The 122,350-nt window shown below is 56.7% G+C and overlaps 4 protein-coding genes and 1 long non-coding RNA gene across 12 annotated transcripts; 1 reads left to right on the forward strand and 4 right to left on the reverse strand.

Moving 5' to 3' along the window:
• Positions 1-2,613: 2,613 nt before the first annotated feature.
• Positions 2,614-66,543, reverse strand: CACNA1G (calcium voltage-gated channel subunit alpha1 G). Its single transcript, XM_089901094.1, has 37 exons — positions 65,872-66,543; positions 58,623-58,734; positions 58,327-58,460; positions 57,834-57,931; positions 55,637-55,796; positions 54,852-55,152; positions 54,606-54,698; positions 51,635-52,418; positions 49,359-49,735; positions 36,822-36,973; positions 35,831-36,016; positions 35,619-35,733; positions 35,383-35,538; positions 31,181-31,265; positions 30,904-31,097; positions 29,671-30,102; positions 28,679-28,779; positions 28,333-28,456; positions 26,415-26,483; positions 26,095-26,279; positions 25,150-25,276; positions 23,571-23,696; positions 22,908-22,997; positions 21,893-22,106; positions 20,057-20,110; positions 14,843-14,994; positions 13,974-14,083; positions 13,150-13,283; positions 12,819-12,889; positions 12,607-12,685; positions 12,391-12,512; positions 11,701-12,054; positions 10,829-10,972; positions 8,763-8,897; positions 6,854-7,031; positions 6,361-6,530; positions 2,614-5,153 (listed from the first exon to the last, which is right to left on the reverse strand). Exons 1-37 carry the CDS (start codon positions 66,111-66,113, stop codon positions 4,413-4,415), a joined length of 7,101 nt encoding a protein of 2,366 aa, XP_089757220.1. The 5' UTR covers positions 66,114-66,543; the 3' UTR covers positions 2,614-4,412.
• Positions 66,544-68,411: 1,868 nt separating this feature from the next.
• Positions 68,412-80,140, reverse strand: SPATA20 (spermatogenesis associated 20). 3 transcript variants are annotated; one of them, XM_089901096.1, is made up of 17 exons: positions 79,607-80,140; positions 78,806-78,924; positions 78,497-78,567; positions 78,318-78,382; positions 77,980-78,134; positions 77,758-77,901; positions 77,469-77,670; positions 76,976-77,106; positions 76,770-76,874; positions 76,472-76,546; positions 76,161-76,370; positions 75,887-76,079; positions 75,388-75,556; positions 74,894-75,105; positions 72,889-73,088; positions 72,022-72,102; positions 68,412-71,851 (listed from the first exon to the last, which is right to left on the reverse strand). In XM_089901096.1, exons 1-17 carry the CDS (start codon positions 79,995-79,997, stop codon positions 71,681-71,683), a joined length of 2,694 nt encoding a protein of 897 aa, XP_089757222.1. In that variant the 5' UTR covers positions 79,998-80,140; the 3' UTR covers positions 68,412-71,680. The 3 variants fall into 3 exon arrangements, with proteins under 3 accessions (XP_089757222.1, XP_022413798.1, XP_022413800.1); XM_022558090.2 differs by having other exon boundaries at positions 78,497-78,676; positions 79,607-79,695; XM_022558092.2 differs by lacking the exon at positions 78,806-78,924 and having other exon boundaries at positions 78,497-78,676; positions 79,607-79,745.
• A 2,264-nt stretch (positions 80,141-82,404) lies between these two features.
• On the reverse strand, positions 82,405-92,940 carry EPN3 (epsin 3). Of its 2 annotated transcripts, XM_089901098.1 has the most exons (10): positions 91,442-92,940; positions 89,038-89,723; positions 87,952-88,070; positions 87,186-87,266; positions 86,873-86,998; positions 85,848-85,977; positions 85,106-85,375; positions 84,822-84,938; positions 84,463-84,693; positions 82,405-84,255 (listed from the first exon to the last, which is right to left on the reverse strand). In XM_089901098.1, exons 2-10 carry the CDS (start codon positions 89,573-89,575, stop codon positions 83,927-83,929), a joined length of 1,941 nt encoding a protein of 646 aa, XP_089757224.1. In that variant the 5' UTR covers positions 89,576-89,723; positions 91,442-92,940; the 3' UTR covers positions 82,405-83,926. The 2 variants fall into 2 exon arrangements, with proteins under 2 accessions (XP_089757224.1, XP_089757223.1); XM_089901097.1 differs by lacking the exon at positions 87,186-87,266 and having other exon boundaries at positions 91,442-92,910.
• Positions 92,941-94,793: 1,853 nt separating this feature from the next.
• On the reverse strand, positions 94,794-113,465 carry MYCBPAP (MYCBP associated protein). Of its 5 annotated transcripts, none has more exons than XM_022557915.3 (19): positions 113,276-113,465; positions 107,993-108,120; positions 107,239-107,398; positions 106,994-107,097; positions 106,036-106,222; positions 105,660-105,775; positions 104,977-105,127; positions 103,761-103,876; positions 103,560-103,675; positions 102,977-103,088; positions 102,241-102,430; positions 101,598-101,785; positions 100,643-100,789; positions 99,401-99,817; positions 98,866-98,987; positions 97,817-97,932; positions 97,195-97,343; positions 96,844-97,014; positions 94,794-94,973 (listed from the first exon to the last, which is right to left on the reverse strand). In XM_022557915.3, the coding sequence occupies exons 1-19, from the start codon at positions 113,463-113,465 to the stop codon at positions 94,872-94,874; spliced, it is 2,982 nt and encodes a 993-aa protein (XP_022413623.2). In that variant the 3' UTR covers positions 94,794-94,871. The 5 variants fall into 5 exon arrangements, with proteins under 5 accessions (XP_022413623.2, XP_022413622.2, XP_022413625.2 ...); XM_022557914.3 differs by having other exon boundaries at positions 96,844-97,017; XM_022557917.3 differs by lacking the exon at positions 94,794-94,973 and adding an exon at positions 94,980-96,737 and having other exon boundaries at positions 96,844-97,017.
• LOC149746750 (uncharacterized) lies at positions 110,592-114,425 on the forward strand. The gene is made up of 3 exons (XR_016388983.1): positions 110,592-111,587; positions 113,343-113,654; positions 114,109-114,425. It is a non-coding gene; the product is annotated as an uncharacterized LOC149746750 (long non-coding RNA).
• The last annotated feature ends 7,925 nt before the right edge of the window (positions 114,426-122,350 follow it).

A 122,350-nucleotide genomic window follows, 5' to 3' on the forward strand; every position in this document is an offset into this window, starting at 1 on the left:
AAGTGGGGGTTAGGGAGACCCAGGGACAGGAAATGCTGCAAATGGGGAGAGTCAGGTGGGAACTGACAGGACGGGGGAAGGGTGTGGGACAGTGAAGGCTGCTAGCTCTCCCCTCCACTCACCTCCTGGCTCCTTTTACCCCATGGCTCCTTGAAGGTCTGGAGCAGCCCCAAAGCAGCCTCCAGCTCTCAAACGCCAGCTCTCTCCTCTTATGCCGTGGGGTGGGGCCTCTTCCCCCACCTGTGGCCTCTGCAAGGCTGCCCCCTGCCCCCAATCTGCGCTTTGATCTGATTTGGCAGGTGTGTGAGCACTGGCTGCTGTGCCTGCTTCAGGAGTTTTCAAAGCAAGAAGAATTAATTAGCTCCGTGGGCCACGGTCAGCATCTCCCACACCTGGACCAGTGCTAAGACACACAGAATTCTGAAGTTCTTAGCAGAATTCCCTCATCCATGCTTGCTGGAGCAATCACCTCCTTGGCCTGTCTTGCTGTGTCCTCAGAGCAGGGTGCCAGCCCACAACTAAATTCGCTTTTGAGAGTTAATTCCTCTCCTGGCAACAACTGTCCTGGATTAGTCCTGGGTCCACTGGCTGTGGGCTGGGATCACTGGGCACCATGGGCTCAGCGTTCCAATGGCTGGGATTCCCCACACACAGATGAGTCCTTCACTGGGTTCTGCAAGCCTGTTTCCTTCTATGGGGGCTGCACACAGCACCTGTCTGCAGGTGTCCATCAGTGTTGGTGTCCTTTCCCTGGCTAGGTCCCTCTACAGAAGGGGCACCAGGGTGGCACCAGGTGAAGGTGCCTTGTTGCTGCCACCTGGTGTTTGATGCCCTCACTGCACTGCTGTTGCCAGCTCTCCACCTACCTCCACCCCACCCCCCCACCCCCACCCCCACAGGAAAGGTGAGAGGAGGCCATGGGGCACTGGGCTGTGGTGGGTGGGGATTAGGGGTGACGATGGAGGTGAAAATGTTTGAAAAGTGAGAGAGGTCTGGGTGGGGCAGGGGAGAGGACAGAAAGAAACGGGGGGGGGGTGGGAGGAGGAGAAGGAGAGCAGGTGCTTTGAAGTTCAAGGGCAGCATTTTGCCAGGGAAAGATGGTGCCTGGGAAACTTGGTAATTGCAGAGTCAGACTTGGCCATCTCTTGGTCAAGCACCTGGAGCTGAGGGACACCTTCTCTTGTGGTCAAGCCTGTCTCCACACAATATGGGCTCCTCTAAGCCTCTGAGGACACCAAACCGGGAGCTCAGCAGCACATTTCCATGAACACAAATGTGACTGCTTTGGAAAAGTCCTCCTTGGCAAGTCGTTTTGTGATCAGGACTCCTAACACCATGTCCCATTCCTTCCACAATGGAAAAGAGGCTGGGGTAGTGTGAAGCCAGTTGTCTGGCGGTTGGCCAGGTCAAGATTCAAAGCTCAGCTCCGCCATTTCCTGGCTGTGTGATCTTGGGCAAAGTCACTTAACCTTTCTGAACCCATTGCATCATGGGAAAATGATAGCCACGGTACTTCCCTTGCTAGGGTATTGTGAGAAATAAGTGAGATACTGCAGATGAGCCTCAGATTTGTTTTTAGCACCCGCTCTGCTCGCTCCGCTTCCTAGTCCCCCCGCCCCCAGATAGACCTTTTCCTGGAGTCTTGAGGTGGAGGAAGCAGAAACAGGCAAGCCCGAGGTGGGGGCCTGCAGCTGTTAACACAGTTCCCTCTGAACCCACAAGGAGGAGGCTGAGAGCAGAAGTGCAAGCATAGATGTTCTTACCTCCAAAAGCCCCCACATCCCTGAAGCTCCCGGCCAGTTCCAACCCTGTCCTGGAGGCCCTAATCCAAGACCTGCTGCCTCCACCCCAGCCTCCTTCAGATTCCTTCACTCCCCACCTCTGATGTATCCTAGAGCAGAATCAAATAACCATCCAGACAAGCATCATGAGGTTAGCATCCTTGTTATTATTACTACTGTTAATAAGACTATTATTTCCACTTCAAAACCCTTTTAATGAGACACAACAGCTTCCATCATTGATGAAGGTTTTACATTTTTGGTGGAGAGGCCGCAATTCTCTCCCCTCAGATATCCACGTATCCACTCCTCTGAGGAGTCCTCAGGGCAGAGGGTGGTTGGGAAGTCTGGGGTTGAGGGGAGGGGGTAGCAGCCCAGTTCTCTGGCTTCACCTTGACCCAGAATCCTCTAACCATTAGACGAAAAAAAAGACCCCGGAGCATCCTCTCCAAATTTCCTACCCTCATTAAGGAATAGACAGCTACAGAATGCTACCAAAATATCAAAGCTTAACCTGCAGACCCAGGTGACAAAGCTCGAGGAATTTTGTGTAGATTTGCTTTTCTTTTGTTTTTTTTTTTAAGGAAGGCAGTTCCTACATGCACCCTCCCCTCCCCACCCAAGGAGGCCAGAGGAAAAGCTTTCACGCTATTTCACACCCTAAGAGGATAAATCCAGGTGTTTGCTTCAAGGAGCAGTGTCATTTCCGTCCAAAAGAGCAATTAGAAAAACTTTCACCAGCTTAGAAAATACTGGGTGAGACAAAATTTCTGGGTCCAACCATCCAGTAGCCTCCCCCAACTTCCCCAGGATCCCAGGTTCGGATGGCGGCTGTGGGTGAGGGCTTCCAAACCCAAGCTGCCTTTGAGGTTTCAAGAGTCCTGGGGTTTGAAGGTGCTGGGGGTAAGGGGGTAAGGGTGTTCAAGGGGGTGGGGTTGAGGTGGATGTTTGGGGGTAGCTGGCAGGGACAGACTGGATGAGTCTGTGGTTGGTGCCCTTGGCACCAGGGTTTCAGACAAAAGAATATTGCCCATGGTAGCCCCAGGAAGGAGGTTCTGGGCTGTGCCGCCGGCCCCTCCTCCTCTCCCCTTCCTCCCCTCTGCCTGCCGGGCTGCCTTCGCCCCCTCCCTCCTCTGGGAGCTCCCACTGGGCAGGCAGCTGCAGACCGTGTAAACTCCTTGATGGTGCTCATTCATCACCCCCCCAGGGGGCCAGCTCCCCACTCCAGTAGCCTGGCTGCCCCACCCTATCAATTCCACTGGGAGGTCCTGGCCCTGGCCCCCTCCATCTCAGCAGGGAGCAGCTCGCTGTTTATACAGCTGAATCCCTTTGCCAGCCTTGATGGGGCAGTGCCCGCAGTGCCAGTACCGGTCAGTGCCCCCCGCCCTCCGCAGGTCACCCGGCCTGAAGCCTGAGGAAGGGAAACCCAGAAGCATTTGCCTCCTTCCCTGCACCTCACAAAACCCCATTGCCGCAGCTGACGCACCTCCCCCAGCCTCAGTCGGCCCCATTAACCAAAACAGCTTCATTATGCCCATTTCCAGCTTTCACCGTGGGGCTGATAGCTGTCAGCAGAAATAAGAGTTAACCTGGAATCACTCACATTCGCAGAGCTGCCTGGCTAAGGGGAAGAGAGAAACCTTTGATAGAAGCAGGAGTACACTCTGCTCATCCAGCCTGTCACCAGCAGAGGGGCTTCTCTCCTCCCTTACCCCTGGGATGCCAGGCTGCAAGATTGCAGCCCTCTGGGGAGAGGCATGTAGCATCTCTCTCTCTCTCTGGCACACACACACACACACACACACACACACACACACACGCACACAGAGGCAGCTCTGACCCTTCCCTCCCCACCACCCACTCCCCATCTCCAGGAATCTCTCTCCAGTGCCATCTGGAAATGCCTAATTCTGTCCCTTTTGCTTTTACTTTGGACCGTGATTAACTTTTTATTTTGGAAAATTACTTTATTATAGATATAGATATAGATATGTATGTATGTATATATAAAAAGGTTCCATTTCATTTGTAAAATCTTATTTTTTTCTTTTTTTCTCCTAGAGAAAATGATGACGAGGTTAAAGGAAAAAAATAAGTTACATTACAGTTTCCAAAATGGTTCTCGCTCTCCACTGAAGATGGGCCCCCATCAGGGCTGTAATGCACTCTCGGTCCCAGCTTGTGCTTTGCAAGAAGAGGGAATATAACTAGATTAGTTATTTTAGGTTAAAATAGCCAAGAGACAGACGCCTTCGCCTCAAAAATATTCTGAGACACATAAAAGCAGGAGGAAACAAGTCTCTTCAGTCACAAAATGTTGTACATCCCGCAAATACTAGATTCAATTAATTTAATAAAATAGAATATACATAGAGATTCTGCACAAACGTATTGCTTTCTCCCAACAGCTCCTGGTGTCGGGAACCTCAGCTCCACTGGGCCTGTCTCTCTCAGCCTGGAGCAGGGTGGCCACGGCTGCTGCTTTTAACTCTGGAAATTCCGCTTGCCGGTGCCCAGTGCCACTGAGGCGAGGAGGGTGTCCATATGGAACTTTTCAGGAATATAGCCCAGGAGGAGGAGCTAGGATTTGGCACCCAGTGGAGAAAGGTGAGTGGGAGAGTAGGGCAGGACTCAGGGGTCCAGGTCTGCTGGGTCAGAGGATAAACCAGAGAGACTCAGCACGTCTTTCTTTGGGGGGGGCGAGGCAGCCATGCTGTCGGGAGGGCCGGAGGCCGAGGGATCCTTGGAGTCGCTGGATGGAGCCCTCCGGCGGAGGCAGACACCAGGGCTGGGTGGGGGCCGAGGGCCCTGGCTCTGGCTCTCTGGGGGTTCTATGGAGATACTGGGTGGGCTGAGTTTCTTCTTGGGCCGGCTCCCAGGTCCCCCAAGAGGCTGACCCCTGAGGCTAGAGGGGCCAGGGCCCAGGCGGGGTTGGGAGCCACTGTCCAGGCAGCTGACGGCGATAGAGTGCCTCCTCTGTTCATCCAGCCAGGACGCAGGCCGGCGCGGGCAGCTGCGGGCCTCCACGCTGTAGCACTTCTTCAGGTCCCGTGGGGACAGGGCTTCCTCCTGGCTGCCCACAGGCAGGAGGTCTCCTGAAATCCAGCTCAGCTCCGTGTCCAGCTCTAAGCTGCTTCTGATCTCTGATGGGCCCTTGCTCCACGTGGGTTCTGGGCCCGGGCAGGGGGCTGACGGGGGCATGTGCTTCGAGATCTTGCTCTGGCCGTGGGAATGCTGCTGCACCTGGGCGCTGGAGCGGCCCCAGAAGGAGGAGGCCCCGGCCAGCGGCGGGGAGGGCCCGCTCACCTCTGACAGCAGGTCTTCCCCGCTGTCCAGGCCCTGAACGTCCAGGGAATCCGTCCTTATTGCTGCCTGTATGGGGTGGGGCGAGGGCTCAGCCCAGGGGCTTCCTCTCCCCTGTGAACTGTCCCACTTGGCAGGTCAGAGAGCCCCTCCTCCCCCCCTCCATGGAGTTTCAGGCAGGACCACCCCAGGCAGGGGTACCAGTACCTGCTCTTGTTGGGAGATGCGGGTCATACGCAGTCTGACCTCTGTTGTCCACTGTGCCCCCACCCCCCACCCCCCAGCCTGCAGGAATCGCTCTGTACAGCTCCCAATCCATGCGATCCAAGAAAGCACTGGGCCAGCTCTGCTCCCCAGCTGTTGCTCACAACACCTCCTAGCCTCTGTACAGGCTATTTCTTGGGCCTTAAATACCCTTCCCAAATGGCAAGCATCCCTTGACTTCATGGGCTCAGGTACCCTGTGATGTAATACCCGACTATCTTCACCCCAAAGTAAAACTGACCCCTTCCTCCTCTGCTCCCTGCTGCACCACACACGTGAGCACCCTGTGACCTGTTGCTGCAATGATCTGGTGGGGTATATGTCTCTGCTGTTATACCATGAGCTCCAGAGGGCAGGGGCTGTCTCATTTGTCCACGTCCCCGGTGCCCGGCCATGGAGGCTGCTCAGCGAATATTTGCAGAAGGGATGAGGACGGTGCCTGCTCCCCAAATGTGCTGGATTGAGCAGATCCTCATGTAGCTATCCTCACACATGAGGCACACATGGCGTGGGTAGTGGCCTTGTCACAGTGGGGGCAGACAAGCCTCACCTGGCTACATGAGCTTCTGCTCTGTGCCCCTGGAGTGTGGGCTCTGGAAGGTAGGCGCCGGGCTTGGCCAAAAGTGGAGACATCTAAAACGTGCCTTGTGCCCCTTAGCTAGGTCTAGAAGTACAGAGAATAGGGAGGCAGCTCTGCGCCACGGAAAGGGAGTCCAGAGACCAGGTTCTACCTCCAACCTGACGTGTGTCCCTGGACAACCATGGCCCCCTCTGGTCTCCGGGCCTCCTCGGCGAAACAAAGGAGGGGGTGCAAACTCCAAGAGGACACAGACCACTTCTGCTTTGCCTAGAATTGTGTCCCTGGTATCTAGAACTCAGTCTGGCACATCATTGGCACACAATAAATGTTTGCTGGGAGAATGAAAGTGGCAACCCTGGTCACCACCAACAGCCTAGGATTCCCAGCAGAGAGACCAGCCCCGGTCCGTGTCCACCCTCTACACCTGCTCACCTGGCGCCTGAGTGGCCTCTGAGCCAAAGGGGAGCGGCCTGGTGGGGGCAATTTGGGGATGGTGCCCCACGCGGGAGCATCGTGGGGCTGGAGCAGATGGGGTGCATCTTTGGGAAGCTGCAGGGTGTAGCTGGTGTCTGCTGGCTGGGAGTGAACGGACAAGACAGAGCCTGTGAGGGGAGGGGGGAGGGGGAGAGAGAAGAACTGGAGAGTCAATGTGCTGGCTCCCACCTGAGTCCCTCCCGTCCACTCTCCCCACCGGGGCCTCTACCCTCACCACCCAACCCCCACCCTGGATTGAAAGCCACTCCCCTCAGGCTGGGGGCTCCCTCAGGCAGGGGCTGGCTGACCCCTTCAGGCTGGGGGCTCCTCAGAGGTAGGAGAGACCTCTTTGTCTGCCTCAGCACCCCTACTTCCCGAGGACAGGACTGGGGCTTAGGCAAGGACGGATCTCCTGGTGTGAGCCGAGCTGGCCTGCCCCCAGCCTTGGTACCTGACTGAGCTTTGGGGAGCCCCCAGCCCCTGTGTCCCAGGGACCCCTCGGCAGTGCTCCCATCCCGGCACATGTAGCTGTCATTGGGCAGAGAGTGCGTTCGGCTGACCCCAGACTTCCTCACAGTCAGCAGATCTGGTCTCAGCATGACGGGCACCTCCTCAGTGTGGGACTCCATCTGCAAAAGGAACAGGGGAGGGAGATGGGAGGAAGAGGGGGCATCCAGATTGGGTAACTGAGGCAGAGCTTGGCAACAGAAACCAGAAGCCCACCCCCACCCCACCCGCCCGGCCAAGGCCTTGGCCCCCATCCCCTCCCTGGACAAGGTGGTGATGGGATGAGTGTGGTCGGGGAGAAGGGACAGACACAGGGATGAGCCCTCCATACACAGGGAGGAAGGGGGTAGGAGGATGCCCTGACCCCAGAAAACTATTCATACTGCATCATCTTGGAGCTTTCCACAGGGGATGGCAGAGGGGTGAGGTGTCCAAAGGAGGGAGAGCAGCCCCCAGCCCCCAGCCCCCATCCCCCAGCCCAAGAGCTCATTCTCAAGGCCCCATTGAGAGTCTCTGAAGCTGCACAGTGGAGAGTTAAAAGCTAACAACAGCCCCCCATCCCAATCGCTGTGCTGGGGCTTGGGGAGTAGGGGAGGGCCTTCCTAATCAGCAGGAGACAAGGCAGCCCCGGGACTGCCTGCAGAGCAGAGGCTGTTTCACCATCCAAGTCCTAAGGCAGCCCCGACACCCAGCACTGGACAAGGGCCGGGCTAACGTGAGCTGAGTGACGGCTGAACACTAAGAGTGTGTCACAGCTGGTTCAGCCCCCTCACCACCTCCCTTTAATTACACAGTGACTCTGGCAGGTGGTGTGTGAGGAGCAAGGCCTGGGTACCATGGGCTCAGGTCCTCCCTTCGTGGACAGACTGCGGGTGGGAGTGGATTTTTTTAAATCTATTTCAAAGAAAGGCAATAATCAGCCTTTGACCCCAGCTGGAGGGAGACAAGGCTTGTTCCCAAGAGATTTCTGCATCACCCTGTCGGTTCCTGGCTCTCAGAGAGGCTGTAGGTTCGTGTCCCAATGTGGACCCAGCCAGTTAAGTAGCCCCAGAAGGCCTGAGAATGGCTGTGTCAGAAAACAGTCTGGATCCTTTACTTCCTCTCTCAGACCCAGGCTCCACTTCTGCCAACCACTCCAAGACCCCCAGGAACCCCTAAGGTCAAGGCCCTGCCCCAACAGAGCCCTGCTGTGAGGAGGGGCCCCCTGTCCCTCCTTAAGTCCCAAGAGGAGGGGGAAGACAGGAAGGAGGGGGCTGCCCACAGTCAGATGGGGACGGGGGAGCCGGGCAAGGGTGGAGAAGCTGTCAGAACACAAAGAATCGCCCCAGGACGTGGGGACATACAGGGACAGTGACGGGGGAGATAGGAACGGCCCCCCAGGTGGAGAAGGGCATGGTGGTGGCAGCAGAGATGTGGCTCTCACCCACTACGTGGTGGTGAATGGCTCATGTTGGGGCAAGGGGGGAAGCGGAGGTGGGAAGGAGGGGTGAAGGGAGGGGGAGGGCTGGCTTGCATGGGGCTCCACATACAGAGACCAACTCTGTGTCCAGACAGGCCCTTTGGTCAGCTGCCTGATAACACCTCTGATCTGAGCTCTGTCACTCCTGGGTGTCTGGATTAACCCTTTCACAACTGCTGCCCCTGGGCCCTTCTGGGCAAGGCCCCAATTTAATTTTATCTAATTACTTTGTCCACCGTGGGGAACCTGAAAGACCTAGCAAAGCCTGGAGCACTAAGTACTGCCTCTGGGTGGGGCCTGGTGGCAGAGTGAGAGGAGGGGAGGGATCTGGAGCCCTGCAGCCAGCCCGGCCCCTGGGGAGGCGGGGGAGCAGTGGGGGGCTGTGTGTATGTACATTGCTCTCCAGGGCACTAAGTAAGAGTGTGTGAGTGTCATCAGGCAAAGAGTCATCCGTCAGAGCTACAGAGCAGGACAGTTCAGACACAATCTCTGACGTCAGAGACAGAGCCTCCATCTCAGCTAGAGGGATCTAGACAGGGAGAGAGATGATCAGGCATAAGAAACAGAGACAGTGCACATTCTCGTGTGTGCACGCACACACACGCATACGCACACACACGCGCGCGTGCGCACACAGAGCCCCTCTTCCCCGGTCACAAAGCGTAAGGAGAAAAGGCCTCCTTTCTCTCTCCCCACCCCTTTCCCAAGTAAACTGAGAGCGCCTCCCCTCCCCACCCCACCCCAAACCCCTGCTCTGATCAGAGAGGCTGCGCAGGCAGCAAAGAGCCAGGGCAAACACTGACAAAGCAGGAGACACAGAAACGCGTTCTAAAGATGCCCCAGGAATCTTGACAGCCCCTCCCACACTACCACCACCCAGGGAGGGAGCAGGGAGAGGGAAGATCCCAGGAAAAAAATGAAGAAAGGTCCGCAAAGCGCCTCTCTGCTCCCAGCACAGACAGAGCAGCATGGGGGTGGCGGGCGGTGCTGGGGACAAATCTGCCAGTCTGATGACTGCTTCCTGACTATTCTCTCTGCTTCCAAAAGCCTGGCAGAACTCGGCCTCCCCCCAGGTTCTGGCGTCTCCCCTCCCGGGCCCTCCTCCGCCTGCTCTCTCCAGCTTAGGTTCTGGGAGATGCTCTCCTCCCGCTGGTCTGAACTGGGCACACTGGGTTGGGCCACCACAGCGTCTGTCTGGCTCACCTGGGATCTGCAGCCGGGCTTCAGTGCCTACAGGGCCCTGGGGGAGAGCGGGGCCATGCCTCCCAGATGAGCTGACTGCCTGGTCACCTTCTCCACACCCTCCTCTCCCCCAGCACCCTTCCCCATGAGCTTCCTTCAGGATGGGAGGCCTTGGGAAGGGACTTGCTTTCCCACTGATCGTTCTAGGTCGTTGCCAGGTTCAGGTCCCTGTAGTCTATCTGAGGCTGAATCCCAACAAGAGGTCAGGAACCCTAGAGGTAAAGTCCCTTCCTAGTTGAGGATCACCGTCCATTTCTTTGATCAGGCTACAGGTGTCCCAGGCGCTGGGAACCTGCTTGCCCGCGCCATCATCCATCATGGCCCGCGGAACACTAGGCTTTCTACCTCCAGCTGATACCTGTCTCCTTGCTTCCACTCTGGGTCTACTGGGGGCTTTCCTGCAGTCCTTGACCTAGTAGGAGGGTTGGTGGGGTGCACCTCCAAGTGGAGGGGGTCAGAGGCGGCCAGACAGGTCCCAAGAGGAGAAGGAAGAGGACCCCAGAAAGCAGATCACAGTGAAATGGGATTGGGGGAGAAAAGTATGTGGTGCTGTGGGAAGGGGCAGGGCTTGGGGAGGAAGCCAAGTCCTATTTCACACGAGGTCCCCAGAACCCACTCCCAGCTGGAGCCTTCCACCCACTCTCAGGACCAGGTCAGAAGCCACTGGCTACGGATAGCACCCATCATGCCCAGCTGTTTCCTTAGCTTAAAAAGCCACTAAACAGAGGACTGGGGAGGGGGAGGGCACTGGATACGGAGAAGAAGGAGACTGTGTTCTAAGACATGTCCCTCAATGGGTCCCCTGGCCACCTACACTCTCCCCCGAAGCACCTCTCCCCTGGATCTGGTACCTCACTCCCCCTACCCGCTAAGGTCCCACTGCCAACTTGTCTTCTGCTCCATCCATCTCTTTTCTTCCAGGTTCTTTCTTACAACTGCCCTCTCCAGACCCCCTCCTCCAAGTATCCTTCTCCCTCAGAAGTGCGATCTCAGCATTCCTACCTTCCAACCATGTGTTCCAGAGGTTGATCTCAGCCTGAAGAACCCCTGGCTGCCTCCTGCCAGGCCCAAAGCTCAACTGAGGCCCTGAGGCTGTTCTTTCCCCAGACACCCAATGGGCAGGAAACACCCTCCCCGACCCCGTCCCCAGAAGCATGGCACAGCATGGCACAGCCCAGCACAGTCAGGAGAAGGGGCACAGCACAGGGACACAGTAACCTGTGGGTTGGAGCCGCCCAGGCTGCGGGTGGGAGGGAAGGCAGAGGGCGGGCCTCCTGGGCCTGCCAGCTCGTCCATCAGCTTCAGCTCCCCCTCCAGGGAGCCCTGGATCAGCAGGGATACGGTGTCAAACAGCTGTCTGTCCTGGGGAGGACCAGCCCATAGGGGGAGCCAGAGAGTCAGGGGCGTGGGGGTCAGAGGAGCAGTAACGGGAAATGTCATGGCAGGGGATTGAGAAGAGTCAGAGAGAGAGAAAGAGGTCACACGCGTGCGCACACACGTACACACACGCACGCACACGCACACACACAACAATAACAACAAAGAGACAGAGAAGGAGGAGGGGGTGTGGAAGGTGGGGAAGAGAGAGGTGTGGGAGAAGGAAGAAGAGATGGGAGATGGAACATGAGAAGAGCCCACAGGGGGAGAAGGAGAAGGAAAGAGAAGAGACCAGGGGAAAAGATTGAGAGATGGAATCAGGCAGGTTGAAGGGCGGGGAAGGAAAGAGGTTTGGCAAAATCAGGGCGAGAGGGTAAGAAAGAAACAGGAAGGAAACAGAAAACAGCCTTGAACCTAAGAGCCAGGAAGGGGAGTCCGGGCCGAACGGGAGGCACCGGGACGGATGAGCCAGCACGTGTGCCAGCGACTTGCCGGGGTGGCCCCACGCTGTGAGCGCAGGCAGCCACCTCTGGGGCTGGGCAGGGGCCTGCTCACCCCTCCACATGCAGGCAGGGGGTCAGACGACTCAGGACGAGCCCCAGGGTCTGCTTGCCGCCCGCTCCCTGTACACCACCCAACCACCGAGCCGCTGAGCACCCATGCCACTGGTCTCCATCCCACACCCCCTTGAGGCGAAGGGGGTGTTTGCTCACCATGGGGTGCTCCAGGGAGAAGTGGGAGACTGCTTCAGCATGGGCTGCAGCATGTGGGGCCCCAGGCTTGGGGCTGCCAGGGCTGTCGGGGCCCTCGGCCCCAGGCCAGAGGAAGGGGCTGCCCGGTGGCGAGGGGGCCTGTGGGCTGAGCGGCTTCATCTCCAGCTCCAGCTCAGCCTCCAGTTCGGCCTCCTCCTTGGCCTCCTTGTTGCTCTCCTCCAGGTGCTTCATGAGCACAGCAATCACCACGTTGACCAGCACAAACTGGGCTGTCAGCACGAAGGACACGAAGTAGATGGGAGAGATGACCGTGTTGTAGCAGGTAGACTCCTGGTCACAGTCCCGGAGGGTGTCCTGGGGAGGCGGGTGAGAGAGGTGAGGTGGTGAGGACAGCGGACAGAGCCATCCTGGGAAATCAGGTCTCTGGTGTCACGGAGCTTTGCAGGGGGAGAAGGAAGGGCAGGAGGAGGGAGTGACGGTGTCCTGTGGGCAGAAGAGTACTAGGCACTGTCCTGGGAAGTGTGAGTCAGAGCATGTCCTGGGGAGAGGGAGTTCCAGAGTGTTCCGGCCTGGGGGACAGAAGGTTACATGCTTTTATTCACATCCAGTTCATCTTGAGCCAAGAGGTGGGGCTGTCTCCTTGGGTCCCGAGCCAGCCCTGGGAGGGACCTCGCTGCGGTGGGCTCTCACCTTCATAATGCCATTCCAGTTGTCACCTGTGGAGACTCGGAAGAGGGTCAGGAAGGCCATGCCAAAGTTCCGAAAGGTGGCATGGCGGCCCAGGCCCTCGCAGGGGTGTGTCTCGTCACACTCTGGAGGAGAAGGGAAGGGGACAGGGGCCCGAGTTAGTCCGGGAGCCCCTGGGTCTCCAGCCCTGGCTCCTCTGCCCTCCCTACCCCAACTCACCCAAGTCTCCAAAGAGCTCCACGCCCAGAGCTGCAAAGATGAAAAACAACAACATGAAGAGAAGTCCCAGGTTCCCCACCTGGAAAAGAGGAAAAGAAACGGAAAAGGTGCCACCGGATCTCCCAGCCAGCGTCCCTGAGCCCCCGCCCCTTTGGAGAGCACCGTCCCCTTCCCGAGAGGACACTTCCCACCCACCCCCACCTCCCGGCTACCTGGGGCAGGGCCTGCATCACCGTGTCCAGCAGCGCCCGCATGCCCACAGCCATCTTCAGTAGCTTTAGCACTGCGGGACGGGACAACGTCGTGAGCTGGCCCCTCTGGGTCCCAGGTCACACAGGTGGTGGAGCCAGGGCCAGGCTGCCATGGCTTCACCCCCACCCTCGGCCCGGCCCCCAGCTTCCCCTTTTGGCAGAGGCTGGAAGAAAGGCTCACGGAACCCACACCCACCCCGTCCCTAGCCAGTCAGAGCTGAGCCCTGCCACCTCCCCCTGGGCAGGTCACCCTGGCAGGGTGGCCATGGTGGGCAGGCAGCCGGGCACGGACCTCGGGCGATACGCAGCACCCTCATGATGCGAATGATGGTGGGGTTGATGGGCAGTGAGGCGTTGACCTCGATCTCCTCCAGCGTGATGCCCATGATAGACAGCAGCACAATGGCCAGGTCCAGCTGGTTCCACCTGAAAGCCCAGGACACAGCTCCCTGAGGGGGGCACTGCAGAGGAGGGGGCGGTCGTGGCAACACGAGTGGCACGTTCTCAGCCACAGAAAGGAGAGTGGAGGTCAGCCTGTCCAGCCTTTCCATCCTGCAGAGAAGCGGTGGTTTATCTACAGTCACACAGCCAGTCGGTGGCACAGGTAGGGCTAGGACTTTAGCTCGAGGGCCTCTGCTTTTCGTTTTTTATCTAGCATTAATATGGTATTTGCTCTGTGCCAAGCACTATTTGAAAGACTTTACAAATAGGAACTCACAATCTTCACAACTGTGATGTAGATACAGCTATTATATCGCATTCTATGGATGAGGAAACGGAGAGCGATTAAGTAACTTACCCAAACTTACCCACTTCTAAGTAATGGAGCCAGGATTCAGATCTGTCCAGGCAGTCTGGCTCCAGTCTAAGCCACACTGGTTTTCAGCTGTCAGTGTCTGCAGGCTCTGCCTTGCCAAGCTTCCTCCCTTCCCTCCCATCCCTCAGGCCCTGGATCTACCCCCACCCCCAGCCCACCATCAGCCCTAGGTAGGCCCTGGAGTGCAGTCTGAACCTCCGGAGTCAAGAAAGGTCTTCAGGCACTAGACCCTCCGGGGCATCTTCCCAGGAGAACACACCCTTTTGCCCACTCCCCTACGCCCCTCCCCTCTCTTTTACCTGTCCTGGAAGAACCGTCGAAAGCCAAAGGCCACCAGTTTGAAAACTGACTCCAAGACGAAGATGACAGTGAAGATGTAGTTGCAGATCTTCAGAGCCTCGTCCAGGATCTGGCAGGGATGGAGGCAAGATGCAGGGTCTCTTAAGGCCCAGGGACGATGCCTGCCCTGACCCCTCTATCATTCTTCCCAGATCTGGGAGACAAGGTGAGTCTAAGGGGGTCTTTCATCTCTTCCCACCATGATGGCTGACCATTGGTCACCACTCTAGGATAGAGTAGGGTTCTCATTCACGTGCATGATCCAAACTTCGTGTTGAAGGATCTCTCTCCTTGAGGGTCAGTGAGGAGATCACATGAGAATGTGCTGGAAGGCACAGAATGCTAGAACTGGAAGGGGCCTTTTGCATTATCAATTCAATGTCCCTATTTTACAGATGGGAAAACTGAGACGTGGAAGGCAGCTGACGGAGGCTTATTTGAGAGGTGGCAAGATCACAGGTGAGGTTTGGAGCTGGATGTTCACGAGAATTTCAACTCCAGAAGGGCAGGCACTGGTCCACCTTCTTTACCCTCAAAGGTCCAGTGCGTTTAAGATACTCAATAAATATCAGCTGGGTGAAGAAACCAGGTCCTCTACTTCCTAGCTGTGTGACCTTGATCAAGTCAACTAACCTCTCTGAGCCTCAGTGTCCTCATCTGTAAAACCGAGATGAGACCGATCTTCAGAGGGTCACTGCAAGGGGTACAAGAGGACCCCCTCTAGGGCACCCAGCACTCGCCGGAGGCGCTCTGGCTCAGGCTGGGTTAGATTCACCTGGCAGGCCCATGGCTGGAGGTGGGGTCCAGATGGCCAGTCACTTGCTCCTACCTGGGGCTGCTGGTAGTGCTCCATGGCCATAGTGACCACGTTCAGCCCAATGACACCCGTGATGAAGAGATCCAGGTAGTGGCTGGTACACAGGTGGTGGACGAGGAGCCGGAAGCGGGAGTAGTCCGAGTAGTAGGGTTTGCACTGGGCCTCTGGTGGGGCAGCGGGGCAGGGAGGGGGGAACAGAGCAGCCATCGGGCCCTGCCCCCTGCGTCCCCTCCACCCACAGTCCCTCACAGCCACCAGCCTCCAATGCCAGAAACATTCCAGCGTCACCAGCACCCTCATCCCCCACGCACTGCCCTTTTGGGGCAGGGGCAGCTCTCTCAGGGTCACCCCTCCAAGCGTTTGTTCTACTGGCTGCAGTTGGGCAAAGAAGGGGTCAGGACATGCAGAGCTCCCCACCCACATTAGACACCAGGTGAGCCCCCTTCCCGAGGCAGCCTCCAAAATCCAGCAGCCCCTTGTAACACCCTCGACTCGATGTTCTGCAGCAAGGCCAGATCAGTAGGTGAAAAACGACCGGTCTTATTGCACTCAGAGGAAGCTCCATCAATGCAGAGGTGAAGGCTCTTGCTCCCCCACCAAGCTCAGCCTTTCGAGGGGAGCAGAGGAGGTTACACAGAGCTGGGATTTGGAGATAAAACCAGAGATTGGAAATTGGACATCTTGTTGGCTGGCTGCACCAACCCACTGAGAGGGCCTCCGGGGGCGGGGGCAGGGTCTGGGCCTCCTGAACCCTCACGTGGGGGAGGGAGGAGGGGCGGCCACAGGGCTCTGCTCTGTCGCACCTGAAGGGCTCACCCAGTTTCTAATGAGGCTGTGCCCAGCCTGCTCCTGGGGGCCAGGGCAGCTTCCCCTGCAGGCTGGGCTGGAAGCACTGTCTGAGATCTGTCAGAGGCATCGTATTTCTCTTGTAATTAGTGAACCACTTAGTTATAAAAATCATGGTGCCAGAAGGTTGACCTACTAAAGCAGGCAGAATGAATCTGGGGGAGGGAGATTACAGGGGGCCCTTCCTCCACGTGTGAGGAAAGGCCATGCCAAGTTGGGGATACATGTCATCAGAGGCAGCTGACAGATTGGGTCCCCAGGCAGCCACAAAGAAAGAAGAGGCACCCCGTGGGGAGGCTTGGGGCGGCCTCAGGTCCCAGACAGCCCTTCCCCCTCAGGAGGTCTAGGGCGGAAGCCAGCGAGCCGGGGCTGCAGCCTCTGAGGACTGTGCCAGGGGCGGCAGGAAGCTTTGGGCTCAGGCCAGCTTGGTTATAACTGTCCTTTCCCATGCAGGACTATTAACAGAGAGGTAAACTGAGGCGGGGAGCGGCCTGGGTGGGCCCCCACCAAAGGCCAAAGGCAGAAGAGTACCCAAGAGCTGCCCGTCCAGCCTCACCAGATGCCACGCACCAGCATCGGCCTTGAGGTGTGGATAACCAAGAGGCAGAGAGCCCCAAGTGTTCTGGTGCACCATGCGGCACGTTGGGCCATATTTTTGTTTCCAGAGATGCGCCAGCCAACTGTGGCTTTGTTTGCTCAGGCAGCCCTCCCGGCCCCCAGGAGAATGGGGGTGGAGCGGCTGGGGTCAGGGGACAGCATGAGGCCACAGGTCATCCACACAGCGATGCTATCGTGGAGGGTGACTGGGCGAGCCAGCCTCTTCCTTCCTTCCTTCCTTCGGTACCCACAGAACCAGAGGGCGCTAGGCGCCCAGCGTTGCCTTAGCAGCTGGAACTCTCTCTCTGCATTAATCTCCATAAGTGCCGAAAGCACCCAATCCCATTATGCTAAACTAGGAATGGAGAATTAACTGAAATGTTTGAATACAATTAGGTTAGAAAAAGTGGCTCATTATTAGCCCCATTATTAGCTGAGACAACGCAGAGGAGAGGTTGGGAGAGCCCCCCCCCGCCCCTGTCACCCCCGTCTGACTGTGTTGGCAGCCCCGGGCCAGATGGAACTGCTGTCACCACCTCCTGGCCTTGCTCTAGGAGTCTGAGGAACGGGTGGAGGCCCAGAGGGAAGGTGGGGGCAGGACGACTGAAGCAGGGCATCTGTTCACAGCGACCGGTCCCAGGCCCTTGAGGTCTGTACAGAGCCCTTCTACCCTCGGCCTGGACCCCAGACCAGCAGGTGCCCAGGCTGCCAGAAATCCCCCCATTAGAGCACAGGTCCAAAGAGTACCAGGGCCGACCTGATAAGCATCTCCTCGGCCAAACCCTTTGTTTTACAGAGGGAGAGAAGGAGGCCCATCAAAAAGTGAGTTATCTACACATTGTGAGGCAGCAACGGAGCCGGGACCTGAACTCCCAGCCCCAGTCCCTCACCAGCTGCCAGGTGGGTTTAGACACAAAGCCTTGGGGCTTTGGCCCGGAGGGTGCCCTCGAAGAGTTTGCCCAAAGGCTCTTGTTGCTGGGCTCTGAATGATGCCACGCCCCTTTTGCTCCCGGACCTCGGTTCTACAGGCAAGCACCTGGGCTCAGAGAAGAAATTGAGAACCCCTGGGAGGAGCCTTGGGTGGGTGTGCTGCTCTGACAGCTCCAGCTGTAGCCCAGGAGGGGCCTTGACCAGTGGTCACTGGCATGTCGGCAGCCCTGGCCCCATCTCCCTGCCTCCTACCAGTATGAGCCGCCTTAGATGGAGAAAATACCAGAGTCAGACAGCGGGGAGAAGGGCACCCCTAGGACTGCCCAGCCCCCAGTCAGGGGCGGGAGCAGAGGAGAGGTGCAGTAGGGGGTGCAAGGCTGTGAGCGAGAACCACAGGCACAGTGAGTTAGTAGGGGTCCCCGGGAGCGCGAGGCACAGCCAGGGCAGGTTTGCAAAGGAGTGTGGTGGGGCTAGGAGGAAGGCAGGGGTCACTCCCAGGGACACAGGCCTCCATGACAGAGGCCACCTTCAGCTGCTATAGCCAGGCCTGATCAGTGGGTCCTGACGGAAGGAGAGAGGGTGAGTGGAGGTAGGTGCCACAGGAGGCCGAGGGGAGCAGAGCTGGTTCTGGAGGCTGAGTGATCACTTGAGGCTGCCTTGCTTGCGCGGCAGCCCCGGTCTCTCCCTCCACCTGGAAGCTGGGCTGGACCCAGGTGTCTGGTCAGGACCATTTTCCTGATAAACAAAGACTCTTCCCTTCTGCCTTTCCCTGGGATGTGGCTGCTCCGCTTCTGCTGGGGACAGCACAGGGTGGGAGTGGCGCTGGCAGGGAGGTATGGTGCACGTGTTTGATTCCAGCAGCCCCAGACTAGAGGGTGTGATTTCATCCCCATCACACCGTTGGGTAGACTGAGGCACTATCATCGCCACCCCCTGCGAGCTGATTGGAGATGCAGACGCTCGGGTCCTACCCTGGACCACTCTGTGAGAATCTCTAAGGTGGGGCTCAGTGGGGAATCTGTGTTTTAATATGTCCTCTGGGTGATTCTCAGGCACGGTGAAATTTGAAAAGCTCTAGTGTGGACCACACAGGACACAAGGTTTGGGAAAGAGGAATATGGGGTGATGTGAGCCCTTGTTTGGGGTCTCTGAGTCTTCATTACCAGCTGGAAGGGTGAGACACTGTTGTAGCCAGTGTACATACCTGCCTGTGCCAACAGGAGCACGGCAGAATATCCGCGGAAGGGGGGGGGCGCAGTGTGAGCGTAAAGAGAGTGTTTAGCATTAAGTGGGTATGTCAGGAGACCGTCTCGGGGGCCATGGGAATCTGCACGTGTTGATTCTTGGGGGAGAAGCCTCTGTGGGCCAGCCCTGTGGTATTTTGGCATGAGTGTGTATGTGTAGACACGTCAGCCTACAGACCAGGTGAACCCGTAAGGGAAAAGCTGAAGGCCACGTCCCCTCACCCTCCTCTCATTCCCTAACACATCAGGGACTCACAGTACAGCCTGACTCTGAGAGGTGGGGCCCAGGCAATCCAGACACAAAGCAGCTGGAGCCTCCTGAGCCCACAGATGGTCTCTCAATGCCAAACATCATAGCTCAGCACCGTGGGGACAGGAGATACCGACCCACCCAGGGCCTCAGGGGTGACCTCTCAAATGGCAGCTCAGGGGGTCCCCTTTGATCAGGCAGCCCAGCACCCACAGGGCAGCGTCTGCTGGAGTCAGGCTCCTGGGAGAATGCAGAAAAGTGGAGAAAGGTACAGCCCATGGTTCCCAGCCTGGAGTCCCAATCCCTCAGCAGCCTGAGGAGGCAGCCACGTGGGGGTCCTTAGGTTCTTCTCAATCTTTCTAAAGGCTTATAAGAACTCATATGCCTGTGCTAAGACCCCACAAGCTAATTTAATGGCAAAATGGTCTTTCTTTGCTATCGTTCAGTGTGAAAGCTTCTGCAGCTCAGAAGCTCTGATTAGCAATTACATGTGCCGTTGAAAAATAAAAACGGTGAAACAAAATCATAATTGAAGTGCTCTCAACTTCAATGACAGTCTTTTAAAATGTGGGGTCTGTTGGAGGAGATGACAAGGGGGGCCCATGGGGATGAACAGGCTGGGAACCGCTGGGTGGAGACATCAGAGGGTGTAACGAGGCACCACAACTCTGTCACAGATTCTCGAAACCTCTGAACCTCTGTCTGGGGGCTGTGCTGGGAGAGCAGGGGCCAAAGGACCAGGGGAGAGCAGGCAGAACCAGGAAGGCCTTCCCAGGGACACGGCTCTCAAAGAGAATGACCCAACTCACTCCCAAATCTTTGGCTTTTGGGGGAGAAGCATGTGGCTAACTCGGGCCTTTGATTCCTAATTCCTGCTGTTCGTAGCGATGACGTGGCCACTGCAATTACTTGACCATTAATGAGTCTGTTCAATTATTCATCGTTACATTTTTAAAACAAATCCGCTCCCTCGCTGCTCCTCTTATCCTGTTCACTTGGATCAACGTATCCCCTTCAGACAAAAGGAGGCAGGAGAGATTGCCGCTCTGATAATCGAACAGTGTGACCTGGGAGGAGGTGGCAGGGGGCTGGGAGCTCGGGCCTCGGAAGCCTGGCCAGACAAGGAGGGTCCACCAAGAGAAGCTGGATGGAGGGGTGTGCTAAGGCCCTCACCTCCTGTCCAGCTAGCACAGGCCTATGGGGTGCCATGGAGCCCGGCACCCCAGGGACCCTTAGCCCTCACCCTGAGAGGACAGAATCAGTGAGCCATGGAGAGGGAGCAAAGAGGATGCCGGCACACATGAGGCGGGCCTGACTGCCCGGGCCACACCCTGGAACCCACAACCCCAGACGCAGTACCTGGCGCCGCGCTGGCTGAGCTGCCGGAAGCAATTACATCGTCCAGCATTAGATCTAAAAGAACGAAACACGACATCGGTCACTGGCCGGACCAGGTGTGCTGGGCAGGGCCCCCTCAGCAGCTTGCTCCCCCTGGGCTCTGACCCTCACTCTTCCTACGAATAGGGCGTGCTGAGCAAGGGTGGCTTGTCCTGAGTGCCAGCCCCAAACTCGGGCACAGGGCACTCGAGGAAGCTGAGCAATTCGGCCAGCTCATCAGGGTCACAGGGGCAGGGAGTCGGAGGCATGGGGAGGGCAGGAAGCCTGTCCTCAGAACAGATGTCCACTCCTACCCGTGCTGCGGCCTCAGCAGCCCCTGAGAAGGCTGCAGACCCCGGAAGGGGAGCCAGCTGGTCAGGCAGGGCCACGGGTGCCTCCTGCCAAAAGAGTTCCACCTGCAGATGTCCTGCTGAGAGGGCAGACTGCAAGGAGGGGCGGCGTGGGAGCATGGCTGCTGGGGGCAGTGCGCCTGCCCAGCCTCAGCCGTCCACAGGGAGCCAAGATGGGGCCCCTAGCCCAGATCTGCTGCCCAGAGGCCAGTGTCCCCGCCCCGCCCACTGGAGCAGCCCCGCCTCTCACAGGGAGCGTGGGCTCTGTCCCACCCAACCTCCCCCACACCCCCCTACAGCCCTCCCCTCGCTCCAGGTGCCTTCACAGGTGGCAGGAGATAGAGCCAGGGGCTGAGGGGGGCACCGCAGCCCCCGAACCTCTTGGTAGTACTCACATTTCAACAAACCAAAGGGAAAACTCAGAGCACCTCATGGATCTTATCGGCATAAGAAAGACGGTTGTGAAAGGGTAGAGAGAGGAGGGGAAACCCACAGACCAAACAGAGGCAGACACACAAAGGCCTTGAGAAACCCACACATAAAGACACTTAGAGAGACGTGGGCAGTGACTGAGAGAGAGTCCCACAGATTGTCGAGTACCAGACAGAGAGGCAGGAGTCCTGCAGACGGGGAGGGGAGCCAAGTGCAGACACACGGGGAGACAACAGGACCCGCACGCCTGTCACCCCTCACGTCCTCCCTGGAATCTGGGTGTCTTTCGCTTAGCCTCGGCCCGCCCACTGGCATGAGAGTGTGAGGAGGGAAGGGGTGGGGGCCTCACCCGGCCAATGGCAAGAGATGTTGTAGATCCAAGGTGAGGGGCTGAAGGGTCTAAGTCCAGGGCGTCATGACCTTAGAGTTCCTGTGACCTCAGACCTTCCCTGAGCTGAGGGAGTATTTTTGTACCGCTTGGCAAAAAAAAAAAAAGGACAGTCGGGAAGCCAGGGAGTTTTTCTGGAGATAGGGAGGAAGGAGGGGTCTGCGGTTTGCTCACGCCACGGTCCATCTGTAGGTTCTGCTGAGGCCTTGCCCAGCAGCTACAGACACTGGGTCGCCACAGGATGAAGACGCTTGCTCGCCAGCGCTGGGGCAGGCAAGGCTGGCACTTGGGCCAAGCCTGGGGTCAATGGGCACTGGCACGGGGCAAGGCGGCAGGATTTTCATCCCATGAGGCTCCTCTCAGAGTCGAGCTGGGAGGGACCGTGCATCAGCCCCCACCCGGCATCATCTGGGGAGCACAACGCTGAGACCGGGAGCCCCGCAGCGGGGTAGCTCCCCTGCCCTCACAGGGCTGAACTGGTCTGCTTCATGCAGGCTCTAGAGGCTGACATGCTCTCGAGGGGAAGGGGGAGGGGAGGGGGTGGGAGCATCTTCTCCCTGCCCCAGCCCCAGCCCCTAGCCCCTAGCCCCCTACAGTCGCAAGGCCAAGGTCAAGTACGACTCAGAGAGATGTGGAAAGACTACCGACCAGCCATCTGCTTCTCCTTACTCCTTCTCTTTTTCTCCAATCTCCGTAGACGCTTCTCCTCCCGCCGCCGGGCCTCCTCCTCCTCCTGGTGCTGCCGACACTTGTGGAAGTTCTCCACCACCACGCCCACGAACATGTTCAGGACAAAGAAGGCCACGATGAGCAGGAACGAGATGAAGTACAGCAGCATCCAGGGGTTGTGGTTCATGATGGGCTGGTGGGGAGCAGGAAGGACAAAGTGGAGACATTAGCGCAAGGGTAACTGTCACAGGTGCTGCCCTACAGCCTGCGTTCCTTAAGACAGGGCCTGTGCACTCAGTTACACAGACCCAGCAGGTGTTGTAAAGGAATGATGTGGGTTTGGTGTTAGGCAGTAGGGAAAGGTGGGGACTGTGGCTAAATATAGAGAGTGGATGTTCTATCCAAAAGGGGCAGCTGCTTCTTTCATTCAGCTGACTCCTGCCCTTCAGGAATTCAAGCCCAGTGTTTCCAGATCTTTGGACTTCTCCTGAGCAGGCCCAAATCCAGATTTCCATGTAAAATTTGTCAATTTTTTTTTTTTTTTTTTTTTGCATTACGCAGGCCTCTCACTGCTGTGGCCTCTCCCACTGCGGAGCACAGGCTCCGGACGCGTAGGCTCAGCGGCCATGGCTCACGGGCCCAGCCGCTCCACGGCATGTGGGATCCTCCCGGACCAGGGCACGAACCCGCGTCCCCTGCATCGGCAGGTGGACTCTCAACCACTGCGCCACCAGGGAAGCCCAAATTTGTCAATTTCTAACTGCTTACCACTAATTCAAAAAGTTTTAAATATGTTACAAGCCAATAAAGCATGACCGGATTTGCCCGCAGGCCACCAGTTACAGCCTCTGCTGTAAGAGGTGATGCCTCTTGGATGGCGTTTTGCCAACCTGCCTTGCTGTCTTTCTGTCCAAGCCTACACCCATCACACCTGGAGTTGGCCCACGGTGAGTGACCTGAGCGCAAAGATGGATCCTGCCCACCTCAGCCCTACCTGCTGGTCCACACCGACAGCATCCAGCCCATCATACATGATATCCACCCAGCCGTCCTTAGAGGCCAGCACGAACAGGGACATTAGGGCCTGCGGGGGCGGGGGGGGGGGAGGAAAGGACCACTTGAAACCTAGGATGCATGGCCAAGCCACCCACCACTTCCACCCAAAGCACCTCCTGGCAGTAGCTCGGGGGACCCTAGGCCTTCAGAGTCACGCTCCAGGCCCCGGGAGAGCTCTCTTTCCCAAGGCTCCTTGGCTGCTATGAAGCCAGAAGAGCCGTGGGAGATGACCTCAGCCAGGTAGAGCAAGGGACCCCAGAGTCCTGGAAATCCGGAAACCAAAACCAGGGTGGGGCAGGGAAATAAACCAGCAACGCTGAGCGAGCTATTTCATTTTCTACATTTCTGTTTCTGTGAATGTGGAGTGAGAAAAAGAATCATCTTGAAGATATGCCTGCACCTTGTACCATGCTAAACAAATACACACCTCATCGCACTGTATCCTCACTGCTCCCCTCCAAGGAGATCCCATTAGGACCCATTCACTAGCTGAAGAGACAGAGGCGGGCCAGTTGCCCTGCATGCATCACTAAGCATGGACTTGTGTCCTCTCCAGACTCCTGCCACCACTCCCACCTCCACCTTGCAGCCTGGGGCTCACCTGGCCGAGGTTGTCAAAGTTGTACTTGTGCCGGACCCACCGGTAACTGGCCTCAGCACAGTCTGACTTGTTAGTGATGTTCCTGGTGTCCTCGCCCTGGCACACGAAGAACTTCCCTTTGAAGAGCTGAACACACACATACCCGGAGACAGAGAGAAGTGAGCTGTGAGCACAACAAGCCCAGACCAGCCCTGGGGCTTAAGAGCTCTGGGCACGCCCTGGGTGAGGGCCAGGTGCTCGGTCAGCTCAGAGAAACACTGACAGGAGCCTCCCCTGCAGGCACCCCTTTCTCCTTGGAGCAGAGGCCCTGGAGAGGAAGGAAAGGTCCTTGGGGAGGGCACTGGGAAAGGGTGGAAGGAGGGGAACAGTCATTCACTTTCTACAAAGGGGGAGGCCCGTGATTCTCCAAGTGGGGCCCCTGGACCAGCCTCATGAGCATCATCTGGGAATGTGCTCAAAAGTACAAATTCTCAGGACCACCCCCAACCCAGTGAGGCAGACACTCTAGGGGAGGGCCGAGGGATCTGGATTAATGGACCCCACTTAACAGATGAGGAAAACTGAGGCTCAGAGAAGTAAATTCACTCATTAAGGCCATACAACCAGTAGGTGGTGGAAAGGGGGCTCGAGCTCAGGTCTTTCCGAGTGGAAAGCTCACCCTCACTCCAGAACAGACAAGGCTATGACTGTGGGGAAGGGATTTGAGGGACAGGAGGACCAGGGGGCCTAAGTAGGCCAAAAGTAAGGGAAAGGGAAGGGGCACCGGGTGTGCAGAGAGGCACCACGCAGCCCTGGCAAACGTACACCAGACTGGTCTCTAGAGCCAGAGGATTCGAGGAAACACAAGAATACCCCGTCCCCAGGGCAGAGTGGATACCCCAAGAAGCCAAAGGAAGGGATAGGGATGGGGGTAGCCACCCAGGAGCTCCCTCTGGCCCAACAGCAGCCATCTACGCTGCAGCTGAAACGTCTGGAGACTGGGGCGAGGCGGGGTGCTCCGGAAGAGCAGGACGGGGGGGCTCCCCTGGCTCCCGGAGGCGCCGGCTGAATCCTGCAGGCAGCTCCCTTTCTTTTTCCTCCAAAGCCAAGTTCCCTCCCTGGGACAGAGGCCAAGTTTCCCCAGCAGCCCCCACTTCCTGCCTCGTCTGGGGTCTGCACCCGCCTGCCTGCCAGCTCCCTGCTAACCTGGCCCAGCTGCCTGGGCCCTGGATCCCCAGGCCTGGCCTGCAGCCCACCCGCTCCAGCAGGGAAGGAAGGGAGGGGATCCCTGAGCAGACTGTGGGCCAAGGCCAGCGTCTGCGCTTGGAGTGGCGCGTGAGAGGGCAGAGCGGCAGCCTGCGTGGGCACTGGCCAGAGCCCGAGGCCCTGTCCCCTTTGTGGCCTCTTCCAGGTTCCCAGTTTTCTCCAGAATGCCCAGGAGGCAAAGGGGCCTGAGCCCTCGGGCTTCGAGGGAAGCATCCCTATTTATTCTTTTCTGGGATAAAGGTGGCGGCGGCACCTGGAGCCGCAGCGTCCCGGGGCCAAGAGGAAGGCTACTCCTCAGGTTTCTGCTGACAGGTGGCCCCAGACCCCCACAAACCTGCACCCCCAGGATGCCAAAAATGATGAAGAAGGCACAACAGATGACCACAATGTTGCCAATGGGCTTCAGCGAGGACATCAGCGTTTCCACCACCAGCTTCAGCCCCTGTGCCCGACTGATTACCCTGGGGAGGGAGGGAGGGGGGTAAGAGGGGTTCCCGGCTCAGACGCTCCCTTGCCCCTTGCCCTGCTTGCCACTCCCTCCCATCTTGGCTCACTTGTCCCCATCCTGGGCTCTAGTGGAGGGAAGAGGTTGACACTCTGGGCTTACACTGCAGACACCCCCCACCCACCCCCAGACCTCCACCTCCACTGCCAGGATATCAAAGTATTACCTGATGGGGCTGGGGTGCTGATTCAACCCAGGGATGCAGTGTGTTGTGGGGATGGGGAGATAAACTTGTGCGGAGCACGTAGAGGGCAGGCGGGGACGGAAGGGGTGGGGAGGTGGGTCATCACAGCCAGGAAAACCCTCGCTGGTCGGTCAGTATCCACCCCGTTCACGTCCCCACCCACGGAAATTCCCGACTCTGGGTGGGGGTCGGGATGACTGCCTTATTGGTGAGATCCCCTGCTACAAGTGTTACCTGGACCTGGCGGGTAGTCCCTGGGATTGGGGGGGAAAGAGGGGGAAAGCAGGAAACAAAGTCTGTCACTTCACGGGGAAGGCCAAGTGTCATCCCTGAGGGTACCACCCAAGGGAGAGCTGCAGCTGAAGGATGTGAGGGTCCTGCCTATGGCCACTTGTACTGTGCCCTGCAGGAGTATGTCACGTGGCGGGGGTCACTGAGGGGGGGTGCCCGTGGAGGGAGACTGCTGGGTCCGCAGTTAAACCCAGTGAGAGGCGATGTCTGGAGTGGGGGACAGGGCTCCCTGTGGGGTCACGGGCAGGAAGCAGGGGCAGGCGGGGTGCTGGCTGTTGGGGTGTGCCTGCCCAGGGCACCTGAGCGGGCGCAGGGTTCGCAGGAGCCGTAGCACCCTCAGCATGCCCAGGATCTTGGTGCCGCTGTCGGAGACCGTGGACACCAGGATGTCGATGACGGAGATGAGCACCAGCAGCCCATCCAGAACGTTCCAGCTGCTGCGCAGGTAGGCCTGCTCCCCGAAGCACCAGCCCAGCGCCACCACCTGAGGACGCCCGTGCGTCACCGGCACTGCCACCTCCCTGCAGTCAGTCCCCAGCCCTGCCCTCCATTTGTGACCCAGGCTCTCCACCCCCACCGAGCGCCAGATGGCTCCAAACCAACGCCGACCCCACATCACCTTCACTGTCATCTCAGCCAGAAAGACTGCGGTGAAGATGTAATTGGAGAGGGTCAGGAAGATGCGTTCCTGTAAGAGAGAGCGGGCAGGTGTTGCCACTGGGACCCCCTCCTCGGGCCATGTCTGCTCTACACACGGAAGCCAGGAGCTGCCTCCAATGTCTGACTCAGAACGAAACCCCCCACTCTCCCCAGCAAAGCAGACAATCTCCTTCCTGCTCTCCCCACCCCCCACTCAGACACACACACACACACACACACACACACACACACACACACACACACACACGGAGCCAGCGTCAAGCCCCGACTCACTTGCAGCTCTGGCCACAGTCCCACTCTTGCCCCTGAACAGAGCTGCCCCCCAACTACCTCCCGGAGCGGCCTTGAGGGGAAAGTGCTTCCCACCGCAGTGCTGTCATCTGAGCCCCGTATCTCAGACCCTATTCATCAATTCCTTTCTTAAAACTGGAGCAGGATTTAGCTTGATCTCTTGACGCCCCATCCGACTCTCCTCTGCTCCACGCACTTGCTTTCCTGCTGTGTGCCCCAGAAACGGAGCCGCAGGGCAAGCTGGGGGCCTGAGTACAGGCTGTGCGTCCCCAGGCACCATATTTATGCCAGGCATAGGGTGAAGCAGGGCAGGAAAGAAGGCGACCCAATCCCCTGATATCTGTGGGCTGATTCCATCGTTGGGTGGCCAAGAGAGGGGTGTAGAGAGCTGGAGAGGCGGCGGCAGGCAAAGTGTGAGTGTCAGAGGGAGTGAGAAGCAGCGAAAGGGGAGAGGGAGAAGCACACACGTGACAGAGCTAGAGACGGAGGGGTTGAGTGGGAAGGTGGGGGAGAGACGTGGCCACAGTGAGTTCTGAGGCAGGGCCCTGGGCAGGAGGCAGACGAGGGGGCCAGTGTGACCGGCCACCCTTGCTCCAGGGCTGCGGGTCCCCGGTGCTGTGCTCTCTCACCTATTCCCAGGCTGGCCCTCCACTCCCCAGGCTCCCTTCACCACCACCACCACCCGCCCCCCACACTGGCCTGGCTGGAGCCCACCCTAATGGAAAACAGAAGCCCCAGAAATGTCGAAAACTGAACATTGGTATGCGAGGCAGCAAGGAGGGGTGGAGACCACCTCCAAGCTAGTGGTGAAAGATGCCAGGAGGGGCAGCAGAGCCCCCCACCCTTCTAGGACCTGGATCGCTGTGGGGCGACAGGCTGAGATGCCCGGCTGGGGAGAGACAGCTCCCAGGACCGGCTGGGCCCATCCTGAAGAGGTCAGGCCCGGGGGAGTATGTCCAGATGCGCCGGCCCATGGCCTCTCCTCTCCTTCCGAGGAGGACTGGCAGGTTCACAGCCAAGCAGAAGTGACCAGTGGTCCTCCAAATGCCCCTGAAACCCTACTTGCCTGTGACCTGGCAGTACCCTGAGGGGCAAAGGGCAGCTTCCCTCCCCGACGTGGCACCGCCAATGGGGCAGATTGGGCAGGATGCCTCCCCGTCAGTCACCAGGTCCTGGAGGCCCTCTGCCACTCAGCCCGGCCAGGGCCAGTCTCACTGCTGGCCCCACCATGACACTCACTGACTCACATACAGGCCTCACAAGCCCCTGGCGCGTGAGGACAGCCCATCTGCAAACAGCTGGGTGCCACGAAGCTCACTTTTCCCCAGGCAAGCGAGGAGAAAGGCCCACTCCCCCAGCTGGCTGCTGTGTCACAGAAGGGAAACGGAGGCCGGCGGGGGACACAGGAGGCATCCTGGGGCATCGGTTGCACGGGTCAGAGTCAGAGGTTCCTGGCTCCCTGCCTCCGTGTCTCTCTGGGCCTGCCTGCCTGCCTGGCTCGCTGCATGGGTGCTAACCCGCTCATCCGGGAGGGCTGGGCGCCAAGCAGGCGCTCCGAAGCCGCTGTGTCAGCCCCAGTGACTCACAGCACTGTGGGGGTCGATCTTGGGGCGCTCCATGGCGATGGTGATACAGTTGAGGAAGATAATGACGAGGACCACATGGTCGAACATCTTGTGGGTGATGATTCGGTGACACAGGAGGCGGAACCTGCTCCGGGACAGAGGCAAAGGCTGAGTCGGGGGGAGCAGGAGGGGGGGGACAGCAGTAAGGGGCACTGCCCCTACCCACCCTGGGCCCTCCCATCCCCAGGCCCCGCTCTCATCCTCCCCAACATCAGGGGACACTTCTAGCATCCCTGGGATGGAGCTGCAGGAGAATTTCCCACGAGAAGGAGAGGTTGGGGTGCAGGTCAGGGACCCTCTTGCTGACCTTGACTGAGGAGGGAAGATGTAGGCAGACCAGGAGTCTCGCTCCAGGCAGCAGGCAGGGAGCCGGGCCCGGACCCACGCTCTCATCCTTTCCCCTTTGCTCTGTAGAAGGATGGCCCGGGATGTGAGCAGGGCCAGGCCTCCAAGTTCCTGATCCCTGGTTCCTCAGCGGCCCCGTGGCCCTCACGCCTGGTCTACCCTCTCCACTCTGGCCCAGCCCTATGCCTGACTTCTCTTCCTGTATTCTTAAAACCACCGCAGCATCTCCCCAAAGCCCCCCTCAGCCCCTGAGCGTGCCTCACTTCCTTCATCTCCCCAACCCCTCGCTTCCCCCGGGCCCTCCTCTCTTCCCGTCTCTGCCTCCAGCCCAGCCCCCTGCCTGCGTCCCCTCCTTCCCTCCCCGGCGGGCTTGGAAGCCACATCAATTATCAGGCACTGTCCCCATCACAGCTGCCTGTTCGAAGACACACCTGGCATGAGGAGACACTGGACCTTTCTCACATGCTAACCCTGGGGTCCCAGGTCCCTGAGCCCCATCCCCAGGGTTAACGGTGGTGGTGAGGGGGTTGGGAAGAGGGTGAATGGGTAAAAGTGGGTGTGAGATCAAGGTTTGTGATGAGGTAGAGGTGAGAGAGGGGGACAGAGGAGGGTATCAGTTTGGAGAGATGAGTGATGGGTCTTTCTGAGTCACAGTGGGAGGGCCATGAAAGATTCATACACATCTGCCCGAAGCCATTCTTATCCACCAAGGATGCAGAGCTGCAGACCCAGGCATGACAAGGATCTGGGGCTTGGTGGGACGGGCAGAGGGAGAAAGGGGCTGTTTGAAGCCTGGCTTCAGGGATGATATCCCTCGAGATCCTTTGGGCGTGATGGTAACTCCCTGAATGCCATACAACTGGGAGGGGGTCGTCCAGTCCTGCACCAGGTCAGGCACAGCTCCCCTCACTCAAGGTCAGGGGTGAGAGGTCACTGTGCCCACAGGGGCCTCACCAAGTTGCCCTCGTCATCGCCATCGTCCCCATCCAGTGGGGGATCGTCGGGCCGCAGGGCCCGGGTCAGGCGTCCTGGAGCTGACTTGCCGTTGCAATCCTGGTGCTCAGAGGCTGAGCTGCGGCCACTGGCTGTGCGGTGCAGCCCGGGCACCTGCAGTGTGTCCGGCAGGTCAAAGGAGCTCTTAGCTTCCCGCTCCAGGGAGCCCCTGCGGCGGCGGTCACTGCCCGCTGGGCTGGCGCGCTCCTCTTCCGAGCTCTCCTGCTCATCCTGGCTCTCCTGGCCGTCGCCCGACAACAGGGACCTCCGCTCCCCACTCGGGCTCCTGCGCTTCAGGCTGGGGGCGCGGCCAAGGCTGTTCCGGCTGGAGCGCCTGCTAGTCCAGCGGCTCGCTGCGCTCCAGGGACTGTGCGGGGAGCTGCGGGCGCTCGGCTGGGGGCCGAACAGAGGAGAGAGTGGTCTTAGCCAGGGCCTCATGGCCCCATGCCCCTTCACATGCATCCTGGCTCCTGTGAGCCTCTCTGGCCTCACATCAGGGACAGAGGTATGAGCAGGAGACTGGACCTGGATGCCCGGACTCACACCATCTGTGCGACCTTGGGCAAGTCACTAACCCTCTGCGTGCCTCAGTTCCTCATCTGTAAAAGCGATATGACCCTAGCACCTGTTCCTCATTTAGGTGAGTGGCAGTATAAAATCACAGTGAGAGCGTGGGCCCTGACACCAACCTCCTGGATTAAAATGCTGGCTCTGTCGCCTGCTCACTGTGGAGCTTCCCACAGATCACTTTGGCAATCTGAGACTCAGGTCCCCCTCTGAAAAATGGGGATGATACTGGTACCTACCAGATGGTTGCTGTGAGGACCACGTGCATTAAGAACACTTATAAGCAATGTCTAGAACAGTGTCTGGCACAGAATCAGTAACTGGATGGGGTTTGCTATTATTAAGATGAGGTATTATTAAGATGAGGCATTCCCTCCCGTTTTACAGAGGGAAATGAATATCATCCAAGGACACTCGGGGAACAGAAGAAATAGAATTAGAACTCTGCTCTTTTGCCCCCAAGGCCAAGGCTCCTGCGTCTGCCTGCATTACCAGCCCTGCTGACGCCCCCGGGCCTTGTCTACGCCGTGGCTCAGGGGCTGTCTCCCTAGGCCTGCCCATTCCACCTCCCTTCCCTCCTGATGTCTGTACATCTCCCACTGTCGGGCCCCCACATGCACCCCTTACCGGTGACTTCATCTCGTGGGGTGCCCCCGGTTCGGCCGACCCACTGCTGCTGGCGCGGCGGGACGCGGGGCCCAGAACCTCGGCCAGGCCAGTGCTGGAGCTCTTGGGCAGCGACATGGGTGTGGCGGCCGTGTGGATGATGAGAGGGGGCAACAGGCTCCTCCGCAGCTCCGGGTGCTCTCCCAGAGACACCACTGCAGGGGGAGAGACGGAGAGACCCTGAGTCCACTCAAGGCTGGCCTAGAGCCAGGGGCTGCCCCCGCAGAGAGATACTCACTGGCCAAGCGCTTCTTCCTGTCCCCATCGCCATCCAGGCTGGGCGAGAAGAAATCGGGCTCTGACTCGGACTTGGTGGCATCTCCCTAGGGTGGGAGAGCAGCGGGCCATTAGGAACCTGGCCGGGCAGGGGTTGGTAGGGTGGACCGAGGTCTCCCTGTCTTCACACGCACACACCACATATAGGCCACAAGGAACCAGCAACCACGGCACGAGGCATGCACTGGCTCAGGCCAGACCACCCAGGCTTGGAGCCCAGGGCTCTCAAGGGCCTGTGATACCTCAGAGAAGCCCACGGCTATCCCCAGAACCCACAGCACAACCATCATGGCTGGGACTGGCTTCAAGAATGGCTGAGAGGAGAGGGGATAGCCTGGCAGGCAGGTGGCACAGGCCAGAGGGAGCTGGGGACCTGGGTGAAGTAGTCACTAGAGCCTCATTTCCAAAGGCCACTTGTGCCCTCTGCCTTCCCTCCATGGCTGCCCTCCCCTGAGCCTCAGACCCAAGGCCCCAGAGAAAAATTGAAGGACCCCAGACAGAGCAGCTCAGCCCAAGGATGCCACTTCAGTCCCTCTACTTCTTCCCTCCATCTTCCCCAAGCCCCCACCTTCTCACCTGGCCCCATTTTTACCTCTCTCCCTGTCTCTGGGACAGTTTTTTCTTCCTCCTTAGCAGGTCAGTAGGTTCCCCAGTAATTACACACTTCTCCTTAAGAAGTTATTAAGAAATACTTGATTGCTACTTTTGATAAGGACATAAATATTGCGTAATTGGCATCTCAGGGGATCATTTTCATTAACTCAGTTTACATCCCTAACGAGGCCTTTAATTATCAAGTGGGATCTCCAGGGGGCTGCTTGGGATGTGCAGCACCATGGGGTCCCATGGCAACCCTGGCTTTGCCCGAATTCTGGTGCCAGTGCAGGAAACAGCAGGGCACAGGCTCAGTGTGGGGGCCAGGGGAGGAGCATGCCCCCGAGTACCTGCTGGACCTTCTGGGTGGTCAAGGGGCCAGAGACACAGAAGTAGATTTTAAATTCTGGTACATTCTGGCAAGAGGCACACCTACCCCCACATCCTCCAAAGCCTTGTTCTGAGCTGAGACAGCTTGTGGGGTCTCCAACAGAGGCTCAAGGCAAGGAGGAGAGGAGAGAGATGGGGGAGCACACGGTCTGCGGCCACAGATCCCGACTTCACTGAGGCCCGACGACCCAGACTCCTCGGGGACCGCAGTGGAGGTACACACATGCGGTGTACCACACACGTGCACACAGAGGATTCTAAGTCCCTTCCTTCTCCGGCCCATCCACTGGTCTGGTGGGACGGATTGGCGCCCTTTGCGGGTGAACAGGGCAGAGGCAAGGAGGCCCTCCCCTCAAATGTCCTCAGGGGGAAGGGACTTAAAATCAAAGCAAACCTCACGACACCAAGGACCACCATGGCCACCACAGGTTGCACAGCAGCTGAGCGTGAACACAAGCACAGACACGGAGGCAGAATGGGGGCATGGGGCACGGGGGGCATGCCGACTCATGATCGCATACCTACCCCCTGGGAGTCGACAGGCAGCTGAATACAGCTTAACTGTCCACTCGCATCTTCCCGTTTGCTGATTTCCTACAGGGAGAGGGGGAGGCAGGGGACGGGCGCTGGTTACAGGCGCCGGGCTTTCAAACAGCAGCAATGTTGAAAGAGGAGGAAGAAAAGGAGGGGTGCAAACCCAACAGTGGGGGAAATGAGACATGGGGTGGGGGAGGAGAAGAGAGGGAACAGTATGGCCTTCCAGAATTCAACCACAGGCCCTGGAGCCAGAATGAACCTGAAGGGTGAGGGCAGAGGCCACAGAGATGGGAACAAGGGCAGAGAAGGAGACCGAGCCCTCCATTAATCCTAATAATACCAGCTATCATTCACTGGGGGCGTGGCAGGCATCACACAGCTGTTGCATTAACACTGGCTCACCTCCTCTCCAGGTGGGAAGGAGGTGCAGCTAGCACCATCTTAGAGAGAGCACCTGAGGTTTGGAGAAGTTAAGAAAACTGCCCCAAGTCACACAGAGACTAAGAGATGCATCTGGGCCTCGTACCTGAGTCTCCAGCTCACCTTTCACTGGCTCTGAAGCAGCCGGCCGGGAGGGTGGGAAGGAGGGGTGGGTGGAAGTATAAACAGCCCAGCTGGCCCGGTCCTCTAGGCGACCCCCTCCCACCTCTTGGCAGGGTGGCAAGGCCAGCAGGGGGCCACCCTTGAGGCCTCCTGCTGGTGACGCCCAACAAAATGGGGGTGGCCACTGCTTCCACTGAGGTAGGTGGCCTCGTTTGTAAAAGAAGCAGGTCATCACAACAACAAAAGCCTGCCTCTTCTGCCAGATGGCGGGGCTCCCTCACAGCCACATGTGCGCACCCTGAAACTCCGTACCGCTGAGGGCAGGCCACTGGCACTGAGTGACCAACCTCCCCCCCGACCCAGGGCTTTACAGGACAGTGAGAAGCTGGTCCAGCTCCTCACATGGGCACTTCAGGGCCACGCCGCTGCCCACCCTCTTGAAGAGGGGTTGATCCTGAAATCCTTTCTCCGTCCCACCCCAGACCCAAAGCATCATGCCCCGAGTGGGACTCTCTCCCAGGCACTTGTCGAGGAGCGTATGGCCCCAGGCCCTGGCCAATCCCTCATGCTGGGACAGCCACAAGCCCCCAGCAGGGCCAGAGTGACCAGGCCAGGCCCACAGGCCAGGCTGCTCTCCATTCCCACACGCAGCCTTTGCCACTGCCTAGCAACCAGGCCGGCTCAGCGGCTCTCGGTTTAACAAGGTGTCTGCTGGAAGGACCAGTGATGGGGGGCTGCTGCCCGTGCTGGGCGTTTCCAAGACTGCCGAGCTGGCTGAACGGCCACTTGAGGGCGGGAGATAGGCTTGGGGTGTTTTCCATTTCCACAGAGTTCCACAGGAATTTTTCTGCGAGAATGTTAGCTGTCGGGAACTGTGGTTTGGACGAGGCTGAAGGACTCCTGTCCCCACTCAGCTCCTCTTCCCACAGGCCAAGAGCAGTGGCCAAGTGGTGGGTCTCCATACAGACCTTGATTCTTGTGGAAGCACGTTGGCACCCTTAACCCTTCAGGCCCCAGGGAAACCCCAAATAAATGTCCCATCCCAGGGAGAGTACCAATGTCCCTCCCTCCCATCAAGAGGCCCAGCCATCACCCGAGGCAGGGCCTGCCTTCCCGACCTGCTGCCCTCCCTGCCACCCAGCGGGGAGGAAATGCGATAATGGGTAACTACGGAATTACAACGGGAGGAGGCCAGTGTGGGAGAGATACACCCGCACCCACCAGCCCAGCCCAGCCCACGGGGGAACAGCCTTCCCTCGCAAGGCTGGGAAAGAGTCAGAAAATAGATTTTTGTTTTTCCACCGTGTGCTGGGTATTTATAGACCAGGCCGCAGCGGGAGTTTCCATCCGGGTCACCCGGAGAGAACTGGACCGAGAGCTTCTCCACACCCGACCTGGAGCATTTCTAGGTTGAGTCGACCTGCCCTGTGCTAGGCGCTGGGATGCTGGGCTGGGCCTGGGGCTTGGGTGGGAAGAGGGGCTGAGCTAAGGGAGCAGAGCGGGGTGCAGCCCTTCAGGCAGAGGCTGTGTCCTGGCAGGGCAAGGGCGAGATCAATGTAAATCAATATTAATTGATGACGCTGCCTGTGACGAAGGTGATGGAGACTGGGCTGGAAATAGGATGCTCATCTCTGTCACGCCGGCAGCTAATTGGGCTCATTTCTCACCCTGGGCAGCTCAGCCCTGCCCGGGCGCTGGTGGCATCTTCACCAGCTCAGCCAAAGCTCAGATGACTTGCTTGCAAGCTTCCCCCACCCCTCGGCTCAGATGGGTTCCCTCCAGATGTCCCCGAGCGCACCTGTGCTCAGGGATCCAGCTGCACCGTGTGCCAACACTCACCCCGTCCAGCTCTCTAGGGAAGCACCTTGCCGGCTTTGTGGGGGAAGCCCACTCGGCAGCTAACCTTGGATCCAGAGACGCTCTGCCGCAACAACCACCGGGTCTCTCGAGTGCCGAGGGGCTGCCTGAAACCCAGAACTCCCACTCCTAGTTCCCCAGCCTAGTCTGAGGGGCACATCCTGCAGAACCTCCCAGGACACCACAGCTCCGGCGGGGCCGCCGATTCCTCCTGGAAGTGGACGGCTGAGGGCAGGGGGTTACCTCCGCCTGGAAGCCCTCCACCAGAATGGCAACAAGCAGGTTGAAGAGCACGTAGTTGCCAAAGGTCATGAGGGCAATGAAGTAAAGAGCAGCCCAGGAAGATGTGGAGGCCATTCCGTTGTAGAGCACCTTGTTCCAGTCCTCCTGGGTCAGGATCTGCCGGCCGAGGATGGGAGTCAGGGCCTTCACCGGGGGCACCCCACCACCCTGCCCACCCTGCCCTGTTACCCTGGCACCTGAAAGACAGTGACGATGGCCCAGAGCAGGGAGTCAAAATTCTTCCGGTCCGGCAGCGTGTCCCCATCCCTCTCAGATGCAAATTTGCAGCCAAAAAGATGCATACCCAGGATGCTGAAGACATAGGAGCCACAGGATGGGGATCAGGGCCCCAGCGAACCCCGCCCCTCAGGCCCTCATCCCGCTGGCACGGATGCCGCACCTGCCTCACCTGAAGATGAAGATGAAAAGCATGAGCAGCATGCAGAAGGTGGCCACGTTGTCCATGGTCTTCATGAGCACCACGAGCTGCCGCTGCAGCGCCGGCAGGAAGCGCACCAGCTTCAGCACCCGCATCAGGCGGAAGGTCCGCAGCACCGACAGGCCGCCCCCCTGCTGGCCCACGATCTCCCACACGCTGCAAGGGGCGGGCGAGGGGCGGGTGGCCTGAGCCTGAGCCTGAGCCTGAGCCCGCTGCATACTCACCCTCCTCCTGCCCCGTCCTTTAGGAGGGCCCAGCAGCACCTGAGGGGCTGGACTGACCAGCACTGAGAAAGCGGGCAGCAAGGGGCCCTCGGGCCTCCAGGCAGGAGCTGGAAGATCTGGGTGACAGCTCCAGCCCTCCCCACCCTCCCCTCTAGGCCAGTCCTCTCCCTCAATCGGCCAAAGCAGCAGCCTCAAGTTATGGAATGTTTGCTTTGTTCTCTTCTAATGAAATCTAAAGCCAATTCCAATAAAGCAGTTCTTCTGGCCCAGGGCCTGGGGGATGTGGGGGGCAGTGGAGCGCTTTCCCAAGGTCTCGGAAACCCTAAAGCAAGTTGCCAGCATCTGCGACAGTCTCCAAGCGCTTCGTAAGCGGGGACAGCTGGCTGGGCCTTACACCTCCTCCAACTCCTCTCCAAAGCCAGCTCCCCAGTCCTTGCCCACCCCAGGTCTGCATGGGGTCGAAGACAAGGAGTGGAAACGAGAGCAAAGACTTCAGAGGGGCCCAGCCAAAGCGGATAGGAGGCCACGTTCCGCGTGAGCAAGGTGAGGCCTAGGGAGAGGGTGGAGCGCAGCGTTGGGGGCATGGAGAATCCTCAGCTGGGGGAGTGTAGAGCCTGTGGGTCAGTGGGGCCTGATTCCAGATCCCTCCACCCCAGAGGAACAGGCTGTGTGGCTCCTCGCCCCAGGCTACCCCGAGGACATTCCTCAGGCAAGAAGCAGCAGAGGGGCCGTCATACCTGATGACAACAATGACACCGTCAAAGATGTTGTAGGGGTTCTTGATGTAGCCAAAGGGACCATACACGAGCAGCTTCAGTAGCATCTCCAGGGCAAAGAGGCTGGTGAAGACGATGTTGCTGATTTCCAGGGCGTTGGTGAGCTCCTCAGGCTGGAGGACAGGGTGGGCATAAAGCAGCCAAGGCTTGTCCCTGAGCCCTTCATCCCAGTCCTCCCAAACACCTGGCCACATGGAGAGGGGGAGAGGGAACAGCAAGCAAGCCAGTGGGTGGGAGTGGGGGTGTTGGGAGAGGGGAGTAGTGGTGCTGAATGCTCAGGCTAATGGGGAGGACCCTCCCCCAAAGGGTCCATGAGAAAATGCACTCAGGGGTGGCCACTGCACAAAGCCCCCAGCCTCTGGCCATTTCCAGCTCTGAGTCTCAGACCCTGGGGCCACAGGCTCAGGGGAGGCCTATGCTGTGGGTTCTGCCCACCTCCTACTGGGTGCTCCGAGACCCATCCTGTCCTGTGCTACCATGTCAGTTCAGCAGGCCCAGGCCAGCAGTGCACTGATGCTGGCCGGTACCAGAGGGTGATTGCCAAGACCTCACACACATACACAGTCACACAGCCACGTGCAAATCACACGGGCTCTACGATTACTCTGTGGACTTGGCAGCATTCTCCTGGACAACCGTTGAGATGTTGCTTTCTTCCAGACACGCACACACTGCATACAGGTACACACAAACACACACAAATGCATACATGCACACACACATATACATAAACACACGAACAAGTATACACACGCAATACCTGCGTGCATGCACACAGAAGCATGTACACACAAACACACTGATGAGCAGAAGGGAGACCCCAGGAAGGGTTGTCACAGGTGAGGTGGCACCTGGAGCTGCTACCCGAGTCTAGGACACCCAGGTTAATTCTCCGCCTATCCTGTCAGCTCACTGTGTGACTGACCTTCAGCAAGATCCTTAACCTCTCTGGTAATTACTTTTATGCTCCTACCCAGGGTCTGGGATTGGGACTGAGGATACAACCTAGAGAGGTCATCAGAACTAATGACAAACTTTACTTCGTCTGCTATTCCAGTGCAGAATATTAAGTACCCCCTCCCTTTTAATATTAAGTACCTACTGTATAATCCACCAGGTACTGCAAAATCCAGCAGGTATGCAAAAACATGCCAGGTGTGCTCCCTGCCTCCTAGGAGCTCAGAGTCTAGCTGGAAACAAGTTGTACACACACAAAACAGCTGAATAACCACAAGAGACCTTAGATGCTTTGGTGCCAAAAGAAATTATCCAGACAGTGAATCCAGGAGTCCAGGGGAGAGAAGGTGAGGGAGGAACACACTGGGAAAGCCTTAGTCGGGAGGCAGCACTTGCAATGAACTCTGAGGGTGAGTGGGGTCTCTCCAGGCAGAGGGAAGGGGAAGGCATCACAGGGTCGAGCCAGAGAATGAGCCATGTCTGGGGAGAAAGGGAGGGGCCTGGCCAGGCTGCAGGCTGCAGCTGCAGAGTGAGATATGAGCGGCTCAGCGGAGCCCACTGCCCACCTGATGAGGTGTCTTGACCACCCAAAAGCCCAAGATCCGTAGTAGCTACTCAAGAAGTTTGAATTAAATAACCAAGTGAAGCCCTTAGTCCCTCAGACTTAGTCCCTCCCGTTTACTCAGCTGCCTCATCTGGCCGGCTGCCCAGGTAGGTCACCCAAACATGGAGCCAGGCCCTGGGCACCGCCAAATGTATCCTAATGGCCCCAATATGTGTGGCCAGCCTGGGTAGGAGGGGGTAGAGCTGGAAGGCAGGGTCTTCTAGATTGACTAGCAGGTGAGGGGCATTTGGGGTCTCAACAGCTACTTAGAAGGAGAGAAGCTCTCAGCCCATGGATGGATTCTCTCCAAAGACAGGTCTGGGGAGCAGGGCCGGGGTCAGCAGGCGGGGCCGAGAGTCAGCTATCCAGAGAGCGAGTGGCTGTCGTGGGGGCCACTGTGGCATGGAGCCCGTTGCTCCAGCAGATCTTGAGTGAGATTTTGCTCTCAGACTGTGAGTGGGGGCATGCCACCTGACCTAGCAAATAGGGTTCACAGGGAGACAGGACCTTCGGTCCCTCCAGCGGGAGCACAGTGCAGGTGGTGGGGAAGGGGCCATGGTCAGGACAATTAAATCCCAGAGCTCAGGGACTTCCCTGGGGGTCCAGTGGTAAAGAATCCGCCTTCCAATGCGGGGGACGCAGGTTTGATCCCTGGTCGGGGAACTAAGATCCCACATGCCGCGGGGCAACTAAGCCCGCCCGCCACAACTACTGAGCTCATGCGCCTCAACGAGAGTTTGCGTGCCGCAAACTACAGAGCCCACACACTCTGGAGCCCGCGTGCCACAACTAGAGAGAGAAAACCCGCACGCCACAGCTAGAGAGAAGCCCGTGCGCCACAAAGAAGACTCCGCATGCTGCAACTAAGACCTGATGCAGCCAAAAAAATAAAGCCCAGAGCTCAGACCCTCCTCCTGACTAAGCGGGTCTCCCACTTTCTGCTCCCAAGTGCAGTCTGTTCCAGAAAGCCATGGTCGGTGAACCTGCCTCCCTGTCACTCTGCAGGCTGCCCAGTTGTCCATCCTTGGATTGGATAAAGATTGGATTGGATTGGTACGCACGGGCCACACTGGTGCGATGCTCTGTGGGTTCCCAGGCTCAACGTGTGTCTCACCTTGTGCCATCCACACAACAGCCCCCCCCTCACATCCACACAACAGCCCCCCCCCACATCCACACAACAGCCTCCCCCCTCACATCCACACAACAGCCTCCCCCCCCCATTTTGCAGATGAGCACAAGCGGTCATAAGACGGCGCGTGACCAGCACAAAGCCATAGGGCAGAGGGAGAGCCAGGGAGCGGGACTCAATCCCCCCTTGCTCTGAGTCCGATAATGCTCGGCTGTCGGGATCCAAGAGTGCAGTGAGGGGCCTGTGAACCCAGACACGGGGATGGACTGAATATATAATGTGTCTTCTTATATATATAAAATTATATTTCACATGAACGTAGATGTATGAACAAAGAATGAGTTTGAAAGCATAACTGAGGTGCATGTATAATGGGTGAATTTTACGACATATAAATTACACATGAAAAGGAAGCTGCCAGAAACAAAAATTAATAAAGCAGTGAAAGCACTATAGCTTTTGCTATCATGTATTTACTTAATTAGTGAAGGCTTAAAGTACAACTACTACCAGGCGTGTGGAGGGGCGTTCTCACCGTTTCCTGGCGTTGTCTACAGGGCTTACGACGGTCTGTACCTGGGGGCTCACAGATACACACAGACACACACGCTCACCCGCCAGCGCACCGACCAAGAGCCTCATCAGAAGGACGGTGTGGGCTCCCCCAAGGCCTGCGCGTCACTGCCCTCGTAAAGGGGTGGCGGCAAAGCCTGGAGCTGCAGCGCGCCCAGCCAGCCTCCAGGAGGCAGTGGGACCCAAGAAGCAGGTCGAAAGGAGGGCCTGGCACTCTCCCCCCTTCCCCCACCCCCGCCTTCCCTCTCTCTCCTCACTGCACACACTTAGGGGCAATGCCTATTCCCTTCCAAGGCTCCGGTATCCCCCATGATCCATGGGAAAAAAGTCCTCCTCCCCCAGACAGCCAGGCCTGTCCAAGTTACTAAATTGGAAGCTGGGAATGTTCTGCAAATGCAGGATGAGGACACAGAGACTCAATCTTAGCAACACCGTTGCCCCAGGGACCAGAGCCGTGATCACAGCCACTGCAGCTGCAAAGGGACGGGGTGGGAGCCAACTTCTACTAGTGCCCTCCATGGGCCCTGCACTGCTACTACCTTCCTCCCAGGAGTTCATTTCCTCCCTGCTCACACCAAACAAGGGAGGGATGTGGGCTTCCTTGACGGCAGGGAAACTGAGGCTCTGAGGTGTGGTGACCTGATGGAGGTCACACCGCTCACTTAGAAAGTTGCTGAGCAAGGTGCATCTGCACGGCCCTCCACACCTGTCCATGTTGCTGCCCCCACCACACACCCAGACAGCCCACACAGACTCACACAAGCCCATCAGGCTGCCAGGTAGTCCCTTCTCTGGTCTAGACTGCATCCTCCCTCCTGTTCACAAAGGTCAAGGCCCAGTGGGGGCTTCTGCAGTGGAGGCCAGGCAGCCTGAGCTTCTCCCACCCAGAGGCCCCAGGCTCTTCTCTGTGCTGACGCTAACTGTAAATCTCCCATCTCCCATCTCCCAACGCTTCCCGTCCCCTTAGCCTGTCAGCTTGGAGTAACTGGGCCCCAGGTAAGCTGCCCCAGGACCCCCCTGAAACCCAGAGCACCTCCATCCACTAACCCTTAAAGTGCTCATGGTGTGCACAGCACTGCTAAGAGATGGGGTCGAACCTGAATGCAGGAGGCCTGCCAACTCGGAGACTTTGCACCTGGGTGACCTCAGGCAAGTCCTTTAACCTTGCTGGTTCCCAGTGGCCTCTTCTGTTAAACAGGGTAACACCTCCTTGTGACGAGGCTGCCTTGCCAGATATAGGAGTTAAAGCCTGTGAAAACACCCAGGCCAGAGTCCTGCTCGGGTGGCCCCGTGGGCACTGACAGTGGCAGCAGTCCTCACATGTGGCAGGACAGAGTGCCTGCAAGGCCGAAGCTAAGCACCACGTGTGGCAGACACCAGAAGGGCCCCAGGAGCTCAGACCGGCTGAGGTCAGTGGGCCAGTGGGGAGGAGGCAGTGGGAGGAGAACTCCCGTGGAAGGCATCCCCGGCCAGAGCGGCGTGAGCAAAGGAGCAGAGGAAGGAATGTGCAGGGCATACTCCAGGACCAAGGATCAAGTGTCTGCCCTGGTCAGAGGGTGGGAGGGACCACTGGGGAGCAAGGCTGCCAGGTAGGTGGGGCCCAGCCAGAATGGCTTTGACTCCGCTCCACGACTTGACTCAGGCTGGACTCGCCTCTGCCCATGATGCCGCCGTTGAGGCTTCTGGGGGGAGTGGGGAGATGTGCAAAGCAGTGTATTAAGATTAACCTGTTGCAGTAGCGGCAGTGTGCGGATGGCTCGGAGAGACAAAGAGATGGAGACCGATTAGGGGATACTGCAGCGGTCCAGGCGCGAGGCCTGAGAGCCAGCTCTGGCAGACAGGGATGTGCCTTTTGCAGGGAAGGTGCAAGGCGGGGACAAGCCAGACCAGACCTGAGGGGAGGCCTGTACGAGTCACCCCAACCCTGCCAAGCTCCACCTTCGCCCCCATCTCCTCAGCTGCCACCTGTTCCATGGACCCTGAAATCTCTGCTCCCCAATTCTGACTCCTCAGCTCACCTCACCTCTGCCTTTGACAGTCCTGCCTGCTGATTCCACACCCAGGAGAGGTGGTGCAGGTGGGCCGCAGTGATGGGGTGAGTGTCACTGGGTCAGTGGGGCCTCCCGCCCTCTCCTTCTTCTCCAAGGAGGTGGGGGAAATCAGGGCACGCCTGGGCGGCAGGAGGTTTCTAGGAGACCTCAAAGGCCTCATCATACAGGCCTTGCTTTTCGCCGTCCCCCTGGAAGCACTCTAGCTTGGAACGTCGCCTCTCAGCACGTTCTTCTAGCCCCTCATGCCCGCTGGGCCCATTGTTAGGTGTCACTGTGCTCCAGTGCCTCGTAACCAACGGTACTTTAGCCCCTCCCCGTGGTCTCCTGTCAGCTCCCCAGAGCCACCCCAAGGGAACACACAAGCCAAGTAAGTAAAGGCACCCACAGTGCTCACTCAGCTTGCAGAGTCGACCCAAAGCTTCTGTGACTTAAAATTTTGGATCTGTGGCCCCTGCCCCTCACTCGCCTGCACAGTCTCTCGGCCCAGCTGTGGTGGACCATTTAAAGGCTGCCCTCAGGCCACAGACCTCAGAGGGCTCCTCCTGTCTTGCCAGCTCCAGCCCAGGTAAGTCCCCACCCCCTCTGCCTCTCTGCTGCAGCTGTCGAATTGCTGAGCTCTGCTAGTCAGCAACCTGTGTTGACTGGACAGGAGAATACCGTGCTGGGGGACCAAGGGCTGCTCTGTGCCGGGATTCATCTTCCTCTATTGTTGGATCTCCATCTTTCACCCCCAAGAGCTGCCTCAGACACTCTCCCTCTCCCTGGCCCCCATCCCCACTCCCAACCTGGCCTCCTGCTTCATGGGGCTCCACTTCCTGCCCCCAGGCAGCTGTATGTCCTGCAACCTACTCATCTCTCTTCCCTCCTGGAAGGCAGCCAGCCCCTCCTCCACCCCACACCCGCCCACCATGCTCCCCTGGAATCCATTTCATTCCATCAGTTGTCCCTGTTTCCCTCACTTCTCCAATATCACTTCCCCTGCCTAAAAGCAGAAACCTTCGCATGGATCCGGGCCTATTTACGCCTGAACCCCAGGCCCCACCACTCCAGCTCTCTCCAAGAACCCTCTTCCCAGCCCTCCTCTTCCGGATGCCTGGGCAGGACCTGAGCCTGCTGCAAGCCCCTCCTGCCTGATGACTACCTCCCTCTGCTTCCCTGACCCTGTGCGGGCCACCTCCTGCCCTCTTAGGGCTCTTCTCCCTCTCCCGCTGCCTTTCTGCCCTCAGGCCAACATTCCTGAGTTCAGCAGAACCCACATCCCCCCTGGTCTCCCACACCCTCCATCTCCCACCTCTCCAGATGTCACTGGGGTGTGGACAATGCAAAACAATCTCCTTCCAAGCCTTGGTTCCTCACCCAGAGAACCAACCTGTCTGACAGCCTTCCCAGGATGGCCCAGGGCCAGCTCAAGTCCAAAACAAACCCTCTCACCTCCTCTCCCAAACCTGCTCCTTTCCCGACCTCCCAGCTCCATCCCTCTCCAGGATTCAGTTTTGGAACCTAGGAGTTATCTAGGATTTATGCCTGCCCTTCATCCCTCTAGCAGCAGGTGCCTCGGCCCACAGACCTTGGCGATGGAATGGCTGTGCCCCCACCCGCTCGTCCTTTTCCCCCTCCGCCATACTGGTGGCCCTCATTGCCTCTGATCTGAACCATAGAAATAGCCTCCGGGTCCCTCCCCCAAACCAGCCCACACCTAACTGGAAGCTCCAGCTTCCACAGCACTGCTGGACTCACTTCACTGCTGCTCAGACACCTCGGGCTGGGGTGGGGGAGGCAACACGACGGTCCTTCAGAGCATCCTATGTCTCCCTGTGCATTCCCAGGCCAGGCTGCCAGAATCCCCCGCAGTCCCTCCACCGGAACCCTCTGCTCCTGGCCTCAGCTACCAATCCCACTTATATTTCAAGACCACCCTCAAATGCCACCTCCTTCAGGAAGCCCTCCGAAATCCCCCATCTGGGTGTAAGCCCCCGGAAGTCTCCCTTATGGCATTTGGCATAACCATCCGTGAAGCAGAATGACTTTTCTGCTGGAACCTAAGTTTCTTGGGTGCTCCTGGCACCGCCCCCGCCCCCATTCTATTATTCTATTCTAACGTGCTGTGCACAGGAGGTGCTCCCCACGTTTGCTGAATTGGGGAATCTTAGAGCCAGATGACACCTGGAGGAATGTGAGCACCCCTTTTGCTGGCCATCTCCAAAACAGCACCCTTCTCCCTCCCACCTCTGGAGAACCTTTGAAAGTCTGGGACCAGGGCAACTGTGAAAGGTCATCCCCCCAGGTCTTGCTTGGCCCTCAGCCCCAGCTCCTCTGCCTGGAGGCCAAGGACTCCCGGGAGGCCCAAGGAATAGGACAGGTGTCTGTAAACCCCTGTCCTCGAAGGCCACACTGGGGTATATCCATGCCTGTGTCTATCTTCTGGGAAAAGGGTCCCAGCTTTCAGCAGAATCCAGAAGGAGCCTGTGAATCCCCTCAAAGTTAAGACCTACCGCATCTGGACTCTCCCCCACCCCACCCCACCCCCAGCTTCCCTTGCCCTGAACAGCTGACTTCACTCACTTATAAATAGAAACCCTCCCTGGACGTGTATCTAGAGTGACAGGATGGGGAAACAAGCAGAATCATCACCTGCCCTGTCCTCCCCTGGCCTGAAAGGCTGTGTATTCCGGACCCTCCCTCTCTCTCCTCTGCAGGCCAGGAGACCACTGGGCTGTGTGCCCTCCCCACCTCCCCACATGCTGTTGTCCCTCTTCTAGAATATGAGGCCCCTGCCCTCAGCAGCCCCAAACCAGGAAGGGGGCGATTAGGAAGCTCCTGCGTCCTTAAGACCCCATTCTCCTGGAGGGGGCTCGCCCCCACGCATACTCAGGCAGAGACAGGTTCCAGGAGACAACCTCTCTTCTGTGCTCCAACAGCACGCTGGATGTCCCACGGGCACCTTGTACGCAATGCCCTCCAGCCCAACTCTGCACAAGCCCCAGTGCTTGCCCCTGAAGCAGAAACCTGGGTGTCATCCTCGCCGCCTCGTCCCCACAGATATCCAACTGGTGTTGAGGTCTACAGATTCAGCTACCTGCCAGCTCTCCCCCGCACTCTTCTTTCTGTCTCCAGGGACAGAGATGTATGAACTGGCCAGACCACTGCAGTAGCCCTCTGGTGGGCCTCCCTGCCTCCTGTCTCCCTCTCCCTTCTACTCCCCACGTGGCTTCCGGAGGCCTTTTCATAGAACAGAAACACATATCATCGACCTGCTTAAAACCTTTTTTGGGAACCTGTCACCTTCAGGATAAAATAAATCCAAACTCCTTCCTATGCCTCTCAGGACCTAGCTCTGAGTTTTTTTCCAAACTCATCTCTTGTTACTTGCCCATCCCAGCCCCCACCCAGCGCCCTATTCATTCTGAACTCCTTATAAATCTCTTCATTTTTTGTGTCTGGTGCCTCTGGTCCTCCCCCATGCTGTGCCCTACTCTCTACCCTTCACTAGCTACTTCCCAATCTCCATTCAAACTCAGCTCTTAGGTCATGTCCTTCTGAAGCCCTCCTTGAATCCTTTCCCCAGTCTGGGTCATGGGTTACTCCTCTGTGCATCCTTTCCAAGCACATATTACATCAAGTTAGTGTGACGTTTACTTGTCGGTGAGGTCTTTGAGGGGAAGGACAGAGTGCCCCGGCCCAGTGTTGTACTGGAGCGTCTGGCTGTGCACCTCTCTTCCCAGCTCCACATGCAGTGACATCACATTGGTAGCTGGAAATCAGCCATAGTGGAAGCATTTACACCACGGAAATTGGCAAATACTGTAAACAACACAAATCAGGACAATTTTTTCTTTTTAAAGGGCTGGTTATTAAACATTTATCAGCATGCCACTGCTTAGGCCCAACTCCGATGCACAGAAAATGTGTGTGGAATGTATGGATGGATGGATGGATGTATAGTTCACAAGCTCCCTGTTCCAGGCACCGCCCCCTAGTGGGTGGGGCACACACAAGCCCGCCCTCCATCAGATCACACTTCCTATCCGAAGTTATATTCTTGCTCCCTCCTCAGAGTCCTGTGTCTTTGTCCTCCTCACCAGTCTCTCTGCACAAACTAGCCCTGCCACTTCTCCGCCAGCTGGTGGGTTAAGGGGTGGGAAAAGCAGGAGAGTGTGGACAGCATGGGGCCCACCTCGGGTAGCGTGGGGTATGACGAAATGGATGCTACCTTGGTCAAGAGGTTGGTAGAGAGCAGCAGGTTTTCCTGTTCTAGACAGGAAAACCGAATGGTGGGTAAGATAGGTGACGGTGGGAGAGGACAGGTCTGGAAAGGGCACCAGCAACGGGCTGGGCTCCTCCCCCAGGGAAGCACCAGCAACACCCTCTCCAGTGTCCGACAGTCTAACAGTCCAACACCAAGATCGATGGATACAACTGCCTCATGAAGAGCACTGCAGGAAGCCATGAGCCTCTGGTCCTCGCCGCTGAGCATCTGCAGACGCTCTTCCTTGCTGTGTCTCTCAGCTCTCTTGCTCAACTGGCTCCTCCTCTCCTTCATCTGAGGCTCCATTGGAGCCTCTGTCTCCTGGTCCCTGCTCCGTCTATCCTTGTTTACATCAGGGTCTTGGTCTGTCTTTGGCTCCCTCTCTGTATCTGTCTGTGTCACCCCTACATGTCTGTGCCTCCACCTGTCTCTGTCTCCTCCCCGTGAGTCTCCATCTCCCTCTCTATATCTCTGACCTTCTTGTCTCTGTGTCTCTGCCTTCCTGTCTTTTCATCTCTCTCCCCCTGGGTCTCCATCTTGCTCTCTGTGCCCCCATCTCCCTATCTCTGTCTCTCCCTCCCTTTCTCTTTCTGCCTCCCTCTGTGTATCCATATCCTCCTCTGTGTCTCTGTCTTTCGGCCTCCATGTCTCCTTGCATCCTTCCCTGCTCCCCTCAGCCTGCTCAGGCTCAGGGACCCAGATGGCGGGACATTCATGCCGCAGTGCCTGCAAGCACAGGGCCACGGCTGCTTCTGGGATTTTCTACCGCTCCCAGCCCCTGAGCCTGCCGGGGCCGCAGTCAGTCCTCTGCCTGGCCTGCTGGTGACTCTCACTCACCCCTATGGGGCCCTCGGCAACCAGGTACTGGGACAAACTCCTCCCTGGAGCAGACACTGTGCCACCACTGAGTGGGGACTCCCTGCTGCTGAGGACTTGGGAGGCTGTCCCCCGCTTTCCTCAGGAACTTGGATAAGGAGATGTTGCAGGCACCGTGACTGGTTGCTATTACTTCTTCCCCAAGGGGGTGTCCTTCCTGATGTCTGACTGAAAGCCCTCTTGCTGCAGCTTCATCGGCCCTCAGTCTCTGTGACTCAGCTTCTTTCCAGCACAGTCAAAGCCTCCACCAGCAGCCGAGGAGGTGCCCCCGGGGGGGAGGGGCATCTGACCACAGCCAGAACTGGGGTAAGGGAGAGGAGGCTGAGATTCAGGCTCGGGAGCTGGCGTAATGGGAGCTTAGGAGCTGCCGCCACCTGGATTGCGGCAGTAGAAAATGCCGCCACAACCAGCCTGACAGAGCAGAGCACCTCTCCCCAGGAGGCTGGCTGAGCAGGCGTGCGCCACACACACCCACGCGCCATGCGCCCAGACACAACACGCCCACCAAAGTGCCGTACTCCCCACCTGCTGACCCTGCAGCCGGTGTCCTGCCCCGCCTCCACCTCACCTCCATAGGAAAGGAACAGGGTATAGCCGGCTGGGTGGGGGTCACTGAGGCAAAAGGGAGGGGCGTCAACATGGTTGATGGTGATGTGGGAGGGGCTGGGGTGCACCCGGCTGGACAGGGCAATTGGGGTAGGAGCTGAGTGGGGTGGACGGTAAGGGAATTCAGAACCGCCTGAAAAGTGAACATCGCCCGTTTGCTCCAGCCAGGCTTGGACCTAGGATACCCAGCCTCGACCCAGACCCACTCCCGGCACTGCCCCGTGGCCATGCCCAGCGGAGCCCAGGACCTGCCCCATGGTTGCCCTACCCCTGCCACACCCGTGCGTGCGTGCGTGCCTGCGAGTACGCGCCCACTCCACACCCTCTGGCTCCGCGTGCCTGTACCCATTAGGTTGGGGCAGTACCTGGCTTCGGTCGGCACCAGGGAAGGTCTGGCAGCCCCGACCCTCCCTGAGCCCCAGGACGGTGAGAACACCCAGGGGAGAAGAGCACAGAAGGGCCTGTGAACCGCAGCACCTGCCTGCTGGCCTCCCTCGTTTCCTAAGAATCTGACAAGGGGGCGACCTGGAAGGCCAAACTGGGGGGAAGGGCTGCCTTCTGAAAGGATTCCTGTGGGGGATGAAGCCATAGCCGGTTGTGAGGCCCCGTGGTACCTGCTCCCACCTCCAGTGTGGGAGTGGGGTCGGTGGGGTTCCCCAGGCCACCCCTTCTGTTCTTGCACATCTCTGCGAGAGAAGACAGCCTCCTCCCCCTCAGCCCAGATCCCATTGCCTGCAGCCGTCAGCTCCGCAAAACAAGCCTGCTTCCTCTTCCACATGACAGCCCTTCAAATATTTGAAGACAGCTCGCCTGTCCCTGCTGAGCCTCCTCTTCTCCTGACTAAACATCCAGGTTCTTAGAACGATTCCTCAAGCGCAATGGTTTCAAGTCCCCTCACCATGCTGGGAGCTCTCTTCCACCCAGAGCCGCCCTCCCCGTTCACAGCACGGCTCCCAGAACAGAGGCCAAGAGCAGATGGCCTCCCTCCCTACCCCGCCCAGGGGCAGGCTCCAGCCCTCCACTCCTCACCTCCACCTGCACAGCCCCCTGCTGCCTCCAGTCAATCACACCCCTAATTACGGAGTCCGGTGAATGCCCGGGGGCCCAGCCCACCCCCTGTGTGTGGCTTGTCCCTCCAAAAAGGCCTTGCCCCCATCTGATGCTCGTCGCTCATTTAAATCCTTTAAAGCCCACCTCCTCTCAGAAGCCTTCCCAGATGAAACACACCCAGCTCAGACCCTGCCCCTGCCCTGGGCAACCTCCACACTCAGAGACTGTATGACATTCACTGGCTTTCACGCTCCAAAGAGACCCCCACATTGGTGCATCTCCCTCCTGTCCTCCTCCCTGCCATGCAAGCTAGCAGCATGGAGAGGAGACCGAACACGGAGTGGGAGGGGAGGAAGACAGAGGGTCCCCAGCCCAGGGACCGTGCCCTTGCCCGTGTCCCTACCTGCTCGTGGTATTCGATGCCCATGCTGAGTGTGTTGACCAGGATAGCAATCATGATTCCCCGACCAAAGTACTTGCTGTCCACAATCTTCCGAAAGGTGTCACAGACCAGCCTCCAGAAGGCCAGCACGGAGTTGGGCTCCACGTCCAGCCCCAGGCTCCGTCGACGCCAGCTGTGGGGATTCTGGCGGTCACCGTGCTGGGCGTCCTGTGTGAACTCATAAACTGCCTCGCTGTCTGAGTCAGGCATCTCGTGGCCGGCGAGCTCCACCTCCCCTGCCCCAGTCCGGACACAGTAGGGACAGCTGTCTGGGCCACAAGCTCCACTGTCTGCCTTCAAGCAAGGGCTGGAGATCTTGCAAGAGCTTTGGCAGGCGCCTGGGACAGGAGAGTAGAGGTTAGAGACTCCAGGGTTTCCAAGTTGGGGCCACCCTTCCCTCAGAGTGTGTATAAAATGAGTAGGGGAGTTTGGGATTCTTTCAGTGATGGGGGTGCTAGGCACTTGGTGGGCAGGGGTGCTGAATGACTTGCAATGTGGGCAATCCTGAGTAAGAGAATGCCCCCAAATGCCAATAGCATCCCACTGACAGTCACTGCTGGTTGTCCTAGGGTTCGAGCAGTTGACCTAGGAGCCTTCAGGAAGGAGCCTAGACCATCTTTCCTTCCCAGGGAAGCCAGCCCTGCATTAACACTGCTTTAAGTAGCATTTTCCAAGGGATCCTTAAGACACACACCCATACATGTGTATTCATGTATGTTCTCACACCAGACACACGCACATGTGCACTAGACACATACTCGCATACATACATGTACTGTGTACATATGCATACAATTTATGAGTCACATACACACGCACAGCCAAACACAAGTGTGCACAGACCCATACATATCACACGGTGCACGTGTGCCAGGCATGTGCACACATGGGCGTGCGTACACACCAGACAAGAGCACCACCCCGTGTGCATGGACACGCACCTATACACATCAGACACGTGTGGACACATGCACATATGAACACCAGACATGTGCATGCAGACGGGCACATACACACACCAGATACCTTCATGCACACACACACACACACACACACACACACACACACACACACCCCAGACTGCGCATGTGCACGTACACAGTGACCTATCCCAAGACGCCAATGTCGATTTAAATACAGCTTTGACCATAGACTGTGAGAGCTGAAAGAAACCTCAGAGACTACCCAGAGAAAGCATGGATTTGAAGATGCCTGGCTCGGGGCCCAGCCCTTCCGCCTGCATGCAGGAGGACATCGGTAAACACCACTGACAGCTATGATGGTCCCAGCCCTGCCTTTTACACAGAAGGAAATAGAACCATGCGTGTGTGCGGCTGGCTGGCGCCCCTTGGCAGGGTAGTAGAAGAGCTGGCACAAGAACCCTTCCCACTGCATTCTGTGATGGCACCTTCCTGTCCCAGCCCACATTCCCACATAACAGCCCACAAATATCCCACTTCTCCCACGTGCCACATCCTTCCTGAAACACAGGCCCTGGGCTTCGGCTACAGTGAGTCTGTCTGTGGAGGAGGGTGTGCCACCCCTGCCTGACTGGGGGATGCCCCCAGGTGCAAGCATCTCCCTTCCCCACGACACTGGGTCGTGTCTAGCAGCCCCTGAGGACTTTCTGCACAAAGCCCCAGGTCTCCCTATGGGGACGGAGTGACACTCATGTTTACAAGAGTGACCTTAGCGTGGGACGTGATGCTCACCACAATCACACACCATTTCCCCTCTGAACCTGCAACAAGGACTATAGAGCGTGGGCCTCAGAGTCAGAGGGCCCTGACTCCACCCCTCACCAATGGCACAGCCTCGGGCAAGTCACACAACCTCTCGGAGCCTCCTTTGTCTCATCAGTAAAATGGCGATGATAAAGTTTATCACTTAAACTGATGAGAGGCTCCAGTGGGGTTTTGCCTGAGAAGCACGTGACAGGCACACAGCAATCCGTCCACAACTGCAAACAGCATAGAGCAGAGCACATAGCACGTGCTCATTACACGACAGCTGTTGTTATTACTACAGTGTAGGAATTATGATTCCCATTTTAACAGATGAGAAAATTAGGGCTCAAAGAAGCGATGTGACTAGCTGAAGGTCCCAACGCCAAGAGTGGCAGAATGGGAATCCAAGCCCTGTCCTTCTGACTCCAGACGCCCCAGTCCTGGCTGGGATGGGATATCACCCGGTCCCTGGGTGAGGGGCACCAACGTGCCTCCACCCAGAGTTCTCACCTGTACTCTGTGTCTCCAGCAGCTTGTGCATAGAGCTGTAGGGCCTGGGTGGGATGTTGAGGCTGGTGAGGGTGGGGGGTCCAGAGGTGGGGGCCACCTCCATTAGCGCCTTCTCTTTCAGCATCTCTGGTGGAGGGCTGGTGTGCATGGTGGGGTACACCTTCCCACTGCCCACAGTCCTGCCCGATGCTTCAGATGGCGACCTGGGAGGGGGTGCCTGGCAGCGGACTGGCTCCAAGTGGCAGTCAGCATGGTAGAAGCTGTGCACAGACTCTGCACCCCCTGGAGGGCCCCCGGAGAGGGCGAGTGTCGAGGGTGGTGGCAGCATGAGCCGGCGAGATCCATTAGCATCCTTGTCCTGGATCTGTGGGCTGGCCCGGGGGACCCGTAGCGTCCCGTTGCCCAGGTGGTAGTGGTGGTGATGGTGGTGGTGATGGTGCACCAGGTGGTGGACAGACGGACGGCGGTGGGAGCGAGGGCAGCTGCCGCTGGGCTGGGGTTCCTGGCTCCCGTGGGGAGCTGGGCTGCTCAGTAGGCCGGCCCGCACGCCCGCTGCCCGGGAGACCTGGGCCAGCCTTCGGGCTGCTTTCCGGAGGATGTACACGAGGTACTTGAGCAGCTCCTCATAGCAGCTGCCCGGCTCGGAGAAGCTGGCCAGGGTGCTGGCGTTGGAAAGGAACCGCACGCGCTGCTCCCGCATCAGCTGGCTCTCCCGTTGCTTGGTCTCTGAGAACTGCGTGGCGATCACCACGAGACACAGGTTGATCATGAAGAAGGAGCCCACCTATGGGGGTGGGGACAACAAGAGGAGACAGCCTGAAGGAAAGGGAGTCACAGCGCCGGCCACCGTACAGACTGCTCCCTCTGCGCCAGGCGCTGGGCTCAACAACTGTCCAAGCATCATCCTGTTTTATTCTCAGAACAGTCTCAAGAGGGGACACCTTTATTGTCTCCATCTGACACGTGAGGAAACTGGGGCTCAGAGAGGTTGAGGAATTTGCCCACGATCATTCAGCTCATGCACAGCAAAGCTTAGACTTGAACCAACCTCTGTGGAATTCCAAGGCATTGCCATTGATCATGAGGTTACCTGGCAAGGATATCTCCCAAACTCCCTGCCCCTAAACATGCCCATCCTCCGAGATTCTGAGCACCCCCTCCCCAATTCCCATTAGGAGTTAGGTAAGGCTGTGGAAATGACTGCTACCTTGGGGACGTGGGGTTTTCACATTGGGTTGAGCTTTTGAGATCTTGGCAAAAACACTGTTCACAAAACTCCTGCTTCTAGTCCCAAGTCTAGCTGTGGAAGCTTGAGTGCGACCCTTAACCACGGGACCTCAGTATCCTCGTGACCACTGGCCTTGGCCTTTCCCCTCCCCCAGCTGGGTAATGGGCTGAACCCTGAACCCTGCAGACTAGCCAGTTTGCCACTCTGACTTGGCCACACTCCCCCATCTCCACCTCCATGCCTCAGTTTCCCCCGGGCTTCTGGGGTGGCAATTCCTTGGATAACAAACCAGAATGAAGGTAATGAATATTTATGGTGACAAAGCAGATTTTTTTCCCTAGCTTGTGTCCTAGTAATTATGATAATTAGCTTCACTAGTGTGATTCCAGAGAGCTGTTTGGAAAGATTTTTCATGGGGTGTGTGGGAGGGTGGAAACAAGGCCCCTTACCTCTCTGTCTGCTTCCTTCCCACTCCCCAAGCCCAGGGAGAGCTGAGTGGTGAAAAGATCCCGTGAAAAGGTCACGAAACCACTTCCCAGAGGTGCTGGCCTTGCCACCCAGGTGATGGTGGGGGGAAGGGAACAGGCCCCTACCCTTCCATACCAGGGATGGTTGGGGGTGGGGCGCCATTCTTTCTCAGGGACACCTCTCACTCACCGAGAGGTCTTTATTCTGACTCTCGGGCCTGCCTAAGTCCCGAGTAGATCTTAGTCTCTTTCTCTTAATACCTGTCCCTCTGTCTGGCTCTGTCACTGGCCTCTTGGTGACACGGAAAAAGGGCTGGATTTGGAGTCGGTAGCCTGGGGTTGAATTCTCAGCTCCAGTGACCAAGCCCTCTGAAGCTCGGAGTTCTTATTTAGGAGATGAGGCCACAGTCCCTGCACCTGCCACCTCACAGGGGGCTCTGAGGATTAAGCAGGCAGCAGACGTGACAGCGCACTTCAGCAGCGACGCTCAACCCAGCAAGACTAATCCACAGCGCATGCAAAGCACCTGACGGGGTCAGACAAATGAGGAAATGTCAACTTCCTCATCTGTAAAATGGAGACAACGGCAGGATCCTGGTGAGGATTAAATGCACCAGCACATAAGAAAGTGCTCAGAGCCGGGACTGGCACATAGTAAGTGCTGAGTAAATATTAGCTATAAGTGGTAGCAATTAAATTATTAATCATGAATGGCAGTGATTAAACATTGCTACTTTTTGCCTCTTGTCTTCTGTCCTCATAAAGTCTTGGAACTTCTGAGCTGGAACAAGAGATCACGCGGCGTTTCTCAACACCAAATGATGGGAATTTGGGGTGGAACGATTCTTCGTTGGCAGGACTGTCATTTCAGGGTGCCTGTTATCTACACCCTACCCCCCAGCAAAATGCCGGTAGTGCTCCCCTAGTTCTTGTAAAAAACAGGACCACACTTTGCCATTTCCAAATGCCCCCTGGGAGAGGCGGCATCACCCTGGGTTGACGACCACCCATTTTAATGATGAGGAAACAGATGCCCAGGGTGGGGCTGGGGGGCCTCATAGGGAATGACTTGCCCAAGATTTTAAGTGTTAGTAAGTGATAGCACTTGACCTTGGATTACCTCCTGACTCCTCATGACAGGTGCCTTCTGCCTGTGTCTCTATGGGACTTTTTCTGAAAGCTAGAACTTCAGACCAAGCAAGTCCCCTCTCTGGACTCCCCCCACCCATTTCCCCAGGATCCCCCATCCCCACAGGGGCCTGAGGAAATCACTCACGATGATAAGGAGGATGAAGTAGATGAAGTTGTAGAAGGAATGAGCATCCATCACAAAGTACATGATGTCGACCCAGCCCTCCAGCGTGATGACCTGGGGAGGTTGCAGAGGGGCAGGCTGTTTCTGGGCCCCCTAAAGCCCCCTGCAGTCTCCTCTAGAGGTCCTGACCCCATCCCAACCCCAAGGACAAGCACTGCAAGCCGGGACTGTGTCCTGGGGACTCTCCCAGTGCCCAGGCTGCCCCACCTGGAAGATGGCAATCCAGGCATAGCCGATGTTGTCGAAGTTGATGGCGCCCTTGAAGGGGTTGTGCTCCCCTGCAGAGCAGTTGGTGTAGTACTGGTTCCAGTTGACACAGGTAGTGTTGCTGGAGCTGTTGTAGGCCTCGTAGTCCAGGCCACAGGGCGGGCCGCCACCCCCGTCCCCGCGCAGCGTGGGCACACTCCTGCAGGAGCGCATGCCGTTCTCGCGAGGCTGGGAGCAGATGAAGGGGTTCTCATCCTCGTTCTCGGTCTGGTAGTAGCGCTCCAGGTCCACGCTCAGGGGGCTGCGGAGGAAACAGGGATGAGGCTGAGAGCAGGGTTCTCGGGGGACAGGGCCCAGGAAGGGAGAGCTGGGTGGATGAACTGAGGCACACAGGGCGAGCACTGGGAAGGGGCAGGGATGCATGGGTGCAGATGGGGTGCGCCAGGAGCATGCAGATTGAGGGTGAAACTCCAGAGTCGGGACGTGGGAAGTCTCCATCCTAGAGCAGAGGTTCCCAACGTGGCTGCACTTTAGGCTCACTGAGGAGCTTTTAAAAATCCCCACGCCCAGGCTGAACCCCACACCCATGAAATCGAAATGGGCAGTGGGGAGAATGAAGGCCTTGCCGTTGTTTAAACTCCCCAGGTGACTCCTTTGTGTAGCCAAGATTGATAACCAGATATGTCACTAATAAGAGAACAGATATGTCACCAGCAACAGGAACTGAGGGAGGTCCCAGCCCCACAGCCACTCCCAGGTCACCTCCCGGCCCATGTGCCACTCACAGGCTGAAATTCTCGGGCAGGAAGCATCGGTTACGAAGCAGCCCTGCCCACAGCTGGACGCCAACGATGCCAAAGATGAAGAAGACGAAGAAGCACAGCAGCAGGACGTTGCCCAGCATGGGCAGCGTGTCCAGCAGCAGCGTGACGAGGATCCGCATGCCTGTGGGGGCAGAAGCCACGCTGGGGGTGCCAGGCTAGCCGGGCTAGGCTGGCTGCCAGGGGCCTGGCAGCACTCCCAGAGGGGGCCCACCGGGGCCTCTGAGGCTGAGACAGCCCGGCTCAAGCTGGAGGGAGACCAACAGACACTGCTAACTCTGCAGGCAGCCCTCGCAGCCCCTAACCCCTACCCACTATCCCTCTTGGCCTGCCCACACCAGTCAGAGCACAGTACCACCAAGGATGAGCAGAGTGGCCGCAGTTTCCAAAGCATTCTCCAGCACCGCATCCCACTTAACTCCCCCAACTTCATCGCAGAGCTGATATCACCTCAATTTGCAGATGAGGGCTGAGGCTCAGAGAACTAACATGACTTGTCCAGTACCACAGAGCTGCTAAGTGTAGGTGCCAGGACTTAGACAGGCTCTCTGCTTCCGTATCCCACTCCCCAATACACACACACGCACACACACACACGCACTCCCACACTACATCCTAATCACCTGGCCCTTCTAAGTTATAGACGCCAAAGTCATTGGGGAAACCAAGGCAGAGAACTCCAGCAAGGGCGTTAGCAGGCAGGAATTTCCCTTTGAGAGCCAAGCCCTCCGCAGGGGCCAAGATGCCCTGCACTTCACCATGGTGCTGAGCGCCCTCCCTGAGTCTAGTCTCTGCTTGGTCCAGATCCTCACATCAGGACCTGAGGACACACAGGTGGCCGTCAGTTAACAACCCCTTCCACAGGGAAAGCCACCACAAACCTGCCCCTAAGATGCTGTTAGGGATACTGCCCTCCCTCCCCACTCCAGATCTAGGACGTCTAAACTAGCCCCCAGGCCACCAAACCCTTGTCAAGCACACAGACCTCTTGGGGCTAGTTTGGGCCCCCGAAGTGACACTCGTGGCCCCCTGACCCCTCCAGGGAAAAAGCTTCTAAGCAGCTGCCAGCCACTGCTCCTGGCGACCGAAGTGGCCCTGCCCCGCCCCTGCCGCTCAGTCCCTCTCCCCTCTCCCCTCCCAGCCCCCTTCAGCGCCTCTGCGCTCCCGCTGAGATCAATTCCTCAGGGTTTGCATTAAGGGAATTACACCGGTAGTCAGAGGCCTATAAATCTGCCAGCGATCACCTGGGGCGCGAGAGGAGGGAAGACATGCCCCTCATCTGGGGTTCCTGTTAACACCGACAGACACCAATGCCTGGAGGACACATTGAGCAGCTCTGCCCACCCAGACACGCACACACACACACACACACACACCCCCCACAGGCACACACACAGGCACACAGGCACACGCAGCCAAGGGGGCTACTGCTACATCAGACACTGAGCCCCAGAAACATGCCCCCACCCCCCCACTCCTGGGATGGCAGTAGAGGCCATCTGCAGCTTGTGTAGGTTGGGGAGTTGCAAAGGGGGCCTGAGAAAGGGTGGGGGGCGGGATGCAAGGGGAGCTGGAGCTGCCAAAGCCTGGCTGGCTCAGAGACTAATGCGGTTTAATTTAGATAATTGTCCCAGCAGTCAGTCGCTGCAGAGGCTTGGAAGGGTGTGGGAAGAGGAAGGGGACACAGCGGGAGGATGAGGTGTGCAGCGGCCTTGTCTTGAGAGAAGTCATGCTCGGTGTGGCCGCTGCTGTCTCACCAAAGAGAACCAGACCGCATGAGAGGCGGTTCTGGCTAGAAAAGGCCATCCCACTTTGCACCCACTCCTCCTGGCCTGCCAGCCTCTCCACCCTGCTCCCACCGCCCCTATTCCACCGGAGGGAGGGTGATCTAGCTGAAGGGAAGGGGTCATCTGAGACATTCCTGAGACTCTGACCTAAAATCAGGCTGAAATGAGGGGGAAGTGGCCGCAGCCCGGGTGGGGGCTCCCTTGGGCTCCAGCGACCCAGCTCCCCACTGAGCCCTTGTCTCAGGGGGCCTGCCTCAGTGTTCCAGGCCCGCATGAGGCCTGTGAGTGGCCAGGAGGTAGGGGTGGGGTCTGAGATTCCCATATCTCCTCTTGGGGTTCTCCGCCCAGGGGCCGAGGGCTGAGGGGTCACTCACTGGGCACCCGGTTAATGGCCCTGAGCGGTCGCAGCACACGGACTGTCCTGACAGCTGAGAAGCTGACGTTCTGCAGGTCCAGCGAATACTCCAGCATCCTGCAGGGAGGGGCCCAAAGGGAGGCCCTTTGAGTCTGAGGCCGCCGTGGGGGTCAAAAGAGGTCAATGAGGAATCTTGCTGTGGTGGGGCAGGAATCCTCCCCCTCCACCAAGGGACCCTGAAAAGCCAGCTCTCTCCCTGGGGGCAAGGCCACCCCTAAGCCAAGGACAGACTCCTTATCAGACAATGAACAGAGGAGGGTGTGGATGGAGGGGCCTTGGAATTCAGAGAAGTACTGGCTCAAGCGCTATAGGACAGCCCCGGACCCTTGGTGGACAGCCAGGGAGAACGTAGCACTGTAGATGGGCTGGGGGAGGGGGCCGAGCCTAGAACTGGCCCTGGGGAAGGGACCAATCTGATCCGCCGCTCTCCTGCTCCAAGCCCAGGCCCTCACCCTGCAATGACGATGAAAAAGTCAAGCCGGTTCCAAGTGTCTCCCAGGTAACACTTTTTCCCAAAGATGCCCAGGGCCACCATCTTCACCACCATCTCCACAGCGAAGAAGGCAAAGATGAAGTCGTCAAAGGCCTGATGTGGGGACAAGAGGCTGCTGAAACTGAGAAAAGGGTGGGGGAACAGTCCCCTACCCCACCCCCACCCCCTCCTCTGGGCTCAGGGCCTCTCCAGAGAAGGTGTCAAGGTTATAAAAATCAGAAGCTGCCCCCCTCGTCCCCCCACACACATGCTCACCTGCAGAATCCGGCAGCGCTGGGAGTCACAGGCGATGTCTTCACACGGCCGGAACATGCCCAAGGTCACACAGTTGAGAAGGATTACCAACATGCTGATGCGCTCAAACCAGGTACCAGGTGGTCAAGGAAACATCTGGCCAGGGTGGAGTTGAGCCCGGGCCCCCACGCCCTGCCCCAGCACCTCCCACTGCTTGACCTGCCAACCCCATCTGAGATGTAGCCAGGTGTAGCCGGCTGGCTAGTCCCAGCTCGGGTCATCTCACCTCTGTTCCCAGCTTCCTCTTCTGTAAAGTAGGAAAAGCCACAAATACCCTGACTATTTGCACAAGCCATTTGGGGGATGAAATCGATCGTGCCTGTGGAAATGCCAGGCGCCGAGAGCTTGCTACTGAATCTGAATCTTATTCTCCCTACCTCACAGGGAAAAATGTGAGAAGCAAATGAGATAATGTATGTGAATGTGTGACACAAACCTAAAGTCGGATCATGCTTGCCTTACAGTTTACCAAGCACTTTCACAGCATGTCACATTGGATGCTCACAACAGCCCCGAGAAATATCCGGGCTAGATCACCTTCTTCCCCAGAACCCAAGGAAACTGAGGCCCAGAAGTCGTGTGCTGAAGGTCACAGGAGAGACCCAGATGAGACTGAGTTTTCCAAGCTTCTGATCTGAGATAGCAGCTTCCATAGCTGCTCAGGCTGCAGGGAAGGGGTTGTCACGATCGCACTGGCCCCAGACAGACAGGCTGAGGCAGACAAGCACCACAGAACTGGAGCCTCAGGCCGCCTCTTCCCCAGCCAGCCCCTGGCCTCTCAAAGCCCTCACATGGCCTCCAGACACATTCACACAGTTAAATAATGATGACCCACTACACACCAGGCCCTGTGCTGGACATAAGCCCCCAGCCTGTGCAGAGCAGACAGTACCCTGTATACAGACCATGCCACCATCACACCTTCTTATGGCTTCCAGCAAAGCCCCACCCTCGACCAACAAAGACTCTGTTTTGCAACAAGGGGGAGAGAGGGGTCTTTCTAAACCCTGAGTCTTTCCACAGAGTGGATTTCATTAAGGGGCTCACTTCCAGCCCATCTACAGGAGAATGTAGAAAATGGCCTCTGGACCTTAGAAAGTTCTGGGCACCAGACTCACAGATAAGTGACCAAGCATCCTGTTTTCTCAAGGAAAACATGAGAGGGTTGGAGAAGAGTAAAGAGGTTAGAAACAAGCAGAGAGTGGGGGGCCAGGGGAAGGAGAAGGCCTTGAGGATGGAGGTAGGGAGGGTGTCATGGCAGCCCACAGCACAACCCACCAAGCCAGACTCAGTGAGACAGAGAGCGTCCAGAGCAGATGGAAACTTCCTGTCATAACTCCACTTCTAGAGTGAGAAGGCTTTGGCCAGGGACCCAAGGACTTACCTTGAAGCTGATCCCAGCCATACCCCATCTCTGTCCTGAACCTCAGACCACACCCCCTCTCCGGGAGCCCACACTCAATCACCTCAAAGCCCTTCTACCCCCTCCTGTCACCCAGGCCCTTTTCCCTCAGACTCACATCCCTTCCCACCAGCAGGTATCCTAAATTCCCAAGGCACTACAATTTCCCTAATCTTACATCCTCACAGGAATAAGAGTTAAAAAAAAAAAAATTCTAGGCTTTTGGGGTAAATTGATGGAAGGGGGAAATAAAAAGAGCTCTGTTTCCATGGAGCTGTTTTCCTCAGTGGAGCCGGAGCCCAGTGGACCTATCCCCAGAATAAGGGTCAGCCGGGGGTCAGCCTGGAAAAAAGGGGACAGGGAGGGAGCTCCTTTGGGACCATCGTCTGAAAAGGGGAAGGACACGATTACCTTCAAGAACTGGCCTGCTTTCCCCAACCTAGCCCCCTCCTCTCCTCTATAGGGAAGAGGGTTCTGGAGGGGACCCATATGAGCAGGGGCATGTGGGTAGTTCTCCTGGGAAGGGGGGCTCCCGGGACAGCTGTTTGGACCCCTGTAAGGGCAGTGTCATCTGTGCCCTTGTCTCATCTCCCTCGCTGGGGCACGGGCACTCTGTTACACCCAAGCCCCTACAGAGCTTTGAGCAGTGCCTGGCGTGTAGCAGGTGACCGCTACATGGGAAGAGCGAGTGAATGAAGAGTCAGTCAGCCAATCAGCCTCGCCGCCTAGAAGCCAGAGGCATCTGCCCGTCCCGTTTCCCCACCTTGTTTGCTTCAATAGCGAAGAAAGGATGACGGGTGTGGGGGGGGGGAGTGACACCATAAAGGTGCTGTCCCTCTGTCTGTCCCCACCTTACACATGCTCACACTGAGGCTTCTTATAGCCAGAGTCTGCCTCCAAACAACCCCACCTCCAGCTCTTGACCACAGAAACCCCTTCTCAAGAGCCCTCTTGGCGAGTCACCTTACTCCCGGGTACATCCTGCTGCTCTCACCTCTCCCCTTCCCCTATAGGTAAACATAAATGGACAGGGAAAACACCAAGGCACAGAAAAATTTGGGACAATCTGAATTAAGGAATAATTAATGAGGCGGGGGGGGTCTTTCACCCTTCTCAAGGTAGGGCTCATTTCCTTGGGAATATGGCCGTATGTCACTGTGCCATGTTCCTCTGTTGCCATAACAACAGGAAGATGTGTCACCAGGTGGTGTGGATTTGTTGCCATGGTAATTAAAGGGACCCCCCCCCCACATATGGACTCCCCTTGCCCAGGCTGCTGTCTTGTCCTCACACAGGGAAGGGTAAGCGGGGAGACTCACAGGTTATCAGCTTGGGGGGGAACCATGTGACAAATCCCCATGGCAACCAAGGGAATGGGGGACATTGGTTGCCATAGTGACTATGAGAGACCTGTGCAGTCACATGTCTACTGTTGCTATGGTGACTGTCCGGGCTGGAGTGGATCCCAAAGGGGGAGGTGGGTAGGAGAAGGGAGGATCTTTCGTCTCCCCACAACCCACCATCAAAAGCAGAGAAAAAAGGAAATGGCAGGGTGAGGAACCCCACTTCCATCCCTCCTCCTCCTCTCCCTCCAGGAGAGAGAACTAGAGCATGTTATCTGAGCACTTAGTCCTCTCTGTGGGGCTTTATCTAGAGCCCTTGCCTAGTTGGGCAGCTATAAGGGAGAGGAAGGTAGAAAGAGGAGGGAGGAGGGCTGGACCGCCTCCAGGGGCATGGGGGCTCAGGGCAGAGCATGACGGAGAAGGGAAGCAGGCCCCCCAGCTGTCCCATTCTCTGCTAGGAGCCTGCTAATCTGAGACCTAAGAGCGCTGAAGAGGTAAAGGGCCTGGACCCAGGAGTCCTGGCCTCCTACTACTCATTGGGAAGGTGGGGTGCTTGCCTCATTCACCCCCGGAGAGACTGGTGTTTATGGGATTCAGCATTCCCCAGAGTGAGGTGAGATCTAGGGGCTCAGGAGGGGGCTCCTGCTAGGGAGGCTGAAAAGGGGATTCCCCCAGCTGAGCACCACCACCACCACCACCACCACCACCCCCCACTCAACTCCCACAATCCTGTTTCCCGGTGGTCTGCCCGCTGCAGACCGCTCCAGAGTGTGGGTGTGTGGGGAGGGAGGTTTCCAGCTGAACTGAAAACTGCAGCCCGAAGAAAGGCAGCCAGCCCCACCCAGAGACAGAGACAAGAGACACAGAGACACAAGAGAGCTGGAATCTTTGGGAGGGGAAATAGGCCAGAAAGCTGATTCAAACGTCTGTGACTCTGTGTGTGTGTGTGTGTGTGTGTGTGTGTGTGTGTCTGCGTGTGTGAGCAGTTGTGTCTGTCGCCATCCTGGCTGAGGCAGGCAGGGCGGGGTGAGAGCTGGGGCGGGAGCAGAGGCAAGGGGTGAAGGGGGGCTGTGCGGTGGGGGTAATCCCAGGAATGGCTCCAACTGGCACTCTCCGTGACGGGGAGTCCCCTGACGGTTCGGTGGAGCAGAGGGTGTATGTGGCCGAGAAGGAAGGTGGGCCTGGACAGAAAGAGTGCCAGGAGGTGTTCTGGCTCCCTCAGCCCAGTTCAGCTTTCCAGCCCCAGCCCTCCTCCCCAGAACTCCCTCTGGAGAGCCTTGGGTTTGAAAATGAGAGGAGGGAATTGGTGAGGAGACAGGAAGAACACCCCCCTTCCATTTCCTCTGAGGACCAAAATGGAGATTTCTCCCTAGGTAAGAGAGACAGGGGAACTTGGGACACTGGGACGGTGGCGAGGAAAGCGCCAGAGAGTCCGGGTGCCCCCTCCCCTCCAGACGCACACACTCTCAGAGACGCGCAGCAATCACACACTCTCACTCCTGGAAGCCGTTGGGGCTCCTGCTGTCCAGGCCTCCCCCTTCTCCTCCCCCCACTCCCGGCAGGCCCCCTTCTCCCCCTCTGGCCCCCTTCCCACTCCCCCTCTCGGCATCCCAAATGCCAGCCTGTGATTTCCAAATGAGAAAAAGCTGTGCTGGGCTCGGAGCTTGGAGAAACTCCTACACAAACTTCCAGATGTGACACAACAGCCCGGGAGGGAATGCTCAGGATCTCCTTCCCGGGAGGGGAAACGCACTCCCTCACACTTGAAGAAACACATACTGCAAAGTCCAACACACTCCCTCCCCTACAGCCTGGGAGGAGGGGCCTTTCTGACTCTGACCATGAACCCCCAGTCTCCCCAGTACCTCTTCCGAGCCCCTCCTTCCTTTTGCTGCCATCCCTCCCTCCCCAACACACACACACACACACACACACACACACACACACATACACTCACACACCACTTCCCACCTGGGTCTAGATCTCCTCTCTAGGAAACCTGGTTTCTTAAAGAGGCTAAGAGAGGAAGGGGCCGAGAAGCACGCCAAGAAGAGCCTAACTAGCTTCAGTTCGTTGAGGGGAGGTGTCCTTACGTCCCTCAGGCCCAGAGGTGCAGCCAAGGGAAGCCTCGCAGATACCAAAAAGAGAGAGGGAAAGACTGAGGTCCAAGAGTCAGTCCAGAACCCCTCCGGCAGTGAAAACACAGGTTCCCCTTGGTACATGGGTGTGGTGAGAGCGGTGAGGGCACACCTTAGGCAGCCCCGTTGCCAAGAAATTGTTCTCCACCCATCCTCAGCCAATCCAGGCTCAGCGGGCTGTCCAGACCCAGTGATGCTAATGCCCCTTACCCCAGACTCCCACCACCCTAGAGGTAAGCCTGCTCCCCCACTCCCAAGATGAGCACTGGGCCTCCACCTCTCTCCTGTCATTCCAGCCCTCTCCAATTGCCCCCCTCAGAACACCTCAAGGAAGGAATCTGACCCCAAACCATCCACTAGCACCTGAAGATAGAGCAGGTGGGGAGATGCTAGCCAAGAGGTCTGTGTTGTTTTGGAGGGAAAAGAGAGAGGAGATTTCTCTACACACAGTCCCCCACCACCACACACACACACCCCCGGGGGGCTCCTGAGAAGGAGGGGACAGGTCTGGTGCTTTTTAACATTCATGGAGAGGGTGGGTGATTAGCAGCAGAGAGGAGGGATGCCCTGAGCCTGTTCTTTTCAGAGACATTTGTTCCCCATCTCTACCCCTGAGAAAGTGGCCTGGGGTTACCGAGGGGGTGGGGGGGGTGGGGGCGTGGGGGGATGGGGGGGGCAAGATGTTCCAGCTCAGCCGGTCCACACACCTTGGAGGCAGCCCTCTATCTCTGCAGCTCAGAGAGAAAGGGAGGGCGGGGGATGGAGACAGCGTGCGACAAGGGGAGCTTCCTAAAGACCCACAGGGTGTAGAGGATGGGGGTTGGGGGGGGACCCAAGCTCGCATCCCTGCTTTGCGCACTAGAGGCAGCAGAGCTGCAGAGTGAGGGCGGTGCCAAGCTCCCCCCCCTTCCCCAAAGCAGAGTCCCGGTTGGGCTCTTAGGGGTTACAAGGGAGACCCGACGTCTCCCACCCTGAGTCCAAAAGAGCCTCTGAGCTGGGAGGAAAGTGCCAGGAGAAGCTGTCAAGACCGGGAATGGCAGCGTACCCCCCCCCCTTCCCTTCTGGCAGTGGCGGGACCTAACGCAGCCTGGAGCTAGGCATTAGTCAAGCAGTGCTTTGTGCTAGGGGCTAAGGGGGAGAGGCCGTGGGGATTAGGGGGCTGGGGTCTCCCATGCAATTCATGACGGGGCACAGGATAGAGGGCAGTGCTAAATCTATCTCCCTGGGATGTGGGGCTTGCATTCCACAAACCTATCCAAGGAGTACACATGGGGTGCTGGACCCGAGTCTTCCCCAGTGAACCGGCTCAGAGTCTCACTGTCCCCCCAATACTTTCTTGGAAGGCTGCGGTCTCCCATACCTGCTCTGTAATCAGGCGGGAGCACTGCCATAGAAAGGGGATGGGTAGCTTGGACCGGCTTAATCCCATCCCCCGCTTGCCAAAGCTCCTGCCAGCCTTTCCCTCCACAAGAAAAAATGTGGTACAAAACTCCCCAACCCAACCTTAAGCACCCCGCATTGAATAAAGAACTGGGGAAAACGGAGGCACTCTGAGCATTGGGCTCCTACTGAAAGGGTCTCTACCCCGGCTCTGGGGGCAGACGGCTTTCCTCCATCACATCTTTTTCTCATTCTGCACCCCTGACATCAGCCGCCGCCGGAATCTCCTCATTGTGCCTCCAAGCCGCGGGGTGGGGGTGGGGGGTTAGGACCTGGTCCCCGCCCCCCAACGTCTCCCTCAGGGGCAGTAAAAACGTCAGCCTCAAGGACCAGGTCGGGGCGGGTGCCGATGGGGTGGGGTGGGGGAATCAGACCCTAGAATCCACCGCAAACTTTGGAGCTGGGGCAGGAGGGAAACCCAGGAGATTGCGGTCCCCCCCCTCCCCCGTCCCCGCAGCTTCCTCCCCACCCCACCCCCCAAACTCGGAAACCAAACCCAGCTCGCTAACCGGCGGCGGGCGGAATACAGCTCCCAGGCTCCCGAAGCTCCCCACATCTGGAGGATGACGACCCTCCCCTGCCCACATCTGGAGAGCATCCAGCTGCACACCAGTGGGGCGCGTCTCCTCTCTTTTCCTGGCCTGGATCCCAACCCCCCAAGGAGGACTGAGGTGTGGGTACCGAGGTGGGGCTCGCCTGGGGTATCAGCCAAACCTGCTCCTGTCTCCGCTCCTACTCCGAAGCCCCCTACCCTCCTTTGCAGCCCCCCTCTCATCTGCCCACCTTCCGGGCTCACTTCTCCGACTCACCTGGCTTTTGGTCCCCTCAGGCGGCGCGGCCCGCCCCCCTGCGGCCCCCCAGCCCGGCAGTCGTGCCCCGGAGGATATGGGTTACAGACCGTGCGGAGACACCAGCTCCGCGGGCGGCTGTCCTGGCTCAAGTAGAAGAAAACCACCGGGGCCAGTGCAGGGTATGGCAGCCCCTCCGCCTCGGAGTCCACGCTGCCCGGGTCCTTTTCCGCCGACCCCGGCCCTGGCCGGCCCACGGCCCCCGACAGGTCGTTGAGCTGCATGAAGCTCCGGGGCTGTCCTGACTCCTCGGCGCCCGCTCCATCCTCCTCCTCGTCCATCCTCTGGCCAGCTGGGGCCCCGGGTGGTTTCGAGAGGGGCAAGGGGCGCCCCTCAGAGAAGGTGTCCTCACGCAACCGGGGGGCCCCGGCGGGGGCGCATCTGGGGAGCTCTAGGGCGCAGGCTGAGCCCCCGGGGGGGCCAGTTCAGCCCAGCTCCCCCTGCCCGCAGGGGCATGCTGCCCGCGGGGCGCCGGGTCGCAGGGAAGCCCCGCCCGGCGCGAGTCCCGCTTCCCCAGGGCTTCTGGGCCCCCCCGGGCCGGCTCCCCCTCACTTTGTTCCGGCTTCTTCGCTTCGCGCCCAGGCTCCGGTCGCCAGATTCGGCACTACCTTCGGCGAAGCGGCCCCAAAAGGGGGAGAGCGAAAGGGGGGTGGAGGGTGAGGGGGGCCGGGGAGGGGCGCCCCCTCTTCCCGCGGCGCAGCTGGAGCAGGATCTAAGGGGTCAGCATCGTCCCGGCTCCGCGCCAGCGGCGGCGGGGGGGGGGGAGGAGGAATCTCTTTGGGGGTGGGTTTGGAGGGGGTGGGGGGCGGCTCCCTTCTCCACCCGGCGGCGGGCTCACGGTCCAGGAGGGGCGGGGAGGTGGTGGGGGGCCGTCCCGGGCAGGGGTGGAGGCGGAGATGCCGCCGCCGCAGCCGCCGCGGTGGCTGCCGCTGCCGTAGCTGTCGCCGGCACCACTGCCTCCTCCTCCGGCCGAGACGCGGAGCGAGCAAGCGAAAGCGGCGGCGAGGAGCCCGGCGCACACCACAGCTGGATCCCTCACTCCAACTTCAAGCCTCGGCCCCGCCTCTCCCCAGCCAGCCTCGCAGCCAATCGCCGCGCGCCGCCGGCCCCGAGCCGCACTCCCATTGGCCGGCTGCCGTGGCAGTGCGGGCGGGGGCACCGGGGAGAGAGCCACAGCTGGAATCCGGTTCCCACCCCAAAGCCCGGGACCGCCCCTCTCCCCTCCCCTTGGCCCTGGTGTCCGCTCCCGAAGACTGGAGCCAATTAGACGGCTACCCAGACCGAACCCACTTTCTCATTGGCCAGTGGGGGCTCTGGGACTCCTCTGGGGGGAGCCCCAGGGAATCAGAGTGTTTGGCGCGGGGTCCTGGGATAGCGCCGCCGGCCCCCGGGCATCCTTTGTCCAAGACCCCAGAATTGGACCGCAGCCGGAGGGCGGGGCTCAGCTCTGGGCGGGCCCGGTGCAGAAGGAAGGCAGACAGCCCGGTGTGAGGGGTGTGACCAGGGTCCTAGAGCGAAATCCTGGGTCTCTACCCGATTAATATCCCACCCTGGAGTTGAGCCTGGGAGCGGGACTGAGGAAGGGGCGAGCGGAGCGGGATGTCCCGGGGGTAGGGCTTCAGGCTGGAGGAGGCTGGTCTTAGGAAAACGGGCGGAGCCCAGGGAAGGCTGAGGCATCAAGGTCTGGGCGTGGCCTCCACCAACCTCTTGAGCTTGTTGTTGCTCCTCCCAGGTCCATTTCTGCGGCTTTGACCCTAATCTCCTAACTCTAACCCTCTGACCCTGATCTCATGTTGACACTCCTGAGCTTCAGGAGAGGGCTTCGTGCTTGAACACGTGGCCCCAGGCAGGTCACGCCGGACCCAGAGCCCGGATCTCCAAGAGCAGCTGCGGAGCAGAGGGATGTTCCTGCGAGGGGACCTGCCAGGGTCTCGAGTGTGTGGGAGGAGGTAGAAGCATAGATCTGGGCTTTGCCGACTCTTAACCTGCAAAGTTCCACCAAGCCCCCACTCCGTGCCTCAGTTTCTCATTCCCGAGTTCCAAAATAGCTTAAGGGGAGGCTGTCCGCAGGACAGGAGATTGGCGGGGCTACTCTCCTTGCACATCTCCACCCTACCAGGAGCTGGTCCTCGATGGTCTGCTGCTACCCACGCGCGCGCACGCACGTGGACCCCGGCCCTCCTCCCGCCTCTCCTTCCTGAGTCCCCGGGATCTCTGCGCCCCAGCTCCCTCTTGCCGCCAGCTCTACCCCTAAAGGCTGTGGGTACCCGGGAGCGGGGTTCTGGGCGCTGGGGTGAAGTGGGGCGGGGAGGGCATCGAGGATTAAGACGTCGGGAAGCGCTTCCCCACCTCTGCGGGAGGTAGACACAACGGAACCAAGGAAGTCAGTTCCCTCTCCTGAGACTTCGGGGCCACTTACGCCACTGAGGAGAGGCAGAGGGATGGACCGGATGACCTCCTACACCCGCCATCCCCCCACCCCCACCCCCGACTCCCTGGCGTTTTTTGCTCCCCTAGGGCTGCGCCACCCACGGCTCCCGCCGAGTGGGGCGCGTGTCTCAGCCCCCTCCCGGGCGGGTTGCGGGGAGTGCAGTAGGGAGGGCAGAGCGGCTTCTGCCTCCTAGGTTGCCCTTTCGCCGAATCCTGCGCCGACTTGTGCAAATGAGGCCGGGCTCATTTGCATTTCATGCTAATGAGCAGTTCCCTTAAGTGCCTTTCTCTCCTGGCGGGAGTCTCTGCCCTCATTCCGCGTGTGCCCGCGCCAGTCTTGAACTTTCAGTGGTCTTCTGGGAGAGGGGCCTATTTATGGTTTGCCCTCGTGTCTGACACCTTCCCTCTCGCTGGTCCGCAGTCTGCCTAGTGGCCTGCCCTTCCCAGACAGGATCAAGAGGCCCCACGGCTGGCACCGTAGGTAATGACTCTAATCATTCCCTCTTAACAGAGGGGAAAATGAGGCCAGAGAGGCTTGCCCAGCCCAATGGTCAGGTTTCCTGATGGTCAGCAGGCCCCACACCTTCATCCACCATCCAGACCACCCCCTAACCCCCAACCCCCATCTCTGGGCTGAACTCAGTTCTAGAACATACGCAAAAAGGGAGGCAGATACATGCACCATCTGAGCAAATCATCCCAGTGCTCAGGGCCACCTGAGGCACCCTGACCCCTGTGCGGGACACCAGGAGATTCTGATATCCCTGTCAGAGATGCTCACCGTTGGCCTGAGTGGAGGAGGTAAGGAGGGAGACAGGACCCACGAAGAAGGCAAAGGGAGCCATGAAACCATCTTTAACTCCCACCCTCCAAGACTCAGCTCTGACATCACCTCCTCAGGGCGGCCTTCTTTGAGCAAGTATCACAGTGCCTACTAAGTGCCAAGGTGCTGAGGACACAGCACTAGATCAGCCCAGAGTCCATAACCTCAGAGCACTTGGCCCAGCCCGGGCTTATGTCTGTATTTGTAGGAAATGGTTCTCTTCCCCTCTAGGCTCTATATTCCCTGAGGGCAGAGACTATGTCCATTTTGCTCACCAGTTTGGCACATAGTAGGTGCTTAATAAATCTCTGTTAGATGAATAAATAACCTCAGGCAGACAGGGGGAATGGGAGGGATAAGAAATTCCTTTCTTTGGGTCGCAGCTGGTATAAGAGCTGTCTAAGATCTCCTCTGATTTTAGGGGAGAACACCCATATAGGTCCTGCTCCACCAGCCCCTCCAGCCCACTCCCATTTACACCTCCCTCACAGCCAGGATGGCTCCCTCAGGAACTAAGAGAATCTTCCCATAGGTGATGCTCTCTGCTCAGCAATGATACACTGTCCTATTTAGTCAACTCACAGCCTTGGGAGTTGGTGGCTAGGTGGGAGCTGGGAGTTGGGTGGTATTTTTTAGATAAGGAAACTGAGGCTCCAGGAGGTGATGAAATTACTTAAGTGACCGCCCAAACTATGAGGCCCTGTCTCCAATGGCCCTGGCCCACAGTTCCTCCAGGACAGTCCTACCAGCAGAACAAGAGGGACCAGCAAAGGAGAGGAGAGGCTGAAGACTTAAAACCCCACATCTGAGCAAGACTTATGCTCAGCCCTGCCCTCTTTAGAAAATGCAAGCACTCCCAAGAGAACTAACACTTTAAGGCCCTAACTCCTTCCTCTGAACCCATTTACTAAATCCCATTGTCAGGCGCATGCCTGATACCAGGGGAAGGAAAAGAGGAGACACAGAGCAGAAGGAAGATGGGATGGAGGGGCAGAAAACACCAAACGCACCCTCCTTCACAGCTGGACCTCCTGGGGGAAGAGGAAGGCTTAGTGGTCTTTACTGCACGCTGAAGACCCCAGAAAGAATGAGATATGTTGAACGGTTTCAGGCCAGGCTCTTACCCTCTCTGAGCCTTGAACATCTATCCATATGAGGCCAAAGGTACCTGCCTTGCCACCTCATTCATGAGGGTCAATGGACAAGAGGGCTTTGCAAACTGCCTAGACCTTTCCAAAGCCAGGGCTGGGGCTGCCAAAAAGGCCACCTGTGCTTCACCATGCTCCACCCTCCCTCCTTACTGCCCACCAGATCAGGCTCTGCTTGCCCAGCCCCCAGACTTCCTGGCCAGGCCGAACAGGGCCCAGCCAGAAAGGGGACGGCTGACCTTGCTGGCTGGAGCCCTAATCCTCCCCAGATGCGCCGGTGGCTTGCACCAAGGGCCCAGCTGCCCAGACCCAGGTCCCGTTGACCGTATGTGGCTATGATTGACAGTGTGCAGGGGGTGGCTGTGGTCCTGAGCAGACCTTGGAGTGATTCAGTCCAGTCTCCTAGCTCCTTCCAGCCCCGCTCCTCCCCACTGCTGATGTCCCCACAAGCAGTGGCCCCGTTCAAATCTCATCTCTAGCGGCCTCTTCTGGCTCAGCCCCATTATCCTACACTTGCCCTTCCCAAAGCATGCTTCCCAGTCCCCTCCCCCTGGTGAAAACTAGGTGGGGGTTCCAGGGCCTATGAAGATGTTGGGTGCCAAGGATGGGGCTTGTGAGTATCTCCCAACATTGAGGGAACAGGAGGAGATCACAGGAAGGCAGAGGCTTTCCCTAAAGCAGGAAGGACTCAGGTTTGGAGAAGGACTTCCAACCCAACAGATGCTCCAAATGAAAGAAAACTCTTTCCCTGGACTTAAGTGAAGGCAGGGGGATGGACCATATGACCTCCTGCAGGAAGGCTGGGGGCTGGACGGATACCCCAAAAGAAATGTCCTTGGTCCTGATAAGAGCAGCTCCCATAACGGACCAGAACATATGCAAATTCCATGAAAAATAAAACCTTATATGAAGCATCCCCCTGCCTCTTCCCCAGCTTAAAATTGGAGGAGACAATGGGAAGGGAGGGCAGGCCCCTTTCTTAACCCTGCCTGAGGGCAAGGATTGGCCTTTCCCCTCCCATGCAAGTACACACCCACACCACTGGTGGTCATTACTGGTCCCCTGACCCGAGCTTCACTCAGGTTGCAATGACCATAGAGCGGGGCAGAGTCAGCCTGGTGACCTTTGAAGGTGAAAGAGGAATCCAAGGAAGCAGAGGGGGCAGCTAGGGGCTCCCAGAAAAGGGGACCTGGGCCGCTGGCTCCCATGCTGGAGCCCGAGGCCCCTCTCTTATAAGCAAGGCTGAGGCCCTGAGGTTCCCGCAGGACGTTGTTAGGTTTATTCCAGGGTAAGTGGGTGCCCATGGTGGGGCAGCGAGGACGGCCGAGGTCACCTGGTGACAGTGTGCTCAGGGGTGGCCGCAGGCTCTGCGGGGCCCTGCAGGGCCTGAGTCTCTGGCCAGCTGGGAAGCTCCACCTTCCGCCCCAGCCCAAGGTCGGGGAGGCAGTCACTGATGTAGCAGTTTCCGTAGTTCACAGGGCTCGGTGATGGGCATCGAGCAGGCCTGGTTCTCACACACGTAGGCAGTGGCCTGGTCTTCTAGCCGTCGCAGGGTACGCAGGAAGGGCAGCTGGCGGGACAGGAAGCTCGAGGGGTCCCCATCGGCCAGAATCAGCACCTGGGAGAGTGGCAGAGAGGGTCACCTGGGGGCACTGGGACACCGGCAGGGCCCACTAGTGGGTGTCTTCTCCCCAGGCCTTCAAAGGAGCCGGAGATACTGGGGAGCTGAGGAGGGGAGGGGGCCCTGGCAGGGGAGGAAGAGGGTGGGGCCAGGCTCACAGACCAAACCTTGTTAGGGATGTAGATGGAGTGGACACACTGCAACAGAGCCTTGGTGTCCTTGGCCTGGGGGTCTCCACAGATCACGATCTGGCCAGAACAGAAAGGTAACTCCAGTGGCAGGTGCAGAGGGGCTGGACCCAGACCTGCCAGGGCTTCCCCATCCTCCTGCCAGCCACCCTATATGCCTAAGAAGAAATGGGGACTCAGCTCAGCATCCCCCAGACCAGCTGCCAGGAGGCCGCATCGCATTCACTGCTCAGCAGGTGAGAACACGTACACACACACACACACACACACACACACACACAGGCAGAGATATATAGGCAAACATGCAAGTATAAGCAGGCTAGCCTGAACGCGGGGCACACTCACTCACTCACACCAGCACACACTCAGAAAGGCAGGCACACAGTCACAGGCCTCCACTCCAGAGTCACACACACCAGAGGCACACGCACAGCAGTAACACATAGAGACTTACACACAGACAAGCATATGTCTGCACGCACTGTACCGCTGACCCAAATACACCGACACCCAGAGAATCACAGAGGCACACAGAAGCCTCCGAGAAACACGTCAGCAACCACAGGGACCCATATTTAACCCCTTCCTCTGACAGCCCCAGTCACAGGCCCTCACACAGGTACCTGTCCGTGCCGGAGGCCTGCTTCAGACACACACTCACACAGACTCCCCCACCTACACAGAGCAGCCTTACAGACATTCCCTCAGAGATACCTATGCACACACTCACACAGGGCCACACATTCATGGACCTGAGCTCTGGGGACAGCCCCAGGGACTCCACTCCATGTCTCTATTGCAGCCCCGGCTCCCCTCCCACCCAGGGTCCCTGCCCAAGTGCCCCACCTGCTTGAGGGTCTGCTGGTGGGCTGAGAGGGCGCGGACCATCTCAGGCAACGCCACGGGGACACGGCGCATGCGCTCAGAGAAGGCGGCCAATAGGCACACACACTTGTGCATCCAGTCCTTGTGGCCTGTGAAGCCGTGCAGCCGAAGCAGGTTATGGGCTGACACGGAGTTGGCGCTGGGCTCCGCACCATCCTGGTCTGCAGGGTGCATGGGGGGCAAGCGCTGAGAGGGAGGGTCATCGGGTCCCAGGACCCTGCTCCAGGACTGCGGCCAGGGCAGCTGGAGGGATGGGGTAGAGGAGTCCCTGCCCGCCGGCTCATGCCCCAGGTCTGAGAGTGTAATGCTGACCCCAGCAGTTACTGACCCTTTGCGCGCTCACACGCATCCTCAACTCCACCTGCTCCAGGCTGAGCTGTTGGCTCCCAGGCTCCCCGATCTCCCTGCTGATACCTCCATCGCTACCCCTCCCTCCGTCTCCCTCACCTCCCACTTTTAATCCATCGTGAATCTGCAGGGCCTGTGACCAGAATAGATCCAACCTGACCACTTCTCCCATCTCGTACTTCTACCTCGTCTGGGTCTTTGCTGACGCTTGCCTGGACCAACACCACTAACGGTTTCGTACCTGGCCGCCCTGTTTCCCCTGCCCCCATTCCCTTCTCCACCGTCGGTCCGAGTAACATTCTTAAACCTAAACCAGAGCAAATCACAACCCACTCAAAACTCACCAGAGCCTTCCACTCCTTGCCACACCTACAAGACCCTGCAGGGATCCAGCCCCACCTGGGCATCCTCCCCTGACACGCTGACCTCTGCCCGCCCTGTCCTCCAGGGCACAGGCTGCCCACTCAGAGCCTCTCACAGGCTGTTCCCTCCACCTGAAATCCCTCTCCTGCTCCTCCAGGATCACACGGCCCCATCTTGCCCTCCAGCCCTTGGTTAAATGACTCCCCGGCTCAGCTGGGCCCCACCGTTGTTCTCTCAGGGCCCTTTCAGTCATTCAGCTAACGTTTATTGAGCACCTAATTATGTACCAGGCCTGCGCTAGATCCTGGGGATAAAGCAGTGACAACATCCTGCCTCCAAGACGCTTACATTTGAGTGGGGGGAGAGACCATTAACAGACCAGAGGTGTCAGGTGATGCTAGATGCCACTGAGAAAAGTCAGGAACAGGGTACCTGGTGGGCAGCTCCTACTTCTCCAAGGCACTCACAGTTTTAACTACGTATTTGTGTGTGTGTTTTTGCTTTAAATGTTACCGTCTGTTAGTTGTCTCCCTTACTGAACAGTAAGCTTTATGAGGGCAGGGATGAAGCTGGCCTTGTTCAATCTATCTAGGCATGCCACACTGCCACTAAGCATGCTCACAGAATAGCTACATCAATCTTCATGTCAACCATGTAAGGGAATGCCAACATTAGCTCCATTTTGCATATTAAGAATCTGAGGGGACTTACCTGGTGGCGCAGTGGTTAAGAATCCGCCTGCCAATGCAGGAGACACAGGGTTGAGCCCTGGTCCGGGAAGATCCCACATGCCGCGAAGCAACTAAGCCCATGTGCCACAACTACTGAGCCTGTGCTCTAGAGCCCACGAGCCACAAGTACTGAGCCCGCGAGCCACAACTACTGAAGCTCATGCGCCTAGAGCCCATGCTCCGCAGCAAGAGAAGCCACCGCAATGAGAAGCCCACGCGCCACAACAAAGAGTAGCCCCTGCTCGCCCCAACTAGAGAAAGCCCGCACGCAGCAACGAAGACCCAACGCAACCAAAAATAAATTAATTAATTGATTCGTTAAAAAAAAAGAATCTGAGGCTCTGAAATGCAACGAGACCAGCCCAATGTCACTCGGTTAATGAGTGGTAAAGATGTGAGCCCAGGAGGGCCTGGCCCCTGCCCATGCTGGCCCTTCACCACCACACTGCACTTATGCCCCCCCCGGGAAAAACCAAGCCCCGGTTGGGTCCAGGACCCCAGGCCAGCTCCACATCCTCACTGACCGTCCTTCAGACGCAGGGGCAGGCCAGCCCCCAGCTCAGCCTCACTGCAGAAGTAGCCGCCACCCCGGGAGTCCCAGAAGAGCCTGTCCTGCGTGTCCTGCAGCCGCAGAGCCCACTCGAGCCACGCGCTCTCCTGTGAAGCCTCGTACAAGTCCAACAGGCCCCGCACCACGAAGGCGTAGTCCTCCAGGAAGCCCCAGCAGGGCGGGTTGCTGGGGGGACAGGCATTGGGGAGGAGACAGGACAGGGAGAGAGGAGCTTTCACAGAGGAGGCCCTTTTCACGTGCTTTTGTTTAACCCTCAAAATCTAGCTCTTGGGTAGGTCCCGTTAGCCCATTTCCCAGACGACCAAATGGTCGCAGGGAGATTAAGAGCTCATAGCAGGCAGAAAGCAGAGCCGGGACTAGTGCCCACCCGGAGAAGAGAAGAGGGGAAGAGAGAAAAGCATGGGATGCCCAGGGAGGCAAGCCTTCCTGGACTGTCCGGCCCCCCACCTGTGCTCCACGGTCCCCCCAGAGCCTGCATAGCAGGTCCGCATTAGGCGGCCACTGGCCACGTCAAACATGTGCTGCTTCAGGAACCTGGCACCACTGACGGCACAGCTGATCAGCCTCTCCTGGCCCAGGACAGCCCCGGTCACGGCAAAGCCAGACACCATCAGTCCTGGAGGTAGGAGACACGAGTGGCTGTGACGCCGGCTGGGGCCCTCCCGGTATGTCCATCCCAACCCCCCAAGCTCTGACACCTCCCTGGAGCAACAGGGTAAGCGGGTAAGAGTTTGAGCTCCAGCGCCAGGCAGAGCTGGGCTCCTGTCCCTGCGTGGGACCTCGGGTGGATTACCGTAACTCTCTAGGCCTCAGTTTGCTCATTTGTAAATTAAGAACAATGAACCTGATAAAGGAAGAATTACTGTTTAGCAGGTGCCTGTCATACATAAGGGCCCTTATGAAGGGTAATTCTATAAACGGATCAGGCCTCAGACAGCCACCCCACCATTCCAGGCCGCCAACATCTTGCTGTCCAGGTGCGGCTTCGGCCGATGTTTCCGGGCCTGGAAAAGCTTCTCGAGGCCTGAGTTGAGTAAGGTCCGTACGGCCTCCACTTCCAGGCCAAAGCGGGCAGCAGTCAGCTCCAGTGAATACCGGACGGTCAGCACGTTCTGGCCCTGCAGCTCCCCCTTTGGGTCCTGAGGAAAACAGCCCTTGTCCGAAGGAGTCCACTTGCCTGTCTGGCTCCAGGACCCCTCCCGTGACCCAGCTGTCCTCACCTGACCGGGGCTGATGTTGCCGGCCTCCGTGAGCCCATAGTGCTTCATGAGGAGCTGGCCCGAGGTCAGAGGCTCGGTGGCGCCCAGCACGGGCTCGGGGAGGAGCTGCTGGACCTCTTCGACTGTCCACACGTAGAAGGCACCCTCTTTGGGCCTCATGCCCCGCTCCGGGGGCGAGTCCCCGTCCTCTGCACTGTAGAAGCCTCCAGACTGTGGGGAGGGGAGACTTGGCTGGCCCCAGCCTTCAGGGCAGCCAGTGGAGGCCCCGAGCCCTCCCGCAGCCAGACCCGCCTGCCTTAGTGGACACACACCCGGTGACTCAGGTTCCGAGCCACGTACTGCAGGATGCCTTTGGCAACTTCAGAGTAGAACTCATCACCAGAGATCTGATGGGAAGGAAGGAGGCTGTAAGCAGAGGAAACTAGGTACAAGGGGCAGTCAGCGTTCTCCCAGGAAGGGAGGGAGGGAAGCTGGGTAGTGGACATATGAGAGAGAATTAGGGGTGAGGTTAAGGGAGAGCCTCAAGTCACCAGGAAAACCCTGCAAAGGGGCAGCCAGGCGTTAGGTGGACAGGCTGGGTCTCTGCTCTGGGCTGGGATCAGGGGTCACCTGGAAGGCCTGTGAATAGGCCACCGTGAGCTGTGCCTGATCATACAGCATCTTCTCAAAGTGGGGGACGTGCCACTGGCGGTCTGTGGAGTAGCGGTGGAAGCCCTGTGCCAGGAGGAACATGGGGCTGGAGGCCGATCCCAGCTGCTGTCCCCACCCCGCTGCTGCCTGCTGCCCTCTCCAGGGAATGCCTAGCCCCCCCTCACCTGCCCCACATGGTCTCGGATGCCCCCGTTGGCCATCATCTTCAGGGTGTGCAAGGCCATCTGCTGGGCCCGAGAGCCATCCTGAGTCAGCCGATGGCTGAGCCAGTAGGAGAACAGGAAGCTCAGGATCACTGCAGACACCGAGAGCAAGCGGGTGAGAGACCGGTGAGGACAAAGGGGCCGAGATCTGGGTGATCAGGACTTTGGCCAGGCTAGGGTTAGGGGTTCACTCAACAGGCAGTCTCTCTGGACAGGCTGAGGGTCAGGAGGTCAACCCACAGGACAGGTGATCGTTACCTAGGTCAGCATTGGAGGGTCCCTGCTAAGACCACAAGTCAGGGCTTCACTAGATAGCTACTGACAGACAGGCTGGGGCTCAGGGGGTCCCTGGCCAGACAGGAGAGTGGGAGGTTACTAAACAAGACGAGAATCAGGAGGTCACTTACTAGGGCAGGCTTCAGAAGGCCAGGCCGGGGCTGGAGCGGGCACTGACCTGGCGTGGGGAACTTGGGGGCCTCGGCGAAGCCGCCATACTCCTCATCGTGGCTCCCATCCAGTTGCTGGAAGCAGCGGCTGGTCGTGGTGGCAGTGGAGGGTGGCAGCTGGCGGTCACCCATGCTGATCTCCGACCGGGCCAGCAGAGCTGCGGTGACACGCTGGCTGGTTTTCAGCAGGGGACTCTTGTTCTGTGTCCACTATGGGAGGCAGGGGCAGACCTGGAGGTCAGCACCGTTCCCTCACCCTTGACCCCCCCGGCCCCCCACTCCCCAGCGCACACCCACCTGCTCCCGTATCCTCATCAACACTGTGCGGAAGCCAACTCGGGTCAAGCCATCCTCAGGGGGGAAATAGGTGCCCCCCACAAAGGGCTGGAGGCTGGGAGTCAACCACACACTCATGGGCCAGCCCCCACCACTGCTGGTGGCCTGGCGGAGAGAGGGCCAAGGTGAGGGCAGCGGCCCCACGTGCACGGGCAACCACTCCTCCAAGGGAAGACCATTCACCTGCACAAAGGTCATATACGCTTTGTCCACATCGGGCCGCTCTTCCCGGTCAACCTTCACGCTGACAAAGTCCTCACTGAGCAGGCGGCCAATCTCCTCGTCCTGGAAGGACTCCTTCTCCATCATGTGGCACCAGTGGCAGGTGGAGTACCCCACTGGAATGGGGTCACGGGGCCAGGGGGGACCAGTGACTGGTCAGAGGGGGGCCAGCCAAAGGGCCGCAGCTGAGCCAGAGAGGCCCTGGCCTGTAGATTCCTGGGAGGCCCCCAGGCCCAGGGGACCCTTCCCTTATCCACCACCACCCCCCTCACCTAGCCCAGGGAAGGTGGGTGCAGTACCTGAAAGGAAGATTGGCTTGTTTTCTTTCCTGGCCTTGTTGAAGGCTTCCTGCCCCCAGGGGTACCTAGGCCCGGCAGGGTGGGGCATCACTCACTAGCCCGGGCGGGTGTGGGCAGTGGGGGGGGTAGGAGGGGTGAGGGTCCAGCTGCCCCGGGAGGGCATCAGGAGAGGGACTCACCAGTCCACAGGGTTGTAGGCATGTTGCAGGAGGTACGGCGACTTCTCACTGATCAGGCGGTTGGGGACTTTCTGGGGTGTGGACCGAGAGCAGTTAGTCCGGCTCCCCTTCCCTCCAGCCGACATGGGCACTGAACTACCGACCGTCACGCTTCGGTCTTTGTCCTGGGAGGAGCTACCCCTGTCGTGGGCAGGCAGGTCAGGTGAGGAGTCTCCACCGCCTCCCCCTACACCGCCCCCAGAGGCCCACCTGACCCCAGCCTGCCCTCTGGCACCCCTCCTGGAACCCCCTGTTCCCAGGCCAACCCACCTTTCTGAACCACGGGGGAGACGGTGGCCTTTGCGCTCCCCCTTGTGTTTTTCGGGAAGTGAAGAAAGGTGGCTCATTGGGGGCTCTCTGCCAGGTTAGTCTCCCCCAACCTCTCAGACCTGGCGGTGGGAATGGTGATGACTGTGAGGTCAGGGCGAGTCACAGTGGGTGGAATGGTCCTTCCGGCTCCATTCTCTTCCCCTCACCGGGCCCCACCCCAGGGTGGCTGGGCTGGAGGTATCCCTCTGGCATGCCTGCCTGGGTGTGATCTGGGCAGGGAGGCTGCCGGCTGCTGGGTGTGGGACTGGGCCAGGTGAGGGGCAATGAGAAGAAACTCGGCATCAGGGACTCCCTCACTCAACATCCACCCACTGGGCACTTCTGGGGGGCCAGGTCCTGTGCCAGACACCCCATGACCCCCAAAGAATCAGAAACTGGCCCTGATCTCAGGGGGCTCAGCCTGGGACAGTGGCACTGTAGGGCAGGTCTAAGTAATGACAGGCCCCTGCGGCATTAAGGACTGTGACAGGCCAGCCCAAGGTGCTTTTGGACAAGGACCCTTGGCCCAGCATTGGGGTTCAAGGAGGGCTTCCAGGAAGTGGTGTCAGAACAGAGTCCCTGGGGCAAGCTAGCCCTGCAGCTGGAGGGGAGGAAGGGAGGAGGGGGTTACTGTCTGGGCCAGGTCTAAGGAGCGGACTCAGGGAAGTAGGCACAGGGTCGGGGGTGGCGAGGTGGCCGGGCAGGCACAGGGGACCAGCGCCGGGAAGACTGGCCCAGAGCGGCCCCTTTGCCCGCGCGTACCTGCGGCTCGCGGCGAGGCCCGGCGCGGAGCGGGGCAGCAAGAGGCCGCGGCACCGCCAGGCCCGCGCGCCCTGCATGGCTGCTGGCGGCCGACCGCCCGGACGCCGCGGACAGGAAGGGAGGGCGGGAGGGAGGCTGCGAGGGGCGGGCCCAGGCACCCGACAAGCCGCGGGTGCGTCTTCGCGGGGACCGCAGGCCACGCGGCTGGTCTCCGAGCGCCGCCCGGTGGTCGACTGAGGGACTGCAGACCGGAGAGGGGGACACGAGCCTGTGCACAAAACTGGGCCGACTCGGCTGGATCTAGACCAGCTGTGGGGGTTAACCCTCCTGAGTAGAAGATGGAGGGCTGTGAGGATGCCAGGGCCGTGGAAAGCTCTGAGCCGCCTGTCATTTTATCCAACCCTAGCCCGTTTTACAAATGAGAAATGAGGCGAGAGGCAAAGGTGTGGCTTGTCCAGACCCTCCAAGCCAGGACCTTCGCCTTTGCTCTGCCCACCCCCGATTCCCCAGGGCCTCAAGGTCCTGCTCAAACCCCACCCCCTCCAGGAAGCCTTCCCTGAATAATAATAACGAGCCAACTTTATGTACTATCAGGTACTTTACACATGTCTCATTTGCTACATTCAGTCAACATTTGTTGAGTGCCCGTCGCCTACCAGGCACTCTGTTAGGTACAACGGTGGGCAGAGGGAGACCAGGCTCCTGCTCTCGTGTTGCTCACAGTCTGATGAGGGAGGCAGAAGCCAATCAGACAACCAGGCAAATGAATGTACAACCACCCACTGTGAGAAGTACCATGACTAGGTATCACAAGGAAACTGGTCTGGTGGGAGAGACGAGGGGGGAAGGCCTCCCTAAGGAAATCACATTTGTGTAGCAGCCTTCGAAAAACAAGAGGATGGATTCTGGAGAGGGCATGGGGAAAATGCTGGGGAAGCAAGAGGAACAGATGTGCAAAGGTCCTGTGGCATAGCAGTGAGTCAGGGCTGAGGAACTGCAGAAGCCATCATGGCTGCAGGACAGAGAGCACAGGGAAGAGAGGTGGTAGATGAGGTTGTGAGGCTGCGGAGGAGGAAGGCAGGGGCCAGGTCTTGAACTGTAAGCAGGAGTTTGGTTACCGATGAGAGCAGAAGAAAGCTGTGAAAGGGCTTTAATCAGGGGAATGAGCCTGCATTTTGGAAAGGTCCCTCCAGCTTCCTGGTGGAGAATGGACTGGAAGGAGACAAGAGTGATGCAGAAGGGTTCAGAGGCCATAGCAGGACCCAGGGGAGAGCTCTGGGAGGTCTGCACCAGGCAGAGGTGGAGATGGAGAGAAGGGGTGGACTTGAGGTCAGCGGAAGAGGAAACATCGTCAGGATTATCTATAAGGGAGAGGGGGGTGTCAAGAGTGAAGTGCAGAGTGGGGCTGGTGCTGAATGGGGGGGCATTTGCTGAGGAGGGGGCACAGGGAGAGACTCAGATCATGGGTTCATGAGGTCCATTTGGACGGTTGGTTTGAGATGTCCTTGAGATGTACGTGCGGAGATGACAAGGCTCTGGAATGCAGAGGAGGGGTTGATGGGAGAAAGGAATCAGAGTGGCTGCTCAGTGCAGACAGTGTGGGATCACCCAGGCTGACTGCAGCGAGAGGAGAGGCACGGGTTTGGGCCTGGGCTTGAGGAGCTCAGAAGTGCACCCGTGAAAGACACAGAGGGTCATGGGAAAACCAGGAGAGGGTGTTGTCCCAGAGGCAAAGGGACAGAGAGTTACAAGGAGGGAGGGTCAGACTCCGGAGAAGCCAACTGGGATGGGACAGAAAAAGGTCCACTAGCTTCAGCAACGTGGAGGCCATTGGTGGACTTGGCAGATGAGTTCCAGGAGGTAATGCCGGCAGTAGAAGCTGATTGGAGTGGGTTGGGGTGGGGGGAAGAAAGGGGACATAGAGAGGAGGGGCACTTGATGCGAGGGGAAAGATGGAAAGACACTCTCAGGCTGGATGAGATTAATTATGGCAAATGTCACAGGGAAGGATTCAGCTGAGAGAAGGCATCTAATGATGTGGAGGAGAGAGACCTCTGAGAAGCTGGGATGGTGGAGTGATGGAAGGGTTGGCAGGCGGGAGAGGCTGGTGTGCGTGCTCCCTGGACAGAGTGAGGTTAGGATCAGAGAACAGGAAGCCTGGCTTTAATGTGGAGGAATTCAGGATGATGACGAGCCCCAGAGAGTGACCAGGGGTGAGAGCAGCTGAGAGGTCAAGGGGTGGCGAGGTCATCTTCTTGGATAATGGAATCACATAAGATTGAGCAACATCTGGGTGAGAAGACCATGAGCCATGGCACGGGAAGAATGAGGTGGAGCGCAGCCCCAGGCGGGAGGAGGCAGGACACCAGGTGGCTCCAGCCTCCAAGGAGGGAGGGGTCTTCCAGGAGAAAGATGGTCCAGAGCAAAATGGGGAGCCAGACTACCAACCTCCTCTTGGTGGGAAGCAAAACGGCACCCCTTGGGAGTCCTTAGGGAAGCGGTGTCCACAGGGAGAGCCAGTTTAGAAGAGGAGGACCCAGGCTGAGGAGGGGCGAAAGGTGGGTCAGTGACCAAGAAGGATGGAGATCTCCCAGGTTTGTGCAGAAGATGGATGGGTCTGGGTACTGCCTGGCAAAACCAGGAATGAGAGGTATTGCAGGTTCATTCCTCATGGTTAATCTCTGAACAGGGTGGATCCTGGGCTGAATGGACACTGGCCTGGGAGAAGCCACACAGCAACCTCATAAGGAAGGAACTCTTGTTCCCATTTGACAAGTAAGGAAATGGAGGCACAGTCATAGAGAGGTTAAGTAATTTACTCAAGGTCAGGGAGCATAACCACTTATTACTAAGTGATTATTATTAAGTGCAAACCTTAGAGCAGTTTTGAATGCTGTCGGTCTGACTCCTAAGTAGATGCTCTTGTCCACTCTGCCTGTAACAGGTACAGTAGGACTGCCTCCCTCCAAAAAAACAAAGCAGCTCCTTTCCCCACCCCCACCTTAGGAAGGAGACCGGCACTGTGTCCTCCTCCACCAACTTTGGTGTTTCTGGCCTATGGAAGGCCATTTTACCCCAGGCCTTTGGCCTGCTGCCTTCAGAGCCAGACCCTGAGCACGGAAGACACATCAGTGCCCAGTGGTTGGAGAGCATTGAGTAGAAGAGAAGTGAGGGTCACCATGGTGGCCCTCAGAATGAGGTACCAGGCCCTGCTCCTCCCCTTGGTTTCTCAGACCCCACACAAGCCCCCCAGGAGGGATCATGGCTGAAATTGAGCTTCTTGCCAGTCCTGGTGAAAAGACGAGAGGAGTAAGAGCCAGATGTAAGGTGATTCAGTAAAACAAAGGATCGTGGGGGCTCTTGGGTCCGGCTTGCCTGCCCCACTGAGCTCTGAGCTCCTGGAGGCTGCGGGCTTAGCAACTCTTGAATCCCTCCCAGAGGAGCCTAGCACTCTGTCCACAGCAGCCAGTCAGTATTTGTGAATTAAATCTGGGGCCCAGGGTGCGAGCTCAGAGCTGTGGAGCCAGATCCCCTGACTCTGAATCGCAGCCCCACTCTGCTAGCTTTGTGACTTTGAGCATGGCATTTAGCCTCTCTGAACCTCACCTATAAAGAGGGAGCAGGGCCAAGGGCTTTGCACTTGATCTAACGCTCTGCTGCTCCCGTTTTGACATTCTTAACCCAATTTTGAACAAGGGGCCCCCACGTTTGCATTTTGCACAAATTATGTAGCCATTCCTCAGTGGGAGTAATATTCAGAACACTGATGCAAGGATTAAATGAAATAATCTGTCTGAAGTGCTTAGCACATAACGAGTGCGCAAGGGAACAATTGTCTATTGTCCCTTGCTATTAGAGCATGCCCCGCGCCGATGTGTGATAAATGGTTGAATGAATGAGAGTCTGGGGAGCATGTGGAAGCGAAGGTGCCAGGCTGAGGGTGCTGTACAGGAAGTGGGAGCATTTTTGTGCCCCACATTGTGGAGCAGTCGTTCCCACGGCAGCCGGTGATTCGTGCTGTGGTCCGGGCCTGGCTGCCACGCCCGGCAAAAAGTCCACTTGGTGAGACCTGAGGACGTGGGTTCCAGTCTTTGTTACGAGGCGTGGTCTCGGCCCCAGTGACGTCGTCAGTAGGATGCGGAGGCCAGCGAGCAGCATCTGCGCCGGCCTCGGGGCGGAGTCTCAGCCTGCCTTCCTTCCCGGGGTGGGTCCTGGCGTGGCAGCCCCGCGCCCGCTACGTCAGGGGGCGTGGCCCAGCGCCGTCCACGTGGGGCGGGGCCTCACGCGCACGCGCCGGCCCGCCGGAGGCGGGGGCGTTGCTCAGAGGAAAGGGTTGGTGCTGGCCTGCGGGGGTTGGTTGAGCAGCCCGGCGGAGCCTGAGATGGGCAGCAGAGGCTGCGGCAGGCTCCCAGGGGACGGCGGCGTGAAGGCGCGGGCTTGGGGGAAGACGCTGACCGAGGCGGGGAGGGTCACGCTGGCCGGCACGCTGCTAAGCGGGAGAGGCAGGGAGGAGCTGTAGGTCATGGAGCCGCCGACCGGCCCACCGGCCGCCAGGCCCAGCGCTGGCGACCCGGTGCGCATTTGGTTCAGGGTCGGCCTGACCTGGTCGCCCCCGCCGAACGGGTTGGTGGGGGATGGAGTGCTGAAACCTGCGGAACGAGATTGGGTTGGGGGACTTGGAGCGGGCCAGGGGCACATAGCCCTAAGTGGGGAAGGGGCAAGGTGGCCAGATCTGGGGTCTTAGAAATAGGGAGGAGCTAAGATTTTAGGGCAGGGTCTGGGCTGTAAAGGAAGAGACGGAGAGAGAGCAGGGGACCCCAGTGTTGAGACCCAGCAGGGACGAGGGGGTGTCCTACCTGTTAGGAAGGGGTTCCGGGTCTTTGCAGCCTGGGGCGCCTTGACTAATGAGTCAAGGTTAACCAAGGAGGAGGCCGAGGGGCCCAGGAAGGACTCAGGAGTCCGGCGCGCTGGGGTGTCCTTGCTGGACTGGGTTAGTGCTTCCCCCAGCACATCCAGGTCAAAGGCATCTGGCTCCTTTGTGCCATTTTGCTTGGAACTGGGGTCGGGGTCTCCAAACAGGTCCAGCTCTGGAATAGAAATGATAAAGCTCACTGGTAGGGAGAGTGTGTGGTCTCTCTGAGAGGAAGAAGGCAGAGGCCAGCTCGGGGTGGGCCCCTCCTTCCCCAGAGCTGCACATTCCCTGACTCCTGCTTACCCACAGGACTGCTGGGCTTCCCGGAGGGCAGGGCCTGGGCACACTCTAGCCCCTCCTTGGTCTCTGTGGATACTGGAGGCTTGGCAAATGGGTCAAAGGTCGAGGCACCATCCAGCACTAGCCAAGGAGGAAAAGGGAGATGAGATGGGTTGGCAGAAGGGCAGGCACTGGGCTGATCCCTTTCCAGGCAAGCTGCCCTCTTAACACAGGATCTCTTGCCCCTTGGCACTGGAGATAAGGGGACCCAGCATCCCCTCAGCCACACCCCCTGGCCCTCCACTTACCAGGTGCGTTGGAGGTCTCCACCAACGCCCCCCAGGGGTCGGCCCCAGTGTTGAGGAGTTTGTGGCGGGGGGAGTTCTGTGCCCAGGAGTCTGTGGAGGGTGGTCCAGCAGGCGGCACTGGGGTCCGGCCCCAGGGCTCAGAGGAGGAGAACATAGGGGGCAAGTTCCAGGGTTGGCTCTGGGACAGGATGCTTCCTGAGCGGACTGGAGACCAGGGGTCTGCCGAAGGCCCCCAGGATGAGCCACTGGGCTCTGTGCTGGGCCTGAGACCTGAAATGGGGACAGCACAGATGTGACCCCAGGCTCACTCAAACCCCCAGTCCAGGGCCTTCCCAGTTACCCAGAGCAATTTGAGAGGCCAAGGGACTCATTTCCCAGATGCGATGCTGACTCAGGACTACCCAGCAAGCTGGAGCCCATATTCAGCAAGTTATTCCAGGATTCTGGATCCCCAGGGCATAGGCAGCTCAGGCCACGTTCCCAGTCAGGGACAGGCTGGGCCAGGAAACCCAGGGTGACCAGAAGCAACAAGAGAACGTTTCTGAGTTTCCCGTGAGCTGAGTTCCTCGGATGTGCCCCCTCCCTCACTACAACCCCAAGACACAGAGGAAACTGAGGCTCAGAGAGGTGCAGTGCTTGCCCAGTGGCCCTCACCTGTGGGAAGGGGATGCCAGCAAGTGGCTGGGAAGGAAGGGGCTCTCTGGGGCCAGCCTGGGAGCCCCTTGCAGCCCTGCATGCCCACCTGGGATGTCCCATGGGTCCGCAGAACAGTGTGTGGAGGGCAGGGCCGGGGCTGGTGCGAAGATATCCACCAAGTCCAGGATGGAGGACTGCTGGGGGCAGAGGCAGCCATGCTCAGGAGAGGGTGGGACCTGGAGGAAGGGCGGGCCCTGACCTGTCATCCTCACTCCAGCTCATTCTCTCCTTTATTCATTCCACAAACATCTATTAATGGTCCCTCGCCTCTGCACAGTGCTTTCCAGTTATGTTTCCTCATCTGTTTAGTGTCTGATCCTCATAACAACCTGTGCTGTGGGTAGGGAAGATGGTGGGGTGCCCATTTTACAGATGTGCCAGCTGGAGCCCAGAGAGGGGAATCAAACTGCACAAAGCCACATAACCAGGGAGAGGCAGAGCTGGGATAGAAGGCCCGGCCCTTTCCTCAGCTGTCCTGCCCCTCAGCCCATCAGTGGTAAGAGACATTTTATGATGAGCCTACTTCTATAAGTCAGTGTCCAAGAAAAACTGGCCACAATGAGCATTGGCAGAAAGGGTACAGAGACACCCCAGGGATAGCACGGACAGCTTTGGAAGGTCGCCTTGCTACCAACAGCTACCCACTCCTCCCTCTTGGAAAGTGTGTGTACGAGCCCAAGATGTTTTCAGCACCATATGCCTGAGGCCACCCCCAGCCTTGACCCACAGTATCATAAGATCCTGGAATGTCAGAGCCAGAACTGTCCAACAAGCCCACTGTACGGAGGAGGAAACTGAGGCCAAGACAATGACAGTGCGGCCAAGTCATTAAGTGGCAGCAAATCCAGGAACCTCAGATCAGGATTCTTTGCATCCCACTTTGCCACCAGTTCAGTCATCAGCCCATGCATGACGGGACTTGGGTCTGCTAAACCCCCTCCACCCCTATTTTCATTGAATTAGCACTACGCAGTGCTCACTAGATACCAAGCACTGTTCCACACTCTTTACAGGTATTTAACGCAACTCATTTCCCAGGCTCTGCCAGCCCACGGCCCCCAGTCCCTCTACCTGGGTGGTTTTCAGCTTCTCCTCCTCTCTCTCTTCTCTTTCGGGCTCTCTGTCCCGACGACGGTGGGGTCCGGCCCCAGCACCATTCGCCACAGGGGAGTCATCTCCCCGCCAGGACCTCACCTCCTGCAGAAGGAAAGCGTGAGCAGCCCAGGCTGGACTTGAGGGGACCTTGGCTGGAGTCAAGAGTGTAGGGTGGGAGGCGCCGAGAGGTCAGGGGCAGCAGGACCACCACGGGGAGGGGGAAGAGCCTAGTCAGTGCCCGCGTAGCACCTCCAGCAGCGGCAGCAGCAGCACAGGAGGCCCGGCCCACTACCTTCCGCTCCTGCCGGCTCAGGCGCAGAGCCAGCCGCAGCTGCAGGTCCTCGTCCCTGCGGGAGGCTGGGGGGACCAGCTGCGAGGGAGGGAGAGAGGGGTGAACTTGGCCCAGTGTTCCCACTCCTGGGCCGAAGGGCAGCATTGCCCTGTGCCGGTAAGGGCAGTGGAGAGAGGTATGCCCACCCTGAGTGGGTGTGGGCAGCCTGCCCCCAGACAGCAGTATGGGTGTGGTCTTCTCCCTGCCCGGATCTGGATCTGAGATGCAGTTTAAAAATCAGGAAGATTCATCCTTCTTTTCTGGGTCCCCTGAGTGCTCTCCAAGCCCTGCTGTGCGAGGCCAGCTGTGTCCTGCCAGGTCTGCCTGGATCCACAGAGGCGATGGCAGAGAGGAGGCTATCAGGGAGGCTGTCCCTGCCCCCCATAAGGACAGCTGATGGGGGGGCAGCATATTTCTGTGTCTCCTAGGAAGGTGTCTGTCAGCACACTCACCCCTTCCCCTCCATGAGGCAAACGGTACTGCCAACCTACCACACACACACTACCCCTTCCAGGCCCAGCTGCAGAGGACTGGGGGTGGGGAGACAGACCCCAACCCCAGTAACCCAACCCAAGGCACACAGGTGCTGTGCTGTCCTTGGGAGCAGGACTAGGGCTTTGGGGACCAGAGTAGGGGAGCCTAAGAATAAAAGGTGTGGGGCATCCAGGCACCCATCCCTCCTCCAGTTCCCTCCGCCCCCCGGCTGCCCCAGGAGGCGCCTTACCTTCTCAGCCTCCTCGCGGCTCATGGCCAGGGCCAGCTGCAGCTGCAGCTCCTCTTCTCCTGACGTCTGGGGCCGGGCCTGCTCTAGGTCGGAGGTGTAGCGGGGAGATGAGGAGGAGGCTGCAACGACCAACCATCCGTCGTGGCTTCCGTAACCACATAGGTACCCATAGGCTCCCCTGCCCGCCTCTTGCCGGGAAGCTAAGGCTCAGACAGGGAAACTGAGGGGGAAGGGAACACCTGGCAGTCGCGGGCCCCAGAGGACCAGGCAGTGTGCTCGGCACTTTCTGTAAGGTTTCCATTCCACCCCGATAAAAGAGCCCAATCCCTCCTTTACAGACTCGCAACAGCTCTGAGGGGTGCCTGGCTAGGGTCCTGCAGCAAGACTTGAACCCAGGTCCCCTGACTCAAGTTCCTGGACTCTTACAGCTGCGCCCCATCCAGCTTGGGGTCAAGCGCAGTGGGAGGGGGAGAGGTTCCAGTCACGGTCACAGCTCTCCAGGCTCTCAGCCTACTGTCAAGGAGGGCCATCCTGAGTGCCCCCCAGATCAGGAAAGTGCCTCCGTTCGAGAGTAGGAGAGTTGAGAATGCTCTACAGCCGCCCCCATTTTCAAGGGCAGTGCCCTCGAGCGGGGGGATCAAGGAGGATGCCGCTCAGCACCACGTGCTGTGTGTCTGTGCACAGCGCCGAGGCCTCATTTAATTCTCAAATTGAACAGCTGAGGCAAACAAAATTATCCCTACTTTACAGATGAGGAAACTGAGGTCCAGAGAGCTGGTTGTCTAGATCACATGGCTTGGAAGGGGCAGAATAAGGACTGCTACTCCAGAGCCTATGCTTCCGCCACCACGCCCCTACCAGACAGCGAATTAACGATAACAAGCCTATAGTAACATCATTGTTCGCACTGACTTGTCGGGCACCTACTATGTGCGGGCCTTGGGCCTCGCATGTCAACCCCTTTATCTCACGGAATCCTCACACATCCCTCTGAGGTGGGGACTCTTACCCACAGCTGGGGCCACAGAGCCAGGGTCAGAACTCGGGCTGCCTCTCTGTCCCCAGCCACGCCCCGGGTTCACTCACAGTTGTAGGAGGATGGGGAACCGCGGGCACGGCTGAAGCCCAGCTGCCCGCTGCCGATGCCCGTGCCCTCCAACGCCATGCGCTCCTTGGTCTTGAGGGCGTGGGTTCGCTCCTGCCGGAGGCGCTCCTCGTCCTTGAGCAGGGCCATCACCTGCTTGACCTTCTCGCGCACGTTGACACCCTGGTCCTTGCCATCGCGGTCGATGTACTGGAAGTCCTTGAGCGTCTGGATGGTGTAGAGGTTCTCCCGGCACTGGTGGGCCACCCGCTCGGAGCCTGTCTTGAGCAGGTAGTCCAGCAGCGTCAGCGCCTTGTACACGTGCCGCCAGTTCTTGCCGCTGTCATTGAGCCGCCGCCACAGCATGCCCATGACCTCGGCAAAGGCCACCGTGTTGAAGGTCAGATCGGCAATCTCCGACATGAGTGAGCTGGGCGGACCCCACGGGTCATTGCTAGTGGCCTCGCGCACCTTGATCTCCGCTTCCGAGTAGTTGTGCACGATGTTCTTCACCTGGCGCCGCAGCGCTGATGTCGTCATGGCTGGGGACTTGGAGATGGGCGGCCCCCGCCCCAGCCGGAGGTGGAGGGCCGAGGAGGGCCACCGTCGTCGTCGAGAGGTCACGGTCTCTGAGGGTGGGCCGCCGTGCTCTCAGCAGGGCGGCTGTGTCCTTGGCTTCCACATGGGTCTGAGGAAGAGAGGGCCTGGAACTTAGGAGCAATGGGCCACCTTGCTGGCCACTCAGCCAGCGACTAAAGCCCTGGCCAGGGTGTCCCTGCTGCCAGGAACAGCCTGCGGCAGGCACTCATTTTTATTTTTTTTATTTTACTTATTATTCAGCAGGTACTTCTAACTTTGCATGCTCATTAATCTTTACAATCACACCTACAAAGACATTATTATTATTACCTCCATCCGAAGATGGGGAAAGTTTGAGAGAAAGATTAAATGACTTGTCCAAGATCACAGAGCTGGTGAATGCGGAACCAGGATTAACCCAGGTAGACATGCTCCACAGTTTTTGCTCTTAGTTTAGGGACACGAAAGTTACCCCCCAGGAATGACTACTTGTCTTGCTTCTACTTCACTACCTGTTTCTGCTGGGATCTGCCTTAAGACCTATCCTTTCCAACTTCTCCATCCTCACTTTGCCCTCTTCTTATACTGTTAATTTTTTTTTTTTTTTTTTTTTTGCGGTACGCGGGCCTCTCACGGTTGTGGCCTCTCCCGTTGCAGAGCACAGGCTCCGGACGCGCAGGCTCAGCGGCCATGGCTTATGGGCCCAGCCTCCGCAGCATGTGGGATCCTCCCGGACCGGGGCACGAACCCGTGTCCCCTGCATCGGCAGGCGGACTCTCAACCACTGTGCCACCAGGGAAGCCCTATACTGTTAATTTTTGTAGCTTGATCCATTCAACACCAATTCCCTGGGGACTTCTCTGAGCCAGGCTCTATGGCAAGCATAGAGTACAAGCCTTGGCCCACACACATCCAACTTGAGAGGGTACAGGCAGTCACAGTCCAGCATGGGAGTGTAGAGGAGCACAGGAGTACCCAAGCTAGGAAAATCAGGAGAGCCTTCCCAGAGGAGGTGATGGCTGAGCTGATCCGAGATTTGAAGTGAAGAGTGAGGAGGAGTGAGGCAGCAAGGCAAGGAAGGAACATCTGGGGGAGGCTGCCTCCCAAAGAGGACCCATTGTACACACCAGAGCACTGAGGCCAGAGAGGGGTATGGCGTGCCCATAGTCACACAGCATGTAGGTGGCAGAGCTGGGACTAACACCTAGGTGTCCAGAATACGAATCCAATTAATTCATCTGATTGCTTTATTGCTTCAGTCCCACCTTCTCAGCCAGAATGAAAACTCTCTGAGGGCAAGGCCAGCCTGGGCTCCCCAAACCCCCAAGGCCCTGGGCACGTGGTAGACCTCTGATCTCCCAGCTGAGGGAAGATTAGAGCCAGCCCACAGCCTCAGGACCAGGCCATCCGCTAAAAGCACACCGAGGCCCAAGACAGAGAAAGATTCTCCCAGGGCCCTACCAGAAACCAAAACCCGAATCCCCCTGCCACCACCATTCCTCTGATGTGGAGACACACACACACACACACACACACACACACCCCACACTCGCTGGACCTGGCCTCCACCCAAACCCCCCACCAACAGCAACCATGGAGACTGCACCTCTCAGCTCTACCCTAGGACTCAGCAGGAGTCAGAAAGAGCCTGTCGGCCCCTGCCCCCCATCTCAACTCTCCCTCCAGCCAGCCCTGCTAACCTGGGCTCAGTTCAAAGCCTTGGCAGTTTTCATCAGGGCCCGCGTGCCTGGGAGAGCTTGGACCCAGAGGGTAGGACGTTGTGGGGGCACAGACGGGATGGAGAGTGCTGGCTGAAAGCGGGCTTACCTTCTCTCTGCTGCCTTTCTGTCCCGGCAGTGGCGGGCCTTCTGTGGGATGCCACAGCCAACACTTGTTTAACGCCTGCCCTCTCCCTCACTAGTGACTCAGACCTGTCTTTACCTCCCCAGCCTGTGGGCTGGCGGGTGGCAAGAGTCAAGATGAGAAATAATTGTGCCCTAGAGCCCACCGAGCGCAAGCCCCTCCCAGCACTGGTCACTGAAACCAGCAGAACTAGTCGGGCATCCTGACTCCACCAGGAGCCCTACCAGGGCCGCCCCGGCCCTCCTAACCGGCCTGGCGTAGCAGAAGGGGGCCCTCAGTGTGGGCCCTGAGGCTCTGCCTGAACTTTCTCCTGGAAGGTGGGAATGGAGGAGGCTTCTCCACACGCCTCTGCCTGAGCTGAGGGAAGGGAGGGGTCAGAGACACCGGGAGGCCCCGCCCCCACTGAAGTGTAAGGGGACCAGGTAGGGAGGAAGAGAGGGCAGGGTGAGGCCAAGGGAGCACCGAGGGGAGGGAGAAGGAGAGGAAGGAACGCGGGAGGGGGTGGCCGGGAGAGCTGCCAGCGGTGTTACAAGCAAAGGGTTTTATCGAACACAATATGCCCAGAAATAAAAGGGAGTGAAACAGAAACCCAGCAGCCGATAAGGCAGCAGTGGCAGCGGCGGCAGCCGGGCAGCCGGGTATGGAATTACTGCAGTGACCTTGAGCCAGACCCTGTCAGGTGGAGGGAAGGACACTGAGAAGGCCAGGCCGAGAGGCCAATTCAGAGATGGGGAGAGGGTGGGGGAGGCGGGAGGCAGGAGGGTACGGGCTGGGGGATGGGAGAAGGGCCAGCAGGGGGCGGGGCAGGCCATGGCGGCAAGAGCATCCGCTCTCTCCTATGCTTGGGGTACCAAGAAGAGCTTTACAAGGGACAGGAGCCTGCTCTTCTCAGGGCCCACAGCGCTGGCGGATCTGTCAGGACTAAGGCAGCAGATGGCATTCCCAGAGTGGGGATTCAGGGAGACGGGAGGAACCCAGATATGTTGAGTCACATGCATGCGTTTACCCAGAGACTGTGTGCCCCCATGGGCCCGCACCCCTTCCCATCCTCTGCCAAGGCGGATCTAGTGCCAGGCCCTTCCCCCCTATCAGGTCCAGCTTGGGCAGTGGGGGGAGTGGCAGTGCGCTAACTCTTGCTGCAGGAGGGACAAGAGGAGTGAGCCCTAGCTCTAAGCTTAAGTCAGCCCAAAGGCAGATGTGTCTTGGGGGCACTGGAGTTGGGTGGGGGCTGTCCTGAGGCTACAGGAGCAACAGGGGCTGAGGAGGAGTGGGCAGGAGTCTGTGCGGAATGCCACCAAAGATGCTAGTCCCAGGATGGGGAGCGAGCCCTAGGAGGCCCCCTTCTTGGGGGCTGTAGGGAGGGAGGGGCGGCAGGCAAGATGCCTCCAGGTTCCTCTGTGACCCTGCCCTCCTCGCCCTTCTCCCGGGGACCTGGAAGGGAGACTAAGCCCCAAGCCTTTCATGCCAGGCACCACAGCTGATGACGGGAGCTTACCTCCAGTGCAGGCTCCCTTGGCCCCAGCCCCGGGACCACGAGCAGCCTCTGCAGTGACCCTCCGACCTGCGCAGCAGGGGGATGGCACAGCCTCGGGAGTATCCCCAGAGCCATCCACCACGGACCCTCGTCCTGGAGACCAACCCTCTCCCAGGAGGCACAGACCCCTCGGAAGGGCGGCTCAGGGTCCCCAGAATGGGCAGCTGCTCTGCCTCCTGCCTGCTTGTCTTCTGGACGCCAGACAGCACTCAGGAGGAAAGTTGCTCGGCTGGCCAGGCAGGTCTGCCTCAGCAGTAACAGGACACAGGAGGAAGTGCAGGGCACGTTAACCCCTTCCTGCTGGCCAGGCAGGCAGCACCTTCAGAGGTGGGAGGCCTGCCTGCTGGCTGTCCCCAGGAGGTGCAGCTCTGGAGCCAGTGCTGGTGACCCACTCCTACTCTGCGGTGAGTTAACCCTTCCTCTGCCTCCTCAGGGGAAATGAAGGGTGGGGAGGGGAGGCTCCAACACTCACCCCACCCCTATATTCCTCCTCTGGGCCAAGACCACCATTCCCTGGGGCTGGCCCTTTGGTGGAGTACTGCCTTGTGTGGGTTTCCATCTGGTCCCCTCGGCAACCCTGAAGGGTGCATCAGGACTTCAGGCACAGCGCCCTCTCTGCGTCTCTGACACGGGATCAGATTGGAGTGCCCTGCTCTCCCCAAACCTCCTCCCATGTCTCAACTGGAGGATGCTTGAGGCCCATGAGGTCCTTATCAGAAGCACCAAATGCAAAACCAAGTGGGTAGGAGACTGTAGCCACTCTTCAGGTCTCCCCCTCTCCCTTCTGCTGCATCGCATTTAAGGCCCATAAGCCCACCGTTAGCAAAGTTGTTCTTCAAACTCTGGGAGCCTGGGGCCCACTCTGTACAGGCAGCCTGGAGCAGAATGATTATTACTGACAGAGGAGAATTTATGGTGCTGAGTCTGAGCTGACAGCATGTTTCTTTGCAAGAGTCATCTCTCATCCACTTCATATTTCTCTGAGCAAGGGAGGGAGCAGAAAGTCCAGAGGCTGTTTTTAAGGTAGAAAAAATGGCTCAAAGAGGCCAGGTGGCTCGGCATGGGGAGGGGGATAAGCAGGCTAGAATCCAGAATAATTTCTGGCTGACGACAAAGGGATCTGGCCTTTAGGGTTTAAGGGTGTGGTAGCATGATCCTCAGGGACTGGGACGAGGCCCTTGGACCCAGTGGAAGTGTGAGGACCTCAGGGACCCAGGTTCCATGGTGTCTAGTTCCCCTCCTAGTCACACACTGTGTCATTCTTGGTGATGACACTTTGGGAAGACCTGGCTCCGGGAAGATGACCCCAAAAGTGTAGGTCAACAAAGGCCAGAGGCAGGGGCTACGAGGGGTGATGCCCTCTGTCCTGTCACCTGCTTCCTTCCTTGTCCTGCTGCCAACTTGCTCTTCCACTCCTCATCCCACACATCACCTCCCCAGCTATGTTTCTCTCTCCTCCTGTTGGATGGCTCCAGGAATGGGGAGGAGGGGAATCCAAGGGCAGGTGGGACATGGGAGGACCAGGACCTGACTTCATCAAGATCTGACATTCAAGGGCTTCCCTGGTGGCGCAGTGGTTGAGAGTCCGCCTGCCGATGCAGGGGACACAGGTTCGTGCCCCGGTCCGGGAAGATCCCACATGCCGCGGAGCGGCTGGGCCCGTGAGCCATGGCCACTGAGCCTGCGCGTCCGGAGCCTGTGCTCCGCAACAGGAGAGGCCCGCGTACCGCAAAGGAAAAAAAAAAAAAAAAAGATCTGACATTCAAGACATGGAGGCATAAGGGAAGTGGTAGGAACCTAAAGGTTCTTTATTGATTTGTTTTTTAAGCAGTTTCGCAGAAGGCAGCTCAGGCATGCAAGTCAGGTGCAGAGACGCAAAGGCTCCTTGACATTCTCTTTGGGGCTGAGCTCATCAGCCAGGACCGGTAGGTCGGTCACCAGGGCATCCAGCAGCCCATAGACCTGGAAGAACGGGATGAACATCACTGGCAAAGGTTCGCTCTCTGGAAAGCACCTGCACGTGGGAGCATCCCCCATGCTGCGAGATGGATGGACACATCTATACAAGAGGGACAGCTGGAGAGGGGGACAACTCAAGTTGTGTAGATAAAGCTAAATTTTCTGTAGGACTTTTGCTTTTGCAAATAGATTTTTTTTTTTTTGGCTGCGTTGGGTCTTCATTGCTGCACATGGGCTTTCCCTAGTTGCGGCGAGCAGGGGCTACTCTTTGTTGCAGTGCATGGGCTTCTCATTGCGGTGGCTTCTCTTGTTGCAGAGCATGGGCTCTAGGTGCACAGGCTTCAGTAGGTGCAGCACATGGGCTCAGCAGTTGCAGCACGCGGGCCCTAGAGCATGTGGGCTTCAGTAGTTGCGGCACGTGGGCTCAGTAGTTGTGGCTCGCGGGCTCCAGAGTGCATGCTCAGTAGTGTGGCACACGGGCTTAGTTGCTTCGCGGCATGTGGGATCTTACCAGACCAGGGATCGAACCCGTGTCCCCTGCATTAGCAGGTGGATTCTTAACCACTGTGCCACCAGGGAAGTCCCAGTTTTATTTTTTGAACCAGTCTGGGGCAGTAATCCTGCACTGCCCCTTGGACATATGGGGACGTTAGAGCCTAGAGTGGTTAAAGGGGCAATTCCAGGGAGGCCCAGGGAGCAGTGCCCATTTAGTCCCTTGAGGTGACCCAGTTCTACCCTGGCCTCCTGGAGACCAACTTTCCTTCCAGTAAGATCACAGGTCCACGCACTGAAATGTCTCCAAGACTGTACCCTGTGGTGGAGCTGGACCACACAAGCCTCAGCAAGTTGATTCTTAATTTCAAAAAGCCAAGCAAGAGACTACCCCACGGGTCCTCAGAGCCCTATGATTACTTTCTAGACCCCATGGAAATCCACAAATCTCAGTGATGTCACCAACAGCAAATGGAGCTTCTGATTAAATGTGATCTGAGTGTTAGCGCAATGCACAATACAACCTCGGCTACCCAGCTGTCCACACCAGAGGAAGACAAAGCATTGCCATTAGACTCCTTGATATATCAAACATGGCTTTGTGGATCTCCCCTCCCAAACCAACAACAATGACAAAGAACAGAACACAACACATAGGTGAATCCCTAAGGACCTACTGCTTAAGAACACATTTTATAAAGTCTCTCCAGCATTTCAAAACCCTTACACTTGCTGGAAATTCACTCTACATGGTGGTCACCCAAGGAACACATCTGCCAAGACGCACCTAACACAGAGAAGAAGTGGGAGCAGCAGAAAGGAAAAGGCTTCTGCTCTGTCCCCCCTAGAATCTATTTCCAAATGGCAGCTGGAGTGATCTTCTAAAGCATGAGTCGGACCACATCACTCCTCAATTCAAAACACTGTGTCCTCACAATGGCCTACAAAGCCCCACATGACCCGCTCCCTCTTGGTGGACTCTCTGCCCTTCTGTCCTCCTGGCTCACTCCCTCTTCTACCCACAGCACTCTTCCTAGATGTCAACATGGCCACACTTCCCTTCCCTTCAAGTCTTTGTTTGATGTCACCTTCCAATGAGGCCCACCTACCCCCACCCGGGGCTTCCCCATCCCCCAGCCCTGGTCTCTCTCTTTTTCCCATAGTGCTCATCACCTAACATACCAGAGGTGTTACTTATTCATGAGGTCTGTCTTGAACACTAGGATGCCCTTCACAAGGGCAGCTCTGCTTCCATCACAATGCAGTAGGCACTTACTGTTTGTGGGATAAACAGAATGAATGAGGGAGCCAGGGAGTGGAGGAAGGTATGCAGGGCAGGTGTGAGTGAGGGGAGGGCTGAGTGCCAGGCTCTTGCCCTCACCTCAGTATGCAGCCTCTGGGTGTATTTCTCCATGACCAGGGGATCTATGGGTTCCTGAGACGGGATGATGCTGTCAGGGGCAGGGTCTTCCAAGGAAAGCCTGTCCCGACTTGTAGATTTCATCGGTTTCTTGTCATCCTTTGCTTTGTGCTTCTTGCTGTTTAAATGGTCCTGCTTGGAGAGACAGAGACATGCCCGACCTTCAGTAGCTCCTGGGGGAGGTCCAGGACTTTCTCAAGAGCAGCTTAGTGGGGAGCAGGGGCATCATGCTGGCGTGACTGCCCACCTTCCGCAGCGCCTCGTATCCCTTCCCCAGCCCGCGCCCCCAGGCCCAGACGACGTGCTACCTGCCTCTTTCCCAGGTGGCAGCTTGGTTCCTTTTTTATCATCTTTGTCTTTGATTCCCAACTGCTTCTTTTCTTGAGATGGCCCTTTCCGGTCCTCCTTCCCCACTCTCCCGGAAGTCACCTTCACTTCTGTGACAGGAGGTGACTTTCGATCTGAGGAAGGTGAACGGAAGTCAAATGGCCTGTGGCCTAGCTGCCCCCACAGGCAGGAACTGGGAGAGCAACGGGCCCTGGGCCAGCAGTGCTCTAGCTGTTTGAGAGAATCCCCACAGACTGGGAGCAAGGCCCTGGTTCAGGTGCATGACCTTGTGGAACAGGACTGTAGGGCAGGGGTGAGAGGCCCAGACGCCAGTCCCAGCTCCACCCTTTCCCCACGTATGGGATGGCAAGTCATCTTGCCTTTCTGGGACTCCACCTGTAAAACGTGGGGACTGAACTAAGGTGATCGTTAGGGTTGTTTCTAGGTCCCAAATTCTGGCAGCTGATAAAAAGGTAGCAAGAGGCCTACCCCATGGACCAACCTAACGGGGGCTCCACCGGAAGCGTACAAACGGCTGAGGCGCCACCGCCGCCCGGGCAGAGGGATGGGAAAGCCTACGCGGAGGTGTGGCTGCACAGTGTCTGACCTTGCGCTTCTGGCACGTGCAAGTAGATGGTCTCCTTCTCAGGCAGGCCCAGCAGAGCCCTCAGCCACAGGGAATGGCTCACCAGGCTGTCAATCACATCTCGCCACAGTTGCAAACTAGAGAGCAAGATATATTGGAGAAGAGCCATCGTCCCTCATTTGCCCTTGAACCTGTAGAGGCTTGGTCCTTAGAAGACACTGGTGCCAGGAACTGCCACCGAAGCACCATGCCTCTGTCCAGCCAGCACCCTCACTGGCACCCATGCAAGTGCTGGGATGGCGATCTGGCTTCCCTCGGGTGGCAGCCAAGAAAAAGTGGCCCAAGGATAAGGTTAGATCAGTCTTGAACGAACTCCATCTTGAAACCATGGCTACAACTGGATCCAGTCCCACTGGAGGGGCTAGACTTGCAAAAGACTTCCAGGACAAGGCTCCTGGGGATGTGTTCTGAGGGCCTTGCAAAAGACCCCCCAGGCCTATCCAAGCAAGTTGCAAACAGGCGATGGGAAGGCTGGCGATCAAGTGAGGCTTTTCATGGAATAGGTCCGCTTCTCACTACCCGCTGCTATCGCCTCTGCTCTCAAGGAGCATTCCTCTGCTCATTGAGAAGGAACAAGGAAAGAAGGGGGAAAGGTCTAGGTGCTTACTCTGCCGTGACTCCTCCCCAGAGGGCAGCTGGCATGGGGAGAGCAGCTGTAGGGGCTGCTGCTCCCCAGAGGGCAGCTGGCATGGGGAGAGCAGCTGTAGGGGCTGCTGCTCCCCAGAGGGCAGCTGGCATGGGGAGAGCAGCTGTAGGGGCTGCTGCTCCCCAGAGGGCAGCTGGCATGGGGAGAGCAGCTGTAGGGGCTGCTGCTCCCCAGAGGGCAGCTGGCATGGGGAGAGCAGCTGTAGGGGCTGCTGCAGACCACAGAGTGTGTGCAGCATCTTTCAGCAACCTGATCTCAAAGAGAGCTCAGCCCCCTTGAGTCCTGGGACTGCTTGCCCAGAACCCCTGGCCACACGCCGCAAAGGGGAAGGGATGGGAGCAGCTCTCCTGGTGGCGGTACCTACCACATCTGGCACAGGAAGTCGGACTGCAACGGCCGCGGTTCCTGGCACAGCTCCAGGGCCGCTTTGTTGAGCCTGATTAGGGCGTCTTCTCTCTGGTTCTCCTCAGGGAGTGCCATCACTACCTGGCCGGTCAGAGGTACCATGGGCAACCGTTCTGCCCAGGACACCAGGGACTCTTGTGTCCTCTACTAACAGGTGTGGTGTGGTAAGGGCAGGTGGCCAGGAGGGGATGCAGCCATGGAGAGTCTGTCTGGGTGCCTTCTGTGGGAGCCTGGGCCCTCCCTCAGAAATCTGTACCCATGAACCCCTTTCCAAGGTTTGCCAGGGTCAGAGAAGGAGTCCCTCCTGCACCACAGTGGCCTAGGCACCCGAGATAAAGAGAGATGACCAAGAGATTGCTTTCTCTGGGCCCTTAGAAGGCTGGTTAAGGCCCTTAGAAGGCTGCCCCTGAGCTGAGGCAGCTCAGGCCAGAAGCACCGGCACCTGGCTATGCCTGGGCCCTTCTCCACCAACCCCCCCAGGGCTGGGGAGGCACCTTTCTGAAGTCCTCCAGGCAGAGGTTCCACTCTGGTGGGGGAAGGCCGTCCAGCTCCTGGGAGCTCCGGACACTCTGCAGGTCTGGGCTCCCCTCCACCAGGATCTCCTCCATGATGCTCTTCTGCTGAGAACCCAGACCAGTCTTCTGGGACCCAACAGGATCTCGGGAGTCCCTGAGGGCCTCACTCTCCTGCCGGGGCAGTTGGGGGTCCAACGCTGGGCTCTTAAGGTGCACAGAAGACCCGACCTTCATCGAGGCCTCCTCCCCATAGGCTGACGGGGCCGCAGCAGCCTGGGTCCTGGGGCTGAGGTGCTCTTCCTCGCCCGGCCTGGCCTCCTCAGCCTTGGGGGGCAGGATGGTGTACTGGTACCACAGTCTGTGCAGGTTTTGCACCACTTGGTGCTGGTAATGCAGCTGCAGCAGAGGCAAGGGAAGACACGTGATGGGGAGGCTGCAACATGGGGGACCCAGAGCCCGGGCCAGCCTGCTCCAGCTTCCCGTTCCCTCGAGAGCGCCGATGGAGGAGGCTGGCAGGAACTGCTGGGCCCAGAGGGGCTCCCCACTCCCCTTTCAACCTAAGCATCTCCAACTTAAAGCTTTTTATACATTTGGGCTTCCAAGGAAGATTGAGTTTGAATTAAGACGTTTTTGAAGCTCTGTTATCACCAAGCATCCACTTACACTAGCTAAGTTATCTTGGGCAAATTACTTAAGCTCCCTGGACCTCAGTTTCTCCCATATAAAATGAGGATATAAATAGTACCCATTGGGCTTCCCTGGTGGCGCAGTGGTTGAGAATCTGCCTGCTAATGCAGGGGACACAGGTTCGAGCCCTGGTCTGGGAGGATCCCACATACCGCGGAGCAACTGGGCCCGTGAGCCACAACTACTGAGCCTGTGCGTCTGGAGCCTGTGCTCCGCAACAGGAGAGGCCACGATAGTGAGAGGCCCGAGCACCGCGATGAAGAGTGGCCCCCACTCGCCACAACTAGAGAAAGCCCTCGCACAGAAACGAGGACCCAACACAGCCAAAAATAAATTAAAAAAAAAAAAAGTAACAAATGTTCAAGTAAATTGGTGTCTTTAAAAAAAAAAATAGTACCCATCTCACAGGACTGCTGTGGAGAAACTGAGTTACTCATGGGAGATGCTAAGAACAGGTCCTGGCACATCAAAGGGTTTGCTATTACTTTCTCCCAGGGCATGCACGAGGGGCAGGGGCCAGTGCTGGGCCTGTACCCGAGGATTCCTATGGTGGAACAAGTCCTCCTCGGTGAGATAGGCGTCCACAGGTGACTGTGCACGCTCCGGGGTCAGGATCCCCCTCAGCAGCTCCTGTAGCATGCTCTCCACGATGGTGACTGCTTCGTGGGAAGCCAGCTTGTTCTGAGGAAGGGAAGGTGGCATAAGCGGCAGCTCAGGCTTTCAAAACGCACGTTACATCCTTGGGGCCGCACGGTTTGGGCCCTGTTGAGAACGTGGCTTGGCCACATGGTCAGTGTCACAGAAATAGTAGAGGGGCATCTTGTGAGAAAGGCTGGTCCTATAGTCAGCAAGTAAAGCAGACATTACATTTGTCAAAATCACCTTTGTTCACCAAGGGCTGAGCCCCAGCTGAAGTAGCTGGCTTGTGTCGGGGGGCCACGATGAATAAAAAAGCACAGCTTTCTCCAGAATCCCACAAAGCACAGCACCAGATGGCCAGGCCATGCGATGGACTGGGGCCGGCAGATTCCCAGTTCCCGTTGTGTTTGTACTCCTGGGTGCCAGCCCCACTAGTTAAATTGTTCTCTCTAGTTTTGCCTGGTTTTGAAGTCATGCCAGTTAAATGCAATTCCACTGGATAGTACCAGACGACAGTGAACAGATACAGTACCAGCACAGAGGGCCATGCGTTGTGTTTGTACTCAGATAAGTACTTGCATGCAGCCTGCATCTTAAGGCCCAGTCTCATTTCTTTCTAATGCAGTAGGGCCGAGCATGGTGAAGCTCAAAGCTGCCCTTTCTCTTGCCTGCACACCCATCTTTTATATCACAAAGCCCCGAGGAGTGTGTTTTGAGCAAGAGTGTGTTTTTGAAAAATTCACCTCTTGGGCTGTGGGAGAAACAAGATCCCTGCAGGCAGTGCCAGGAAGAACACTAGGTAGGTTAACCTACCTAATGTCCACAGGGGCCAAGATCCCGGGTCCCTTACCTCCAATAACTTCCTCTCATCCCTAAAAATGTCCTGGGTCAGGGAGACTGCATGGAGATTGACCTGCAGTAGAGCACCTCCTAATAGGGTGGGGTGGGTTCCAAACTCCCAACACTCCCTGAAGATCCCAGCATTCAAAGACTTAAAGAAGAAGGGAAAGTTTCTAGTTTCTCCAGGCAGAATCACACCTGAGAGGGACAGAGAAAGAGGTTTTCACCGAGTAGGAGCCACTGAGCCCCAAGCCTGCATGTATAAAGTTAACTAAGCCCTGGTTAGGGTGACCAACTGTCCCAGCTTGCGTAGGACTGAGGGCTTTCTTGGGATGTGGGACTTGCATTGCGAAAACCAGGAATGTCCCAGGCAAGAGGGACAGGTGGTCGTCCCAGCCTCAGGCCTGTGCATATGGGTAACTGAACATCTAGAATGCTTCCGCTCCCCGCTGTGTTCTGCCTCCCACAGGTGGCTCACTCCCCTGTGTTCTCAAGCGTTCCACTGTTCCCCCAGCTGACAGGAACAGTCAGGCGACAACACACTTCACAGGATGGGAGGGACAGGCGGGAAGAGGGGCTCACACTTGCAAGAGCTGGGCATTAGCTAGACTTTGGCTGCAGGAGGGGTGAGCGGGGCGGCTTCTCCCTGGTACCTTCCCGATTGTTGAAGTAAAACCGCTGCATCCTATTCCTCTTCAGGTCTTGGAAAGAGTCCAGCTGGGACCTCCTCCGCCAGTCATACCAAATGGCCACTGTGCCATTATTGACCACGGTCAGTTCTGAAGATGCTTTCTCCCCTTCTAGAGTTTCAAAGGTCAAGCGGACAGCAATTCCAACGTGCCTCTGGGGAGAGAAGAGGCATGAGAGATGTCTCTGTGGGAGGTCCTGGCCTAGGGTGACCAACTCAGCCTGGTTTGCCGGGACTTTTCCGGGTTTGGCACTGGAAGTCTCCTGGGCCTGGCCGCTCTCAAACAGATAGGTATCATACCCCAAAAGTGGCTGTCCCTGCCATCAGCAGTAAGGAGAGGAGATAAAACAGATTTTTAAAAACATTTCTGTTCCTTAGCATCTGAAGAATATTTTAGGACCTTCTTAAAGCCATACCTGTTTGAGAAGGTTTGCTTATTTACATGTTTGGGACTAGGTACAAACTGGGTGGCTTGTGACACTCTCTTTCCAGCCTTGTGACACTCTCTTTTCAGCCTTGTGACTTTATTCTGGCTCAAGTTAGCGTTGCTGTTACCATTTTCAGACACATACTGAAAGCATGACCAGATAAAAACTCAAACAGGAGACCGTGCAGGCTCCTTGTGACTGCCGCAGTCACCCTGGGACTGCCCCATGAGGGAGGCCCTTCCAGCAGGTGGCTGAGGGTGAAGGCCGTTTTACCTTGTCCTCTGGGTTACTGCCTCGGATCCAGCAAGCTGGCTTCCCACAGAACAGCAGAGAAGGGCCAAGAATAGGCATAGGGACCACATCAGGGTAATTGGCCAATAAGTCTCTGTAAGAAAAAGCAATGACTTATTTTCCCTGAGTCTGCCACAGTCTTGCCACATGGAGCCCACGGAAATGGTCGCCAGAAAATCTGGAGATGTGCCCGGCTCTGCCCTCCAGCGGAGCATCATCGGCTCCATCCTGCTCCGTTCCTGTAGTGGGAGGTTCTTGGACATAAAGAGACTCTTCATGCAGAGCCGCTCAGCACTGGGAGCGTCTGGAGGGGCCCCATTTATGAGCAAAGGAATGTCTAGGAAATCTCCACTAGGAGTTGGTTGCTGGAAGAGAACAGATGGCAATAGTAAAGCGAGCACAGGTGTTCCTTCGAATGGGCTAGAGGAGGGGGTGACAGCCACTAGCGAGAGGCTGGGATGGAGGCACCCTGATTTCAGGGAGAGAAGCTTGCCCTACAATACTTGAAGGTGCTGGGGAAGCCGCACTCTCCAACCGCTCTCCCTAGGGCCCAGCCCCAACTCACAAGTGCACTGTATCTTCAGAGGAGTTTTCCTGGCTCCTTTCAAACACTGAATAGTCTTCCACCATAACAGTGGAGAAAGGCCGCCCTTTGCCCACCACCTCCAGGCCATCAATATCCTCAGAGAGACAGAGAAAGGAAAGGTTAGCTGACTGAAGACAGGCACCACCCTGAGGGGCTTCAGACTAGGCACAGACTACCAACCTGCTGGCTAAAATCCAGCTCCGCCATGATGCTCTGTAGTTCCTTGCGTCGGTAGATCAGAAACAGACTCCGATCCCAGGTGTAGCGGTACCAAGCATCCTTCTGGGCTGGCAATCCTAGAGCAGGGTCCAAGGACCCTCAGCACAGGCTGCTGCCCCGCCCCCTCCCCAACCACTTTCAAGGGCTCTGAGAGCGCCCGTCCCAGCACCGTTTCTGGAAGAGCTGAAAACACAGCTTCTCTGTGAGCTGGGCTCCCCTCCTTCTGGTCCCACACCTACTGCCTCAGCAGCCCTGCACAGGACTCCTGCAAAATTAGCTTCCAAACCGTCAAATCTTTGGATTATAATAAAAGTAACAACAGCAGCTACCTTTTATTGAGTGTTTAACAATGGGCCAGAACCTCTTAATACACAGCACGTCTCATTTAACCCTCTCACAACCCCATGAGTATTTTACAGATAGGGAAACTGAGGACCAGAGAGGTTAAATAACTCGCTGGTGTTCACAAACTCAACACAGCGGGGATCTGAACCCAGACAGCCTGGCAGCCTTTAAAGCAGTGCTGCCCATTAGAAATACGATGCAAACCACAAATGCAAGCCATGTATATGTAATTTAAAATTTTCCAGATGCCACGTTTAAAACGATAAAAAAAAAACAGATGGAATTAATTTTAATAATACAGTTTAACCCAATATATTAAAAATCTTATTTCAACACATAATCAATACAAAAATTATTAATAAAATCTATTTTTTCGGGGCTTCCCTGGTGGTGCAGTGGTTGAGAGTCCGCCTGCCGATGCAGGGGACACGGGTTCGTGCCCCGGTCTGGGAAGATCCCACATGCCGCGGCGCGGCTGGGCCCGTGAGCCATGGCCGCTGAGCCTGCGCGTCCGGAGCCTGTGCTCCCAACGGGAGAGGCCACAACAGTGAGAGGCCCGCATACCGCAAAAAAAAAATCTATTTTTTCGAACTGATCTTCGAAACCCAGTGCAACACTTACACTTACAGCACATCTCAGTTCAGACCGGCCACATTCCGCTCAGCAGCCATGGTGGCTCAGCTGCAGTAAGGACAGCACCGCCCTAGAGCCCAGGCTTCTGCCTGCTCCTCCCACCACTGCTACCGCGGTCTTACTGAAGAGAGGACTGAACCTCCGCACCGGAGCCCTGATCTTTCCCCCCAGCCAGTCACATTTACAGCCCGCTCCTCACCCATCTCCACCTGGATGGAGCGGGGCTTCCTGACGTGAGTGACTGGTTCCACGAGGCCACGCTGAGTTTTTGTCTTCGTCATTACCAGACCCATCATTTCATCTCCCAAGTATTCTGGTTGACTCCAGAACCCACTGGTCAATTCACAGCCCTGGTGATGGAGGACAGATGAGTCAGACCACCTGAGCACCTTGGAGAGAGGCTGGTGGGGAGCCTGGGAAGACAAGAGCTCCACAGACTACAGATGCTCCCTCTGGGGGATTCGCACTGCCCTGCCTGAGAGCAGGAGAGAAGCACCCACTTTCTTATCTTCAGGCTGCCCTGTTGTACGTTTACCTGGCTCCAGCCAGGGCGGGTTGTTCCAGGTACTGACATACCAGAACACAACATGGCACCCTGGGGCGACTGAAAGGTGGAGCCTCAGCTTTTAGGAGACAACACTAAGACGAAGACTATTCTGATAACTTAGTGCCAGTGGTATCTTTCTCCTCAAACTGACTAACAGTGACCACCACAGGCCGAATCACTTACCTGGCCAGTCCCTGAACGATCAGTAATAGGACCAATAATAGAATTTAGTAAAGACCTTGAGGGCTTAACAATGCTTTGCACTAGATAGATTTTTTTTTTGTACCCAGCTGTCCAGACCCCTCCCACAGGGTACCTGGGAACGCTGTCCTTACCTTCCCATCAGGCCGTGTTGGCAGAGTTTGGTCAAGGAGCTCCCGTTCTTCCTGGATCTTTCTGTAGGCCTCCCCCGTGCGCATCAGCAGCTCGCCGACTGGCCTCTTCAGCCGTTCTAGCAAGAAAGCCAAGAATGCAGTCCCGCCACCAAACAGAACAGACAGGGGCCCGAGCTCTCTGCCCTGATCAGCTCCAGTCACTGGGCTGATTTCACGACCCACTAAGAGCAAGAAGCACTCGGGAGTACTCAGCACAAACGTGACCAGCCTGAATCCAGGTTCTGGAGGTGAAGGGAGAGAAAAAGAAGAAAAGGCACGAGCGGCGGAGCCTTGATGCCATGTGAGGCCAGGCAGGAGCCCTGTCCGCTCTGCTCACCACTGAGGGCTTCCTGCTGCTTCTTCCGAAGGGCTATGTGGCGCTGCCAGTTTTTCAGAAAGTTGTGCTGAAGAGGTGGGGCCCAGGGAGGATGTGCCTTCTCTTCTTTTGGGGCTTCCTGCTTCGGCTCTTCTTTAGCTGAGATGAGGGTCATCAGACAGGGTGGGGTGTGGATCAGCTCAGCCAGCTGAAAAGAGCAACGTGAGCGTGGAGGGCAGGGGAAGGCGCTGAACCGGGGCGGAGCAGACTTCTCCAGGCCTGAATCCCTGCTGTCCTCCCGCTCTGCTGAGTCCCTCCTTTCCAGGACCCCAAGGTAGCAAGTGACAGAAAGCAAATTGCAAAACAAGGGGGGCTTGGAAGCTGCTGTCAGTCCCCTCCCGCCTAGAATGGGAACGCTTGTTCTAAGATTGTGGTCAACGTCCTTTAATGTGTCTGTCCTCCTCACAGCTGGTGTTGACACCCTCACCTGCTGCACGACTGAGCCATTTTTATTGGACCCCAGGCCTCTTAGCACCTGACCAATCAGAGATTCTTTGCCTGGAACCAGAGAATTAAAGAAACTGAAAGACAGACAGACTCTCCATGTGGCCCCGGGAGCTGTGGGGAGCCACCTTCCTGCACCATGTGGACTGAGGAGGAGAGCAGGCCAGTCTTTCGAGAAGGGGAGATAAAGCCGGGGCACAGAGGAGCAGAGGGCAACGGGGGAGCGTGGGCCCAGTGTGACGGGAGCCAGACACACTCTCGCCTTGGGGTTCCTCAAGGCACTTCTGTCTCCTTCAGCTGAAGCTAGCCTATGGTGGCTTCATTATTTGGGGGGAAGGGTCACTTATCACCTCAGATTCTGGGGCCCAGAGACTGGACTCTCTCTGTGACTCCAGTCCTGCTGGACTCTGCCAGGTGGTAAGACCACAATGACATCAGTGACTTCTCTCCCCCAGGCAGCTCTGTACAAACGAACCTGGGTGTTCCCTCGAGCAACTGCAATTCTCTTAAAGTCCTGGAGACTCCCCAAGATGTGGTGGGGCAGGATCTGGTCACTGCCATAGAGGATGTCACCTGGCCCTGGGGGTAAAAAGAAGAGGGGGGAAGGTAAGCTATAGTCAGCTGGTATAAACGATTCAAGAGGCTACTCTCTGATGAGGACCCGGCATCCTCTCCAGGATGACCCAGGAATTCAGATGCCAGGGCCAAGGCTGGGCATACCAGAGTAGTCCAGGGGCTTCGTGGCTGCATCTGGAGTAGCAGGATGTGCTACTAAGTGGCAGACCTTCTTCCTATGACCCTTGGGTTTGAGTTTACGGAAGATAAGTTTCTGGGTAATTGCAGGTTTATCTTCTGTTTCAATAAGGCGAGGAATATGTTGCTAAAAAGAAATAAAACGAGGAGATTCCGCATGAGATCAGGAGGAGGAAAAACACCACCCTTCTCCTCTGTCCTAATTCTTGGTGGAATTCCTGAAGGCGGACAAATCTGTTTCTCTAGATCTCTAGATCTGTCCATATGTTCTGTCGAGGAAATGCCTGTGTAACAGCTATGAGGCTTAGTAACATCCTGGAAAAAAAAATAACATCTCATGCCTCCAGATAGGTCAGGTGAGAAGTGGCTGACTCTCCCAGGGAAGGCAGGGGGTTATCCACATCTGTAACTTTGCTTCTTAAACTCATTGTCCCTTATGTGAAATGGGGATGGCAGCACTGGCCTCTATGGGAAGCGAATTACTTCGTTCTCTCTTCCCTGTGGTTCTATATGAATCTTAGAAACGTTAAACAAACAACATGGTAAATTCCTTTAGATGCAAAAGTGAACAGATTTATGTTTGATGGATTTTTCCATGGAATTAGACACTCCCTCTGAGTAGGGAGGCAGTGGACAGACAATGGACATGGTTGAAGTTCTAGACAGCCTAGGTGGCAAGGAGAGGTTCCTGCAGGAAGGGATCCCTGGACTTCATCCTTACCTTCCTCAAGTCTTCCTTCTTAATGGCTAAGGCAAGAATGTCATCTCCTTGTAGGACATTGCTAACAGGTTCAGGTTCTTCCTGAATGGGGGGTGTGGGCTGTTCAGGTACTTTTGCCCGCTTCTTTTCTGAAGAGGAGCAAAGTTCAAGTGCTTAAAAATAGATAGATATTAGCCTTCATGGTGGGGGTGCAAAGCTGGCCACATGGATGAACAGCAGAGGCTGCCAAGGTGGCCTGGGTAGCACTTTGCTGGGGTGACAGGAGTTCTCTCTTGTAGGTCCCCCCCGCCACCACAGTGACCGAGGCTTCTGTAGCTGGAACTGAGATCAGAAGACGTTCCATTCCAGGCTGTGCTACTTATAAGCTGGACAACCTTGGGTACATCACTTAACCTCTCTTGGTCTCAGTCCTCTCTTTCGTAAAAAGAGGACGCTGGACTAAATCAGTGGTTCCCAAACATTAGTCAGGTGGCTGTCTCAGAATCTCCTGGGGGTTTTACAAGTACAGCGTCCTGGCTCCTGAGCTTCTAAAACTCCCTAGGTGGCTCTGATGCACAGTGCTTTGGGACAACTGGATGAGATGCCTTCTTACCCTCCCATCCATTCTTCTGGGTGAAGGCACTGAGCTTCCTAAGACACTGATGAAAATTCAGATGCTCTGGGGAAAGCAGAATGTTCACCACTGACCATTTACTTCACATTCTTCATTTAACAAATACTGTTTAAGCATCTTCTACATGTCAGGCACCGAGCTAGGTTCTGAGGATATAAGGCAAAGCCTTAGGCTTCAAAGAGCACATGCCCATGGGAGACAACACTGTCAAACAGACTGAAGTGGGGTGACTATGGCAGCATCCAGGGGACCCCAGTCTGGTGGGTGGGGTGGTCAGGGAGGGCTTCCTAAGGAGGTAATTAGACTGAGAGCTGAAGGATGAAAAGAGACAACGGAAAGAGAATGGAGAACAGGAATTCCAAAGGGCGTAGCATGAAGAGGCCTAGAGGCAAGAGAGAATGGAGCACCTGCCTGGAACTCAAAGCATGTGTTTTTAAATAGCTGGAGTGCAGCGAGGTGGGAGGCAGGAAGCAGCGTCTGGAGAGAAAAGTAGGAGCCATACCACTAAGAGCTTAGTGAGCCGCGTAAAGGACTTCAGCTTTTAGCCTGTGGGCCATGACATGGCAAAGAACGGATTAGGGGGTGCAAGACTGAGCGCAAGATTATTGAGGAGTCTGCTGCGGTGGTGAACTGGTTGGCGGAAGTAGCTCATGGGCCTGGAGGAAAGTGGAGCCATCTGAGCCTGTATCTTCCATGCGCCATGCCAGAGCACGGTACGGAGAACGCATGCGGCGGAAGCAAGTTTCTTCCCAACGAGGACACATTCCCTGCCTTCCTTCCACAGAGGTGGGTTAACAGTTTCAAATGCATCTCGTTCCTCTGGCTGGTATCCTCCTGTCTGCTGCCCTCTGGTTCAGAAAGCTTTGATATAAGGCCCTACACAAAATAATCAAGAGAAAACCTAAGCACTGTCTTTAATGACTTTAAGACACAACTTGGTTTTGTCCACTGTTTCTCACAGTATTCTAATTTTTAAGAAGAAATCATTAAAACATCAACGCAGGTGTTTTGGTTACCAAAATCAAACTAGTTTTTAGAAACTGCCCACATACTCAGTGGCAAAAAAAAAAACCCAAGCCAGAATCATTCTAAACATAACTCTAGGGACTTCCCTGGTGGCTCAGTGGTTAAGAATCTGCCTGCCAATGCAGGGGACACAGGTTCGAGCCCTGGTCCGGGAAGATCCTACATGCAGCAAAGCAACTAAGCCCGTGCACCACAACTACTGAGCCTGCGCTCTAGAGCCCGCAAGCCACAGCTAGAGCCCGTGTGCCACAACTACTGAGCCCGTGTGCCACAACTACTGAAGCCCGCGCACCTAGAGCCCGTGCTCCGCAACAAGAGAAGCCACCGCAATGAGAAGCCGGCGCACCACAATGAAGAGTAGCCCCCGCTTGCCGCAACTAGAAAAAGCCCGCGCGCAGCAACAAAGACCCAACGCAGCCATAGACAAATAAATAAATAAAATTTAAAACTAAAATAAAATAAACATAACTCTAAATTTCGCTATCGGCCAGAGTCCACCTCCTCAGCAGTGGGGTCAGAGTAAACTCAGAAGCATCTACTAGTCAAGCCACATGGCCCTGTGCACACAAACCCACATGGGGCTAAATGGCTTGACGGCGAGTCCTGGTCCCATCCTCGCCACGTGTGGAGATGCAGACTTAGGTTTTGATCTCTACTTCCCCTCTCCCTTCTACACAGTCACCAAAGTTGGTGGTAGCCCAAGAAAGAATTGGTACTAGTTGAAGGTTCCCTTTTATAGATATTTTGGTATTATTTATATTCTCCAGGAGATTTGCTTCCTCTGTCCGTCACCCTTGCTGGTTCTACATCTTCTCAAGGGATTAAACATCTCCAGATATATGCTTTTTACTGATGGGTGTAATTACACATAATTACCCTGTGTAAATTTATAAACCTTCAACATTGCTGAAGACTTCTGAAATAGTCAGTGAAACTCTGGTCTGAGGTTTTTCTAAGATGGTTATATCTTCAATGTAGTGCAATACATGCTCTGCTACTGTATAGTCAGGGAATGGTGCGTTCTAGTTAATATTCATAGAAAGGATATATACATTTTAAACTTCAATTCAATATAGTGAATATTTACTAAGTACTTTCTATGTACTATAAATTACAGAGAAAATGGTATAAAACGTTAAGATATGGCTCCTTCTCTTGAGGAACTGAAAGATGCAGCAAACACTAACACACACCAATCATAACCTAAGAGCCTAAATTAGTGGCACGGACAATAGCTTTGGTTACACATCAAAGAAGGAACAGATGGACGTATATCATAAAGTTAGGGCTCTAAGGAAAGGTTCAGAAGAGCAGCTGCAGGGGTCAGAGGCAGCTTCACCAGTTAAGTTAGACCTTGAAGGACCAGAAGGCCTCGCATAGGCAGAATAGCAAACAGAGGTGTTCCAGGTTAAGATCACAATCAGAGCAAAGGTGGAGGCGGGGCTGAGCATGGCATACGTGAGGCATGGTGACACAGAAGGCCTGTAGAGGAGGTGGGGGTGATAGTGGGGATGAGAGGAAAACCAGGGCATCATGGCTTTGTAAACTAAGTCTGAAGCATCTGATCCTCCTCTGTTGGCAAGAAGGAGGTTTGGTTCAGAAGAGTGAGTTGATGAAAGCAGCATTTCAGAGTGACTCATCCTATGAGGGTAAGCCAGGTAGACAGGAAGGGCACAGACAAGTTGGAAGGATGATCCTGTGGGGGTCATTTCAGGGCCTGTGGGAGGTTTCCACAGGTCAAAGTATGTCTCACTACTGAACCTGTACAGGGCCAGCTATTTCCAGTTCTTTGGTCTGGAAACCCAAGCTGAGTGGGGTTCCTGGTGAGCCACACAGCTGGCACTTCGCCCTCGTCCTGACAGCTGTGAGGGGGTCAGAGACCAGCCCCCCTGCATGAGGCAGTCAGATGACACCTCTGCTGGAGCTAGCCCAGGCAGCTGGAAGCAAGGTGCTCAGGTAGGGTGGGAGGGACAGGGTTGGCAGAGGGGGAGGGGGGAGCTACGGAGGGAGAAGAAACCCTATTTTTTCTGCTTCTTGTTTCATCTAAATGTTATTCTTTATTAGTGTTAATTAAGGTCTTCAGGAAATTCTGACCTCACAGTTGCACCGGGGGAACCGAGGGAGGGGCTGTCCCTACCTGGGCTGAGCTTTAACTGATGGTGGAGAGGGATCTGGTATTGCTGAGAGTCTTCCCAGTTTCTTAGCAACTACAGCAAGGAGAAACCTAGGAGTCAAAGGGCTCAGGTCCCTAAACAGGTTTAAAGTCACAATATTTGCTTGCCTTTTTGCTATAATTCAGAGCTTTTGGAGAAACACAGCGAAAGATTACAGTTATTGATTAACTTTATTATATGGGGGGGGAGGAAGTATTGCCTACTACATTAGAAGCTTCCCCCAAGATATTTAGGAGGAAAAAGGTACCTTGCATGCTCCTTTCTTTCTTCACCTTAATGCCTGTCCTTAAATGAAGGGCTATTTATTTATTTTTAAATTATTGTTTCTGATTTTATTTTTTTTAATTTTCAAAAAATTTTTACTGAAGTAGAGTTGACTTACAATGTTGTGTTAGTTTCAGGTGTACAGCACAGTGATTCAGTTATACACACATATATATATAATTTATTCTTTTTCAGATTCTTTTTCCTTATAGTTTATTACAAAATACTGAGTATAGTTCCCCATACTATACAGTAGATTCAAGGGCTATTTAACAAACTAAATTTCTTCTTATTAAAAATAAATATGCAATGAAAAAAATCTTTCCTTGATTTGTTTACAGCAGAAAGTTCAAATCTGATAAGATCCCCAGAAACTAGGTAAGCAGGGGGCAGTACCTAGGAAAGCCCTTGACTGCCCTTGGGAAAGAAGACCAGCTATTTTTCTCTCTTTCTTTCTTAACTGTTAAAAATTATATCATGAAAGAGCATCTCAATGTAGCCTACATTGGACTTTTATACTATGAAGAAGCATTAAATAAAGGCATTCTTTCCAGGTCTCCCAGGGAACCCTACTGTCTCCAGGCCTGCCCCCTCCTCACACTGAGCTCGCACCACAATCTTAGGCTGGGTCTCCCCAAGGCCTGCAACGGCATGCCGACTTTTTGACCTAGCATGTAAAGCCAGTTTGTGGTCTGGTCCCTGATCACCTGTGCAGTCCCCTCTGGCTCCTTTCCCCCTTCTCCACACTCACCACCTCTGCCCTGGCCATCAATGTCACAGTTCCATGCCTCAGCTGACGCTGCTCCCTAGACTTGGAGAAGCAAATCGCTTTTTTTTTTTTTGACTAGCCATAAATGTCATCCTCTTCAGAAAACTATCCCCCCTAACTCCACCATCCAAGGCTTGGGTCAGGTGCTCTGATCCCCCTTAATAGCTATGGGATCCTATATCACAGCCTTTATACTTGATCGGTTTCTCCTCCTCCGTTTCCTGAGGTCTGGGGTCCCACAGTTACCACCGATAGCGTTGTTGCCCAGCACAGTGCCCACACACAGGTATAGGGCACGCCTTGTCCCGTACCCCATTCCCGCGTGATCTTTACCTCCATCCTGGTGTCACCCCCATCCTCCAGGCCCCGTGTCGTGAATCCCAAGAACCCCTGCCCCTGTCTGGCTTTCCTGAGCTCCCAAGGCAGCCAGCGCCAACCTTTCACGCTCTCTGGGGCCTCCAAGAATCTGTTTGTAGGTATTCTAAGGCGGGACTCCTTCTTTAGAGACTTCATGGTGCCGCCCGGGCTGTGAGCGTGGCCCTGCGCCGCCGGGACCCGGAAAAACCGGGCTGTGCGGCAGCTCCCGCGACTCTGCGCGCGCCCGCCCAACAGAGGCCTCCCGGGCATCCATAGCAACCAGCGCCCCGAGAGGGGGCGCGCACCCACCGAACAACTTGGGCGGAGACTGCTTGGAAACCACCTTTGTCATCTTGCCGCGCCCACGCGCCAGCCGCCGGCCGCTCTTCTGGCACTGACCCTGAGAACGCCCCAGACCCGGATCGTGACGTCACAGGAGGCGCCGGCGGGCGCCGACAAGTCAGTAGCCGGGCGGGCGGGGCGGAGCCAGGCGGGGAAGGGGCGGGGAGGGGGCGGGGGAGAGGCGACTCGGGGGCGGGGGAGAGAAACGGAGGAAGCAAGCAGGGGCTCCGCGACCCTCTCGGCCGTTTCCCGCTGCCCCCGACGCCCACCACGGCCTGCAGCCCGGCTCCCGCTGTCCCTCGGCCCCTCCGCACAGCCACCACGGGATCGAGCCTTTCACGCGGTGCGGAAAACCCCTGATTCCCCCCATGGACTTCAGTTGCCCGGTGGCCCCTGCTTGTCCCCTACACGGGCCGGGTGACCTGCCCCGCCCACTAGTTCCCAGACGAGCCAAGCTTTTACCCCGACTTGGGGACTTGGGGCCTTCTCACGCTGTCTGTTTCAGTCCTTGGAGATGCCGCCCTTGACCCCCAATTTAAAGTAGCCTTCTTGGGCTTCCCTGGTGGTGCAGTGGTTGAGAATCCGCCTGACAATGCGGGGCACACGGGTTGGAGCCCTGGTCCCGGAAGATTCCACATGCCGCGGAGCAACTAAGCCCGTGAGCCACAGCTACTTGAGCCCACGTGCCACAGCTAGTGAAGCCCACGCGCTTAGAGCCTGTGCTCTGCAGTAAGAGAAGCCACTGCAATGAGAAGCCCGCGCACCGCAACGAAGAGTAGCCCCCGCTCGCTGCAACTAGAGAAAGCCCACGCCTGGCAACGAAGACCCAATGCAGCCAAAAATAAATAATAATAAAATAAATATTAAAAAATCTTAAAACAAAGTAGACTTCTCTGTTATCTCAACTTTATAAATGCACCCAGTATATTTTTTTCCAGTCCTAACGCATTCTGGAATTATGTTTGTTTAAGTGGTTGGCTGCTGTCAAGCTCTCTGAGAGAATATAAACGCTGTGAGAGCAGGGCTGGCTTGTCCTTTGTCCCCATCCCAACTCAAACTTTAGCACATAGCAGCGGCTCAGAAACTGTGTGCGGAATAATGAAGGGGCTCTAAAGCAGGACAGAACTGGATTCCAATGTCAGCTTTCCCTGTTTCCTAGCTGTGTGTTCTTGGGCCAGTCCCTTGACCTCTCTGAGCTACAGTTTTCTCACGTAAAATGGAGGTCATAATGCCTCCCACACAGGGCCACTGTAAGGGTTAGCTGAGAGTATGCATTTAAACTACCCAACACAGTACCCTCCATAAACTGTAGGGACGTCTCAGTCAATTCTCAAAATCATGCCAGGGTTGGAGCGATGGTCTGTGTACCCATTTTACAGATGGAAAAACTGAGCTCCACCAAGGAAGCGTATATAGAGTCAGTCGACTAACCAGAAGCACAATTTGAACCTGGTTCTCCCAAGTCCAAGGCCAGGGCTCTTTGGACCCTGTCTCCTGGGACATTTCTGAGCTTTGCTGCAGTATACCCCAGACAGAGGAGGAGCTAGGGAGGATGCCAGTAGGGCTGTTCACTCCCTGGGCTCCCTATGTGTTCTCCACTACTGGGCCTCTCCCAGGGGTATAGCCCCTTCTCCATGCCCCTCTAGACCTTCCCTCCTCTTATGATTGACACATTCTCCACGACCAGCCCCTCCTCTCCTGCTCTCAGTGACCTAGGCACCAACCTCCTTCCACCCTCCAGGGAGTCCCCAGTTCAGTTCACTTTATGAACGTTTACTGAACGTTTATGATACTCCAGGCTGGGGACTGTGTCATCTGGGCCCTCCAGGAAGCAGACACAGATGGAGATAGGAGTGCAAGAGGTTTATTGTGAGGAGGGTGGGGGAGGAAGCAGGACCAGGCTGGGAGAGCCTTAGACTGTGTTGCTGATCTGACAAAGTCTTGGCCAACCCAGTGTGGACATCTGGGAAAAGAATGTTCATTCAGAGGTTGTCAGCTAACTGCCCTCCTTGCAGGAGAACAGCAAGCCCTTTCTTGAAGGGAGACAGGACCAGTTCACATCCATGGCTGCCACTGGAACTCTGAGATATGGAGGAAAGTAAACATCTCCTCTTGTTCTTAGGAGCTTAGGGTCCACTCTAGCGAACAAGACAAACACTCATGAAACTCTTATCCATGCACTCAGCTTCCGGAAGGTCTTGGAACTTTGGGAAGTTACACAGCTTGTGGGTAGCCTGGCTGGGAGTGAGAGAGAGGCCTGGGGGCTGTTCAGGGAGGGTACAGTGTAGGTTAAAGGACAAGGGAAGAAGGGAGCAGGAGAGGGGTGTGGTCAGGCAGGTACACAACCTGGCAGGGCTCTGCCACCAGCCCCTGAGTGACCTTGGGCAGGTGCCTCCCCTTTCTGTGTCTCCATATCACCACCCTCATCATGAAGTTATTGGACCAGATCTGAGCTGGTTAACCTTTTGAGAATCTGATGAAAGCTAGGAAACTTCTCCCCAGAAGTGTACATTTGATTTTTTTTTAATTGTGGTAAAATACATGTAACATAAAATTCACCATTTTAATGAACACAATTCGGCCATCACCATTTTCTAATTCCAGAACTTTTTCCTCATCCCGAAAGAAACCCTGTATCCAGTCACTCCCCATTCCTCCCCACCCCTCAGCCCCTGGCAACCACTTATTTACTTTTCTGTCTTTTTTGATTTGCCTGTTCTGGATATATTTCCTATAAATGGAATGGTACAATATTCGGCCTTTTGTGTCTGACTACTTTTACTAGGTATAATGTAAAGGTTCATCAGTGTTGTGGCACATGTTAGTACTTCATTCCCTTTTACGGTTGGACAACGTTTCATTGTACAGGTATACCGTACTTTGTTTATTCATTCATCTGCACATTTGGTTTTGCATATGATTTTGCACTCAGTTCCAGGGATTCCTGAAGCTCACTCGCGTGGCCCTGATGTGGGGTAGGCTGAGTTCAGGGTGCCTTAGAAAAAGAGTTGGGCCATCTGAAGGTGGGTTTCCAACTCTAATGTATGTGCTCATGGGCTAGGGATTAATCACAATTTGGGAAAGGCAGGATGTAAGTGCTAGGCGAGCCTTCTTAGGGGAGTAGCATTTGAGGTGGGCCGCTGAAGACAAGGGTTCAACAGGCAGGTCGGGTGGCAGGCACTCCACATGAGGACACAGCAGGAGCCAGTCCCAGAGGGGATAAAGCACAAGTTCAGGGGACAGTGTCATTTAGCCACTGCAGTCTCCTCCTAGCATGGCAGCTCTGAGCAATCTCCTCAAGCCCGGAGAGGATGAGGTGGCTGGTTTGATAGAGGACATGACATCAATTATCGCTTCCTGTCTCTGTTTATTTCCACGCAGCCAGGTGCCAGGCCTGTGGGCAGCTACTCTTTGCAGAGGCTAAACAGCCTCCCTAAATAGAAAGTGTGTTTCTTCCACAGGCTGCATCATCCCTTTCCAGGGACAGCCACCCTCCCAAAGCCTGAGGCTGCAGCAGTCTGTCTGAAGACCCTTGCATCTAGCTCACCCCCTAGTGCCTCCTAGTCCATCCTAAAGCTTCTGTCTTACCTCCACATACACGTCTGTCCCTGTCCCCTATCATCTGTGTCGCCCCCCTCCTTACATCTGGCCTTCCCCCCACACAGCTGGTTCACTCTCCACATCCGTCTCATTCCCCTTAAAATCTGGCTGCCCCCTTGAACGGCTCATCACACCACTTCCCTTCTTACTAGGAACTTGCTCAGCTAACATGCAGCAGGAATCTCACATACTTCTTGGCCCTGAAGCCAGGCCACAGCTGGACACTTCCCAGGATGAACCGACTTCAGCTTCAGGAATGATGCTCAGACTCCGGGCACCACCTCCAGGCTCAAATTGCTCTTCCTCCCTTCTGGGGAAGGACACAGGGGAAATGTTTTGGAGGCCACATAGAATAGGGGTTAGGAGCAAGGAGTCTTTTGAGTAAAACATGGGTTTGCATCTCAACATTGCCCCCTCCTAGGCCATCCGTCTCCTCTTTCGGGTGGGACAGTGCTGGTCTCACAGGGTTGCTGTCACCCTCTAATGTCTCATCCTGTTTTGCTATCCTTAGAATCCTTATCCCAATTTCTGTATGGTCTGTCTGTCTGCCCCCACTAAAGCGTAAGGTCCAAGGGAGCAGCAGCCTTGCCTGGCAGATTCAGGGATGTATCCCAGTTCCTGGAGTGGTGTCTGGTACATGCAGGCCATCAGTAGAGGATAGGGATGGGGGAAACCTAGAGAAACGTCAATGGGTTCATGGTAGCTGCCTTCCAATACCTGAGGGACAGGAAGAGAGCCTAGCTCCTCCAGAGCAGCAGCGCTCAAAGGCAAAACCGTAAACCACAGCGACACATCCCTGGGAGGTTTGCAGCACGACTTGCCTAAGAATCAGAGCTCCCTCCTCGTGCGGGAGTCTCATCGCAGGCCCTGGGACCATCTGCTTGGGCTGCTGTTAAGGACGTGTCTGAGATGGATGGACATCGAGTTCTGGGGCTCTGGGCTGAGGCTCTCCGCCAAAAGGAAGGTTCTCTGCCCAAGCCCCCATCCTTTCTCCTTGTCTTGATCAGGAGAAGGCTGCTTGCTAGGGACGGGATCCGGGCCCAGGGAACGGCTCACCTTGGGGCCTTCATCCTCTAGATTGTGGGGGTACCTGCAGAATTGCCCCATTCCACCAGTGAGGACACTGTCCTAGTGGCCCATGGCCTAGAACTGGGGCTGCTGGAGGATGAGGTAGGAGGAGGCTGAATTAAAAGCCCTGGGCCCAAGTTTCTTTCAAGCTGTGCAACCCAGGCCCTATGCCTCCCCCTCTGAGTCTCATCTACTCCCTTGCAGAAGGGGCTCAACAATGTCTTCATTGACTTCCCAGGATCAATGCGAGGAAAAAAAAAAAAGTGTATAAGTACTCTGAAAACTGTACAGATGAAAGGGATTCTAGTTAAGGCCCAGAACCCTCAAACCCACTAGATAATTTCTCTCTTCGACGGTGCAGTAAGCAGGATAATGGCTCCCCAAAGATGTCCACACCCTTATCGCCAGAAGCTGTGGATTTGTTACCTTACAAGGCAAAAAGGACTTTGCAGATGTGATTAAGGATTTTGAGATGGGGAGATTATCGTGAATTATCCAGATAGTCCCAATGGAATCACAAGGGTCCTTCTAAGAGGGAGGCAGGAGGGTCAGAGTCAGAGAAGGAGATGTGATGATGGAAGCAGAGGTCGAAGTGACACGGCCATGAGCCAGGAAAGGCCGCAGCCTTTAGGAGCTGGAAAAGACAAGGAACAGATTCTGTCCTAGAGCCCCCAGAGGAACACAGCTCTGCTCACACCTGATTTTAGCCATTTCAGACTTCTGACCTTCCAGAACTATAATAAATTTGTGTTGTTTTAAGCCACTAGGCTTGTGGTAATTTGTTATGGCAACAATAGGAAATTAATATAGACAGAGTCATATAAACACTTTCAAATCCGATACTCCACCTCTTTTTCAATACTCCTTCTCAGTCAATGAAAGCTTCTGTGGTTACCAAGTTAGCTCAGGACTCCCATGTTTTCATTAAGTAGAGCACCGCTTATCCTGAGTTCCATTTTAGCAGAGCATGCCAAACTTGACACACCCAAGTTAGAACCCCTGCTCAATAATTTTCCAGCTGGGTGACCTTGGGCCAGGTCACCTAACTTCTGGAGTTGTGAGAATTAAAGATGATTCCACTCAAAAACTCTTTCCTTTCACAGAAGTTAAGGGTTGTATCTAGGGTTGCCAGATAAAATACAAAATGCCCGATTAAATTTGAATTTCAGAGAAAACAAATAGTTTTTTAGTATAACTATGTTCCATGCAATATTTCGTTGTTATGAACTTATTCATTGTTTTATCTGAAATTCAAATATAACTCGGTGTATTTTTATTTGCTAAATCTGTCAACCTTAGTCTTGTTCCAGGTCACATAGCTTGTAAGCAACAGAGCTAAGCCTCAGTCTCAGGCCTTTCAAGCCCAAGGTCAATAAGCACCCTGCTCCATCACAGGCCCGGCTTTGAGCAGATTAGCTTAGCCACATAGTAGCCTGGATTTTCAACCCAATTGAGGCTTCAAAAACAAAAGAAGTTTGAGCTTTGAAAATTCATTTCATATCTTAAACATATATAAAGTGATTATGAAATAAAAATTTAAAACAACAAATAAATGCTTATATTTATTATATATGTACATATGTATAAAGTGTGTAAAATCAACACTGAGTATGAAAAATGAAATAAGAAACTGCATGCCAAAATGCTTTAACGTATATTAAGAATGTGAATATATCTCTAACATGCCTTTCAGGACTTTTTCCCTTTTGCCTATGTGGATCAACCCATAAGACCTGTGGAGTTTAAATGGCAACTAACCTTACCGGGGGTTTATCATGGACTGGGCAGCCTTCTCAGCACTTTATGTGTACTGACCTCTGTTTTTTAAAATTGAGATATAATTCACATAAAATTTTATATAACGTAAAATTTACCCTTAAAGTGTACAATTCAGTGGTTTTTACTATATTCACAAGGCTGTGCCACCACCACCACTGTCTAGTTCCAGAACATTTCCATCACCCCAAAAAGAAACCTGTATCCATCAAGAGTCACTCCCCACTCCCTTCTGCCTTCAGCCCCTGGCAAACACTACCCTATTTTCTGTCTCTATGGATTTGCCTGTCCTGGACACTTCACAAACAGGAAATCATACAATATGTGGCCTTCCGTGGCTGCTTTCTTTCACGTAGCATAATGTTTTCAAGGTTAAATCCACATAGCACATGTCGGTACTTCATCTCTTTTTATTGCTGTATTGTAATATTTCACTGTATTAATATACCATGCTTTATTTATCCATTTATCAGTTGGTGGGCATCTGAGTTGTTTCCACATTGTGACTATTGTGAATAATGCTGCTATGAACATTTATTTGGATATAAGCTTTTGTGTGGACATATGTTTTTTAACTCTCTTGGGTACATATCTAGGAGTAGGATTGTCGGGTCACATAGTAATTCTATATTTAACTCTTTGAGGAACTGCCAGACTGTTTTCCACAGCAGCTGTATCATTTTGCCTTCCCACCAGCAGCGTGTGAGGGTTCCAATTTTTCCATGTACTTGCCAACACTTATTTTCCTTTTTTAAAATTATAACTACCTTAGTGGCTGTGAAGTGGTATCTCATTGCGGTTTTGATTTGCAGTTCCTTAATGGCTAATAATGTCGAGCAGCTTTTCATGTGCTTTTTGTCCATTTGTATATCTCCTTTGGAGAAACGTCTATTCAAATCCTTTGCCCATTTTTTAATTGGGTTGTTTGTCTTTTGGTTGTTGAGTTGTAGGAGTTCTTTATATATTCTGGATATTAGACCCTTTTCAGATATACAATTTGCAAATATTTTCTCCCATTCTGCGGTTTTCTTTTCACTTTCTTGATAGTGTCCTTTGACACACAAGACTTTTTAATTTTGATAAAATCTAATTTATATATTTTCTCTGGTTGTTTTAGCTATGTGCCCTAAGTTCTTGAAAGTTTACAACAACCATGTGAGGTAGAGCACTCCCATTTTACAGTTGAGGAAATTGGGGTGTAGAGAGGTGGAGCACCTTGTTCAAGATTAAGCAGCAGGGCTGAACACAAGCACTCACACTCCGGGACCCGGGCAGGAATCATTCACCGCTCCTGCGCTCAAACTCAATTTAAGGAGTAGGATCCTTAAATTGTCCCTGGACCTTCAGACCTTATTCAAGATTAGGACAGCCTGGGCTTCCCTGGTGGTGCAGTGGTTGAGAGTCCACCTGCCGATGCAGGGGACACGGGTTCGTGCCCTGGTCCGGGAAGATCCCACATGCCGCGGAGCGTTTGGGCCCGTGAGCCATGGCCGCTGAGCCTGCGCGTCCGGGGCCTGTGCTCCGCAACGGGAGAGGCCACAACAGTGAGAGGCCCGCTTACCACAAAAAATTTTAAAAATTTAAAAATAAATAAATAAAATAAATAAATAAAGATTAGGACAGCCTGCCTGACAGTTTTCATAGCTCACCTTTTATTGTTCATGAATAGATTCATCTGAAGGGTCAATACAGGGTTGTGGGGGGTGGGACACTGAGGGCAGTGGGGAACAACGGCAGCTTCCCCAGTGATGTAAAGCAGCCTCTGTGAGCCAAGGCCCTGCCCACCTTGTCTCCCACCATGGCTGCCAAGGCCTCAGACAGGGGATCTGGCCTCTCACTTCAGTCCTAATCAAAATAAGTAAGGTCAGCCAAGAAAGTGAGGCCTGTGTAAGCTGGTCAGGTTCAAGGGCAAGGGCAAGCCCCAAGCTGTGTCAGGGATAGCAGGAATGGAGGTAAGGAGGCCCAAGGTCTTGGAGAGGATGAGGTGCAATGGGCACCAGGAGAGACCTAATCCAGAGGCAGGGGCAAAGGAAAGGCGCACTCTGGTGGGAGTGTCTCCCGGGTGTCAGGGTCTTGGAGGCAGGTAGGGGCAGCCCCACCTGCATAGGTCAGCCACCTGAGGAATGGGGTCATTCCAGTCTGACCTGCTGGGGGAGGGCAAGGAGCACTGATCTGAGGAGTCACCTAGGGAGGGACATTCCTCCTACTATGGGCGCCACTGCCTGGAGGCTGTCCTGTGGCCCACACCCACCTGCAAGGTAGCAAGTTCTACACTGGGCCGGGGGGGAATTTTCCAGAAGCCCAGGGCTACCTACGGACAAGTTTCAGCATCGCAAAGAAATGACAGGTCTCTTTCTGTCTTGTCAGGA

The sequence above is a fragment of the Delphinapterus leucas genome, chromosome 19 (genome assembly GCF_059928025.1).
Source record: "Delphinapterus leucas isolate spDelLeu-1000000601 "Yukka" chromosome 19, BTC_Dleu_Yukka2, whole genome shotgun sequence".
In the NCBI taxonomy this organism is placed as follows: Eukaryota; Metazoa; Chordata; class Mammalia; order Artiodactyla; family Monodontidae; genus Delphinapterus; species Delphinapterus leucas.

Bases quoted from the DNA above. Each gene is read 5' to 3' on its own strand.
- CACNA1G (XM_089901094.1), bottom strand. From the start codon at position 66,113: ATGGACGAGGAGGAGGATGGAGCGGGCGCCGAGGAGTCAGGACAGCCC. The intron at 52,419-54,605 runs GTGAGTGATTTC...CCACCCCCATAG, and splicing joins ACTTCATCCTCCTTATCATC to GTGGGCTCCTTCTTCATGAT. The intron at 12,513-12,606 runs GTGAGTTGGGGT...CTTCTCCTCCAG, and splicing joins GGAGCTCTTTGGAGACTTGG to AGTGTGACGAGACACACCCC.
- SPATA20 (XM_089901096.1), bottom strand. From the start codon at position 79,997: ATGACAGGCGGCTCAGAGCTTTCCACGGCCCTGGCATCCTCACAGCCC. The intron at 76,547-76,769 runs GTGACCCCTGAT...CCTTCCCATCAG, and splicing joins CCTATTCACAGGCCTTCCAG to ATCTCTGGTGATGAGTTCTA. The intron at 76,371-76,471 runs GTGTGTGTCCAC...CCCTCCCCACAG, and splicing joins CTCGGAACCTGAGTCACCGG to TCTGGAGGCTTCTACAGTGC.
- EPN3 (XM_089901098.1), bottom strand. From the start codon at position 89,575: ATGACGACATCAGCGCTGCGGCGCCAGGTGAAGAACATCGTGCACAAC. The intron at 85,376-85,847 runs GTGGGCATGCAG...TCCCCATTTCAG, and splicing joins GGACCCATGGGACATCCCAG to GTCTCAGGCCCAGCACAGAG. The intron at 84,939-85,105 runs GTAAGTGGAGGG...CTCCTTGGCTAG, and splicing joins GGAGACCTCCAACGCACCTG to TGCTGGATGGTGCCTCGACC.
- MYCBPAP (XM_089901095.1), bottom strand. From the start codon at position 113,465: ATGCCCGGGAGGCCTCTGTTGGGCGGGCGCGCGCAGAGTCGCGGGAGC. The intron at 105,776-106,035 runs GTGAGCAGAGCG...CTTTCTTGCTAG, and splicing joins GCAGCAGGAAGCCCTCAGTG to AACGGCTGAAGAGGCCAGTC. The intron at 105,128-105,659 runs GTAAGGACAGCG...CTCCATCACCAG, and splicing joins CAACACGGCCTGATGGGAAG to GGCTGTGAATTGACCAGTGG.